Source organism: Tasmannia lanceolata, unplaced genomic scaffold, assembly GCF_043159265.1.
Source record: "Tasmannia lanceolata isolate RefF3 unplaced genomic scaffold, GAP_Taslan_0.1 ptg000004l, whole genome shotgun sequence".
In the NCBI taxonomy this organism is placed as follows: Eukaryota; Viridiplantae; Streptophyta; class Magnoliopsida; order Canellales; family Winteraceae; genus Tasmannia; species Tasmannia lanceolata.
In genome coordinates this window covers 1,738,085-1,849,600 of record NW_027518681.1, presented here as the reverse complement: position 1 = coordinate 1,849,600, position 111,516 = coordinate 1,738,085, and the positions used below count along the sequence as shown (strand labels likewise).

Below are 111,516 nucleotides of genomic sequence, written 5' to 3'. Positions count from 1 at the left end.
AGGATGTCAAGACAACTTGAGATTGGCCACAGCATCTTAACTTGTATTGGCATTCGGTGGTTAATTTAGACCATTGGTTGCACTCAGCCACATCAAGAGAATTCGATGGGTGTATGAACTATGGATTTATTGATTCTAATTGATCTATGGCAAGAGCGTCCAATTGACTCGGGAGTAGCCACAGCATCCTGGCCATGAGGACGTTCTCGTGGCGAAGTGCAACGGCAAAGTGCACTACGCCACATGGGGTTGATCGATTTGCATTGAATTAAGTGACACAGGCCATTGCGATCAGGCAGTGAAACGTGATTGCCCGGCCCCACAGGGAAGCAATCATGGTTCACTGATTGATCGGTTGAGGTGATCAGTGGGAGATCAGTTTTGGGGATATTTCTAGATGCCCAAAGGTATATGGATATCTCTGGGATTGATTTTACAACTGGTTGACCCCATAAATAAGGATTCTGGCAAATTACTAGTATGTTGCAACTTTTGCCCACAGGAGGGTTGCAATGACGCATTTTATTTGCAGCCAGTGTTGTTAACATGGGTTGATGACCTGATATATTTAAATGGAATCTAGCACGCATTTTTAATTAAAGATGGCATGTTTTTTATGCTTTACAGTCGCACGTTCTGCTATATTAAGTAATGAAGCTACTCATATTCCCTTTCTTAATGGTCGGATTGGAAAGATAAGGTCTTGCTTACATTAGGGTGGATGGACCTTAATTTGGCTTTCCGTGTGAAAGAACCTTCTAAACCCACGGAAACTAGTAAGCCAGAGGAAAAGGATCTGTATGAGAGGTGGGAGAAATGCAACCGATTGAGTCTTCTACTCGTGCAGAGCCATATAAGTACGAGCATTAGGGGATCCATCCCCAAGTGCGATAAGGCCACGGAATTTCTAAGTTCTTTTGAAGAACAGTATGTAAGTTCCGATAAGGCTCTGACGGCACCCTAATGGGCAGGTTAACTTCTTTAAAACACACTGGAGAAAGAGGGATCAGCGAACACATCATGGAGATGAGAGATATAGCCGCTCAACTCAACTCACTGAAGATTGAGATCTCTGAGTCTTTCCTCGTGAATTTCATACTCAGTTCCCTTCCAAGCCAGTATGGGCCATTTAAGATATCTTATAACACACATAAGGCGAATTGGTCCATAAACGAATTGTTCACCATGTGTGTTCGAGAGGAAGGGAGGCTGAAGCAGAAGTTAGAAAGTGCTCATCTAGCTACTCATGGAAATAAGCGAGGAAAGAAGGGTCTAGGTGTTCACAAGAAGAAGCATAAGAAACTGTCAGCTCGGTTTACTGGCGACAAGGATCAACGCCCTTGCTTCTTCTGAAGGAAGAAAGGACACATCAAGAAAGACTGCCCCAAATATGCAAAGTGGCTTGAAAAGAAACGTAATCTCTATTCATGTGTTTGTTATGAATCTCATACTGTTGACGTATTTCATGATTCATGATGGATTGACTCTGGTTCCTCAATCCATGTTGCCAATACCATGCAGGGCTTAACCAACCACAGAACCCCAACTGAAGGTGAGCAGTTCATCTATTCAGGAAACCGGATGAGCTCACGTGTGGAAGCAGTTGGGTCATATACACATGTACTCCAGCCTGGTTTTAGTTTGCACCTTGAGAGAGTCCTTTACATTCCATCGTGTTCTAGGAACTTAATTTCTGTTTCCATACTTATAGCTTGTAGTTTTTCGTTTAATTTCTTTGACTCTACATTTGAGCTATCTAAAAACCGTTCAGTCGTTGGCTATGGTAATCTTGTTGATGGTTTAAATAAATTACACCTTAAATCTCCCTCTGATTACAACCTAATGGCTCTGCATGATAAAAGAGGCATTAAAAGACGTAATACGAATAAGAACTCATCTATCCTTTGGCATAGGAGATTAAGACATATCTCCATAGAGAGAATAAAACGGTTAGTGAATGACGGTATCTTGTAGACACTAGATTTCACTAACTTTGGTGATTGTGTGGACTGCATAAAGGGAAAGCAGACCAACAAAACTAAGAAAGGTGCCAGGAGGAGTACTAAGACCTTACAGATCATACATACAGATATATGCAGAAGTAGGCACTAGATGCTTTCAAATCTTATAAGGCGGAGGTAGAGAGACAGAAGGAAAGGAAAATTAAAATCGTGAGGTTAGATAGAGAAGGAGAGTATTATGGTACACGGGAACAGGACAAAAACCTAATCCATTTGCGAACTTCCTTAGGGAGGAGGGTATCATTCCCCAATACTCCATGCCGGGAACGCCACAACAAACTGGCATGGCTGAAAGAAGGAATCGTACGCTAATGGATATGGTGAGGAGTATGCTTAGCAACTCCACTCTCCCAATTTCTATGTGGAGTGAAGCCCTTAAGATCGCTATGTACATTCTTAACAAGGTTCCCAGTAAGGCAGTTCCAAAGACTCCCTTTGAGCTTTGGAATGGTTGGAAACCCAGTTTAGGCCATGTACACATATGGGGTTGTCCAACTGAGGTAAGGGTGTACAATCCACATGAAAATAAGTTGGACCTAAAGACTATCAGTGGGTTCTTCATAGGATATACTGATAGGTCGAAGGGATACAAATTATATTGTCCTTCCCACTCGGCGAAAATAGTTGAGACTAGAAATGCCAGATTTCTTGAGGATAGTGACATTAGTGGGAGCGAGCAACCTCGAAGTCTCAAACTCAAGGAGATGCGGGTTCAGGATTTTACACCTGCACTAGAGATGGTTGCACCCCTTGACATCCCACAAGATATCACGATGAAGCAACCAATCAATACAGTGCCGCCCCATGAGGAGCCCATTATCACTGAACCCGTTGCCTTAAGTCCACTTCCAGTAGACGAAGATGTGACTTTAAGGAGATCCTCAAGAGTAAGGAGATTGGATATTCCACATGACTATGAGGTGTACTTGCAAGAGATTGACCATGAAGCTAATACCGATGGTGACCCAATCTCGTTTTCACAAGCCATGAGTGGAGAAAATGCCACGTCTTGGTATGACGCCATGAGGGATGAGATGGATTCCATGGCCAAAAATCAAGTCTGGGATCTCGTAGAATTACCAGAAGGAGTCAAACTCGTTGGATTCAAATGGGTTTATAACGTTAAAAGAGACTCATCTGGTAATATCGAACGGTATAAGGCAAGACTTGTGGCTAAGGGATTTCCTCAACGTAAAGGCCTGGATTACCATGAGACCTTCTCTCTAGTTTCTAAGAATGACTCATTAAGAATAATCATGGCATTGGTGGCTCATTTTGATTTAGAGCTACACCAAATGGATGTGAAAATGGCCTTCCTCAATGGGGATCTTGACGAGGAAGTTTATATGGATCAGGCTGAAGGGTTCACATCGGATAAAGGAAAGCACCTGGTATGCAAATTAAAGAAGTCTGTGTATGGGCTAAAACAGGCATCCCGCCAACGTTATATTAAATTCCACGACGTGATATCCTCGATCGGATTCATAGAGAACATCGTGGATCAATGTATATACCTTAAGGTCAGTGGGAGCAAATTTATATTCCTAGTACTATATGTAGACGACATTTTGCTAACTAATAGTGACCTAGGGTTACTACATGAGGTAAAGCAGTTTCTCACTAAGAATTTTGATATGAAGGATATGAGTGAAGCCTCTTATGTTATAGGCATAGAGACTCACAAAGATAGGTCTCGAGGACTTTTGGGAGTATCTCAGAAGGCCTACATTAACAAAATTCTAGAGAGATTTCAGATGCAAAACTGCTCGTATAGTGTAGCCCCTATACTGAAGAGTGATAAGTTCCAAGAGGAACAATGTCCGAGAAATTAATTAGAAAGGAATGAGATGAGGAAAATGTCATATGCATGTGTAGTCGGCAGTTTGATGTATGCGTAGGTCTGCCCTAGACTAGACATCGGATTTGCAGTTGGGATGTTAGGCAGATATCAGAGTAATCCAGGGATGGAGCACTGGAAGGCAGCAAAGAAGGTTCTACGATACCTTCAAGGAACGAAGGATTACATGCTTACTTACAGGCGGTCTGATCATTTTGGAGGTGATTGGATATTCGGATTCAGATTTTGCTGGGTGCCTCGATACTAGGAAGTCTACTTCAGGATATGTCTTCCTACTTGCGGGAGGTAGCATTTCATGGAGGAGCGCGAAGCAGAGTCTGACTGCTTCTTCCACTATGGAGGCAGAGTTCATAGCGTGCTATGAGGCCACTTCACAGGCATTATGGTTGCGAAATTTTATCACAGGGCTTAGGGTTGTTGACTCCATTACTAGGCCGTTGGTGGTTTACTGTGATAATTCCGCCGCAGTTTTCTTCTCAAAGAACAATAAGAGTGGCAGTGGTAACAAGCACATTGGCATTAAGTATCTTACTGTTCGAGAGGGGATTAAGAATCGTCTAGTGGTGATAGGGGTGTTCAATCTGTTTTAACCGAACCGAATTGCCCCGAAATTACTAACCGAATTAAATTCGGTTAGCTAAAACCCATAACCGAAACCGTAACCGAAAGTTTATATAACCAAACCTAACCGAAACTGAAATTTTAATTCGGTTAATCGGTTAGTTCGGTCTAACCGAATAATCAAATCCTGTTTCTTTTGACTTAAGATTGGGGGTAAAAAAAATATTGCACCCATTTCTCCATGAAACATCAATAATCAATTCATGGAAAAAAAGAGCAGTAAGCTATTCAATGCCAGTAGAACAACAAAATCAACGAAAAAAGACACAAAACCCTATTTCAATTGGAAAAAAAGGAGAACCCTAAAAGCAGAACCCAAAAAAATAAAAAAAGGTATACACCTTTGATTTTTTAGTGTTCTCATCTGAGTCATCTGACCGGAGTTGAACCGGAGTTGGAGGAGGCTTGTAGCAAAAACCCTCTCGAGAAAAGAGTAGAAAAAAACTCGTCGAGACTTTGAGAGAGAGAAGAAGATTTGAAGGCCATTAGCCCGTCGCCCGTCGGTGAGTCGTGGAGGTGGCGTCGTGAGAGAAACCCATTTCAAAAGTAAAGAGGAAAAGCTTTGCTGTGATCTTTGCTGTGAGAAATGAGAATGGAAATAGGTTTAATTCAAAAGTAAAGAGGAAAAGCTAGGATGATTTTAACCCAAATTCCTCCAAAGTTAGTAAAAATGGCATTTCTATAGAGTTAGGCAATGTTTCAAAAACTCCCCAGCAGAGTCGCCAGCCTGTGGACCCCGATCCGAGAGGACGGGTGCCGAGGGACGCGAGATCCCTCCTGCAATCCTCTAAGATCTCCACAAAGTGAAGGAGAGCTCTACCAAGGAACTCTCGAAACAGGTGCCACCCTCACAGCATAGCATGAGTGGCGATACAAAACGAATGAGATACATCCTGATCAGGAGCCAAGGCTCGAAACCGAGATGTACCTAAAAATAACTCAGAGTCGCCATCCATGGACAAGCCATTGAACCAAAACAAATGCTCTGTTTGCAATGGATAACCAGAGATACAAAAGGTCCGTGCCTGATGACGAATGGAGAAGGTCCGAAGAGCGCCCCCAATTCGCCCGAGTGCGAACACTTGGTCTCTTATGCCATTTATTATTAACCTCGAAGAGTTTTGGGCAAAAATCATGTGAAATGGGAACGATCCTCAGGAATCGTCTATCTAAGCATGCATTTCCTGAGAATAGAAATAATAAGCACACAAAAAATAAATGAAAGAGGTGTCACCTAAGCATAGCTAGGTTATGAGTGACATACCTAATGGGTGTCTAAATTCTGATGTGCAAACACATGCAAGCTATAGCTAAATGTATAAGATCAGTACAAGAAAGTAAGAAAACACATCAAAAGAAATACAATAACTACACAACAAATCCTAAGACTCTAAATTATTAGCCCGAGTCCTCGGATGGTCTGGTATTCATCCAAAGAAGCCTACGTATCCCCGCCTCCACGAGAATCAAGGCAACGTAGTTCTTCGCACCTATTCTAAACTAGGATGCCTAAGACACCTAGACCTCTATCTTAGACTCGATCTAAAAGACCGGACTAGTTCTTAAAGCTTCTTGCGCGATTATTTAAATTCCAAATGGATTGTGAATTTTAGGACACCTTATATGCCCTAGCTATATGCAGGTTAGCCCTAAGCTAATGCAGGTGGTTCCTACGACCTATGTGTAACTAGGCTGTGTGTCCTAAGGAAAACAATGGGATCACTAACGCATCTTAGACCTAGTCATCAGTCGGCGATGTGAATCGCCAACTGACCGGACGGAGGCGCTCCTAGCTAGGACAAACTCCTAACTCTAACACAGACACACAACAAGCACACAACAAAAGACAAACTCCTAACTCTAAAACAACACAAACAAGCACACAACAAATAAAAGACAAACTCCTAACTCTAAAACTCTCTATCTAGGACAAACTCCTAACTCTAGAGGAAGATCTTGTTGAAAACAAGGTTTTGAAGAAAAAGGGTTAAAGCATTTATTTACAAAGTTTGGCTGGACTTGAGATAAGAATCTCAAGCTGCACTACGTACCTCGTGGAAGAGGATCAAGCCAACGTAGTTCGAAACGAACTCTCAAACTACGCTTCTAAAAGAAACACTCAACACTTTATATTTTTTTAAGGTTTTTTATATTTTTAAATGTTTTTGATATTTTTAAAGTTTTCAAATGTTTTTGAGTTTTAAATTTCTAATGTTTTTGGATTTTAAAGCTTTTCCAATGCTCAGGACCTTTAAATGTTTTCAATCTTAAAGGGAACACGCAAGCAATACCACAAACTAGGGCAAAGCCCTAAAGCAAAAGGGGAAACCCCGGATAAGCAACTAGCGTCTCAAAGAGACAAACCACAACACGTAAAGAAGTGTCCCAAGAACAGAGAAAACAATCTAAGATCCCAAGCAGGGAAGGCTCTATATGACTGAGTTAGTCTCAAACAAGGATGAATGACAACAAATCTAAAGGCGAACTACTAACTAACACACTAAAAAAAGGAGCACAAATGAGTCAGAGACTCACTAAAAACACTACCAAGAAAGGGGTAAAAATGAGTCAAAGACTCGCCAGGAGGAAGGGTTATTCTAACATGAGGCTAGGTAAGCCTCCTAAAGGGGAAACTCTCTACAGGAGACAAGGCTTGTCTCCGAGACACAAATAACGTAAAAAGGAATAAGAGACCCTGTGCATATTTGGCAAAGGTAAAACACCCAACCGGGCCGGACAGCTACCTAGCCCTAGGGTGCAACAAATGTGCGACCCAATACCCATAAGGGTAGGGGTATGAAGCCAAGCCGAGTAGGATGTTCTCCCAAAACCAAACGGCGCACAAAGAGGAGGTTTAGCAAGAGAATGAGACCGGGCGGGTCTAAAAGGAATAAGAGACCTTGTGCATATTTGGCAAAGGTGAAACACCCAGCCGGGCCGGACAGCTACCTAGCCGTAGGGTGCAACAAATGTGCAACCCAATACCCATAAGGGTAGGGGTATGCTGCCAAGCCGAGTAGGGTGTTCTCCCAAAACCAAACGACACACAAAGAGGAGGTTAAGCAAGAGAATGAGACTGGACAAGTCTCCTATATACAAAGGAGGGGTATGCTACTTGGACTGAGCAAGTCCCCTAAGGATGGGCTTGGGCTAGCGCCTTCATCGCCCTCGCAATGAGAGGGGATTCTAGTATCTAAAGAAAATTAACAGAAATCTATAAGACTGTGTTAGTCTATCAAAGAGAGAAGAAAAGGCTACCAGATAATCTCAAATTTTCAATCAATTATTATAAAAACAAAACAAATATCCGCAAAGTATGATTTACAACTAAAGAGTGCACAATCTGTAAGAATATCAACCATAAAATGGTAAACAACATTAATTAGTCCAGACCAGCCGCTGGATAGCCTAATAAAGCAAGAAACAACATTAAACACTTATATGCCCAACCACAAGTACCACTGCCCCAATATGGGGGTGAAATCAGATGATGCTAAAGTAATCATCTGATATCACAAATACACAGGATAATATTTCTAAGCCCGCCTTGAGATCAGACAGTACTCATGTCGATAATATCGAATAGAGTAGTCATCTGATCTCCTTCTTTCCTAAAACAATTTATTTAAATAAAAGACAAGTTTATGAACCTCAAGAGAGTCTCACCTGAGCAGTCCATTTATTATCATCTTCAAAACCTAACTCAAAGATTAGTACAAGAGAAGAATATATAATAAAAATAAAAAATAAAAAAAAATCAAAAGATTATGATAATTCCAATTTATTAAAAATTTCAGTGCATACATGGGACATCAACTTGTGCAGATCCAAGTGTGAAGCGGTGAGCCATAAAACATAAAGACGGGCTCCAAGTAACCTTATCATTGCCCTGAGAAGGGTTCTAACTGGCTAAACACTCTAAGAGGAGAGAATCCCTTAACCTGCGAAAACTCTAAGGCAGGAAGGGAAGAGGTTGGCTCAAGAAACGTTCCATCGTCGCCAAACCCAAGAGAAAGATGAGAAGAGCCCCCAAAATCGATGGGATCCCGAGACTCAAAAATGATCCAAAGGAATGCGCAAAGAACAATCCCGAAAAGAAAGGAAACCCCTCAAACCCTGTGAAGACCCTAAGATAGGAAAAAAGATAGGAAGGGCAAGGGGTTGGCTCAAGAAACATTCCGTTATCGCCTCTACTCAAGAGATGTTCCTGAAATCGATGGATCCATAAATTCAAAGAGACACATATCTCAAATGTTAAGACAAGGTTCGGAAGAATTAAAGAGATAGTGATTTGAAATTAAAATCTAGAACAACTCGAGGCAGGTGCTACAAACATTTGAGGAAGAGATCATGATGCAATCATTCATATCAAATAGGCATAAATATCCTTTCCAAGTCAAAAATGCTTCAATAGTCAAATATCAAAAATACTTCACCCAACCATGATCTGAATTCTCAGACTATAACGATAAACATATAACCTTTTGGGATGCAGATATTAAAAATAAGTGATGACCACCAACTGACCTCATAAATTTTGTATCAGATATGGGGCTAAAAGCTCAAAATTCTTGATCAAAAGGACCACAAGCTCAGCAATACAAGATGGGGTTTTGGTACAAAATAAATGTCCCAAACTACCGAGATCATTCATCTCGAACTAGCATAATAATTCAAAGGAATCATATAAGATGCAGTAGATCCTCAAACCACACATAATCATCTCAACACTGATTTAAATGACGGAAATTAATGAGAAATTATACCTGATTCCTTATGCTCAACAGATTGCTAGATGATATAAAACAAATGTGATGACCGTAAGAGTGGATTGCTCGGAACTCCGGCGGAACCAAATGAACTACAGCTTTTCGGAAAAACCACAAAGTGCCATGGAATCCCTGCAACAATTATTTTCTTCTCCCTTATCTACAACCAATATCCTAATGGCAGCCCTCTCCCAAAACTCCAAACGAAGGTATCAAGCCTCCATTTCACACGATTCAGAGGTAGCAATTGATGAAGAGATCAGAACACCTTCTTCTCCTTCCCTTTCTTTTTTTTTTCCTTTTTTTTTTTTAACTCCAAGAAACCCAAAAGAATGGTGATAATGGAAGAGAATTTGAGATGGGTTTGAAAGGTGAAAAATGGTGAAGATGGTGGTGAATGGTGGCTGAAAATGGAGATGGTGGTCGGAGGGTGGTGGAAAAGTGGCTGGAAAGTTCTTCTCTCCCTCTTCTCTGCTTTCTCAGTCTCTCTCTATATATGTGCGCTCCTCTCTTGGCTCCCTCTGCAAATGAAAATGGTGGAGCCGAATGGTGGGCGGAGCTGGATGGTGGCCGGCCGGAGAAAATGGTCTGCAAATTGGGGGAAATTAGTTAGGGTTTTTCGAGATTTTGGATGTTGCAGAGTGGGTTTTATGAAGATTAAATGGGTTTGGTGTTAAATAGGGAGGGGTAGAAACAGGGGATATTGAGGGTAGAGGTATGGGTTGGATGTGATGGCGATGGCTCGTGGTGGAGGCCGGAATCCATGGAGGCTGCGATGGTTTTGCCGGATTCCGGCAAACCCATCGGAGAGGATGCGATGGCGGCTGAAGAAGAAGAAGAAAAGAAGGCAAAGAATGGGGGTGGAGATGGAGAAGTGGTGGTGGGGATGGGGATTCGCGACGGCCAGCCGGAGATGGCAGCTCTCTTTCCTTCTCTCCTCCTCTCTTTTTCTCGACGAAAATCCTCTCCTTCCTATCTCCAGGTTGATGGATTTTCTATAAAGAAAAATGGTAAATTCGAACCCCCTTTCTTTCCATGCCACCCCCCCTTTGGCAGCACATTTGCACCTACCTTGATTCTTTAAGGGGGTGCCTCGGGTAAGACAGACCCAAGCAAAATAAAAGGTATTCGACCCCCCTTTCTTTCAATGGACAACCCGCCCTAATGCATTTATAACTACGTTTTATTCTAGTAGGGGGGCTCAAGTAGAAAACAGGGGGAAGAAAATTTGTGCAAAATATCTTCTCCTCCTTTGATCCTAACCTTTCAAATTGCCTTTATCAATGAAGGGCTGAGATCAAAAGCTCTCTAACCACCTAAGATTCCCCTAACTAATTTTGTTACACACTAATCAGCATGCCCCTGTATCTCCCTGGACAGCCCATAATGGCAAATTGGAACTGGTTTTCCAGATTTAAGCACAACCCCTTTTCTGGCTAAATCACTACCCTTCTGAACTTGCCCCACGACACTGCCCTAGCTCGTTCGCTAGGCGAACACGCACGGATCTCGATGAAATTTTACAGGGACCATGGTGGGACCCTAAGCTAGCCTAGGGCGTAATTTGGGGTCCACACACACTGATTTGAAAAGGTTATGCACAAAACAAGGAGGTGCAGGGCACGGTCAAAATGGGGTGTCTACAGATAGCCATTAGCCACGTCAGGTTGCCTTGTCCTTTGTAATAATTATTCTCTTTACAAGATGCTTTTTATGTGGTTGTAATGAATCCCTTGACTTTTAGTTTTACTTTTAGTTTTAGCAACCAAAATACCAAATAGCCAAAATATAATTCGGTTATTCAGTCTAACCGAATAATTTCTTCTTTAAAACCGAATCCGTAACCGATATCCGAAAACACAAAAATTCCTAAACCGAAACCGAACCGAAATTATAAATAACCGAAACCGAAACCGAAATATAATTCGGTTCGGTCGGTTTGTTCGGTTACTATCGAATTGTGCACACCCCTAAGTGGTGATAGAGCACATTCGCACTGATTTGATGATTGCAGATCCCATGACTAAGGGGCTTCCACCCAGATTGTATGAGGGTCATGTGGAGCGCATGGGGCTAGTTAGACTATTTAGTGCTTGATTGTGATACAGTGACACCATTATTTTCATTTGAGTTGCAACTATGGTTTGATGATTCTTGCTATTGTTATTTTATCTTTCAACTACAGTGTATACATAAAGTTCCGATGAAAGATAAGGTTTGTCCATGAGGACAAAATAAAGTTGGACCATAATGGGCATTAGTTAGCCTATTCATAGAGGGTTACACTAAATAAAGTGTTCAATAAAGCGAATCAGTAGCATTGTGATACATGGAAGGGAATGCTCGCTTCAGGGTAATACCGCCATGATTCATGCACTTGAGACTCTTTATATGAACTAAGGTAAACTCTTTAAAGAATATAGATTGAGAGTTAGTTTTCGAAATGTATGGCCATACGTCAGGTTTTTAAAATGCCTAAAACCCAAGTGTCTTTAAAAAAAAAAAAACTTAGGCTTATCAATATGGACCAAGTGGAAGACTGTTGGAAATTTGTTTCCATTTAGGTGGCCCATAATTGATACACCTAAGATTTGGGAAATCATAGAGTTTTGTAATGTTGGTTTTTGGCTACTAAAGATAACTCTCATTAAGAATCCTAAATTAGAAAGAGTGTTAGTGTAATTGGGAAACCAAATCATTCCCTCAAGCATATATACGTGTGTTGCTTAATGGGAGCAACCATTCTATTCCTTCAGAAACTTGGGTTTAGGGTTTTCTCTATCTGGTCCCGGATCTACCAAGGAACGGCCCGTGATTCTATTGATCTGAGCATAAGGCTTGGATAGATCTGAATACTTAGTCAGAATAGAGTCTATCGTGTTCGTCGTGGAGCGTCTTCAACCATTGGATCTCGTGCATCATCAATCGCTTCTATTTGATCATCATGGCCGGAGGTAACGATCTTTCCGCATAAGGTTAATTAAATATTTAACAACCTCACCCTTTTTATATTGTCATTGACCCAATTCCACCCAACCCAAGAAAAAACCTTTCCTTTTTATGGTTTTTGTTGGAAATTTCAAGACCAAAAAGGGGTTGGATGAGGCTTTTAAGTTACGTAATTGTATGTGGAGATTAATGTCACGCCCCGAACCTGAACTGGGGATGCGGTCGGGCACGATAGCACTGCACGCCCATGACTTAGCCACAAAGGTGTGCAAGTTTACCAATCCAAACAATCACATGTATAACAATTACGAAGAGCAGCTAAAGCCCCCGATTAATTAAATTATCAATAGGTATTATAAAATAACCGTGCAAAAAACAATTGCTCATAATTGTTCATAATAAATAACTAAAAGCAATATAAGTATCTTTGTCAATAATCCTAAATGAAATAAATAACGATGGCTCGACTAGACTAGATCCTCACTCACCCAAAACCCCATGACAAATCCAACTTACTCCACAGAATTTGAAAAACATAAAGAAATAACAGAGTGAGCTTAACGTTCAACAAGTAGCCAATTAGCTATAACAAGTTAATCAAGCATCTACATACGACATGATAAAAGAAAACATTGTAAACATACTTGATATTTAACATGGAGAGAAGAGAACCTTTGGTCAGTTAAACCAAACAACGACATGTTTTCATGCCAAATCATGCCCCAAATCATTTGTTCCCAATAGCCTAAACCACGATCAGTGCCTCAGCCCCATTGATGGCTAGGTGATTGGTCTAACGTGGCCACGGTCAGTGCCATAGACAATTAGCAGGTAAATGTACCAAAGAAACCAAGTGGTACTCCCACAAAGCTTGCATCTGACTGTTTTACGTAATCATGTGCCAGTGCCACAACCCCATTGGTAGGTAGGATATCCTATTTAGTTCCACTACCACAGTCCCACAAACAGGTAGTGTAAGATCCCACATCTGAGAGGGAGAGAAAGTTCCTGGGCTATATATGTGAACTCTCCTTCTCCCTGTGTAGACGTGTTTTCAGCATCTCTAAGTGGCCTATCTTGCGAAGTGAGTAGGGTACGGTTAGTGCTACTGGAAAACAAAACCAGGGAAGGTAAGACACCCAGAACCGGACAATATTTACACAATGAGGTTGGGGTGTGACAAAATGGTATTAGAGTCGTACCTCCCGCGGTACGGTGTGCTAGCGAGGACGATGGGCCTTAAGGGGGGTGGATTGTAAGATCCCACATCGGAAAGAGAGAGAAAGTTCCTGAGCAATATATGTGAACTCTCCTTCTCCCTGCATAGACGTGTTTTCAGCATCTCCAAGAGGCGAGCCCTGCAAAGTGGATTAGGCACGGTTAGTGCTCCTGGAAAACAAAACCGAGGAGGGTAAGAGACCTAGAACCAGACAATATTTACACAGTGGGGTCGGGGCGTGACAAGTAGGCTACCCTAATAAATGGCTAGGATAATGGCATGCATGCTCCGATCGCTATCCCTAACCGGTTCAAAACATTTCAATAGATATCTCATTAGGCAATGCAAATCAATAACTTTTCATATAAACTCATACCCATGCTTGATCCAGGATTTTGCACAATAAAGATGTTGTAAAATACTTCAAATCATGGTTCATGAAGGATATGCACATCTTTTATTAAAACATGTTTGAAAGAATAAATCCAAGGTTTAAGGGCATAGTACCAATATAGATCTGAAATCACAATAAATACACAAGAACATCTCAAAGCATCCATTGTTTAGAAGACACTGTTATAGGAAAGAGGCACTTACAATAAATGTTGATCGTACTCTTCCACAAGCACAAGACTCACAATCGGACGATCCGTCACCTATCGAACAAGATCATCTCCAAATTAGGGTCACATATTCTTTATAAGATGATCGGGTCCAAAACACACACTAAGAACCCTTCTATGAGTCAAAATCAGAAATCAGTGGAGCCCCCATGACGGTCGACTGTCCGCGCCCACGGTCGACCGTTTGGGACACTGTTACAAAGAGTACCCTGGATGGTCCACTATTCGAATCAACAGTCAACTGTCCGAGGTTTTGTCACAACAGTTCCTCAGGAAGGTCTACCGTACGTCCAATCTCATGATCGACTGTACCGGAAACTTTCAGTTTTTCTCCTTTGTGCAACTTTCCTTCTAAAAACCCAATTTCTAGACAAAAGTTGTCCCAACACTCGCATCAATCCTACCCCAAACGGATCCGACCAAGGCGCTAGGTCCTTCGTGATGAAGGATACCAACGAGCCCACTCAAGTCGCTGAAATCTCATAGGATGGTAGCCGGCGGCGAATACAGGACGTCTTTTTAATAATTGAATCTTAAATGAGATTTCTCTACTTAAAACCAATGATGTATTACAAAAACCATTGTTTAGCTTCAATCTCTTACCTCAAGATCGGTCCTCCCAACTCCAAAAAATCTTCCTCGGCCCCGCTCCTTCCTCCTCTAGGGTTTCTGCCAGGAAAAAGTGATGAATTTATAAGAAATAATGATTACATATATCTACTGGAACCCTAGATTAAAGTGAATCAACATATATACCCTTTTTAAATTTCTAAAATTTGAATTACACCTCTAGAGGTGGTCAACAAAACGTCTAGTTTAAGGGCATTTCAAAATTTTCAAAAACAAAAATGATTAGACACTCACATTACTTGGGTCATGTTTGTTTTGGATTTTGAGAACCCCTTGTGAGTCCAAAACTGATTGTTGGACTGAAACTTACATTTAGGCCCTGTTCGTTTGGACATCTCAAACGAACAGTCTCAAATTAACATTTAGCCCCTGCCACAATCTCAAACGAAGTAGGGCTTTACTTTTGAGCCCAATAATCAGTTTTGCTCATCTGTCAAAACAATTGTCTTTATGTTTTACTTTTCCAATTAGCTGTTAAAGGCCACATTTCAACAAAAGGTATGATAATATTACTATCAACAGTGGACATGGAAAGTGTTAAATAAAAAGAGTAGTTCCATTATCATAAAAGAGAGTGATTAGCCAAGAAATATCTCTTGATTTGTTACCCTATGACTAAGCAATTGTTCTTCTCTCTTCATTTCATTCTTAAACTAATGCCTCGATGTTAATGGAAACTACAGAATATAAAATCAGTACTCCAAAGGGTTGGTAGCAACATCATATTCTCGAATGGACTCAGAGACCCTTACAGTAGTGGAGGGTAACCAACATGAGTTGCAAACTATTTTTGCGTAAAAGAATTACTTTAGTTTTCTTTCTATGATTTAGTTGGGAAAATTTAACATGTTATTTTTTTCCTTCATATCAGATAGTATTCTCGCTATATCTACAGCTCAAGGTATGTCTCTTACCTCTCATTTAATTGAATTCTAAGGCTTCATTTATTCCTACGTAAAATGGTTGTAAAACCAATTTTCAGGAGCCCATTGCTTGGATATACTCCATGCATCACCTGATGACCCTGCTTGGTTAGTCTTGCAACGAAACTCGAAAGTTGAAATTATCGCAGGATGGATTGGGCAGTATAACAGCAATCTCACTGCAAGCAGTGGCAATCAAAAGTGGAATCAAGTTAAAATTGTGGATTTTTTGGGTTTTTTTTTTCTTGTGAGGGAATATTAGAAGGAAAACTATGAACAAAATAATGCAGATAATGTCTTCAATGCAATTTTGATACAATATGAAGTTGTGAGATATACATTATTTGTTTGCCGAAAAACAGAAACATGTATAAGTAGTTTCAATAAGGACACAGATGAGTCGTGTGTGGCATCAAGTGAATTTTCAGTGTTGGATGTGTATCTTATAGGAGGCAATCGATGAGGGAGATCTGCCAAAAAAACTTCGTTAAATTCTTCTACTACCACCCTTGCTGGTTCAAGCAACTTGCTTGCATTAGAGAAGGAACCACAAGACCAGCTTCTTTTAGTCTTTGTAGAGATTATACTTCTTTTTCCTACCATTTTGCATATGCACTGGTCATGCTGCTAAGCCATAGGCATCACTTGGCAAACCAAGCAATATCTTTATATCAATGTCCAATGGAAAAAAGTAGCTAAGCATGAGGGCCCACCATCTCTACAGGCCGAAACCTATGCCTAGGGTTGGCCCACTCTTTGACACCCATGTTTTGATAGGGAGGGTCCCACCAACTCAACTTAAACCCATGCATCGGGTGAGGACCAACATCATACCTGGTGTTTGGATGGGGTGGGTCCCATGATCTCCACCCAAGCCCATGCATAGTGTGGGGCCCACAATTTTACACTTCAAGAAAAATTTTTATTGGAAAATATTTTAACCCTACAAAATCGGCTCTGTCATTAGTAAATCTGATCCCCCCGCTGCTAATTCAATTTTATGCTAAAATTTCACCCATTTTGAATACCAGCGGGTGAGTGGGAAAATGATTTTGCCATATCCTTATACTGCAAGTCTGCAAGTGGGAAAAAATAAACATAAAGCACCACTCCCCCCCCCCCCCCCCCTCTCTCTCTCTCTCTCTCTCTCTCTCATTTAATTTTGGGTAAGTCAGTTATTTTCTTTTTCCTAAAATAAAAATTAGGGAAATATACACTTACACCCCCTATGGTTTCTGACACATCCAACTTAACCCCTTGTGGTTTCAATTTCTGTAAGGAAGACCCCCTCAGTTGACAGTTCGTCCACAGATTGAAGGTTAGGATGATTTGATGGAGCTGATTTTTTAGGCACACCCTATCTATGTTAGGGCCCATCAAATGAACGCTTTGGATCATCCAAACAATGTGGGCCCATACCCGAATCCAAACACTACCAAAAGCACAGTGGGGAATCAAACACTACCAAAAACACAGTGGGCCCACATTGTTTGGATGATCCAAAGCGTTCATTTGATGGGCCTGACATAGATAGGGTGTGCCCAAAAAATCAGCTCCATTTGATCATCCTAACCCTTCAATCTGTGGACAAACCGTCAACTGAGGGTAGACCTGGCAAACGGGTGGGTCGGGCCGGGTCAACCCGCGGGTGATGCGGGTGCGGGTCCACGGGTCGGGTGAGAAAATGACCCGCATTTTGGCGGGTCAAAATTTACGTGACCCGCGCGGCCCGCGGGTGGGCCGGGTCAACCCGCGGGTCACCCGCAAATATGGGATTGTAATAATTATTTTGATTTGACAGCCTCTATTTTTCCCCGTAATTGTCCTCCGAGATGTGATTTGGTATTTTTTTCGTAATTTTAAAATTTTATAACTCTTTCTAGGTAATTTTTCATTCAAAACTTTATAATTTAGCTAATTTACTTTTTGTGGTGTAATGATTACTTTTTTACATTTTCTAGGAACATTTTAGCAACATTTGGATGTGCGCATCTTTGCATACACAAAGGCCACTTGCCGAGAAATTGCCAAAGGAGAAGCTTGATAGCAAATTCTAATAAAATAAAAACCACATTTAAATGTTATCAACACTACTGGGCACTCTCACTTTATGTATGGCCCACACCATAGGATGATCCAAACCGTCCATTACTTGGGCCATAGCCTAAATAGGTTATGCTCCAAAAATCATTTCCATAGGATGATCCTATCCCTCCAATCTGAATGTTAGAGGGTTGATCCTAACCCTCTATAGATCGGAGGGTTAGAATCAACCGATGGAAATAATTTTGGGGCATAACCTATTTAGGGTATGGCCCATCTAATGGACGGTTTGGAACTTTGGATAATCCTTGCAGGACATACCGTACTTTTTATAAAGTGAGGAGTTACTCATAAAAAACAAACAGCAGTGATGATAACATTCTCAAAAAGATTAAAAAATACTATAAAAATGCGGGTGCCCACGGGGGCCCGCGGGTTGACCCGACCCCACCCGTGTTTTTGCGGGTTGGTTTTTGACGGGTCACGGAAACTTAGACCTGTGCCCGCAAATTTGCGGGTGGGCCTGCACGGGCCACTTTTGCCAGGTCTAACTGAGGGGGCCTACCTTATACAAATTGAAACCACAGGGGTCTGCTTGTAACTTTTTAAACATTAAGAGTTAATTTGAATGTGTCAGAAACCGAGGGGGGTCTAAGTGCATTTTTCTCTAAAAATTAAATCTCTCTCTCTGTCTCTCTCTCTCTCTCTCTCTCAATTGGGGAATTTCACTTTGGTGGTGAGTAATGGCCCAAAGCATTATTTTGTCATATGTTTGCGAGGGTTAATTTCGTCTTTTTATTGAATTTGGTTTATAAAGACGAATCATCTTTCACCGACAAACCCTGACCCCCTAATCTCTCGCTCGAACGAAAACCCTAATCCCGCTCGACCAAAACCCTAACTCGATCGGCCAGACCGCCATAAAATTAGGAAGAAGAAGACGAGGAGGAACTGAAGGTTTAATCTGTTTTTTGGTTTTAATCTCTTCACTCTGTATTTAATCTTTTTTTTTTACTTCCATTAAATCCGGCCAAGCATCGTGTTTCTTCTCCAAGCTTCTCCCTTATTCCATATCTTCCCTCTCTTCTCCCTCAGTTTCCATCAAGAAAAAGGTATCATCGATTATCTTACTCTGCCGTTTTTTTTTCATTATTTTGAGATAATATGATTGAATTTCAATCAACTATTTTTGAGTTTGGATTTTTCATTGATTCTCTTACTCTGTTATCCTGAGTCGTTGTTTGGATTTTTGAGTTCGTTATCTAATTCATGAAGTTAGGTTGTTATTGTTAGGGTTTTGATTTATTTTTTTTTTAATTTGGATTCAAGGAGCACTAGATTTGAGGTGTTGATTTTTGTTTATGTGAATTTTGTGGATATAAGTACGTTGATTTTGTTGGTAGATTGTTGAAATCTAAGGATTTGAAGTTTTGCAAAAGGACGTGTTTGATAATCAGACCAGATATCAGAGTCAGACACAATTTCTTTGAGTGTTTGCTGTCCTTATGTTTGCTTATGTTTCGGTTTCCTTATGTTTCATTAGCATGAGACTAGATATCAGACACAATTTAGCTGCGGAGTGATTGTTGTAGAAATTCACAGATTTATATCTGAGAGTGTTTGCTAATGTTTCGGTTTTTCTTCCCAAGCATCGTTACTTTTTCAGTTTTTTTCCAACCTACAAATCATTTAATTTATCTTCATCCAATGTGGCTCTCTCATGCTACCGCCGATCCTCAAAATACCTTATGCTTTCCATTTTCCCTAAGTTTCAGATTTCGGGTAGAACCGTAGAAGACAATATAACTGATTTTGTTTTTATTTTTTTTCGTTGTAAGTTGCAGATTTGTCTTGGATTTTCTATTTTTTCTTATGTTGATTCCAACATATTTCCATATTATTGTCTGCTTGTTTGGTTGGTGCTTAAAAGTATTAGCTGCTTTAAATATAGCATACCCTTTATTTGATTTTGGTCGGTGCTTTTGTTTATACTTTATATTTTCTTAGGACGTAGGAGCAAATACCTTCGTTATAATAAGTCATAACTAGCAGATTTTATCATTTTAGTACATCTGACAAGTAACTTTTATCATTTGTTATTCGATAGTAGTACGAGCCTACGTGGGCCCTTTACGAGTGATGGCGAGTGGGATGACTCAAGTCTCCAACAATGGTTTGTTGGCATGGATCAATGGGTTGCAATAAGTGGAAGACATTAATCTTGGCACGGTAGGCCTATGCAGCTTACACAATATTGCCTCTGTCTTTATTGATTGGGGTTTGATTCGTACCGCAATCAGATTTTGGAATCCCTACATGCACGTGTTTCGTTTTGGAATGCAAGAGCTTTGTCCGACATTTTCCATGATGGTCTCTTGTTCAAGCCTTCCTTTAAGGACAGCTATGATAAGGCACTGAGTCATCTGATTGGGGTGCCAAATAAGTCCCTAACTCACTACCGTCATGCGAGTAATATCTTCCTTCCTAAGCTAGTAGAAGTCTTTTCACCAAATAGAGAACTGGATAAGGAGTATCGTTGTTGCCGTGAAAATGCTTTAGCACTATGTGCTTATACAGCTTTTCTCTTCTCGGTCCGATTAGAGTCATTAGACTTGATCCCGTTATATTTTGTAGACTTGGTTGATCAAGTTCGTTAAGGTGCAAATCTAGCTCCTACTGTCTTGGCCAAACTTTTTGATAGCCTAGATAGTGCTTGCCGATCTCCTGGATCTGACTTCTTGGGAAGTTCCATCATTCTTTATGTAAGTGTTAGATAGTTTATTAAAAATGCTTGAATAATGTGCTTGGTTATGGATAATTATTCCTGACTTTCTTTTCTTTATTTAGGTTTGGTTAGCAGAGAGATTACGAATTTTGGCTCCACCACCTTTACCAATATGAGCTTGGAGGAGGAGCTTTAATGCTAGGGAGGTATTGGTTTCATTCGATGATCCTGCCAGTTGGGCTATATGGCTTGAGGGTCGCGAAAGTACGGATATTAAATGGACTCCCATGGTCGCCCATTTGCTCTGCAGTCTTTGAAACTTCTGGGCAGAAGTGCATTCGGATAATGGTTTCCAAAGCACTTCATTTTACTTGCCTCAGCGGATCCTCCGACAGTACTATGGAGCCCAACATCACATAGTGACGATAGATGTTTCGATAGCAGACTCGTTTCGGCCTCAACCCTTGAAGATGAGGACAGTGAATGCGATCGATAGAGATTGGAATCAGCAAACCATCATCGCCCTTGAGAACACCAACACTCCTGGAGAGGTGAACGGCTATTTTTGGGAATGGTTTGGGACTGGTGAGGCAAGTAGTGCTCCTGAGGCAAGTGGTGCTTCTGGGAGCGGTGCGAGGGGGTGATTCATTTGTATTTGTCTTTTTGATAATGTATTTTGTTGGACGGGTATTGGGTCTATGTAATAGTTAATTATGCGTATTTATGTAATTCGCAAATATTGCTTATGTAATGGCCTAATGCGTAGTTAACTTAATTGTTCAATTATTGCTTCATGTTATTTCTTATCTTTGTAATGTTTCATGTAGTTTTATATTTTGATGAAAGATAAATAGCACACACTCTCTCAAGTACATCATACTTGCATTTTGCATTGTAGTACGTCCCTCATGCACGTAGTGCAAAGCAAAATGTGCTACGTCCAATGCAAAATACCCCCGGGAATTCCCACGTAAGACGGTCTGTTGGATAATCCAATGGATTCAACACTACGCCACGGAAAACCCAACCCTGACCCTACGTCTTAGCCTACCCCTGCATACCCTTCCATGCATGCATGTAAGACACTCACAGTAGAAAATATCTATCATACTTAGCTAAATATTTTACAATTTGATTGTCAGAGGCAATTGAAAAAAGATGGACGAGACTGTCAACCAAGAATTTCAAGGCCACTGAGGTGTAGGTGATGATGACATAGTTTTTGAAGGGGACTTAGAATACCACTATGATGAAGAAGAATATGTAGAAGAAGCTTATGATGACGACATAGTGTTGATTCCGAACGCAAGGTCACCGACAGTTTTATGGTCACACGTAGTCAGAGGAAGGAAAGCTGGCCAAGGACATGGGGGAACCAAAAAGTGGCAATGTAAGCACTGTAAGAAGATTTACACTGGGACTTATACAAGGGTGCATGCACACCTTATGAAAGCACCAAGAGGTCAAGGTCAAGGAATAGCATATTGCAGTGTAGTTGCAAAAGACAAAGAATTACAAGAGCATCTCAGAAGACAAGTCCAACGAGCAGAGAATTTACCCTGAAGAGTGCCACTGAAGAAATCACGGTTAGACGTACTTGGCAAGTCTTCCAGCTCTGGTGGGACTTCTTCAAGTAAGGTTGCTGAATCACCTATTGGCAAGTCTTTTAGAGCAAAGGATAAAGACGATATTGATCATAAAGTACTGCGATTTTTGGCCACCAATGGGATTCCCTTTAACGTCATCCGATCTCCATATTTTCAAGAGATGATTACTGCTGCCAATTGTGTGCCTGGATACAAGTTGCCTTCTTATGAGAAAGCAAGGACAACTTTATTGGACCATGTGAAAGAGAATGTGACAAGAGATTTAGGTGTTCTAAGAGAAAAATGGCCTGAAGATGGGCTTTCTATTGTCTCTGATGGATGGGCAAACGTGAAGAATAAAACCCTGATTAATGTACTGGCATCGAATATGTTCGGTTCGATGTTTCTCTATGCGTACGACTTCTCTGCCGTGGAGAAATCAGGGAAAAACATTGCAAAGTTTTTGTTGGAAGCCATTCAAGAAATAGGGCCTTTTAATGTTGTGCAAGTGGTGACAGATAATGCAGCTAATTGCAAGCTTGCTGGGACAGAGGTTAATAAAGTTTATCCCCACATATTTTGGTCTCCTTGTGTGGTTCACACATTAAATTTGATATTCAAAGACTTGGCCAACCATAAACACCTAAGTTGGATTGGAAAGACTTACCGTTCCTGCAAGGATGTCGTCAAATACATTACCAATCATTCGCAGGCTCTTGCTATATTTAGAAGCAATTCGAAGTTTGAGTTCTTGAAAGTTGCGAAGACTAGATTTGTAACTCATTATACTACACTGAAGAGACTTCTTGATGTAAGGGAGGCGTTGCAGATGACAGTATTGACATATGCTTGGAAAGATTGGCTGAATGCTTGCACTAACAGAGTGATGATAGATAGGGGCGAGAATACAACTAGTTGTATAGTCTCTGATGAATTTTGGACGAACATTAGATTGGCATTATTAATTACGAAGCCCATCTATAAAATGATTAAGTTCACTGACCAGGAAGGATGTCTAATATCGGAAGTGTACGAAGGCATGGTCAATATGTTAGGGCAAATAAAAGATAACTTGAAAGATGTGCCTGACATGTACAATCATGTTCATGGTATTGTAGTGGAACGCTGGGGGAAGATGAATGTTTGAATGCATGCCTTGGCTCATGTACTCACTCCAAAATATTATGAGCCTGCATATCTCAATATTCCAGCACCAGGCGGTGGTAAACGAGTCACCCCGGGTATGTAATTATTTTTCTTCTTGTAAATTTTCATAATGTAATTGTATTTATCTTCATTTATGTTGCCGACTGATCAATAATTCAATTTTATTTTCAGATAAAGACCCTGAAATCATGGATGCTGTTTTTGATGCCATTGAGGCTCTCTCCCCTGATACTGAGATGAGCAATATGATTAGACATCAATTATATGATTTCATATTAAAGGTTGGAAGGTTTTCCTGTAATTTTGCCAGGGAGGATACGAAAGATCCCAAGGTGTCTGTGACCAAATGGTGGCACTTTCATGGAATTCATATACCGGAGTTACAGTCAGTGGCCATCAAAATTCTCTCACAGCCTATCAGCACATCTTCTGCAGAGAGAGTATGGAGCACGTATAGCTTCATACACAACGTAAAGCGTAATCGCTTAAATTCACATCGTGCTGATACCCTTGTGTACATCCACTCAAATCTTCGACTCCTATCCAGGTTAAAACTCTACAATTAGTTTTTGCATGTAATAATTGTTTTTCATTACTTATGTCGAATTATTTATTTAATTTGGAATCTATTATTTAGATATAATGAGGCTGCATACAAAGAAGGACCAAATAGGAAATGAGACATCAACCCAAAGCTCCCAGTTATGGATGACTCCTCTATCAGAATAGAGGAGATGCGATGGCAGGATCTCGATGATGATTTCTCTAGACCTTCTACAATTAGTGCGTCATCTTCTCAGGCATTACCTTCAGGTCCTTCAATCAATATTCGTGACCTAGACGACGATGATGAAGCTGCAGGATCTGGGATTCGATGAGCGGTCAGCAGCTCGGAACCTGAAATTACACGACCATCCAACACTCAAGGTCATATTACTAGTTTCCTTGGGGGTGGAGAATGTACAAGGGGAGGTACAATTTCACACTTGAAGAGACATATGTAAAATCTTTAACACTTTCAATTTCCCAGTGAAGATATTAGTTTTATAAATATTAATTCATTTATTTCAATTTTTTCTTTACAGAAAATGTAGAAGGAGGAGGACGAACTGATCTTGTTTATTTGAAGGGAAAGAGGAAAAGCTAACTTTATTTCTTTTTATTTGAAAAGACTGGAGAAGTTCTATAATAATTTTGATATTTGGGATGTTGGCTTTTTGGAGACTGAATTTTTTGTTTAATGGTGTAGTCCTGAATGTAAAACTATTATAATTTCGGTATTTGGAGAATCATGTTTATGTTTAATGTGTGTATAGCTGAATGCTTAGATTTTCAGGTATTTTTTCTTACATTTTATCATTTTTAAATTCTTAATCGCTCCCCGGCGACTCCCGACGACTCCCCAGCAACTCCCCGGCGACTCCCGACGACTCCCAGACAACTCCCCGGCAACTCCCCGGCGAACCCACGATTGCCGCTCCCAACCATCTAGGGGTGCAACTCGGGTCGGGTTGGGTCGGGTTGAGGCCAACCCGACCCAACCCGAAGAACCCATTTTTCCAACCCGACCCAACCCAACCCGATTTCACCATTTGTTTGATTTCTCCATTTTATTTTTGTATTTCCATCTCATCCTAGTCATTAGATGCTCCTCAACAAGAGGGTTAATTAGGACAACTTTCACCAAACTTTTTATTTCTTTCTAAATTTGAGTTATATAATGACAACACAAACATAGAAGTGAAAATTTTATACATATTGGAATTGGAAATCGGGTTTTGGGTCGGGTCGGGTTGCCCGACACCCCAACCCAACCTGGTTTCCAATTCAGGTTGATTTTTCCCAACCCGATTTTAAAAAAATCCCAACCCAACCCAACCCAAATTCGGGTTCAACCCGTCGGGTTCGGGTTCAACCCGACCCAAGTTGCACCCCTACAACCATCCCCGTAGCCTTCGATTCTCGCTTTCGAATCCCGAATCGAATCCCGTTTTCGATTCCCGCCATGGCAACCTTGTATATATATATATATATATATATATATATATATATATATGCATGTGTGTGCATTTATATATACAGACGTGTATACATATATAATGACCTCACTTATATGGGATACTGTGTGTTCATACTCCGTACAATATTATTGTATATAAATTTAGGCGTTGATATTTTCACCCCCTACATTACGCATGCACCCTCGTTGTAACGTGATTTGATGTCAAAAAGCGTTAAAGTTGCCCACTTTTCATGTCAAATCACGTTATAAGGGAAGCGCATGCGTAATGCAGGGGGAGTGAAAATATCATCTCCCTAAATTTAAATGTAATATGTGTATACATATAATTAGATGTATAAGTACACACATATATGTACTGGTGTATGTATACGTGGGCCGGGCCGGGTCAACCCGCGGGTGATGCAGGTGCGGGTCACACGGGTTGGGTCAGGAAATGACCCGCATTTTTGCGGGTCAGAATTTACGTGACCCGCACGGCCCTGGGGTGGGCTGGGTCAACCCGCGGGTCACCCGCAAATTCAAACAGTGGTTAAATTCAAACAATTTTTTTAATTTAGGAAAATGTTAAAACTTAAAAGTAGGGTATGGCCGGCACCGCGGGATGATCCAAACCGTCCATTAGATGGCCCACAGCCTAAATAGGTTGTGCCCCAAAAATCATTTCAATAGGTTGATCCCAACCCTCCGATCTATAGAGGGTTAGGATCAAGTGATCAACCCTCTAACATTCGAATCGGAGGGTTGGGATCAACCTATGGTGCTAGCCATAACCTATTCAGGCATCAAACCCTTAAAAAATATATTAGCATGACAAAATCACCATCCTTTGCATTAGAAAAAAAAGCCATCTAACTAGATTAGCATAACAAAATCAATGTGGTCCTGCTCACCACTTTGGTTGTAGATTAGCCCTGCAAAGGATTTCAATCCTTGCATAATCTTCTTAATGTGGTCCTGCTCACCACTTTGGTTGTAGTAGCTCATTTTTATCATTTTCATCATCTTCATAAAACTTGGGAAAGAAAGTGGATCACCTACTCGTACATTGTAAAGTCGCCACAGAGGTATGGGTAGATTATTCAATAGATTCAGGATTGCTTGGGTACTTCCAGAAAAATTCTTGGAACTATTCGAATGTTGGGCGATGGCACCATGGAAGAGTAAAGGGAAGATTATGTGGCAGGTTTCCTTTCTAGCTACTATTTGGGTATTATGGAAGGAAAGAAATGCTAGGATTTCAAGGGTCATACTAAGGGAGCACGATGTCTTTTCAATAAAGCAATTGCGTTAACGATATCTTGGGTGAAAACATTACCATGTTTCAGATTTGTATCTGCCTATGACCTATGGCATGGTTGGAGAGAGATTTGTGGGGGGGTAGAAATGAACCCAAAGTGATAGAGGCTTGGGTCCCACCGGTTCAAGGAATGCTAAAACTGGACTCTTATGGGTCTAGTATGGGAAATCTTGGGGCATCTGCCATTGGAGGATTGTTGAGAAACGAAGAGGGGGTGGTGATATGGGCATGGGAAATCTTGGGCCATCCGGCATTGGAGGATTGTTGAGAAATGAAGATGGGGTGGTGGTGATATGGGCATTTAGGGGCCCCATTGGACATGAATAAGGTTGTAGTGGAACGGGATTCCCTTAACGTTATCAGATGGCTTCGGGATGCTAAGGTTCCTTGGAGATTTGGGCCTTACTTTGATGAAATTATTGATAACATTGCAATGGCATCAATTACATTTAAGCATGTTAGGCGATCTGCCAATGGTTAAGCGGATAGTCTAGTGAGAGCCAGGGTGCACAAAGAAGGCCTCGAGTTGTTTGATTTTCTTCCCCCTTAGATCTTATTGTATTTTTATCATTACTTTGATCATACATTTTCCCAAGGACCTTCTCGGTCTCTGTCTTTAATGAATCTATTTGCCTTTCAAAAATAATCGTCTTTATAAAACTGTTCTTTCACTGCGTGCCTGAACTTTTTGGCAGTGTACTCCTCATTATCTGATTTAGGTATAGACCCTTGGATAGTAGTAGACAAAGTTTTCCATGATCATGAGACTCATATGATTTGAGCTCTCCAATTTCTTTTTCTTTTTTTTAAAAGATGACAGAGTTGTATTAGAAATCATACGTAGCTTATCTTACAAGAGATAGGGACCAAGAGTCCCCCTTTGTATTACAACGTATGGGGGCCCAGGAGATAACTCCTGGCCAAAAAGTAGAAAAGAAAAGAAAAAACCAAAAAACTATTCCCTTTGTCATTTCCCTGTACATCCATCCATCCTTCGAGCCATAGCTTCCAAAACCTATCGTCTTCTTAATAGGCCATTCAACATCATTTTTTCAAAACCTTTGGTTACCCCTGATATGAGCTTACCCAAAAAAACTTTGCGATCTTCCATTGAAGATCTTGAAAACAGAGTTCCCTTCAAGATGTACATTTTCCCAGCTCCCTCAAGAGATGCTTAATCTCGAAAGGAAAAACTTCCTCATCTTACACAATAGCAGTAAGATCCTTAGCATTCGATTCCATACCTTCAGACGCCTTTTTCCGGTCAATCATGTCCTCCAACTTTTTTACTCCCACCGCCTTGTCTGCTTCCCATCGGAGACACTTTAGATTCCTCTCATCAACCAATGATTTGTTGAAGAAGGGATGTTTATGCATTGGCATATGAGTTTCCTTGACATTATATGTCCCAGTTAAACTGAACAAAGCTTCTGCTCTCCGGTTTGCTTCCTCCTTAAAAGAGCTTCCATTGTCTCTTAAGGAAGTCCTTAATAATCTCCCTAGGAGTTGGCGAGAACCTGGAAGCCATTTCTTTGTTATAAGCCATGGCTTTCATCTGACCAAGAGCCTTCTCCATCTCCACAAGTTCCATGGACCGCTTCCTTTTTCACCCAATGGCCTAATCGATCAAGGAAGAGGAAGGGATGGCGAGAACCTGGAAGCCATTTCTTTGTTATAAGCCATGGCTTTCATCTGACCAAGAGCCTTCTCCATCTCCACAAGTTCCATGGACCGCTTCCTTTTTCACCCAATGGCCTAATCGATCAAGGAAGAGGAAGGGATGGAGGAGTTCTTGTTTTGAGGTTCCATTTTTTGTCTTTTTCAAGAAGGCGGCGAAGGGCCGAGAATTACCTACTTCCAAATCTCCTGAAAGATCCCAAACTCCTCTTTTCTTCCATTTTTTTCTAATATAAAGGACATCGCCTAATATGACCAATGACTAAAGACCGACGCCCCCTACTCCCACAATAGCGTGTGGAAGAAGATATCCATTCTTTTGATAGATGAGCATTTATGGAGCCGAATACCCTTCGTCGTTCTGACCGGATTCCAAAAAAAACCCTTTGACTTCCATGGACACATAGATAATAAGACATGAGTTCCTATACTTAAAAAGCAAAACATTTATGGGGCCGGATCCTGATCGTGACAGACCTCTAATAATCCACACCGACTTCCAATGATACCTACAGTAAATTAGTATATTAGTATATCCGATGATGATTGGCGACATTGTCGAAGAAAGCGCCGTCCCCACACCGCCAATTTCAATGATGTAAAAAAAACCTTGCTTTGGTGCTTTCCATCCAATATTGTATGAAGAAAACTTCTACTTCATTCAAAAAACGCCTCTTCACCCGGCTCCCCCACCTATGGATGGTGTGCCCACCAATTGTCCATCGATCCTTGCTTTTAATTCTTTACCGTTTATTCCCCCCACCCCTCCAAACCATCTAGCTTCAATTTTGTCAGAAGCTAGAGGAACCCCAATGATTTTTCTATCTAATCACCCAAGGGCAAGACATGCCTTGGATAGAGAAAGGGGGAGATCATGATTATTTAAGATACTGACCCCCGCTTAGATCTTTGCTTGAGATACTGACCCACCTGCCCAAAAATTTCTTTCGAAGTAGGCAATTCATTCCTCTCAGCACCAGGCCAACTGGGTAAAGGACAGGTTTGACCAAGTCGATTAACCACGGATCCCAAAGCGTTTCAATCGGACACTAGGGGAAGCGAAGATGGGGGATTCTTGGGAAGAACAACACCCTTCACTTTTCCTTCTTTTACTTTTGATTGGTTAGGGTTGAATTTTGAATTCAAGAAAGTGGGCCCCAAAAGATCAACGGTCTTCCTGCCATGGGTCCCCCAAGAAGTCAACGGTTGACTCTCAACAGAGATCACCAACGGATCAAGATTTCGAACCATAGGAGAAACCATTCGAGCCAGAGCCGGCAAACTCAACAGCCCCCTTGGATTTAGGCTATAAGTTCTGGAGGAATCGAAGCTTAGTGAATCAGAGCATGATCCATCTTGAGCTTCAATTCCTATGGTATAAAAATAAGCTGAGATCCGGAGAAGTTCCCTAAAATTCTTACTTCCAGTACTGAACCGAAGAAGTTCCCTACAACTTCAACCGTTGATTGGCCCATGCATGAAGAGGGATGCCATAAAAATTAACCCAAGAAGCTTCCGTACCATGAACATAATCCTGATTCCAGGCAGAAAGAGAGAGTAATTGGTTTCCCTAGGCTTCAACTCCCTTGGCCAGGATCTTGTCAGCCAAATCCTCGGATTTAAACATAAAAATGACTTCATTCTTTGCCAGGGCACGTAAGGGAAGGCACATACCAAAAACTCTTAGCCCAAAGCCAAAGATCCTCTAAAGTCCCATTTTTATCCCTTTTTCTACCTACAAGACATGCTTTGAGGGTATCAATTCGCACTTCAACCTCCTTACCCAAAATAGATAATGTCAGAATCCCTCTTTTCAAAAACAAAGATAATGTCGGAATCCCTTCCTCAACAGATGTAGAGATCACCGTGGAGTCAGGCCACCGACCGCCCTCACTATCGACAAAAGCCGATGAAGTTTCTGGTTTGTCAGGAGTCAAAGCACTTGAGGGAGCAAATTTCTTTTTGTCCTGATGACACCATCGGCACCGACTCCGCCATTTGAAGTTATGGTAATCACAGGTTGAGCAAAGCCAATCCCCAGGCCACCAACCTGTTTCTTCCTTATTTTCCCCCTTTAGACTCCCCCCACCGAAGATGTTTCTGGTTGATAGGTAACGGGTGTCGAACCGATTGGGGGAGTAGATTTCTTTTTCTCCTGGTGACACCGTCGGCATCGACTCCGCCATTTGAAGTTGCGATAATCACAGGATGAGCAAACCCAGTCCCTCAGCCACCTATTCGATTTTGCCTTGGTATTCCCCTTCGAGTTTGATGCATGAGCATCCCCTTAGCAAAGCTACATCGGCTTTTCATTGCTCTTAGTGTAGGATATTTTCATTTGTTGCATGTGCATTTGCATAAGTAGGGGTGATTTAGTCATTTTAGGCTTTCAATATGCATTTTAAGCATTTTCCATTTAAATAAGGGTAGTTTGGGGAATTGATAAGTTATGAGTGGGCTATAAAAGCCACGTTGCATCTCATTTTTCATTTAGATCTTGAATTGTAAAATTTGAAACTTAGTGAAGTTTGGGAATTAGAGACTTTGAAGGGAAATGCTCCATTTGGGGAAGATTTCTTGAAATTTCATACAAGGCAAGAGATTCAATCGAGCTTGTAATTCAAGCTCTCCTCTGCCTTCATTGTTCAATCTTTCATTCCTTGTTTAGCAAGGAATTGCAGAACTCAATAATCGTTTGGCATCTCCTTGCCTCACGGCTACTAATTCTTCTCAAGATTCATCAACATAAGAGCTTGAATTTCATCTTGTCACTGTTCGTGCAAGCTAAGCAAAATCTGCGACAATCCGAGCGATTCCGCTGCATCAAATTGGTATCAGAGCTTAGCCTGTTGGAATTTCTATTTCAACGGATCTTGGAAAAGACCTGCGAAGATCTGATGCAATCTGTGTAGAAAATCAAGCAAGATCAAAGAAAAGTGGAGATCGTTCCTTTCACAGGTCGTGGAGGTTAGATCAGAACTTTCTTTCGTACATGCTCGGACCTGGTTTCAAAGAATGATTGTCTTCGGTTTTTTGGATTAAACTAGAGATCTGGTATGGAGGAATTTGAGCTTGTTGCAAGCTGCTAATTCCAAAAGTATTTTTGTGGCTACTAGAAGGAAATTTCCTCTTGAACTCGTAATTGAATGCCTCCTATTACATGCTTGGAATCCGAGATTAGCAAGCTGCTTATAGCAGAAATTCTGCCACTGCATGCCTAATAGCATCTCCATGGTAACCTGGAATGAGAGTTTGAACTGGTGTTGCATTTCAATTGTGAAATCTGCAAGTAATCCTTGAGGTTGGTGATCAGTCAACGGAGAATCAAAGGTCAATTGGTTGCATTATTATCTGCTCCAACAAACTGGAACCGTAAGCAATTCAACAGGAGTCCCATTTTTTCTAGTTCATCATATTTGAGTTTGTTGAGAAAGAGTTAGAGAAAGAATGAATGAGTTAGGAAGAGCTCCCCCTTACTCATATATTTATATTAAACTCAAAAATGTACAAAGTCCGTTATGCCCTTAAGCTTATTACATATTCCAACACTCACCCTCAAGCTAGAATGTAGATATCTTACATTCCCAGCTTGTTACATATATCACTCAATTTGGCCCTGTTCAAGGACTTTGTAAACATCTGCTAACTGGTCCACTGACCGAGTAAACAAAGTGCAAATCTCTCCCTTCTGAATTCTCTGACAAATAAAATGACAATCCACTTCAATGTGCTTGGTGCGCTTATGGAAGACTGGATTTGTAGCAAAGTGTATTGCAGCTTTATTATCACAGTACAGCTGCGATGGATAGGATGAACCAAAACCTATCTCAGATAGAAGTGAGCGCAGCCAAATGAGCTCGGTGCTTGTCATTGCCATTGCCCTGTATTCACAGAGCTATGTAAGACAGTAGGCGGCCGGCAGTCTAGACGATAGAGTCCATCCACCTCACGACCCGTTCCAATCATCTTCCCAGTCGAGAGATCCTGAAACAGACAATAAGAGGGGTAAAATGAGACAGAGCAGTGAAGTGCTTTAGTAATCTGGCTGACTGAAAGTAAACTAAAGGGGGATTCTTGGCACACATAAAATAGACGATAAGGTAAGTAGGATGAGGGGAGATAGTGCCAACACCCGTGATGGGAGTAGTGGACCCATCAGCAAGGGTGATGGATTGAGAAGTAGATAATGAACGAAAAGAATGGAGCTGAGAAGAGTTACCAGTTATGTGGTTGGAGGCTCCAGAATCAATGATCTAGGACCCTGAGCTAGATAGAAGACTAGTAGGTGAGCTATCTGGCTGTGCGAAATCTGCAGTAGAAGGACGAGCACTGAGACGAAGCCGCTAGAACTCGTCGTAATCTGCACGGGATAAGGTAAAGGTGTGATCCACTGGCGTAGGAACAGATGCAGGTGGCGGAATGCGCTCTCAGACGGAGTTGTGGCACCCAAATGTGCCGAGCGTGACTGACGAAGCTCAGGGTGTAGAGTATAACAAATATCAATGTGATGACCATCCCTCTGACAATGAGTGCAAAACCACCGGCCACGGCCACCACCAGTATGACCACCGCCCCTGCCTCCACGCCCACGCCCACGACCACGACCACGGCCAAAGGAGGCACCACCAAGATCGGGACGAGTACTACCATCGGAGGCTGCTAGAGCGGAGCCATCAACAGGCACGGAGATCAAATGATAACCAAGGGAGCACTCTCCGTGAGGGAAGGGATATTCCCAGATCTAATAATCTGCTGGCGAAGATGTGTGTACTACGGACCCAGACTCTCAAGATACTGAACAACACGAATCTGTACCCTCTGACGAGCAGCAACAGTAAGATCTGTTGTGAGGGGCATAAAGACATCAAGCTGCTGACATAGAGCCACAAACTGACTGTAGTGAGTGGCAAGTGACAGATCACCACGGCGAAGGCGAACCCACTCCGAGTAAGTGGAGCAGATACGACTAATATTGGCAACACCAGAGTAAAGAAGAGTAATCTGATCCTAGATCTGTTTGGCGTTAAGAAGAAGCATTAGATGGCTGGCAATGTGTGAAGCCATGCTCTGCCACAGAAGAGTGCAAACAAGAGCATCCTCCTGCTCCCATCGATCATAGGTAGAGTCGGTCTTCGGAAGAGGATCACGACGAATAATGTGGGTTTTGCCACGAGCAAGTAGGTAAGTTTCAATGGCGGCCTTCCAAGTAACATAGTTTGCCCCATCCAACTTAACAATAGTCATCTATGGGAATGAACCATCCACAGAGGTAGAAGACGATGAAGAGGATGCTAGAAAAGTTGTTTGACGGACAACAGGGACCACACCGGCCGATGGCTTCTCAATCACTTGATCCATAATAACAAACGAGAAAGGAAAGACCAACTCAGACAACAGTGGTACACAGCAAACAAGCGAAGGCCAATAGAAGGGGCAAACTAGGCAAGTCGAGAAAACTACACGCGGCTCCAATAGGGACATACATCGAAGGAACACTCCCAGATGGAGGCCATGGATCACAACGCGGAGCCACGACCAAAAACAAGGAGAAATATAATGTGAAGATCTAGGGCATCAAGAAACTACGGCAAGAAGAGAAACACTTTTATCTTCTAGGTCAAAGGTGGGAGAGAGGGGAGGGGGGGGGGGGCAAAGTGGGGGAGGGGCGGAAGTTGCAGCGGGGGTGGGGAGGGGCGTACGGCAAGGGGGGAGGGCGGGAGGTTGCAGAGGGTGGGGGAGGGGCGTACGGCAGGGAGAGTGAGGGGGGTTTGGTCGGGGAGTCAAAGGAGGGGGGCGGCAGAGGAAGGAGGGTAGGGTTAGGGTTAGAGGGAGATTAGAAAAGAAAAAAAAAAGGAAGAGGAAAAAAAAAAGAAAAAAAGATTAGGGCATGGGGATGAGTGGCGCGTCTGCACGGAGAAGAAGAACACAAGGGGTCTTCAATGGAGGTCCCTAGGGCACGCGAACCCTAAGGCTTTGATACCATGTTGAGAAAGAGTTAGAGAAAGAATGAATGAGTTAGGGAGATCTCCCCCTTACTCATATATTTATATTAAACCCAAAAATGTACAAAGTCCGTTATGCCCTTAGGCTTATTACATATTCCAACAGGGTTGAATACGAGTGTTTCATCTACTCCAAACTAAACTCCTCAGGCTTGCGCATTCACGGTTTGGTTTGGCCATCAATGTTTAATTTGAACCGGAAGTAAGGGATGCAATTTTTTTGCACACTTGTTGTTTGTTAAAGTCATGTGAAAACATTAGTCACTTAGATATCTTGAGCTAGCCAAAGAGTAATCCAGTTTATGTTGACACTTGGAATTCAGCCTTATAAAGCTCGTCTTTGGAAAATAATTCTCCTCGAACAGCTGGTCATTGAAGGTCAATTCATTTGTAAAGCACATCAAAGCTCTTTCGAGGACCACTTTCCTGAGTACCCTGCATCAAAAGTAGTTAATCTTGGTTATGCTTTGTTGCTATACGGAATTTGTATGAGGCATCGCTTGTCTACTAGCAAGTACTCACACAGCCATTTGCTATTGGTACACCTGCGACCCAATCAGCCACACTGAAATGAGATTTGGAGTTTTAACATTAGAAGTTGGTTTGAGAACTTACGTTGAAGGGCTGTTCTTCCCGAGTGCAAGTGGGTGGACTGACTATAGTGTTGAAGGCAAAATGCTATGTTAAAATAGATGAACCGGAAGTGGGATCGGCTTCACTCACCTCAAAGACAACACAACCAACCTGCTTTGATAAGTAGGTCAACTTTTCAAGAAGGGGAGTGGGTTGAGATGCCAAGGAGATCCGCTCCAAGACTTAGTTTGTGTGCTTTTTATGACCGGCCAATGGGCTTTCATGTTGAGGCTAACATTCCTTAGCTCTATTACGGAATGGAGGCCATGGAAATAGTTGAGTGGGTTCATGAAGTGGAGGAAGAGTTTAACTCTAAGAGAGTACTGGCAAGGGATCAAGTGCCTAAGGTTGTGACAAGATTTAGAGACCGGGTCATGACTTGGTGGCAATCATTGAATTACCGGAGACGAGAACTAGATGAACTTCCAATTCGGACTCCTCGAACTGATGAGAATTTGACTCCACGAGAAATTGAACAAAAAGCTGCCGAATCGGCCTATTTCTTGCGTTCCTTTTCCAATTGAATCATTAATGATTTAAAGCAGGTAGATGGATCGAGAAACAAATTCAATTTATTTGTTTTCATGGGGATGGAATTGGGAAGAATTGAAGGAGGAGGTGGCACGGCAATTTCTTCCTTATGGATATGACTATATGTTGAAATCAAGGCCGAAGGTTACTAGACCTTCACCTCCACCTCCGTCTCCACCACCGCCGCCGAGGGTACTTCCTTACCCTTGTCCTTTGATTTTTGCTCCTTCCACTTGCTATATACATGATCATTACATCCAAGACTTCCATGAGCTAATACATAAGCATAAAAATGATGAGAAATGTGATAAAAGTGAAGAAGAAAATGAAAATAATGGTCCTTCACCAATTGAAAGCCAGGAGGAGGCTGAAGAGGTCATTGTTTTGGAACCGGATGACGAAGGCATCGAGTTAGATGATTCTAGTGACAACGGGGATAAAATTCTTGAGCTAGAGGTTGTTTCTAATCATGAAAAAGAGGAAGAAGATGAAAAGGACAGCACAGGACAGCAAGTTCACTTGGAACTTGATGATGTCAAAATTGTTTCCATGGGCGACATTGATGTTGAGGATGCCACTCACAATGAGCTTGAGGAAGAAGTTGACATGGAAGCCTATGTTTTTTAGAGTGAAACTGAAAATCAAGAGGTTGAAATGGCTTGGTTTGTATTCGACATTGATGATGGGATTGATCTTAAGGATTCCAATGAACTAGAAGGCATGGAAGAAGAAAAAAGTGAACACAATAGTGTTGACATGGAAATGTTTCCTTTTTTATGATGATGTGGATGAGGTGAAACTTTTCATGCTTGACATTAATCAAGCTAGTATACTTGATATTAGCCAAGAGAGTGAACTTGAAGAAGAATTGGAAGTTGCTTATGGGGAGATACAAGTGCTAACACAAGACAATGAAGCTAATAATGAGGATACCATTGAGGGGGCACATATGGGACAGCAAGAGGAGAGTTTTCGCCATGATTTGGGGAATGAAAGGACTGACATATTAGACTGTGCAGACTTCATGGTGCTGCCCTTACATGCTAGCTCACTTCATGGAGACTTCTATGAAGTATATTCAATTGCACTACACCATAGACCTTTCGCTTCCCAAGCATTATACTATGACATGGAACTGCGCCATTTGGGAATTCTTTTGAATCACTTCTCTGGTGGAAAATTTGCTCAATGGAACGAAGCACTTCAGCTAGGAGATTACAAAGGAAGAAGTGCCATAAACCGGGAGCGGATCACATACGTATTTGATCCCGGTGGGGTCTCATTTTCCACGGCCGATGGGAAGACGAGTTCTCTCAAGAAAGGGAGTTTGATGCAGGAGCATCCCCTTAGCAAAGCTACATCGGCCATTCATTGCTCTTTAGTGTAGGATATTTTCATTTTTTTCATGTGCATTTGCATAAAGAGGGGTGATTTAGTCATTTTAGGCCTTCAATATGCATTTTAGGCATTTTCCATTGAAATAAGCATAGTTTGGGGAATTGATAGTTATAAGTGGGCTATAAAAGCCACGTTGCATCTCATTTTTCATTTAGACCTTGAATTGTAAAATTTGAAACTTAGTGAAGTTTGGGAATTAGAGACTTTGAAGGGAAATTCTCTATTTGGGGAAGATTTCTTGAAATTTCTTACAAGGCAAGAGATTCAATCGAGCTTGTAGTTCAAGCTCTCCTCGGCCTTCATTGTTCAATCTTTCATTCCTTGTTTAGCAAGGAATTGCAGAACTCAATAATTGTTTGGCCTCTCCTTGCCTCACGGCTACTAATTCTTCTCAAGATTCATCAACATAAGAGCTTGAATTTCATCTTGTCACTGTTCGTGCAAGCTAAGCAAAATCTGCGACAATCCGAGCGACTCCGCTGCATCAGAGTTCCCCTCCATCAGTTCCTTATCAGAGCGCTCCAATGTCTCATAAGCAGTTGTGAACTCATATGAGCTAGCAGCCTCGTCTTCTAGTGGCACATAGTCCTGACCGATGAAGCCTAGCAGCATATGGATGTGTTTCTTCTCCTTGATGAAATTTTGATCCACTCAGATACTCTATCCTAGACAGACATAGAAATTAAAATCGAGTTCAATTCTACAGACATAAATTGACAGTTACTAATATGATTACCTAATAACACATATTTATCTACAATGGAGTTTAAATTAGTTAAATCCACATTATCTAGTCTAAATTTTAGAAAAATCAAGCGGATTGCGTACAATCACTCAATGCATAAATGTGATTCTAGCGAGACACCAAGTGTATTACCGTGGAATTTGTATTAGATAGAGCTACATCATGCAAGTGATTCTCATGCATAAAACAAGTCAAACTAGATAGCTTAGTGCTAGAGAAATTCATCAACGTTGGGCAGAAGAATGTTTCAAACCAAGCCATCCAAGCCCAACCTTCTAATTTCTAACACTATATATAGGACACCAATTCTCCATTGGGCTAATTGTTGCCTTGGACAAATAGATGTAACCATAATATGGTTTCAACAGTGCTAGAGAAATTCATCACCGTTGGGCAGAAGAATGTTTCAAACCAAGCCATCCAGGCCCAACCTTCTAATTTCTAACACTTTTTATATAGGACACCAATTCTCCATTGGGCTAATTGTTGCCTTGGACAAATAGATGTAACCATAATATGGTTTCAACATTGTAAATTGTGTACACTTCTTGTGACACATAAATAAGGTCTGTAAACCACTAATCACCCTAAGTGATTTGATTTTCCCACATTGAATCAGATGTTTTTCTTTATTCATTTATGCAGTGACAACCCAATGTAAACCAATCAAAATTATTACAATTAGAGAAAAAAATACGAAGTCAATAGTAAACAACCTCAATTATGGCTTGACTTGTTAATGAGTTAGAATATTATGCTCAACAATAATTCTAAGGGACCTGATTACCATTAGTTGCTCAACAGAGCTGAATACGAGTGACTTGAAGGAACGCATTTCCACAAGCCTTTAGCCATTTAAAAAGTTTATTAGAACCTCCTATATAAGCCGTTAGTGATTTTCAGATTTTACTCAAGTCTTCAGAGGGTTCCAAATCACAAATTAATTGGATTCAAATCACTTATAACTGAGTTACATTCACCAAAAACCTCGTACGAGGTGAAAACCAACAAATTGTAAGAAGAAATAGACTAAATGATGGTTTTGGTTTTGATATTTTTCCATTAAATAGATGGTAACCAATGCTCTGATACCACATATTAGTGTTTCTAACCTTCATAACTGCTTTATAACATATTTTAGGCGATTAACTTTGAAAAATCATTCTTTTAAATTAAAATTACATTCTCAGATACATTGGACATATACGTCGTCATGGTGTCTTTCTGGCCTCCGTTTGGATGATTTCAACCTTCAAGAACCTCTGACCGTCCTCCTTGGATCTTCTCCTCATCTCACACTCCAAGGTGATGTATGTTGTTCATAATTTCTTTCTGTTTTTCCATAGATTTTTCGTGGGGATGGTCTGTTTTGCTAGGAAGGCTTATTTTTGTATTATATTTTTTGGAACAGTACTTGTATACTTTAACTTTTGGAAATATAATATTTGGTTATGATTTTTTTATTCTCGTGTACTTGAAATTTAGTAGACGAACCCAACTTGTGTCAGGATTAGACTTAGTCAATTTGAGCCGGGTAGATTCTTTCACCTTTTCATGAAAATTTTCTATAGGATTCATTAGCCGACCCCAACTAGTTTGGGACAAAGGCTTAGTTGAGTTGAGTTGAGATGTACTTGAAATTTAGTGACAGATAATGAACATAGTTACGAATATCCACCTGATTGGAACATGGTCGTGTGGATATTAGCAGCTAAATAGGGCTTTTGATATTTATTATTAGGGATTTGCTAGGGACCATCGCAGAAGGCATTTCGAGGATGGGCTGTTGCATGTGAGAGCAACCTCGGGCTTGTATAGTCCAGATCTATGAAACTTAGTAGCACATGGAGTGCTCCTTCCCATTGATGAAATTTGGATTGACATCTACTTAAGCTATATGGAGTCTAAATTAGTTCAATCCATGTTACAATACAGGAGATTAGGAGAGACATTCATTGGTGGCGGCCATGTTTTATGGCCTTTTACGAATAAACTGTAGCTAAATTTTTTGGCGACGGATAAAATTTTGTGATCATCGCGAATGCCAACAAACATTTTTCGTCGGAAAAAACTGTAGCCAATCAGTTTTGGTTTTTTAAATAAAATTTACCCGTTGCTTCCTAGCTTTTGTGCCTGTTTGGATTTTGAGAGAGAAATTTCTTTGGAAAATTTTTCTAGGAAAATCTTCTTGATGGACCCTATAAATAAAACTTGAACTACCATAATACAAGTTACTTTTTTTTCATTGGTATTCAAACAATTGAATACTATGAAAATTTGGAAAGCCTTTCTTTTCCATACTTTTAGAAAAAATTCTTGCAATCCAAACAAACAAAAACCAAACTGAATAATGCTAGGGAAACCGAGAATAGGACCTAACAAATTGGTTCACGCCACCACATCACAAGTGATGAGCCCACCCTCCTCAAATTTAGGAAAATATCTAAATGTAAATTTTTTGTAGAAACAGACCGAAAACAACTTGGGTAGAAACAATTTGTAGGGGTAGACCGAAAATAACTTGGGTAGAAATAGTGAGGAAGACTTGAGGGCTAGGAATATAACAAAAAACATGACCCCTGGATAGGATAGAATGGAAGAAAATGATCCACGTAGACGAACTCAAGTAGTGCCAGGATTAGACTTAGTCAATTTGAGCCGGGTAGATCCTTTCACCTTTTTCATGAAAATTTTCTGAAGGATTCATTAGCCGACCCCAAATAGTTTGGGACAAAAGGCTTCGTTGAGTTGAGTTTTATCTAAAGTAAATTTTGTTTTTGTACACATGGCATATTGTCATTGCAGGTCCCCTTCTGGGTGGTACTCTAGATCTCCATATAATTTTCCAAGCCAAAAACTCCATTGGAAAATCACTTTTTTTTTGGTGCAAAAATGTAGTCTTCAGGCTAGGCTATGGAAACATGGCCTGCTCACCAATGACTTTAATGAAAGAATTCCAATATTTTGTGACAGAAATGTTATAGAATCGGCAAGCCCTTCACCTGATGACATACAAGAAATTTGGTCCTCTAATTTGACCCGGAACCCTGTTTTGAAGGTTGCTTTCAGAGAACAAGAAATAAATTTTTGTCTTCTTCAAAATAGGTCATTAAAATTTTGGAATTACATCTTTGTCTTCTTCAAGGAGCTTTGCCCATGTTAATTTCATATCATGTCTGCTTCCATCACAACTCACAAGTTTCAACGGAATACCACAAGGGAAAAAAAGAAATGGAAATGATACATTTGCCTCTGTTTCTTCCCAGGCCTATACTATATTTATGGCTACTCCTTTTACACACACAACAATGGGGTGGCCTGGGAAGGAAAAGAGGCAAATATATCATTTCCCAGAAGAAATTAGAGTTTAGTCTTTTTTTAATCAAAATTAGAGTTTAGCCTTATTCTTAAGAAAGATTCATATTAATTAATGTTAGCAGTCAGATAAGGAAATCCCCAGGTAGACTTGTTTATTTTAAGAAAATTATCCATTTCACGTCAGACGAATCAGAAGTAAACCCTACATATATAGAGAAGTTGTATTAACACAGGTTAAATTGATTATATTAGTACACATAATAGGGAAATGATATTTCCACCCCCTTTTACGCCATTTCTAGTCCTACGCATGCGCTTTTTAGTCATACTTTTTTTTTTTTAATGGCAAAGAATTATACTAATAGAGAAGAAAAATGAGCAAATAAGGTTTCTCCAGCCGGACCATGTCATGCATATATACATAATTGAGTCTGTTGATGAGGTGGGCATTGATTAAGTCTAACCCATTGCAGTTGATCCCACTGTAATAAAATTATATCAGAAGCTTCGTTTGGGAACCCATCAAAAGAAGTTAAACAGTGGATTTTTGTGGGTGTTGACATTAAAGATTAGATTTGTATGTGAAATTGGACGAAGATCATGTATAGGTCACCTAACTAGGTTATCTCAAAACAATGGTCTTGGCCGCGCACATTTATGCAACGTGGGACTCTTATCAATATGATCACATATCAATAAGCTTCTTCCTATGTTTTTCATGGTTGCCAAACATGCCCTGAGCCTCTTTCATGCCTCTAAAAAAAAAAAAATCTGAGGAAAAAATGATAAATTTTAAGGATAACGGTAAATAAAACTCGAACTGTGACGGTTCAAGTTACATTTTTTCATGTGTAATCTTCAGACAATGGAAAAGTATGAAATTTTTGAAAAATAAAATTATTTTCGTAACTTTTCCGAAAAATTCCTACAATCCAAACAAGGTCTAAGCTTCCTTTTTTTAGGGCCACGAATGCGATTTCGTCACCTTATAAGTAAGATTATATACCATTGGGAAGGAATGCTACAATAAGGCATGACATTATTATAACTCAATAGGCCCCACTTCAGTTAAATAGGCAATATTCGTCGTGGGTTGATCTTAACCATTCATCTCGTAAGCTCTTACATCGGATCATAAAATTATAAATGCTCTATAACAAGATATGACAGGCAAATCTTTGTCCAATGAAGGGCCAAGGTGTGACCCTCTTGACTACTCAAAATAACGCCGACCCAAGATGGAGGCCTCATTTTACAACAACTTCCCTTCTAGATGAATTCACCCCCTTCTAGATGAATTCGCCCCCTTCTAGAGACTCAAAATGGGCTACTCCTTGCTCCCTAGTCCACACGTAACACACACGGTGGCGCGTTTTCTTTCTCTTCTTGGCGGGGTTTTTAGTCAAAGTCATTGCCCCAAACTCAGTATAAAACTATAAATCAACTTTCCTCTTTATATATATATGTGTATGCCTCAAAAGGATTGCATTCCAAATTTACCCTTATATTTTTTCAAAATGCCAAACTCTCCCTCCTATCTAATACTATCTTCATATGGTGTATGATTGTCATTTCGTGAAAAGACACGGGCTTATTAAACTATTAGTTCAAAAAAAAGTAGTCGTTGGGAGAAGCTTCTTTTGCCTTGCATCGCTGTCTAAACTCCAAACTACAATGTTTTTTATAAAGAAAAGGGAGTCTGTATCTTCTACGGCAAAAAGATAAAGTGAAAAAGAAAGGAAGAGGAATTATAAGGAAAAGAAGTGTACCCCGGGCTCGTACAAAATGATACATCGGGATTAGTGTTAACAATCAAAATGGATCCATGACCGTTGATCTTGTTGATCAACGGTCATGGATCATGGTTGAGTAGGCCCAACTTGTGTTCAAAAGTAGGATCAACGGATCCGATCGTATTCTAGTAGCACTCTTAGGAAAGATTCTAACATTCACCATTTTTTAGCACTTTTGAGAAAAAAAATACATGTTGATATCACATGCCAAGCTTGAATGAACCAATGTGAATCATTGGTGGGACCCTCTATGGTTTGCTAATCTGCAATTGTCTTTTGGAAGCTATCGATGGATGGCTAGGATCACTTGATAGGCCATCCGATGATCATATCATCTAATAGAATTTTCTAAATCATGAGTCCCCACCATATGCATGCCCTACGAACAATTTTTTTCTCCTCTTTAGCCATTAGTGGCTACAATGTGTAGTGTAGCCTATTAGAGTCACATGTAAGGTACAAACCATGGTTTTAAATTTCAGTCGAAACATTTAGGGGCTGTTTGGATACGTGGATGTTGGAATCCGGGATTTCTTCAAAATTGTAGCTAAGAGACAAGAGAAGAAGCGGACCAGCCACCATTTTTGACTCCTTTTTTACTTCTCGCCCTTCTTCCCATCAACAAGAGAGTAGCAGATCCTCCCATATTTCCAGGTTTTAGAAATCTTAGGATGCAGGAGAGATTTTTAAAACCTAATTTTTTCGCTTAAAATCCAAGAAACGCTGTACAATAACTAAATCATGAACCATCTTTTACACTGTTTTCAAACTAAAAACCTGGATTCTAAAATCCGCGTATCCAAACGGCCCCTTAGATTTGGGCTGTTACCCAAAAGAAATCCACTTGGATTGGAAAAGTGCCAAATTTTGTTTGAAATTTCAAGATTTTGTTAGAAATCTTCAAATTTTCAGCCGAAATATGCAAAACATGTAGATTTTTAGATAACAAAAAAAATAAAAATCAGAGTTTTCGTATCGAAGTGTTTATGTGATTTTATAAGACTTCAACTGAAATTTCATCTCGAAATCGAACTATTTCCGTTTCGCTGACGACCAAACCAAAACTAAAACCGAAATTTAAAACCCTGGTACAAACTACTCTAATGAAAGCTACAATTTTGCACCCTTATGATTTATTAGATACATCCCTTATACCTGTCTCTTTTGATTGCCAAGAGTAATGACTCCACGATAAGACCCTACTTTTGTTGTGGGTAACAATTTTGTAAAGAAAAAGGAAATGTGCAATTGAAAATTTTACCCTGACGTAAAAGCCGGTGTTTGTCTTGCCGACCGTGGAAAAAGCTGACATGAGATAGGGAGAAAAGGGGCATAAGAAAATTATAAACAACTTTTGTTTTTGGTAATGAACTACGTAAGACATGACTAGAGTTTATGTGAATTTTTTTTCATAGAAGACGTAAAACAAATCAATTTAGAAAAGGTAACTGGGTCGAGTTTTGATGTTGACTCTGCTAGTTTTAAAATTATGAACATCGAATACATCTATACTCAACTAAACAACTCAACAAAGTGTTTGTCCTAAACTAGTTGTCTGTAGAATTCATTTCATAGAAGAGTGGCATAGTTTCTGGCCGGCTACCAACATGACGCGAACCCTCCTCCTATAAAAAAAAAGAAAATTCCTCTCGTACTTTATATTGAATTCAAGGAAATTGCTAAACCCCCAAAACCAAAGTTTCCCATCTAAATTTTTTGTTTATTGTTAAAGAATGCTAAACTCAAGGGCATTCTTGCAAAATCCAGATGCAGATCCACATCACTAAAGTGCATTTATAATAGCACTGAAAAATGTAAAAGTAGAGGAAAAATAAATGCACTTTGATAAATTGGATCCAATGGAGCCCCCTTGTGGCTGATTTTTGCAAGGGCGACCTTCAGTTTAGCATTTCTCTTATTAGTAAAAGCACTCATTATTAAATTCTAGTATAGTTTGACAATTTACAAGTAGATTGCCATCATTTTGTGACCAAAATACCCATGCTAATTTTCTTTTTTACTAGTAAAATGACCAAAATCTATAATACATACTAAACCTATTTCTTTCCTCTGTGGTTCTTCTTCTCTCCATGGAAAATCTTTATTGCAAAAATGTTTCCATGAAAAAATTTTCCTGAATTTTTCCTATGATGAATTTTGTACACCTCATGCATGGTTTTGAGTCCATCATTTTACAACACATGTTTTGATAAGATAGCATAGCATGGGTGGGGTCCACCATTTTAAAGATCAGTTTTTAATATGATAGGGCCCACAGTCTCTACCTAAACTCATGCATATGATAGGGCCTACAATTTTACAGACATGAGTGGTCCCATCATTTTACACCATGTTTTGATAGGGTGGGTCCTACCAACTCCTGTTTGCTTTGGATTTCGGGAGCCCTTTCATCTCATTTTTGCAAGGGCTCCCTTCACTCTAGCATTCCTCATAAAGTTTTAGATAAACATTATCTTTCCCTAAAACCTTAGCCATTAAAGAGTTTCTTTGGAACAACTTTTTGAATTGCCCCACTTGAATGTCGGTGATAAGTGTAGTCAATTTGCAACATCCATGGACATTGGCCTCAACATACATGGCCATGGGCACTGATGTCCACACACCAATCACTCACATTGCAAACTAAGTTTACTTCAAAGTATATGATTGCTAGCTTGTACTCTTCAATTTTTTGGATAATAGACCCAAGGTTTAACCACATTGGGTTGAAGAGTAAGTTCAGCTCGAGTCTTTCTACTTCTTCTTACTATGTCGACACCAATTAACATAGTGCCTAGATTTTTTGTCAATGAAATAATCCTCATCTTGTTCATATATTGTGGTTTTTATTTTTTATTTTTTTTGGCAGTGTAAGATCAATTACCTTTCAATGGATTCAGCATATCTTAATTCAAGAAAAAATTAATTACGACTTAATTAAAACACTCCACCCAAACGCTTTCCAAATGCAACTGGTTTCATAAAAGAAACTAGAAATTGTCAGTTGACATTCATGCACAAAAGAATTAGATCAAGAAACTCATGTCATCTTCAATGACAGAGTGAGAATATATGGTGTAGGCATATGAAAGTATGCTCGGGTTATACATTCAATTATTGATCGAGAAACTCTAGTTTGGAATACCAAGTTTGTTGCCTCTAGCTCCTATACATAGAGATACAGTAGGGTTAATGACTGATTAATGGACTCTAGCCCATGTAAACCCACTACACCGGTCAATTATCTTATTGGGCTTATATTAGAACATACATGGGTTATATTATATACCCAACAATTTTTTCCATTTACCATGCTAAAAGGGGGCCTAATAGGAAAAGAAGAGCTATATGAGCTATTGCGCTACTAATGAGTTAAAGACGATCTAACTCTACACTAATGCTTCTCTTCTACTACCTTATAGCCTGTACACGTGACACCAAACCAAATCATAGCAATAATGCTCATGTATCGGTGAAGGTTGGATTGACGTAAGGACAAGTTAGTGGTGATTGCTCTTTGTGATTGCTCTTTAATTTTCATATTTTTGTATATTTTGTAACTTGTCCCAAGTCTTTAGTACTTGATTATATATGATAAGGGGACTAGCTCATACAAGGCTCATTTGATATAGATGATACTTTATGCTTTAAGCTTTTAAGCTTGTACTTTGAAGCAATACAAAGTGAACAACTAATTCAGCTTTTAGGTAATATTAACAGTTATTTCTTCTTTAACACTAATTCTATTTAGGAAAAATTGCCAACGGGAGACATCAAAATACGAGAATTGCCAACAGGGGACATACTTTTGAAAAATTGTTAGAGAGGGACGAAATGGGGTTTCTCAAGTCTCTAAAAGGGGGTTATCAACCCTCTAAATGGGGCTATCAAACTCTCAAAAGAGGGTTATCAACCCCTCTTGAACAAATTTTCAAAAGTGTGTCCCCTGTTGGCAATTCTCATCTTTTGATGTCCCCATTGGCAATTTTTCCTTCTATTTTTCCCCATCATCTCCTTTGGTTTTTTACTCAAGTGCTCATTATTCATTTTTAAATAGCTTTAGATTCGTGTCCATTATCTAAGGACCTGTTTGGAATCCTTTGGAAAAGACATTATGGCTATGAAAGGGAACAAAAAAGCTTATATTTGGAAAATTTACAACCTACAATCACTCACATGTGAATAGTAAATACCAACCAAATAAAGGTAGGAAATTTACTTTTACTTCTCTACTTTTTTGTTTATCCAATTGAGCTAGGGATTGTTTGGACTCATGGTAAAATTTTATCTGTAGAAAAAAAAATTGGTTTGCAAATAAACTAAATCCTGGAATTTTATTTTCTTAGAAAAATTTTTCTCTTAGAAAAATTTTTCCCTTAGAAATTTTTTTTCTCTAGAAAATTGCAAATCTACAAAACCCTGGAGTTTACTTTCCATGATAATAAAAAATTCCCAAGTTCTAAACCGCCCGTTGAAGAAGAAAAATATTTTATGGCAACGATAAATTCGCACCTACTGTAAGATAATTCGCACCCCTTCAATAGAGAGTTGGTGCGCTATTTTAACGTTAAAGGGGTGCGATTTATCCTACAGGAGGAGCGAATCTATCAATGTACTTTTAATATAAAAATATTAACCTGATAGCGTGCTCCGCCACGTTGCCATAACAGGGGGGAATGATGACACCATGATCCTCGAAGAACTAAAAAAAACAAAATTAAAAGGGGGGCGAATTTATCAAAAACAGGAGGTGTGTCCAATATCTACTCAGCTATAAAATATCACGTAATCCAATTTGAAAAAACAAGACTTGCGTGTTTTTTTGTCCATTCTAATTGTCTCAAAGTCTCTTCTCCCCTCTCACCTTATATATTTCTCTCTTCTTATTCATCCAAGATGCAAAAAAACACACACCTAGATCCTCGTATCTGATCCCCCATTTTCAGTTTTGGGGGGCGAAAGAGAGAAAAAAACAAGATAAGGAAATGCAGTCTTTTTTTGGCGCCGGATTCTTGATCGGGGTTTTCCTTGCCGTTTTGTTATTCTCGCCGGCGGGAAGTTTTCCGACGACTCTGACGCTGGAGAGAAGTTTTCCGATGAATCGGGTTGTGGAATTATCGGCGCTTAGGGCGCGGGACCGATATCGGCACGGTCGGTTCTTGCAAACGGTTTCAGGCGGGGTTGTTGATTTTCCGGTTGATGGTTCAGCTGACCCTTTTACTGTTGGGTAATTATTTTTATTTTTTTTGGTTTGAAAACCCAGATTTTTGTTTTGTCTTTCTGGGTTTTAATTTTTATTTTGGGGAATTGTTTTCTGTTCTTGGTTTTTGTGTTGGGATTGATTTGACTATTCAAATGTTCTTGTTTTTGTTTGAATTTTGGGTTGTTCTTTTTTTTTTGTGGGGGAAAAGGTTGGGAATTAGATGAGGTTTTGATTTTTTTTGTTTTATTCTTATATTACTTTTTCCCTTTTTTGTTGTTTATTGGGATGGGAATTGATGGGTTTTGCTGTTCACTTGTTCTGGTTTTTGTTTATGGTTTCAGTTTTTCTTCTCTCTCTCTCTAATTTGAAATTGATGAGTCTTTGATTTTCTTCAATGTACATTGTTTTGTTTCTCTATATTTGAGTCTGAAATTGATGAGTCTTTGAGTTATTGATTTTCTTCAATGTTCATTGTTTTGCTTCTCTATTTTTTTTTTTGAATTGTTGTGGTCTTTCTTTTATTTTCTTTAATTTTCTCTGAAGGGGATGGGTGCTTGATTTCCATTTTTTTTTCTGGTTTTGGTTTCATTTTAGGCTTTATTTTACACTCCTCAAATTGGGGACCCCTCCCCTTCTCTATCCAATCCGAAATTGACGAGTCTGTGATGTTCTTCAATGTTCATTTCTTTGTTTCTCTATATCATTTTAAAAAAAAATTGTCTCATCCACTTTTATGGTCTTTTTTTAATTATCTTTTTCCCCCAGGGGATGGGTGTTTGATTTCCATTGTTTTCTGGTTTTGGTTTCATTTTAGGCTTTATTTTACGACAGTCAAGTTGGGAACCCCTCCAAAAGAATACTATGTACAGATCGATACGGGAAGCGACATCTTGTGGGTCAGTTGCAATCCATGTGGTGATTGCCCGAAATCCAGCGGACTTGGTGTAAATTTCCTCTCCTTTGATTTCTCTATATTTTTGGTCAATAAGGTTTAGTTAGAAAGAGCATAGCTCAGCTGAATTCTTACAAAATCTACAACTTAAATGTCTTTTTGTGTCATGATGTCATGTTTCTATAGGTACCACTAACGTTGTTTGACGTGAGCGGATCATCGACGGCTTCTGTGGTTTCTTGTTCGGATGCACGATGTACTTCTGCAATTCAAACCATGGAGGCAGGATGCTCTTCTCAATCTGCGAATTCTCAGTGCAATTATTCCTTTCAGTATGGTGATGGCAGTGGAACATCGGGTTATTACGTATCAGATACATTGTACTTTGGTACAGTTGTTGGTAATGACATGACCGCTAATTCATCAACCTCTGTTGTTTTCGGGTGAGTTCATTTTTGGGGTTGGGTTTTTATTTCTCTTGGTTTCTTCATTTGGATACTTATAATTTGAATTTGTTCTTGAAATAGGTGTAGCACTGCTCAGACGGGGGATTTGACCAAGGCAGAGAGGGCAGTTGATGGGATTTTTGGGTTTGGGCAACATGATCTGTCGATCATTTCCCAACTTTCTTCACGTGGGGTATCCCCAAAAGTGTTCTCTCATTGCTTGAAAGGGTCAGACAATGGCGGTGGTATATTGGTTCTTGGTGAGATCGTTGAGCCTGGTATCGTTTACACTCCACTTGTTCAATCACAGTAAGTTTACCGATGAAATTTTTTGGCATGCTTATCATGCACTGTGATCGAACTCTAAGGGTGTGTTTGGCAACATTTCTGATTCTGTTTCCTAATTTTGATATTGCTTCTTAATTCTGTTTTTGATTCAGATTCATATTCAAAAAAACATAATCATGTTTGGCAACTGACATAAAAAATAATTTTTTTGTTCTTCGAACAGAATCACCCTTGCTGAAACCCTCCCCCAATACCATTAATCAAACCCTCTTCCAATTGCTGCCTATATTCACTTTATTTTTTATTTTTTTAATATTCAGTAAAAGAATCTTCATGAATAGCAGAAATGAAACAACCTGAAAACAAGAAGTCAAATGTGGAATAGCAGACGTGAAACAAGATTGAAGGGTAAAAAGTAAACACAACTTCTGAATTTGTTGATAAACAGATAGTCTAAGAGATGGGGTTCAACCCAAAAAGAAGCATTAAAAGTCAACCAAACAAGTCTACAACAGAGTGGTTGATCACTAAACAAAATAACACAAGGAAAGTGAAAAGAGGGTTTGGTAACCCATGAAAAGCATCAAACTTCATCACATAATAGAGAACCAGTATGAGAGAGAGAGAGAGAGAGAGAGAGAGAGAGAGAGAGAGAGAGAGAGAGTTTTACTAACGCCGCCAAAAAAACATACTCTGCCCATATGGTCTGACGGAAGATAGAGAGGCACGAAACGAAAATAACCCAAATCGGGATGCCACTAGGCTTCATGGAGAGAGAGAGAGAGAGAGAGAGAGAGCACTCATGGAACAAAAATACCATGTTCTAATAAGATGAACAGGAAAACAGCTAAGATTTGCCGCTACAAGGGTTGAGAGAGAGACGAAAAAAAACCCATATCTTGATGGCAGCTGCAATGGTCAATGGAGAGAGAGAGAGAGAGAGAGAGAGAGAGAGAGAGAGAGAGAGAGAGAGGCTGACTGATCCGAGAGCTCCGCCGGTTGCGATTTCTTCTGATTTGATTTGGAGAAGATGGACGCAATCTGAAGACCAAAAAAGCCGCTTTTGTAAAGGAGAAACAAACCCGAGATTGCGTTTCTGGATCGAAATCAAATCCAAGAAAATCGGTTTCCCAAATTACGCCAAACGCTGTTTTTTTACTTTTTTGTTTTGTAAATTGAAAAAAAAAACACAAAAAACGCTCTAAAAGAACGACACCAAACACACCCTAATATTCCATGAACATCTTATTTTTTCATAAACCAATTCTTCTTATCTGTTTGATATGGTTGTTTTGTTTAGATTTTGTTGATTATCTGAATATTATTCTTTCAATGCTTCGTTATGGAGAATTTCATGTTTGTTTGCTATGTGGTCATTCTAGCATATATTTGTGTTCTTGTGGGAAAAGTGAGAAGATAATTTTTCTTTGGGCTCTTCAAAAATCCCCTTATTGATTGTGATAATATCTGTATTTTCGAGACAATCCAGTTTTTTTTAGTATTTAAGAACTGAGAAGGCAGGGCATATGCCTCTCCTAGAAGCTCGTATGAATTTTCCTTAAACGAGATGGGTCGAAAAGAAAACTTGCCTTAAAGATGCCATTATGCCGACAACATTGTCAATGAAGATGCAATGTGACTGAGGCTCACAAGGACACCTAGGCCTTGTTAGTTCCCACTTCTGAATTTAGAGACGTTGTGGATATAGAACAGAAAGATTGAGCTAGAGGAATGCAAAAGTTTTTTCCAGGTAAAGAAAGAAACATGATTTTTGGACTAAAGAGATTTACTTGGAACCACAACGACAACTATCAATGCAGTAGGTCGCCTATTATAAAGGACACACCTCTTTGCCAGTTGACGCTTAGTCTAGATGCAAAATTCTTTTCACCAAGTGGAGAGCTACAATAGTAAGCTTGCACATGTCAAAGAAAAGGAATAGACAGTAACGCCATCATTCAAAGAAAAAAAAAGGGTAACACCGTCATTCACGATATCCTCTGCTTTCACCCTCTTCATCGACATTTTTTTCTGGCCCATTAGACATTTTTATTAGTTCTTCATAATGTTACTACGAATTCTCATGTTGTAGATGCGCTTCTAGAACCATATTGTGAAGGCTTCTGTGGACGATGAGTACTCATCGCCCCAATAAGAATTTGCTTTGGTTTTGATTATCATGCCTCCACTATGAATGTTACTGTTAAAAATTGGTTTCCTGGATCATGTACAAAGCTAATGATTATGTGGAATGCCATAAGTTCACTCACCAAAGATTATATTCTATAGCATGTTATCATTTTCTATGATACTTTCAGTTCAGTTGTCAAACCTGCCACTATTTTTATAGTCCTTTCTATTGCTATTTCCTATGACTGGCTTATGCATTACTTGATTTCATTTATTCTTAGCACATCCACTACTAAGGGCCCTTTTTTGCAGACTTCATTAAGCTTTACATGGTTTATAACAAACTCCATTGTCCGTGATTTTGAAAATTCAGCTCAGGACTTAAGCTGAGTATGGTTTATAACAAACTCCCCTGTGCATGATTTTGAAAATTCAGCTCAGGACTTTTAGAGTGGTTTTTCTTGCAATGCAGACTCATTCATATTTGTCAAGCATGATCGTCTAGACTTAATTATTCATCCTCCTTATATTTCCAACTTTATTACTACGCCAATCCACTTGGGGCCTCTCCATTATCTTTTGGGTATTCAAGCATTGCATCTTTATCAAGGAATCTCTTTCGCAAATAACTAATGCCAGACACTTCTTTGATTTGCAACTCTATATTGTAAGCTCATTTGTTCTCCCATTGAGCTCCTATTTGAAGAAGGAAATCCCCTACATGATTCTTCCTTCTATTGCAGCATAGTAAGTGACCTTTAGCAACTCAAGCCGATTCACATAGAGATACCTCATACTTTTAATATAGTTTGTCAATTTATTTACCGGTCGACCGATGTACACCTTATGGCGCTTTAGCACATTCTATGTTATATTAAAGGAAACGTGGACTTTTTTTCCCATCATTCTACTTTGGATATCTATGCGGATTGGGCTGGGTGTCCAAACGATTGTCAGTCTATTATAGCTATTGTCAATCTATTATAGGATACATCATATATGATGGCCTAGTTTGGATCCTTGGAGCTCCTGACCTATGGTCATTTGCTCTAGCATTGAAGCTAAATATTAAGGCCTTTGGAGCTGTCGCATCCCATAGCTTACTTTTTGTATACTAGAGCTTAAAGTTTACGCGCACGGGCTGCCTCACATCTCAGTTTTTTCATGCTTGCACGGAGCATAATGTTGTTGACAGTCATTTCATAAGTGATAAGGTGGTTCTTGGGATGCCAAATGTTACATATGTTCCTTCTAATGTTGTTGGCTGATGGTTTCACGAAAGCACTCACAAGATATGTCAATAGTTTTGAAGCAACTTGGAAGGAGTTGATTCTGATGAAAGATGAGCTTGGATTAGCAACAGTAGATGGATCACAGGGAAATGTAATGTTGCCTTTTGGACCGATAAATGGTTTGGTAACTACCCATTAATTATTAGGTTTCCAACTGGGAGCAGTTAAATATGAAGCTAGTACTCAAGAATGTTATAAATGAAGCTGGAGTATGGAAATTTTGTCTGGTAGAGCATAATATTTTGCAAGGCATTGTGAATATCATTAAAGCATCTAGTCAGGATAATGAAGATGTGCTAGTTTGGACTCCTAATAAATCAGGCGACTTCACTTATAAATTAGCGTGGAATATGGTACAAATTAAATTTCCTAAGAGAATGTGATCTACATTCATTTGGCCTTCCTGCAAAAATTGGATGCGTCATTTGGAATTTTTTTATGAATGCAGTCCTTGTTGATAACCGATTGAAGGATATATTCATCTCCTTTCCTTCCAATTGTATGTGCTGTGCTTGTGCCATGTCTAAAAGATGAATAGGCTGATTTAGTAGGTCGAGCTATCCACAAGGAAAAATAAGTCAACTTTCGGTTTTGCTCTGAAGGTCATGCCTTCACTCATAACCTAGGAAATATGGCGCTAGAGATGCCATAGGCGCATGGAGGGTTTCTCTATGCCTATCGGTTTGTTAATCAAAGCTGTGACTACTTAGGAAAAAACGACTGCCCATTCATTCTCTCCATCTTCGGATTGGTCTTCTTGGAAAGAGATGGATGTTGGCGACATTTGGATATTTTCTAAACTATCAAAAAGCCTAAGCTAGGTGAGCTAAAATTAAATACTGGTGGGCTATCCAAGGACAGTCCTGGCTTATGTAGGGGTGGAGTAGAAAACAATATCCAGTTGGAAACTAGAAGCATTCTTGGTCAATTAAATACTATTGGCAAGAGCTTCAGTCTCTTATCCTTGATTTGAAACCTAAAATGACACATCATTTCAGAGGGGGAAATTAGGTTGAGGATCACCTTGTTAACTATGCTTGTAAGTGTAGGAAAAATAGTGTGTTTTGTCATTGTAGAGATCTTACATTGGCTAAAGGCGCTGTGGGATGTGATTTCTTGAGAATCCCTGGCATTCGTAGCAGGTAAGATTTATGAATATTTGTTGGTGTTTTTGGTATGTCCCTCTCGTGTACTCTTGTGACTCCTTGGGCATACCAATTATTTGTAGCAGGTATGTTTTTTGTATTACTTTTGTGGATCTGATGGTAAGGTGGTATTTCCCCATTCTTTGTACTCTTTTATCATATCATTAAAATTTAAGGTGAGGTGCTGGCCCAAGTTCCTAGATAAATTCCAGATTAAAAAAAGAGAGCAAGTTTCTCGTTTTTCATAGTGCACACTCCTGTCTGAAGGGGAGTGTAACTCCTTTCCATACCCTTTATAAGTTATCCATGACTCTATATCACTTAATGGTATTTATGTAGTTTTGTGTTACACATTTCCTTCGAATCTATCAATCAAGTGTGTGAAGCTTTCTCAACTTTTACAGGGAACCACCCTTGCACAAGGAAACCCTCGCCCCCTACTTCCCATCTAATTATTTCAAATTTGATATTCTGAGTTTGACCCATGCATTCCAACCATCCTGATTTGGCCAATGCATTGCAATCTTTTTAGGTGGTGTGCAAAGAGTAGAGCCACATAAGAAATCTTTTATCCCAACTCAATTGCGATCCATGTTTATATGGACTGGGGGTTAGTTGTTAAAAACCCAATATTAGTTTAATGATTAATCAGATGTTGGGGACGGTTTGGGATTATTGATTTCAACAAGGAGAGGGGGATATTCTCCTAAACTTATTTGCTTGCCACTTAATTGTGGAACCTGACCATCTTAATGTTATAATATTTGTTTATAAGATTAGTATTGAGGAGATTTTTTGATACTGTGGAAGAGATCAATTATTTATTCATTCATCTTGTGAGCATGCCACCAAAATGGTATTTTAGCTATTGAAATTTTAAAAATTAAATGTATTTTAATAATTTCATCATTTGAAATGAGAAGATGATGTTAGAATGCGAGTTTAGTGATTTTTGGAGAAGTAACACTTCTGTTATTTAGAATTTTTAAAAAGCAATAATCCATGGCCTGTAACTCCAATTTCTGTTAGACTGATTAATTCATCAAACTTTACACTGACACCCAAGTTTGATAAAGTGACAACTAATTGAATTGATATATCTATTTGATATAATATGTCCAAATTGCGGACTATTTGTGCTTTTCCTAGCTCCTCTGACAAAGTGTTTCAACTTTCAATGCTATCTTAGTCAATAATTGATACCGTTTGAAAGTATGCATCCAAAGTTTTGTAATTATCCAAAATTTGGCTCCATTGGAACTTAATATATTGTGAACATGTGGGCCCTTTAAATGAGCTAAGTGGCACATTAGTTTATTCAGTGACACGAATTGCTTCTCTTTCTATCACATACTGTAATTAGCCATGAGAATATCTATTGCATGATTTTTATCCTATCCTAAATATTCCAAAGATTATATATTTGTTTGTGCTAGTAGATTGCACGTAGGTCCTAAAGTAAATTAATCACATAGCGAATGTCTCTTATATTATCTTCACGCATCACTCATGCCTTTTCTAGTTTATTGTGCAGAAAACATCCATTACTCAATGGCATTTTTCCATTTTTTTTTGGCTAAATTTGAAAATAAGTTGGTCTTTTTTATTTATAGAAGGAATTTTATGATTTCTAGCATGGAAATGCTTATTTTTGCAGCAAATTATGATTACTTGCTATCTCCAACTTTCAGGCCTCATTATAATTTGAATATGCAGAGCATTGCTGTCAACGGGCAAACACTGTCCATTGATCCAGCAGTGTTTGCGACATCAAGCAATAGTGGGACCATAGTTGATTCTGGTACAACATTGGCTTACCTTGCAGAAGGAGCTTATGATCCATTTATTACTGCTGTAAGTTATAGTGATGCCCTATTATTAGTTTAAAGCAATTGCATGTTTCACGAATATTATAAGCAGAGATTTTATATGGCGGAAGGCTGTGCATGCACGTGCAGCCCAAAAATACAATAGGCCCCACATTGTTTGGGTGATCTAAACCAAGGAAGCAGGATTCTTCCATGGGAGTGGGGAACCTCGATTCCCCGGTTCTGGAATCCGAAATGGGAATCTTCTCGAATCCCCAAAAACTAGTAATCCCAGTTCGGATTTGCTGGAAACCCAATTCCCACTTTTGGGAATCGCGATTTATGATTCCTCGGAAACGCGATTCCCACTTTTGGGAACCCCGGTTTATTATTATGTGAGACACTATTTTCCGGCGATTCCCCTGAGATTCCTTGGCGATTCCCAACTCCCAAACTATTGTCGGCGACTCCCCATCGAATCTCCTTTGATAACGTGATTTGACATAAAGTTGCCCACTTTTCAGGTCAAATCAGGTTATAAGTGGGGTGTGCACGTAATGCAGGGGGTGAAAATATCATCTCCCTAATTTTATTTTATATTTTGAAAACTCGAATCTGCCCAAACGATTCCCAACGACTCCCCGGCGAATCTCCTTTGACTCTCTGGCCACTTCACGATTCCCGCTTCCGACCATTCCGGGAGCCTTCGATTCCCACTTTCGATTCCCGCTTTCGATTCCTGCTCCGGCAACCTTGATCTAAACCATTCATTTTGTTGGGCCCTGGTGTAGATAGGGTGTGCCCAGAAAATCTTCTCCATGGGTAGGGTGTGCCCAGAAAATCTTCTCCATAGGATGATCCCAACCTTCCGAACTGTGTAGGTTTTTATACTGTGCCATTCCACCAATCAAAGGGGTTAGGAGCATCCTATGGAGAAGATTTTCTGGGCACACCAACAAATGAACGGTTTAGATCACCAAAAAAATGTGGGACCCACTGTTTTTTGGGGTTGCACGTGCATGCATGGCTGTGTACTACATAAAATCTCTTATAAGCACTGTCTACTTCTGAACATACATGAACCTTTATGCTTCCATTTTTTTCCTAGTCTAATGGATATTAAAATAAGTTTTCCTGTGTTATTACATGACTTAATGAGGTTCTGAATGCATCTTAGTATCCATTATTAGACCATCAATGCTTCCTTGGTTGTGGCATGTTGGCCGCACTTTTAGTAAACTGTTTCTGTTGTCAACAATTTGCATTACCCTAAATTCTGTACTCGAGTAGATGCATTGAAAGTAGGGGTGAGGTCGGGTCGGTTCGGGCTGAGGCCAACCCGAACCCAACCCGAGGAACCATTTACTCAACCCGAACCCGACCCGACCCGACCCGACCCGAGTTCCAACCTGATGAGGTTCAACCCGACCCAACCAAAGGAACCCTTTTTTCCAACCTGACCCGACCCGACCCGAGTTCCGACCCGAGTTTTTGAGCTTACTAAAAACTTAAAAAAAAGATAAAAAAATGTCATGTTTCACTTGGGTCAGGGCCCAAGCCCTCAACCCGAACCCTGCCCAAACTCAACCGGGGTTAGGAAAACGGAAAACCCAACCCAAACCCGACCGGAAAGACGGCCAACCCGATCCGACTTTTTTTCAGGCGGAACCCGATGGGGTCGGGTTGAACTCGACCTGAGTTGCACCCCTAATTGAAAGAAGATATCTGCCAAAGTGTCATAGTTTATCAGGTGTATTTTAATGTTTGTTTCCTCATCAATTTTCTTATTGTCTCTTCGGCAGATAACTGCTGCTGTCTCACAATCCGTGCAGTCCTTTGTTACGAAAGGAAACCAATGTTTCTCGACCACCAGCAGGTTTTATCTTTTTGAACCATAATCCAAGTCACTATTTAATTTAATGCTCAGTTTTAGAAGAAACCATTAATTAGTTGGTGTTAACCTTTGTAATGCATGTTTTTATCTGTATCCAGTGTCGATGAGGTATTTCCTTCTGTTACACTAAACTTCCAGGGTGGTGCATCCATGATACTAAAACCTGAAGACTACCTTCTACAGCAGGGTTCTGTTGTGAGTTTCTTCCTTGCTCTTTTATTTTTCCCTCTCATTGAGAGTGTGGCCTCATATATTAACAGGATTTTATTTTAGCAGGTTACTTTATAACTATGCTATCAAGAGACCTGAACAGATATGGATAATTTTAATTTGGACAGGATAATGCTATCATATGGTGTATAGGATGGCAACAAGTTCAGGGTCAAGGAATAACGATCTTAGGAGGTATGAATGCTGTCCAAAAGACATTTTCATCAAGTTACTTGCATTTACAAATGTAAAAATCATGAAGGGTGCATACATACTACATTTGGAGTCCTATTTTTCGGAAATAAAAATGGCAATCTTCAGCTGTGCATATTCAATTTCCTTATGCTGCGTCTTAAAGGCCATGTGTAAACTGACATATTTAATTCATATAAGATATTCTATCCCAATGCATGAAAGTCTATGATTTAGTCGACACTTTGAATTTATTGCCGACATACATGTCCTGCTGCGTCTGACATGACACGCATGACCACACGTGTCGACACTCCTTTGGATACTTTTAAATGTACTGTTAGAAGTGTTAGACTCAATGTGGGCGTGTAAACATGTTTCTGTACTGTGTCAAGTGTAACATTCTGTTTTATTATTGGATATTGTATTTACCTCTTTTATTATTAATTATTCTTTTATTATAAAATCTTCGTTTAGTTCTTCTTTAACTAATATTTGCTCTTATATCCCCTCCCCTAAGCAAACTCGTCTCAATACAATATTCATTGCTTCATATTAGTCTCCCTTTCTCGATGTACATTGGAGATGGAAGAGAACTAGATTAAATTGATGAATGTGTTATTATTTGATTATCTCATTTTTGTTTTAGATTATAGTTGATTAATTCTAACGTTTATTAGTTAGTTAGTTTTATTTTTAACATTTCTTAATTTGTTAAATGAATACCATATTTATATTGTTACAAATTATGATAGTAATGATAATTTGTAACAATATAAATATCTTTTGGGGTTTGTCGTGTCCGAGACTCCGTGTCCGTGTCCGTGTCCACAAATCATAGATAAAAGTTAAATACAGTTTAAGGCGCGTTATGGATCTTTCACTGGTCCTTGCTTTCCAGTGACCCTCTTGCTCCTGAAAAGCTGGTGTTGTTGATTGGTTTGCAATTGGTCATCTGAAACCTGTTGAACAAATCTGAGTAGTATAATTCTATCTTATGTTCTATCAATTTTCTTATTGTCTTGGGATCATTCTATCTTATGTTCTTTCACTTCCACCCCAGGGGAGGACTTGAGATCACCATGATCTTCATGCCAAAGTACTTGTGAAGGAATTGATATCACTGCTTAAGCACTTATCTTATGTTTTTTAGCCTTCAGTTTCTTCACTATCTCCTATTATGATTATATCATTGGCAGAACCCAGAACAAGTCCCATATTTGTTACTAATAAAAAGAGAGTAGCACCTACCAAACCATTGCATTACAGATGTTTGACATTTGATAAAAAAATTTAGCATGCTAGACATGGAAGATGGTCCCCACACATGCATCCCCATGATCGAAGATCTAAATAATTAGGACCACGTCCTGTTGACGAGAAAAGAGAAAGATGGAGAAATATGATCAAGTCTAGAGGGTAACAAGTCATAAAATGACTTGTATTGTGCATTGTCTATTGTCTCAGCTCATAAGTGATACGGAGCTCCACTTTGAAGTGAAGACTTAAGAAGACCCTGTTCGGACTCATGGGAGAATGTGCTAGCCATATTACAGCCTATTTTCCTTGAGAATCATTGTCTGTAGGGTTCCAACTTGGGTCGGGTTTTACGCGGCCTGCATCAACCCGACCAAAAAAAACCATGGGCCAGGTTTAGGAAGCTTGGGTTTTTAAAAAAATAAACTGACCCGACCCGAGATAGTTTCGAGGGTAGCGTAGGGTTCTAGAAAACCCGACCCAACCAGAGTTTCAACTCTAATTTTTGTGCCTTTCACTAACGATGATAAAATAACGAAAGGGAAGCAAGGAGAAACATGATGACCGTTCATGTCACACGTCTAAATTGAATTTCCATCAAATCCAGTTACATTCTCTTTGACAGTGTACAGTTCCAATAGAATATTTCATTTAGAATCATGTATGCTTCATTGAAAAGAGGTATATAGTTTGCCCATGTATTGTACATGGTAAATTGTAGACATCAACCAATATTATTGTTGTGCTGTCATATCTTATATTTAACAAATTTCATATCTTAACTATATCATTTAGGGAAATGATATACAAACACTGCTTGTCTTTTCTTTTTTAATTGGTTTGTCAGTGTTTTTCTGGGAATTGTAATGACCCTTGACAGCTCTTTAAATAATAAACGACAAGATGGGTTTAGTGGATAAATAAAAACATGGTTGTACTGATGTCATTTCCCATGCATCTGTGCTGTAAATTCTGTTTCTAGACTATTTGGGATGATTATGTGGGGGAGCATGTTCTTTTGATACGCAATTGGAGTTTAAAAATCAAATTTTATAGTTTCTTAATTTTCTATTTTTTATTCGTGGAACTTTAGCCTTAGTAATTGACAAAAATTAACATAATTTCACTACGAGAACTTCAAAAAACCCAACCCAACCCGAGAAACTATCTTGAATAGGGTCGGGTTTATGAATCACGGGTTTTCCTTAAAAAAACCCGACCCGACCCGAAATAGTTTCTTCGGTAGGATAGGGTTTTGGAAAACCCCGACCCGCCCGACCCGAGTTGCAACCCTAATTGTCTGCAATGTCTTTCAAAAGATTCTTTTCTAAAGATCCTTTTGTTTTTAACAATTCAAGTGCCACTCATGTTGGTTTCTTATGCGACTTTAGCGTTGGTAGCCACTGATTGTCACTACCTACATCCATGTCTGGCAACCATGAATTGTTTTTTTCATGATAAATTAGTTTCTCCAAGTGGTGGTAGAGAGATAGTGTGGGTGGGAGAAGTAGTGACTTGAGAGGGCACAAATGAGTAGAGGGTGAGAAGTGGCTTAAAAACAAAAAGTCCATATTTTGGGTTGAGTTTTTTGTTCCCTTGTTTTTCAGGCTTTTCTTACCCTTTCATCACTCAGTCCCTCTCGTATCTATCCCTCTCCCGGCCCTCCCTCGCCATTGGGCAAGCTAATATTCCAGGAAAAATTCATGGTAGCAAACATACCCCCCACGAGACAAGCAATTACTTTACTACATTTCTTGTTAGTGACAAATGGGCTACTTGTTCAATTGATCCGAGTAGAGATCAAACATAAGTACTTGATAGACTCCATTTTTTAGACTGGTTTTGTGAGTTCATCTGATGTTTAAGGATACCTATTTATATTGGAGAACGGTTTCTTTTTCATATATAAGCCCATTTTATATCAGTGTACAAGTAATTTATGAGTTATTAAACTAGGACCGTCGATGCTTGTAATTATTTGATAAATGTAAATAATGGTTTTGATTTATTCTTCTGCAGACATTGTTCTAAAAGACAAGATATTTGTTTATGATCTGGCTGGTCAACGCATAGGGTGGGCTAATTATGACTGTGAGTATAGCAATCCCATGCAAACCCACACCTTAATTTGCCCGCAAAATAATTTTTACTGAGTTTTTTTTAACCTTTTATTCAGGTTCCATGTCCGTGAATGTCTCTTCATCTTCTGGTAAGAATGCGTTCGTCAACACTACACAGCTGAGTGTGAGCAGTTCATCCACAAATGATGCATTATATTACAGATTGATACCAGGGAGCATTGCAGTTTTTCTTTGGAATTTCATTGTAATCGGAGTTTTAGGTTTGTAGCAGCCGTTGCACGTCATTCTTTATGTAGCATGGAAATACTGATTTATGTTAGTAATTGATGGGAGCTCCGATATATTGTAATTTATATTTTATTTTTTTTGTATACGAACCAGTGCTATATACGAAATCAAAATACGAGAGTGGAATTTCATTTTTTGGGTCGAAATATGAGCTTTATAAACTACGATGCATGAAAATAACAAGGTACATGAACATCTGCCCACAGGGATTTACATATGATTATTGGAGGGTGTGCTAATCCAGGATTAACACATTTTGGTTTGATGAAGAAAACTTTTGAGAGCTTTGGAATTTTCTAGCCCTGGCCTTTGGTGTTGATGCTTGACTATAGTGTGGTGAAAAGATGTTGGTTTTGGTGGTTGAGCAACAAAAAGGTGACTTTTTTTTCAAACCAAGATCCCTGAGAACGGATAAATTGTTGAGGATATTAGGTGAAGATGTCTTCTGTCCATGTTGGAGGAGAAGGTGAGGGAGGCTTTAAGATGGTTGATGGATGACCTGGACTCCATGGTGAAGATGTTGAGTAGATTATTTATAATGTAATAGTTGGGTGGATTTGGGGGAAAAAAAAGGATCCAGTCTTCATTGAAAAATAGGAGGGCTATTTTTAGATTATGGCAACCAATCAAGGTGTTTTTTGGGTTGGTAGTGGGGAGAAGGTCCTCTTCACTTGTGGCTTTGATGATTTAAAAATTTGACATACAACAAACTTTTCGCTTCTAGCATTTTTTGCTATATATTTGGCCTCTAGTGCTTTCCAAAAATCTCTTGCAGATCCCATGAGAAACAATTTTAACATTATGTTTAGGATGTGGCATTTGTAAATGTAGAGTTGCCTTGTTCCCACTTTATCTTTTAGCTAGCTTTCAAATTTGTTTTTTCTTCATATTCTATTGGCTTGGTGGCAGTAAGAATATGAGCTACTTTGAGGTTGAGGATGGTGAGAATGAAGTGAACCTTCTTCTGTCATTTGATATTGTCTTTGTTAAATTGTCTACATGAAAAATCTCATAACAGAATATTGTTTGAAGATTGTTGGTATAATTCGGATGGGGGGGTTGGTTTGGTGGAGAAAATGAAAGATCGGTTCGATACGCATTACTACAATCACTTTCCTTTAAGATAATAGTGACCTCCATCAATTGACGAATTTATGTGCCAAGGGTCTGCGAATTTGCCTCCAAGTACAGTGAAGCCCAATATTTGTAAAGATGTTGGTTTTTGTTTCAGCAGAAAACAGATAACCAGAGATAAAAAGGGAATAAAATGAGATTGGGAACGAATCAGAAAGTTTTTAGAAACACTAGATTTTGTAGTCGCCACTATTTTCATAGTACATTCCAAGTTATAGGCTTCTCATTTTTTCATAGACCTACTAGTGTCTTTTCAAGTTCAATTGCACCATCTGATCGCGACTTATAAATGTGGGCTGAAATTAAACCGTTAGATTGCGTTTCTACAGTCAAGATTGGATTCAGAAAATGGGATTATATAACACATGTCATGATATCAGCATAACTAAAGAACAATTTAGATCTCAGAACTTGAAGATGTCAGTGCATATGATACCTTAAACAGTACAAGGTTATAGATTCTTTCATAATGAAAGAAGAAGAATAGAATGCAGTTTTTAGTGGATCTAAAAATCAAACAACAGTTGTCAGAGAGTGAAGAACCTCTTGTATACTTCAAGAATAATAATTTCCTACCCAACAACCTATGTTGAATGGAATCAACAAACCTAGAATATAGGGCTGCAACTCGAACCGGGTTTTACCCGACCCGCATCGACCCGACCCGAAAATAGCCTGGGTCGGGTTTAGGTTTCATGGGTTTCGGGTCGAGCCGGGTTCAGCATTCAAAAGCCCGCATGAATCTTGAGTCGAGCCGGGTTTGAAGGGGCCCGACCCGACCCGACCCGAGTTACATAAGTTATAGTATGTACATTTTTTTCTATTGTTAGTTAAAAGTTAAAGGGATAATTACATTTACACCCCCTCTAGTTTCTGACACATCCACTTCCACGCCTATAGTTTAAAACGTGACAAATACACCCTTGTAGTTTCAATTTGTTTAAGGTAGGGCCCCTCAGCTGAAGGTTCGTCCATAGATTGAAGGGTTAGGATGATCCGATGGAGCTGATTTTTTGGGCACACCCTATCTATGTCAGGACCCATCAAATGAACGCTTTGGATCATCCAAACAATGTGGGCCCACATTATTTGGATGATTTTTTGGTAGTGTTTGGATTCGGGTAGGGGCCCACATTATTTGGATGATCCAAAGCGTTCATTTGATGGGTCCTGACATAGATATGGTGTGCCCAAAAAATCAGCTCCATCGGATCATCCTAACCCTTCAATCTATGGACGAACATTCAGCTGAGGGGGCAAACCTTAAACAAATTGAAACTACAGTGGTGTATTTGTCACGTTTTAAACTATAGGGGTGGAAGTGGATATGTCAGAAACTAGAGGGGGTGTAAATGTAATTATCCCAAAGTTAAAAGTGAAAACCCACGCACCCACTGTTACTGTATGTGAGTGTAATTTCTGCTTCTATGAGTTGAGTTGATTCAAGTATTTGATTCAGCATTGTTTGATTGTAATTACAACATTGTTTGATTACAGCATTGTTTGATTCAAGTGTGATGTGAGTGTAATTACGTCATTGTTTGATTCAAGTGTAATGTGAGTGTAATTTCTGCTTCTATGAGTTGAGTTGCCTTGCCAAACAAGAATTTTCCTTAAAAATTTGCGTCAACGTGAAAAAACCCGACCCGAGATTTATCATGGGTAGGGCCGGGTTTGGGAATCGTGGGTTTTCCAAAAAAAAACCCGACCCGAGTTGCAGCCATACTAGAATACCACCAATATATTTATATGATTATCATCTTTATTTGTTTATGAAATGTGCCTACTCATGAGTCATAGACACAGATGAAACTATAAATCTCATGAATTTGATAAAACGTTCAAATTCTTAAAGGAACAAATTGATTCCATTGAAAGGAATCAGATATGAAAGCTATGTGATTTACTTGAAGGCAGAATAGTTGTAGGGTGCAAGTAGGTGCTAAGAAAGAATTACTAGTTTGATGGGTCTACTAACAAGTTCAAGGCCCAATTAGTTGCCATGAGGGACACAAACACAAAAAAGGCATAGATTACCAAAAACACTCATCGGTTGTCAAGTTTTTAGAACTTTTCCAAAAGGATGTAAGACTATCTTCCTCAACTGAGTTTATGAAAACTATTTACATGAACCCACCTAAGGATTTTTAGATGAAGGGTGAGGAGGAAAGGTATACGAATTAAAGACATATCATGTTTATTATAACTATATTAAAGTTATGAGTAATGCTAGGGAAACCGAGAATAAGGACCTAAAGGGGAACCTAGCAAATTGATTCACCCCACAACATCACAAGTGATGTGAGCCGGGCCTTAATTTTAGGTAAGTCATAAAAAAGTAAATTTTTATTGAACACATGGCATATTCTCATTGCAGGTCCTCTGCTAGGTCCTATTCTCTATCTCCATATCATTTTCCTAAAGTCACAGAGGATAAGTTATCACACAAGGCATTTTGTGGGCCGGCCGTTGCATGAGAGAGCAGCCACATAGGCTCTAGATTGTCTTTTTTCATTTAATTCATCTGAGGTGGCTGGTCTCTCATGCAACATCCGTCGTGCGAAATGCTTTCTGCGATGGTCCCTAGCAAATCCCTTATATCAAAGTTATAGTGGAAAGAAAAAAAAAAGAAACAAAGGTAGGTTATATACCTACGGGCTAGATTGTTTCCGATCTCTTAACAAAAGGAATACATACATAAAATTTCGTCAACAGGATGTAGAAATATCTTAGCCGAGAAAAAAGGTTTGAGGCAACGTTCATCGCTCTAATCCCAAAAAAGGATGGGGTGATTGGGGTTAGGGATTTCCGTCCAATCAGCCTGATGCATAGTATCCTCAAGATTGTGGCCAAGTTACCAGTCCGAAGAGTGAAAAATTACATGGGGGATATTATATCACAGTTTAGGGGGCCTTTGTAGATTCAAGGCAGATCCTAGATGGGGTCCTAATAGCTAATGAGCTAATTGATTCGGTAAAGAGAAATGGGCACTCGGGTCTTGTGTTGAAAATTGATATAGAAAAGGCCTATGATCACATTGACTGTGATGTCCTTGATTTCATTCAAGAAAAACTGGGTTCGGTCCATCCTGGAGGAAGTGGGTCAAAGCACTCATAACATCTAACTTTTTTTCAGTAATTATCAATGGCTCAGCGGAGGGATTCTCCAAAGCTTCAAGGGGGATCCGTCAGGGAGACCCATTGCACCTTACCTGTTCATCATGGTGGTTGAGGCCCTTAGTCTGATGTTGACAAAAGCAAACAATATGTGGCTGATTGGGGGCCTTCAAGTTGGCCCTTTAGCTGAAGAGATAACCCACCTCCAATTTGCAGACGATACATTAGTTTTCCTCCAATACACCGCCCATGCTATTCCTAATATAATGAAAATCTTCAAGTGGTTTGAGGTGATGTTGGGCCTCAAAATTAACTTCAATAAAAGCATGCTCCAGGGCATAAATCTAGAACAAACAGAAGTACAACGATTAGCAGCGTCTATTGGGTGTTCCGCGGGGGCCTTTCCTGTTTCCTATCTGGGCTTGCCCCTAGGATTCGGTATTCCATCGGCATCCCAATGGGACCCAGTAATCAAAAGAATTGAAAGCAAGCTAGCTACTTGGAAGAAGAAGTACATTTCTTTTGGGGGGAGAATCACATTAATCAAAGCGGCCTTATCCAATTTGCCTGTATATTTCATGTCCTTGTACAAAAACCCTGTCAAGGTAGCTTTGAGAATTGAAAGATTACAAAGAAATTTCCTATGGGACGGAGACGGAACCCTAAAGAAGGTAAGGCATCTAATAAGCTGGGACAAAGTAACACAGCCTAAGGCGAATGGGGGCCTGGGTATTGGCAAGATTATATTGCGAAACAAATCGTTAATTGGTAAGTGGCTATGGAGATATGGTAAGGAGAAATCCGCTTTATGGCATCGGGTTACGGGGTTGAAATACAGCTTCAAATGGGGGGACTGGAGCTTCAAAAAGCCCTCGGGAGAGAAGGGATCAGGTGCGTGGAAATCTATCTGTTCGGTCAAAGAAAAATTCGACCAAGCAATTTGCTACAAAGTTGGGCAGGGTACGAAGGTTAGATTCTGGCTGGATCTCTAGTGCGGCCAATCAAAGCTATGCCTAGAATTCCCGAGGTTATTCATAATCGCCACGACCCCTGAAGCTACAGTCGTTGATTACTTGGTTAGAGAAGGTCAGGGTGGTAGAGGATTCTAGGATATTCGCTCGCGTCACAATCTTAAGGATGACAAAATCCAAGAGTTTCAAAGCCTTCTCCTGCTTATAGAACCAACATATTGTTCGTAATATAAAGAGGATGAACGAATCTGAATTCCAGCATCTAATGGGGATTTCATTGCCAAGTCTTTCTTCACTCTATTAAATGGAGATCATAGCTCTCTGATGAGGAATATTTGGAAATCATTGGCCCCACCAAGAGTGGTGGCTGTTGAATGGACCTTTATACACTGGAAAATTAACACATGTGACTGCCTAAAGAAAAGACACTTCAATTTGGCGAGCATGTGTATTCTATGCCATCGAGATGAAGAAACTTTGAATCATCTAATGCTTCATTGCCCTTTTGCTTACCACTTATGGATAAGAGCAATCAGAGCGGATTTCTTGGGTTTGCCCTCAATCTATTAGCCCCCTTCTATCTGGCTGGCGTGTAGGGCCTTTTGGAGAAATGAGTAGATACCTCTGGGCAACAATTCCCCATGCCATAGTATGGAACATCTGGAAAGAACGCAATAGACACATGTTTCAGGAGAAAACTAGAACCACAGCCCGTATTGCCTCAGATATATCAAGGCGGAACTGCTCTCCTGGACAAAGGCAAAGAAACAAACCCCTTATAGAATGGGAGACCTGATAAGGAACTAATGGTCAATAATATGAGACAGAACCATCAAGTCCAAGCCTAAACCTAAATGGACGAGTCCACCAACAGGATGGTTGAAATTGAACTTTGATGGCAGCTCCTTGGGTAATCCTGGAAGGGCAGGGATTGGCGGAGTAATTAGAAATTCCTTTGGGTCAATCATTATGACATACTCGGGCCCATGTGGAACATGTGACTCTAACGAAGCTGAGGTTAAAGCCTTACTTTTTGGCCTACGGTGGGCGTGCGAACATGACCAGCGTCCTCCTATATGGAAGGTGATTCATCAAACGGAGTGGCCTGGGCTACTGAAACAGCAAAGGGCCCTTGGAGACTGCAAGAGATTGTTGCGGAAATACTGGATTTGATGCGGGTACTTAATCCAAATCTTGAACACCGCAGGTGATCTGCAAATGAGATGGCCGATACCCTAGCTAAGGCGGGAGCCACCAGAGAGGATTTTGATGTAGTATCATATCTGTAATTAACGTAGTCCTTTAAGGAAGGATCCTGTAGGCCTAATTTCTGGAAGGACAAACACGCCTTCCTCTTTCTGTAAAACCGATATTTCCGGTAAACAACTAATATTTGTAACAGCAAGCTGGGAATACTGGGCCCAAATGCTATTTCAATATTAATGAAAATTTTCATCTTTCAAAAAAAAAAAAAAAAAAGGTTTGAGGCAAATATCAAATTAAATAAAACACAAAGGGAATTCTCTCTACTAATGTTGGAGTGATGGCCTCACAATCTGAACCTCCAAATTGAGTTGGAAATGGACTCTCCAATTCAAACTCCATGCAAGAAACAAATGGAAAACAATAAACACACAATAAGCACTGATCTACCAGGTGCTGAGCAAAGCCCCTTCCCACTTTTATCTTCTTCGTCTTCTACAAATAGACTAACACCCAACATTGGTATCAGGGCCCATAAGGGTGATCAAAATCCTTAGTTTTCTTCTAGTGAGTTTCTGCTGCAAAACAGTTGCAACTTATCAGGCCAATGTGTGAAAAAGCTACTTCTTCTTCCCTAAACAATTTAGCGTACCAAATGATACAAAAAACCAAACCCAAAAATTGGTTTTCTCCATCGCATAATGATCTGGTTTCAAACCAGTTTTTATCGCTATTTTTTGTCATCATTTTCCAGCAACTTTCACCTCCGGTGACTTCAACTCCGTTCGCCGCACACAAAATGCTCAAAACAGTTGCCACCTCCCTCATTGCAGTTGACAAACAAGACGCACCAAGATACCAAGCGTGGAAACAGGTTTTGAACCAGCTTCATTGCCATTTTTTGTTTTGCATTGAGCCAGTTTTTATATAAAACAGAAGTTGCTGTCCCTTTGTTTTTTGATGAATACTTTTCCATGATGAAAGAGATAAAGAGATGCAAAACAGCACCACCAGAATACATTCCAATGCAAATCTGTGGTTAGAAATAGTAACAGTACTATTCCTAGAGTAGAATATATCTCGGATTATACACACTGGCAAATGGGGAGAGACAAAAAAGAGGAAAACAACTGTGAGGTTGTTGGAGTGAGAATATGAAAACTGATAGTGAGATTCAGCAATCAGAATGAGTATCATAAAATTCACTTGGGCAAGGTGACATGACCTCCTCTTCCAAAATCTGATAAACCCGATTCATCGAGGGGCGATTGTCTGGATTTGCATCGGTGCACCTCGCAGCTATGTCAAGAACTGCTTCCACGGTCTCGACATCTATGCCCATGCACTTTTTATCCACTATCTCTTCTAAATGGTTCTCCCCCACCAGTGTGTTCATCTGTAAGATTTCAGATAACATAATAAGATGGAAGAAGAAAAAGGTTGAGTAAAAAGAAGAGCCAAATGAAGTAGTTGCTTACCCATCCTACGACATTTAAGCCCTTCTTGACAAAAGATGGATCTGTAGGCCTCTTCCCTGTCACTAACTCCAATAACAGCACGCCGAAGCTATAAACATCTGTTTTCTCAGTTGCACGACCGCTATGCAGATACTCTGTCCCCCTCATTAAAAATAGAATTGAGTGAATATTTTTGGTTTGGCCTCTCCTTGGAATTAAAAAATGCAGAAAATAACGCAAACACAGGCAATACTTTGGCTAATTTAGAGAGATCATAGACATTTTACATGGTATGGAGTGCTCCTATTAATATTCAGAGGAAAGGAAATAATTCAGCCTATTCTTTAGCTAATTTTTCCTTTTCAAAAAAAAAATCTTTAGCTAATTTTGGTGTATCTAGGATGAGCTTGATGGTTTGTCACGTGATAACTATTTTGCAATATTTTTTTGCCTTTTTTGTTCCTTTCTTGTGTATTTTCTTTTGTATGTTATGCATGTCTTAGCTTTGGCTATCCTGGTTTCACTTGTTTAAACAAAAAGACAAACACAAGAATTGGACCACATGGATAGAAGTTAATTGATAGGGTGGTCAAGAGCCAAAGGGCAAAAAGCTGAAAACCGTAGGAACTTCCTGTTCTACCGTAGTAAAAAACAAACATATAATTACTGAACCTGTTGGACGAACAAAATCTAAATAGCTTGAAGCACATTCTGTGAACCGATCTTTAGAAAAGAAAAAGATAATTCAGCATGTTCTAATATATTCTTTTGACTGGAACAGTTTTGAACATAGTTTGAAAACTCATACTTAAACAAGAACTCCCCACGAAATAAATTCAATAATTGTCGAGACTAGACGGACCCAGATAACCAATGTATTCAGCATGTTCTAATATATTCTTTTGACTAGAACAGTTTTGAACATAGTTTGAAAACTCATACTTAAACAAGAACTCCCCACGAAATAAATTCAATTATTGTCGAGACTAGACGGACCCAGATAACCAAAGTATTCATCGTGTAAACCCCCCCCCCCCCCCCCTCTTTTCTGATTTGATGGACCCAGATAACCAATGTATTCAGCATGTTCTAATATATTCTTTTGACTGGAACAGTTTTGAACATAGTTTGAAAACTCATACTTAAACAAGAACTCCCCACGAAATAAATTCAATAATTGTCGAGACTAGACGGACCCAGATAACCAAAGTATTCATTGTGTAAACCCCCCCCCCCCCCCGCCCTCTTTTCTGATTTGACTTTGAATGAGCCACAGACCTCGCTTTGTTTGACCATGAACAAATGATCGATGCCCTGCCCTCAATCTGCAGGGGCCTCTCCGTACGATGAGATGAGGCCTTCATGTCAATATCACAGGCTTTTAGTAAAGCAATGCACCTGGCTCATACAGATAACGAATATTTATTAACCATAATCTCACTTACGGCTACGACACGGCACAAAAACAAGTCGATAGGCAACAGTTCGCTTCCCTCGGATGGTGGCACACAGAAAGGAGTAGTTCGCTCAAGGACAAGAGTAGTTTGCTCAGATAGGCCATACTATCAACAAACTATTTAAGAAACTAGATTACGCTCCTGCCTTTAGGAACCAAGTAGTAGAAGTAACACGCTCCTCAAGGTCCAACAAGAAGAATAGATAGCTTCCGAGAAAGCACAAGAGGAGAGACGAAAGATTGCTCAACGGTGAAAGGAGAGATCTCTTTGACCATTCCCAAGACAAATACCAATCTATCATCCAATTGGCTCAACTAAAGATATCTTTGATCAAAGGAAGCGAAGAAAGCTACAGAGCGCTCCTGCGTATGTGGAGGACATGTCAACAGCCAGATGCTCGCTAAAAAGATCATTCGAAAAGGATATAACGAATCATTAACTGATAAGCCTCTTACATATATATTATGATATATAGAATAATGCCATTTTTCAAGCTAATGTCTTGATTCGGCCTCTTCCTAAATTCCTTGACAGAAGATAAGATCTTATGGAATCGAGTGTGTTAGGCTAGACACATCTCCTAGTGTGTAAGACGGGCTACGAGGACTGACTAAACTTAAATAAGCTTGACTATCGCTATAGGGGCTTACCTTACAGCGAGAGCCCAGCCCGGGAGGAATGACTCATTAGGGCGAGTCAATGATTTACAAGGAAAGTTTCTATACATACCTGGGCAAGTAAAAAATAGTTCTTTATTTTATTGATCTGGTGTAAGGTAAAAACTAAGTTGACTTGAGCAACTCAATGATTGACTTGGGGAGTTTTTAAACATTAGTTTTCTTAATAGCTAGAATCATCAGCAGCTACTTCTATGAATCAGGAAACGTTCTTGTATTTATAAAAGAACTACGAGATCAACCAGCAATCATACTACAAAAGCAACATGTTTAGAATATGCATATGTTCGCTGACCTTAATGCAAAGTGCAACCAAATAAGCAAAAGAGAAAAATAGAGCAACCCACCTGGTGCTAAATAACCAAATGTACCCGCAACCACAGTAGTAACATTGGCCTCATCATCTACCAGAAGCTTGGCAAGACCAAAATCAGAAACATGTGGTTGCAGGCTCTTATCAAGGAGTATATTGCTAGATTTTATGTCGCGATGCACTATGCGTGGACAGCAATCATGGTGCAAGTAGGCCAGACCCCGAGCAGAACCAAGAGCTATTCTTAAGCGCGCATTCCAGTTCAAGGGCAGCTCTTCTTGCCCGTGTTCTGAAAACAACATACAGAAAAATAACTAATGGAAGGAACATGATAAAGATTACACAACATTTGCTCTTTCATTAAGTGTACGTACCATGAAGAAAATGATCTAAGCTGCCCAATGACAAATAGTCATATATAAGAAGCTTGGAAGAGGGAAGCCGGCAGTATCCCCGCAGATTTACAAGGTTTATGTGCTTGATGCTACCTAAGATCTCAAGTTCTCTCTCAAAGATCTGATCAGATCCTTCCCGAGTTTTATCAATTCTCTTAACTGCAAAGGCGCTACAATCATCCATCACCATCTTAAAGACAGTCCCAAATCCACCCGATCCAACCACATCATCGTCATCAAGTAACTCAAGTTTCTTTACGATCTCGTGAGATGAATATGGAAGGTCACCATGAAATGTGACAAGCTTGGCTCCTAGGATGATACAAAATTTGATATGTGAGGAGAGCAAACATATCAAAGGAAATTAAGGAATGATATATAAGTTCAATGACCATCCATCCCACCTGTATCCTGGTCAAGTTGCTTATCGACTTTTAAGTATTTCTTGCCCAGTTTTCCCTTTCTTGACAATAAACAGATCCAGAGGAAACTAAGGAGTACTATAAGGGCAAGACCCATGGTTGACATAGCACCAATCAGAACTCCATTGAGATAATGCGACAACCTTTTAGTGGGCACTGCTGAAACTCCTGAAGGTCAGTCATAGAAACACATCAAACGCCATTACTACTTTTTAAACAACTCACTCTCTGTTCATTATTCACTTTCAGCTGGAGAAGAAAGTAAAAACACTTCAACACCATTTGTTAGATGGCACTGATATCAAACATTACAAATATAACTTGCCTTCTCCAGAATTGCTGTCTGTGTGTGGTAACACCACAGGGAATCCCATTGAAGCGCGACATAACTTCTGAACTTGCAGGCCACAGAGATCTAAATTGCCAGTAAACCTGTGCAATCAAGACATTCATAAGAATTTCAAGGCACACAATCCTCATCATGAAAATCTGACAAAAATCGGAATTTAAAAAGAATGAATACATCAAAGTGTCATTCATATAATGACACTGGGGCCGTTTGGATACACGGAGTTTAGAATCCAGGTTTTAGTTTAAAAACAGTGTAAAAGAGGGTTCATGATCAAGCTGTTGTATGCTGTCGTGACAGCATTTCTTGGATTTTAAGTAAGAAATTCAGGTTTTAGAAATCTCTCTCACATCCTGAGATTTCTATAACCAGGAAACATGGTCTTCTCTTGTCTCCCATCTACAATTTTGAAGAAATCAAGGATTCTAAAATCCATGTATCCAAACGGCCCCTAAATCAAGGATTCTAAGGGGCCGTTTGGATACGCGGATTTAAGAATCCAGGATTTCTTCAAAATTGTAGCTAAGGAGAAGAAGCGGACCAGGCGTCGTTTTTGACTTCTCGCCCTTCTTTCCGTCAGCAAGAGAGCAGCAGATCCTCCCATAATTCCAGGTTTTAGAAATCTTAGGATGAAGGAGAGATTTTTAAAACCTGATTTTCTCACTTAAAGTCCAAGAAACGCTGCCAGGACAGCGGCAGCAGCTTGATCATGAACCATCTTTTACACTGTTTTCAAGCTAAAAACCTGGATTCTAAAATCCGCGTAAACGGCCCTTAAGTGTATACCCAATGGGCCTAAAGCAATGGGAATATGAAATTTCGAAAAAAAATTTCTAAACTTTTCCAGGAAATTCTTGCAATACAAACAGGGCCTAAAGCATCTTCGACAAGAATGATGCTGGAATTTAATCTAAATAGGGACAGATGAAATTACTTACGAGTTATTTTTTAGATAACGCAGCACTCCAACACTTGGGATTTCTCCGGAAAGGAAGTTTGTGGATAAGTTGCTGAGATGCATAGAAACAGGTAATGTTCAAAGCTCAAATCACAAGCATAGTATGTTGAAAGGTAAAAAGGAATGTGTGTGTGTGAGTACCAAATAGCAGTTTGTTACTCTCACACATGTACTCTAGACTGGTAAGATCATTACGTTACAGCTATGAAACATAGCACAGAGAGTACCAAAAATCAAATGAAAAATAGCAGACAGAGTACCAAAAATCAAACTTACAGGAAGCGTAAATGAGTAAGGAAACCAATAGAGGAAGGTATAGATCCCCTCAGTGAATTGCTTGATAAATCCCTACAATCATGTTCAGAGATTCAAATGAAAACCCAGAAGAAAAAAGCAGGAAAATCAACGAAAGCCTACAATTGTAGTAAATGGTCTTACAGAATGACAAGATTTGAAAGACTCCCAAGCTCTGGAGGTATGCTACCCTGGAGATAATTAGCCCTCAAATACCTGCAGGGAATGAAGAGACCAAAATAAGTAGAAATATAATAAATCTTGATAAATGTGAAACAATCAATTACTCCAAAAGCTTAAGCCGTAAGAGTTGGTGTTAGTTAACCATTTATATTTCAACACTCCCCCTCACGTGTGGCCCCTCTCGTACACGTGGATTTTTAATACCAGGGAGTTGGGTTTCAAACCGAAGGCCTGCTGTGAGGCAATAGCTCTGATACCATATGAAACAACCAATTACTCCAAAAGCTTAAGAGTTGGTGTTATTTAATTATTTATATTTCAACAAGGGTTTTGCTAACGAGTGCCCTTAGGGCACTCGTTAAGGAGCATTTAAAGCACCTATTTTCATGTACCCACACTTTTATCCTCAAAACACATTTATTATTAGAGAACCGTTTCCCACAATTTCATTTCTATTACGAGAAAATAACAAGAATACCCCTATGTCATAAAAGATAATAGCCAAAGTACCTTAACCCATTTTCCATGAGATTGAAATATTTTATTATTTTATATGAGATAAGTTTATTTTTGTCATTTTCATGAGATAGTGTATTTTGTCATTTTTATGAGATAGTGTATTTTGTTCATAGGATCGATGATCCTAACCTTCCAATCTACGCATTTTTTTTTATTGTGGTGTCCATTTTAAACTTCCTCAAATCAAAGGGTTAAGATCATTCTATGGAGAAGATTTTACGGGCCCACACTATCTACATTAGGGCCCAACAAATGAATGGTTGGATCACCCACCCAAACAATGTCGGCACACGTATTTTTTTCATTTGTTGGGGGTGTGCCCATAAAATATTTTTCAATCCTAACCCCGATCTATGTAGTTTTTTTATATTGCGGTGTCCATTTTAAACCTTCTCAAATCAAAGGGTTAAGATCATTCTATGGAGAAGATTTTATTAGAGAATAAAATTAGATCTGAATTAGAGAATAAAATCAGGGCCCAACAAAATGAATGGTTGGATCACCAAAAAAATGCGGCCACCAGTATTTTTTTGGGTTGCACGCAAGTGCAGAGCCGTCCACCATGTAAATTGTCTTGCATTAGATATGTTTTTTTTTTTTTTTTCTATGAGATATAAGTGTATTGGTCATTTTTTATGAGTGAGTGGTACTTTGATCATTTTCCATGATATATGAGTTTTTTTTTTTTTTTTTTTTTTTTTCCGAAGAGATAGGTGTATTTAACACTTTCTATGAGATATAAGTATTTTTGTCATTTTTCATGAGATTTAAGTAGGGATATTTTCGTTATCTTTTATGAGATAAGGGTATTCTTGTTATTTTGTCATGGTGGGGGTATTTTTGTAAAAACCAAACCCAAGCCTCTTTTGTTGAAATTGTAATTATGGAAATAAAAGCTCGACTACAATCGTTGCTCCAGTAATAAATGTGTTTGAGGATATATGCGTGGGGGTGCATGAAAATAGGTGCTTTAAATGCCCCTAAGGGCACTCGTTAGCAAAACCCTTTAATTATTTATATTTCAACAATAGGGTTTTCCTGACGAGTGCTAAGAGCATTTAAATGCTCTTTGGAAACATCAATTTACACATGTCTTGAGAGTTTTACACTTGTTTTGAGACTTTTTTTTTTTATCAAAAAATGTGTAAAATGATAATTCCAAGAGCATTTAAATGCTCCTTAATGAGTGCCCACAAAACCCTTAACAACAAAGATCATTAATGTTTATAAATCAAGAAGGAAATAAGTAATGCAAAAGAATATTAATAAGAAATAGAAGAGAAGGGGGGAAAGGAACAAAATTCAATTTTCTTCACTTACAGTGCTTTAAGCCCTGTACAATTCTTAATCTCAGAAGGAATAGACCCATGTAAGCTGTTCTGATGAAATGCCCTAAAAATAAAACAACCAATAAATAAAGGAAAAAGGTATAAGAGCTTCTCATTCTCTCTCATCTTTTGTGGAAACAAAATCAGCTTATAAGACTTACAGTCTCTGCAATCTACTGAGTTTCCCAATTGTTGGAGAGATGATCCCACCAAGTTGCATGTAAGGGAGGTTTCTGTGGAAAATATGAAGAACCCAGAAAAGGGAAAATGAGAGACTCAAAATAAGATCAGAAAAAAAAAAGATGAAAAGTAAAAGAAGAAGGAAAAATGAAACAGCATATACATGGAATGGACTGTTTGGTCATGAAGATAGCAAGTGATGCCAGTCCAGTTGCAGGGTGTGGGATCAGTTTCAATCCAGTTTTGGAGAAAATGTTTGGAGTCATTTAGGGCTGATTTCATTTCAAGTAATGTCTTGCCTGAATAAAAGGATAAAAACCCAGTTAGAATAAGGTTAGTATAAGGGGAAAGAAGAATAAGAAGAAAAGACATACCATCTGGGGATAGTGAAAATGAGCAAGTGCAGAATAGAGCTAATGCCCAGAAAAACCCAAACAACAAACCCATTTCTTCTCTCAAGTGGTTGAGAATTTTGGCTTGTTTGTTTTCCTTTCTTAGGGTTCTTTGGTAGCCTAGAGAGAGAGAGAGAGAGAGAGAGAGAGAGAGAGAGAGCAGGCTTGGGAACTGTTATTATGATGCTCGAACTTTTTTATTTGTTGGTTGTCCCATTAGAGAGAGAGAGATAGAGAGAGAGAGAGGAGCATTGGAATCCGAGAAACACATCAGAGAAAAAATAGCCGTTATTGGGAGAGATTTTGAAGTTCAAGTTGTACTTTTGGTAAGTTGAAGCGGACCCTTTTCAGTTTCCACTGATAAGTGATAACAAACATCTCATTAGAAAGGGAATGATAACAGCACAACAATGCTTTAATAATTGCACTAAGTCAGCTTGTCTTTTCTTTTGTACTTGTCCCTGAGAGCTTTTTGGCAACTGTAATAATCTTTGACAGCTCTTTAAATAGTAAAAGACAAGATGGGTTAGTGCAATTAGTAAAACATGGCTGTGCTGATATCATTTCCTCATTAAAAATGTAGAAATATTTTAAAATAGAGCAATGACATATTGGCTTCTTTTTTTTACCTGGGGCAGCCCCCTCTAGTGTATTAATGGGTGCCCTTTTACACCAGAGGGAGCTGTCTCGGGTTAAAAAACGGCTGAATATATCATTTCCCATAAAAAAGGAGTCTCGTTTTCTAAAGATGATTAAAGAACTGATTTTATTTTTTTTTATTTTTTTGTCTTTTTCCGTTTGAAACTCTGTTAGTTTACTTCATAGTGTCAGAGTCACGGGCCCGACCCAGTTGGACCCAGTTGATCCTAAAGTATATAAAAGTGTTCATAGCGTGTAATTCAAGTTTTTTCATTCATTTTTGTGAATGATTTTACTTTTGGCTTGTGAATTGTGATAATTATGTTTCCCATTAAACTTGGTTAACCATAATTTCATTTTCGAGGTATGTGAATGTCTTGTGGGGAGTGTTTTTTATCATATCTATACTTGTTTGGTATGAAATATTGGTCCAACCACCCACACAGATGACACGACAACGGGAAACAAGAAAATAGTGGGGCCCACATTTTCTTGGTGATCCAAACCGTTCATTTGTTGGGCCCCTGAGGTAGATGCGACCAGATTAAGTGCATGTGTTGAGAGAGAGAGAGCGAGAGAGAGAGAGAGAGAGAGAGAGGGCACATTTGGCTTCCCTTTGGAGATGAGGGTGTAAGTAGGAAAAAAAAGGGAAAAATATAGATACACCCCCTCAACTATGGCCACATTCCACTTCTAACTCCGTGGTCTCGAAGGTACCAAAGACACCCCCTCAACATTCTGACATTTTTAAGTAAACCCCCTCCGTTGACGGTCCGTTAGTTTAACCTGGCGGAATGACTAAAACTAACTATGGTTAATATTTTAAGGACAGAAATACCCTCGTCACTGGTTTTGAGCTATATGGAGAGGGACCAGGGTTACGCCATTTCCCACCACTATCGTCGCCACATGCGGCCACCGCCACTGCCATCTCCGGCCACCGCCGTCATCGCCATCTCCTGCCACCACCGTCACCTCCACCACAGACAATGAAACCCCACTCCATTGCTACATCAAACCCCACATTTTAACAAAAAAAAAAAATGATCTAAAATATTAGGTTTTCTGTGCAAAGCATGATAATGATGTGAATGAAGACAAATGAAACCCCTACATCGAGGGCTTGTGCTGATAAATAAACAAGGATTTGAATCAAGCCCTAATTTTCAGGCATGAAAATCCTAATTTTTAGTTGGGGAAGACGAGGGAATTATAGTCATTTCCTCCTCTCCGTTCACTCCGTCATGTTAAAAAAATCCATAGATAGTGTAGGGGTGTCTTTGGTAACTTCGAAAGCACGGGATTAGAAGTGGAATTTGGCCATAGTTGAGGGGGTATCTGTATTTTTCCCAAAAAAAGAAAAAAAAAACACTGGAAAAAATCCGATGGAATGTTTCCTGATTATTTGCCACTCCTCAATCTCATCACAGGAGACACTAGTTTCCAGTATTGGGTTTCCTGATTTTTAGCCACTTTCACCTTCATACGATTTATCATGAAAAACAATTCATGGCGGCCAAACGTGCCCTTAAGGAGGCTAAGGTAAAACTCAATGAATTTGTTTTTTATGGTTGCCAAACATGCGCTTAATCTCATGAAAACCAAAAAAGTTTATTAAAATAAGTAGTGAAATAGAGTTGTATTTATCGCATGCCTTGTTTATCATAGATTGAAAATTTTACAAGCCGATTATACCCATAATTTAGCATGTATGGAATATCAAATGTATTTTTTTTCCAATTAGTCCATCTTTCGCAAAATAGATGCTCAAACGTCCCTAAGAATTGTGTATTATTAAAAAATGTCCTGCTTTTAGAAAATTATTGCCAAAGAGTCCCTAAAAAAGACGATTGCTAGTTTTCTCCATTATCATTTTCAAAATGACAAAACTACACATAAAGGGATTTGCTAGGGTCCATCTCAGAAGGCATTTCGCGGCTGGTCTGTCGCATGTCAGACCAGCCACCTCATGAATGAAGACAAGCTTTTGTTTCCATGCACGAGGTGGCTGGTCTGACGTGCAACAGATCAGCCGCCAAACACCTTTTGCAATGGGGCCAACATTGTTTGGGTGATCTTAATCATTCATTTGTCGGTCCCCAATGTAGATAGGGATTCTCCATAGGATGATCCTAACCCTTCAATTTGTATTATACTAGTGAGAATATCAAGGAAAGAGGCAACTCCTTTGCCAACTTCTTAATGGTTGTTAGTAAGTAGGAAGGTCTCAAAGAAGGAATAGGATTTAAAAAATATATAATCTTTTTAATACTCATTTCAGCATATGTTTTATCTCCTGGACTGCCTTGGATTTCACTCATTAACTTGACTGATATCACTCCATTGTTAACTGAATTGCATTGGATTTTTCACTAAAACTGATATCACATCAAAATCAAGCAGAGACCACTCAAGCAGCAGGAAAATCTTTGCCTCACACCATACTGTTCCATCATGTGAGGTTTCCACCTCTGCAACCTGGATGTTACGCAGAGAAAATACAAAGGAAGCAATTCTGTAACCATTCCCTTGATTCACTCACAAGTCATTTACTCATAGAGTGAGAGTCACAACTCATGACTTTCAGATAGAGTAGGACTCACAACCACCCCATCCAACTACCACAGATGTAACTCGCAAGTCACTATTATAAAATAGCAAATGACTCGTACTGGGATGTAAAACATCACAAAGTTGTGAATCCAAATATTTGCCAATTGGGGCTCTCCTGTTTGGAAAATTCATGTTTCTTCAGATTGCAAGCATACCATAAGATGTCGATGGCAACTCCTATTTCCAACTTCAAATGCTCACAGACATGCAATAGGATTGAAGGTTGCATTTTCAGTCATTGCCTTCAACAAATGCTTATTCAACACCTCATGCTGGGCATGAAAAAAGAAAATGAAAGATATCTCAATTTGATTTCAAAAGTCTCCAAGCCTCTCTTACCATTGCTGTAATTAGCACTTATCATACCACTCATCGGAGTTTATCACAAACGTCTTAAACATTTAATCCCAAACAAAAGAATCGGTGACAGCTCTGAGAAACAGTTCAAAAAAGAAACTTAATAGAGAAATGTGAAAAGGTTATGGGTCGACTTCTAATGCTTGCTAACAAAAAATTATAATCCCTAAACATAAGCTGTGTACCATACGATATTGATACCCTCAACTTCAAAAATGCTCCAAAGAAATGACTATTTCAGTTGACAGCAACCTCGGCTGATAGGTAATTGGGATGGAGAGAATCTTTATTACCAACTTTGGCCTTGGTGATCTTAAGCACTTGTACTGCTTCTTCCACTTTGGCAGCCAATGATTCTGGCGACTCCAACAGAAGTAGCAATTCGGAGTTGTCCATCTCCAAAAGCATTCCAGTTATCTTCGCAGCAAGATCAAACTGAAATGGAAAAATACACCCTCATATTAATGAAATTTGCAAGCGCAATGCCAGAAGATAAGTCACAAATATCATTCTTGAGAATTTCTCAGCAAGGGAAAATCTCGAGATATAAAATCTGTTTTATTTTTCGGGTTTATATCAGGAAAAAACGAGAAAAATAAAATCACATATATATTAAGAAAAAATAAAAACTATAATAAAATTATTGTGATATTATAGCATAAATGAAAATATCGTTACATATTTTAAATTCTTGGGATTATTTCAGGATTTTATCGTTTTACCAAAATGTTGCTATAAAATCATTATATTTTGAAAATATCGGATATATTTGTGACATAGGCCAGAAGGGTGAAGTTTGTGGCCGGGAAGGGGTTAGAGAATCACCTTATGTTTCTTAACGAGGGGGAAGAGACGCTCGCCAAGTATCTGTTTCTGGTGGTGAGGGGTAGCTGCAGCAAGCATGCTACTCAACATTTCTGTCCCTTGGGTGGCTGACTTTGAAGCAGCAGATAGAATAGAAGATCCATTGCTCGTGTCACGGACCCGCCCATTGGGCACATATTTATTCTGTCCAACTCGCTGCCAATTATAAGCTACAGTATGTTATAGCATTTTAATGGAGGATAAAATGACTCGAGTATACACTATAATGCATGTGACTTGATGAACAATAAGTGGTACAAGATAGATGATGCTTTAACAACTAGGTCTATAGGGATGACAACAGTCTTATCAAGTGTGCAATATCAAAATTAGAGCTTCTCTGAAAGTAGTGCACTGAAAGTTTATGAAATCATATCTCATGTTTATAGATGGGTAAGTGAGTCCTTTCTTATCCCGTCCAAACCACAAACCTTTTTCTATGTTGTTTAATTTCATGATAAAAAAAATGCCAAATCAGCCAAATAAGAAGCCATGGAAAACTATCATAGTAAGAAGTAAAATCAGGAAACATGAAAAGTTGAAAAGACACTAATATAGAACATTCCAAAAGAGACAATAGAGAGTGCAAAAAGATAGAAAAAAGAGCAATTATTTGAAATGATCCAAAAAGATCGCATATACACTTCGAGCAAGGTATAATGGATTGAGCAAGGTTTTAAATTTCAGTTACGGTTTCGGTTGCCATTGAAACGACAACACTTTGGTTCGATTGGAAATTTCAGTAGAAATTCTATAAAATCAGGGAAACGCATGGAAACATATGCAAATGAAAGAATTTTAAGATGAAACTTCTGGAAATGCTATAATAAGCGCAAATACACACTTAAAACCCATCATATAAGTAGCACAATCATCCATAATGGTTTAACAACATTGAACAACTAGTGTTATGTGATGTCGCGCATGTCAGATAATTCAGTATATACCACATTTAACGCAAATACACACTTAAAACCCATCATATAAGTAGCACAATCATCCATAATGGTTTAACAACATTGAACAACTAGTGTTATGTGATGTCACGCATGTCAGATAATTCAGTATATACCACATTTAACATGCAATCCATATAAATATTATGCATAATGCATATAATTATGTAGCACATATAATATAGTTACTACTAATACGCTCAAGGTTTTAGTTTTGGCGTGTGCTTTGTTGGGGATAGAAATGGAAACATAATGGTCGTTTCGTGTCAGTTTTAGTGGAAATTTAAAACCTTGGATGTGATACATTACTGATTTGCTTTTCAAAGAACATTGTCGCTAACATGGAGCACCAGAGGATGTAGTATTCAATCGAGATGAAAATTCATTCTTGGATAACTTTTCAGAAGAAATTGGTAATATCTTGTAGTACTCCAATGCATATCACCCCCAAATGCGCAAACTAAGGTTTCTAGTAGGTTTGGGTAGGTCCTCATAGTTTGACATGGGATTTGGTATTTCCCCCCAGGCTGAGTTCATACAGATATCGGTACTATCTTGTATAACTCTAGTGCATATCACCCACAGATGCGCAAACTGAGGTCACTAATAGACGTTGGGGAAACCTTCTATACTGTTTGGAAAGTCATCATATTTCGACACAGCGGGATTTGCTTCTTCCCCAAGTTGAGTTCATATTCGTTGCCGTGTTCTCAATTTCTATCAATTTCCCTAGGTGTGTTTGTAATTGGTTGCATTAGTAAGCTCATTAACCTTGCTATCGTTGTGACCTAACGCAAGTGGTGAAAGGAGTTTTGATCCAATTTATGCATTCAATAATCTTAAGGATATACATTGGATACTCAAATACGCCAAATCTTCCCTAATAAAAGGGAGGGGTGTATATTTGGTTATTACACCTTTGTAGGTGGTAAACCAGTTCCATGGAAAAGGGAGAGCAAGTAACATTATCTTTCATGGAAATGGAAGAACAATCATTGTAGCAATGTATAGTACCAAAATAAAGTAAAAAGTTATAGAGGATACAGATTGTGAAATAATTTGGCTAAAAACTCTAACAACTATATTGGAGTCATACTACCTATGGACATACGTGGTGACAACCAAGTTAAGATACAATTACTAATTCGATATTTCATTAGAAAAAACAATATAAAAGTTCATTGGTGAGAAGTCGTAATGAAGACCAATACTCCCCTTCCAGGCATAAAATACCAATTAGCTGAGAAGTTCACCCATGCTCTTGAAAGTAGAGTTCAACACAAATTGAGCAAGCTGGGTTAATTGACATCAATTCTCAAAAAGGACTACAGTTAGTAAATGTACATATAATTTGATATTGTTATGGGTAGACTCCCTAATAGCAATTTAGGGATTACATTCTTATATTTTACTATCACTTTTGTCACCCATGTAAGTGATTTAGTTATTACTCACGAAGAAACTAATTTGTCCTTCAACAATGCCCACTTAATAGTTGTGGGATCCAAATATCTGGAATGAATCCATACTTCTATGCAGACTAATTGCTCAAAAAATCCAATAAAAATCTGATGTTAACAAGACCAAGATAATAAATTGTATAATCCATTAAGAAAAAAATCTTTCATGACACCGAACATGATAACTCAAACCCATGTTTGAGACTCTAAAGCCAATCCTTCAAAAACTATAAGGTTATTTTTTTTGAACAAAAAGTGGATGGCTATTTTCCTTCAAAATCCAGCACGGAGTCAGAAAAGAAGCCAGCACTTACAGACTAAGGGTTTCCAACTACTTTCTCTGATTTCCAATCACCAAACCAAGCAATTGAAGTATCACAATAGTATTAAACATAAAACATTATTCCACGTAGCAAGTTACTTTTGTCAGATGTATCGAACTCCTTCTTGAGTAAACCAAGTATTAACCAATAAGACAATAATAGTTCATACGATGTTCTATATCAAAATGTATATTGTATACCACGAGCAATATATAATTCTACCACAAGTTATAAGCATTGTTTTGAGCTTAAATAAAAACTTAGAGATTTCGATTTGAATTCCATGAGTGAATCTAAATTTGTATGATAACTGATTTTCACCTCTTCATTCATTTATGATAACCGATTCTTATAGGAAACTACAGTTACATTTTTTTAGTATGATTTAGGAAAAATAGTTGAATTTTAATTGTAGAAGGTCAAGTTACCTTATGAAAAGTTGGGCTTTATCTGTAACAAAACTACTCACAAGCAAGAGACATAGTGGTGATTGGTTATATTTCTATTTTATAATTTCACCCTCTACTTACTATCTTCTCAACTCTCCTTCTTTGTTTTGTTTGGTTATCTTCTTTGCAAAAGCAGTTTGTATCATTTCCACCAACAATATCAATGTGGGTGGTTTGGCTATTAGGAGGGTCTACGGGTAGGAGATCTTCAACTATGAGTTTGATGGATTTTTATTTTGCTATTTTTGTTTGTTTGTCATTTCTTCTTTTGTCCACCTAATGAGAGATCAGCTTGACCACCCTTTTTTTTGTTTCGATAAAGTTTGATTTATTTTCAAGAAAATAGTTCGCATCACTCCTTCGTCGTTTCTCCATCGTAAATACGAAGGACTCAAAACCAGTAGTGGTGATTGGTTTGTTTCATTTGTATAATTCTAGCATCTACTTGCATGCTTTTAAACTTTTCTAGTTAATTTCTTGTTCGGTTATCTTCTTTGCAATGGAAGTTTGCTTCATTTCTACGAATTAATATCAATGCTGATGGTTTAACTAAAGGGGGTGTTAATAGGGAGGCTTTGTGGGTAGGAGCTGATCTTCAACCATGTAATTTTAAAGGTTTTTTTTTTTTTTTTCTATATTGCTTCTGTTAATAGGGAGGCTGTGTGTTAAAAGTATGAAAGATTACATAACGCCTTCTCCAACAGCTTAAGCTTTTGGAGAAATTGGTTGTTTCACATGGAATCAGAGCAATTGCCCTGGGTTCAAAACTCCTTGATATAAAAAATCCACTCATGTAATGGCCAACTGCCAACCCAAAAGAGGGGCCACATATGCGCCTGTAGGCCAACCCTAAAAGGAGGGGCCACACGTGAGGAAATAAAATTCCATGGAAAATAAAATCCTTAAAAATAACATGAAAAATAAAATTCTAGAAACTAAATAACATGGAAAACTAAAAACATGTAAATAAATTCTAATGGGCAAATATGCCACTTATTTGGTCTACTATATGCATCAGGGGAGTGTTAAAGTATAAAAGATTAAATAACGCCTTCTCCAACAGCTTAAGCTTTTGGAGAAATTGGTTGTTTCACAGCTTCCATCCACCCTGTATTAATGGATCAACTTGACGCTTCTTTCTGTATGTTTTAATAAAGTTTGATGTCATCTTTCCAAAGAAATGTTTGCATCACATGATGTCAACTACTGCTAGCATGGATCCATCAAAACAACCTTTGGGTCGATTTTATATTATTTGTAGTTCTTGTCTTCTTCAAAATCTAGATATTTGAAGTTTCTATAAACAGATTAGATTTATATGCTTTACAAAACAGACAAAGATATTTTAACTTGGGTGACGATAAATTCGCACCCCTTGTAGGATGATTCACGCCCCTTTCATGTGAACTGACGTCAAAAAGAGTTAAAAGTCTGATGCTTTTTTATGCTTTTTGACATCAATTCACGTGAAAGGGGTGCGAATCATCCTACAGGGGGTGCGAATTTATCATCTCCCTTTAACTATATAGTTATGCAACATAATACACCCTAGGTGCTCCTGCTTCATAACTATTTTAAAAACAACCATATCCCAGCCCTACCACAACCAAAGTACATTTATCAGAACAAATGAACCAAAACATGTAAACAGGACAACTAACTTTCTATGTTTTACAAAAGCATAGTTTGCATTACAGCATTATTTTACATAAACATTATTGTTTATGTAACTCTCGACTACAACAATCAAATCCTAAGCAATAAAGTGATATATCATATATGTCATATCCATGCTAAACCATTATTGTTTCTGGGTCAACCCTTATCAACTAATACTCGGCAGACAAGAACTCACCTTAGCTTTTCAACATTCAAAAAAATAAAAAATAAAAAACTCACTTTTGATAAAACTGAGTTGACGTGAGCAAATCAAGAATTGATGCAATGTGTTTTTTATTCACTTGCAAAGGAGTATCTGATCTATTGTATAGGACCAAAACCATTTCGACTAAGGCAAGTCAATGATCGACTTAGGGAGTTGTTAAACCTGTCTAACTCTGTGATGTCACAAATGTCAATAGCAAGTATCATAGTAATGCATATTTTGAAGTGAATAAATGTAGAGTAAAATTGGTCAGTGTCAATACAGAGTGGCGAATTCTTAGACTCATTGCAGACTCAATACCTTCATGGTAGTCTTACCTGTCTAACTCTATGATGTGGAAACAGTTCAATCTATCTTTTGAGTATGACTGACAATACAAGAATGAGTTGCACATATATAGTAATCTTTTTTGTCCTAGTTTAGCTACAATCTGTAACCTATACATCAACATAGCAACAATCTGTAACCTATACATCAACAAACATGACTTTCTTGTCATTTAAACCCGATTAAAATCAAAATACATGAAGTGTCTCAATTGAGGTGATGAAATTTTATTTTTAGTAGATTTAGTTCTTTATAATTTTGACTACCTACAAAGAAATTATTTCTTATGTCACTGTGCATGTGATTGAGATTATATGGGCATGATGTTGGGGATTTGTTTCATGTAAAAGCAAATGACTGGGGTGCTGTACGTTTATTTTTGTAATAAGCATGTTTCTGCCAACACCCATGTAAAACTCAGACCACTAACCAACAGAACATAATTTGAAAAAGCAAATTATAATAATGATTGGTCAGACACCATCAATCCCTTTTAATTGGCATCACTGTGTATCTATTTTCCACAATGTTCTTGGTACTACACTCAGTGAACTCAATAAAGATTAAAGCACAATCCAAACCAAACAAACCAAATGCTAACATTCCATTGAATGATAAGTAGAAAATTTGCAAGTGTTATTTCCATAAATCTAGTTCCTCACTGTTATCAAGTTTCAAATCTGAAACTTGGATAAAACCAAGGAAACTCATGTGTGCCAAATGAACGAAACAAGAAGGTTTACAAAACTAACCGAGTGAATATTCTAGTCCACACTCTCAAAGCTATGCTACACATAGAGATTCAAGTTGGCACTAAACCTAGAAGATTGAGAAGTTGGAACAGAAAGATTTTTCTCAAAACAACCACAGAAGGATTTCTAACATCTTGGGCATGCCCAAGATTTCAATAAATAGAAAAATCCTGGGCATTCCCACACTCTCAAAGCTATGCTACACATAGAGATTCAAGTTGGCACTAAACCTAGAAGATCGGGAAGTTGGAACAGAAAGATTTTTCTCAAAATAGCCACAGAAGGATTTCTAACATCTTGGGCATGCCCAAGATTTCAATAAATAGAAAAATCCTGGGCATTCCCACACTCTCAAAGCTCTGCTACACATACAGATTCAAGTTGGCGGTAAACCTAGAAGATTGGGAAGTTGGAACAGAAAGATTTTTCTCAAAACAACCACAGAAGGATTTCTAACATCTTGGGCATGCCCAAGATTTCAATAAATAGAAAAATCCTGGGCATTCTCGAAACAACCACATAAAGATTCCTATTTTGCCTTATCTTTTTTAGGCGAATGCCACTGAGAAACGCTTAACACTATGATGATAATCCTTTCCTTGGATAAAAAGGATCAATTTTTTCCATACTTGCGTTCTTATTTTGCCTTGTCTTTTTTAGACTAACGCAAATGAGAAACGCTTAAAACTAAGACAATCCTTCCTCGGATATAAAAAGGGTCAATGTTTCCCTTACTTGCAGCTGTACAACGGATGAGTCTTTGAATCTCTTGCTTAGTTTGTTAATTGTTTCCTTTACGTCACAGAATAATAGTAGATACTTCCAAACAATATTGAAAGAATCGGGAAAATTAGTGCAGAAAGTCAGTATTGCAGTCTCTGGATATAAGATTCTGCATGATTTAATTTGTGATCTAATCATCTATGACTGTCTAAGAAAAATGTGTGCAGAAAATCATAATTGTAATGTCTCTTGGTATTTGGGATTCAATCATCTGGGCCAGGAAATGGCTGGATGACGCCAAAATCAACAATCATGACATAGTCAATAGAGAGGAGGAGGTTATTGTGGCAGCCAATCTTATTGGTGATGGAGGTGAAAGCCATAGACGGGGTCAAAATGTGTGTTCTTGATTAGACTTGATTAGCTGCTGCTGAAAAATCATGCATCTCATCATGAAGAGCGCATTTCTGTCATTTTTCAAAGATCAGCTTAAATGTCATGCAAAATTAGAAAGGACCTCCGAGGCTTTCACCAGCATAGCTTTAAAAGTTTAGATATTTCAATGTGTCACCTTGGTAAAATACATCTTTTTAGCACAATACAACATCAGTGATGCATTTAAGATAACACTAGATGGGTTTATTTGGAATAAAATATCTAGCGGAATGATTCCCCCCCTCCCCCCCCCCCCCCCCCCTGACGGATAAAATCCCCCCCTTTAACATTATTCGTTAAGTTTTGAAGGCAAAGAAAAGCGTTTTAAGGGGGTGAACTTATCCTCAAGCAGTGAAACCATTCTCACAGGAACCTCTTTTCTTTCTCTTTTTCTTTTTTTTTTTGTTGGGGTGTGGGTGGGGGGATATCATTTCCCAATATCTATACTCAAAATTTGGGTGCACACATACAAATGAACTCGAAATCCATGTACGAATGAGATGTGGGTAAAGTAAATCAATGTCATTCAGCAGTACCTGCTGGTTGCCTGCATCTTTTAAAGAATTCACTGACTGAGTTGTCTGAGAAAGCACATGCCCATTCACTCGGCCTCTGTTTTGCCTATGCTGTCTAGGAGAATTTGGAATCTGAGGAGGAAAATTTTATAGAGAAAATCCCATTCAGTATGTAAGCTAAGCATCAGATGCAATGGAAATAACAATAAATGGGCTAATTGATTGGATTTTATGTCAATGACTGATAGAAGAATATAAAGTTGCATACCACAGGAAGTGGCATGGATTGGAAAGCAGGTCTCGTCAGAGGAGTAAACCCATTGGCCCTCCAACCAGGTCTCAGACCCAGGGGTTGATACATAAGACCCTGCCTATGAGGAATCTGCGAAACGACACCAGGTTGAGTGTAGTAAATTGGAGGATATCCGGCGGGGATAACAGCAGTTGAGGGAGCTGCTAATGCTGTCATGCGCTGTGCATACTGAATCTGCAATTGAGCACGCCTCTCGTCTTTCCTTTGGGCTATTGCCACATATAGAGGTTTTCGACGAAACATATATCCTATAATACATATTAATAAACACATCATTTACCCTAATGATATGATAAAGAGAGAGATGTCTGTGTATCTGTGTATACTTTGTGACGTGTTAGCACGAATACAGGATAAATTGCAAGTGGAAAAGATAAACATATAGCACATTTTCAGTGGTGATTGTGACTTTGTGAGTTACCATGAAGAGAATTCACAGCTTTGCTAGCTTCCTCTGTAGTCGAAAAGCACACAAATCCAAACCCCTTACTTATCCCTTTATCATCACGCATTAGTTTGACCGAAGTGATATCACCAAACTGACTGAAATGTTTTCGCAGATCATCATCATCAACCTCATCATCAATGTTCTTTATGTATACATTTGAACCCTGGCACAGACAGAACTAGTTAATTAGCATGAAAAGAAGGAGTTTAACGAAGAGAGAGAAAATCTAAATATCCCAGGAAAATTAAGGGTTAAGAATCACCTTATATTTTTGCATTTGCTCATTACGCCTTTCCTCAAATTGGCGACGCAAAATTTGCTCGCGCTCAGCCCTCTTCTGAGCCCTCCCTACATATATAGCCTTAGATCCTATTTGGTCAACCATTGAGGAGAAATCCAAAGTCAGGAAGGCTACCGTGGTATTCAACATTTCTAAGAAGAAAACCAGTGGATCAGTTTGCAACATGTGATTTCGAGGCTTACCAATTTGCACTCCATTCATCGCCTCCATTGCCTTTTTGGCATCATCTGGGCCTTCAAAATTTACAAACCCGAATCCCCTTGATTTTCCATCGTTTTCTTTTGCAATAACAAGGTTAGTAATTTTCCCAAACTCAGAAAACTTCTCCTGAAGAAGTTCTTCTGTGACATCCACATCAAGATTCTTCATGTACAAATTGGTATACTTAGCATCGGGACTTGGTAACATCCGTTCGCTCTTTTTCATGAAATTGCCAACATATCTACATCATACAAAAATGATAATAAAAAGCAAAAAAAATATAAAGTCAAATAGGAGCAAGAAAATATGTGAGAATTGAATACACAAAAAGTAAAGGAAATTTGAGAAAGAATATAGTTTCAAGAATAATTCAGAAACCAATTTCAGAAGTATGAATTGGATAATGAAGCAATTACAAGATCTAAAGGACCTAAACTAACAATAGAAACAAGAATAGCAAATCTTGCATAGTATTTCGAAGATGAAAGAGAATGAAAGATTAAGAAGGTGAGCATACATTTGCTTGTCTCGAACCATGGAGCCATTAAGGTGTTCAATGGCGGCAGTAGCGGATTCCTCTGATTCAAACTGGACAAATCCATACCCTTGACTCTTGCTATCCTGAGACATAACAACTTTGCAAGACAAAATGCTCCCGAACTTTGAGAACATATCTTGAAGCTTCACGTTGTCGATTGATTCATCCAAATTCTACATATAATATCCAAAACCCAGATGAAATTCCAACCCAATTCCCTCAAACTAGGGAATGAAAAAAGAAAGAAACAGAGGAAAACAAATAAGAAATCATATACCTTCACAAACAGATTCCCAATTCCGCTCTTTCTTGAATCCGGGTCTCGATGCGACCACATGATTCTTATCACTTTCCCATTCAATGGAGTGTGATTCAGCTTCTCGATTGCCTTGGTTGCTATCAGAAAGAAAAAGAAAGAAAAACCCAAGAAAGAGAAAGAATCAAAACAAGCCCAAAATTGAAATCGAACTAAAAGATTAAACAGTAGGAAAGAATCAAAAGAAGTCCAAAATGGAAATCATTGAAAGAAAGATTAAACAGTAGGAGAATCAAAGAAGCCCAAAATGGAAATCATTGAAGGAAATAAAAGATTAAACAGTAGGAAAGAATCAAAAGAAACTCAAAATGGAAATCATTGAAAGAAAGATTAGGCAGTAAGAGAATAAAAGGAAACCCAAAATGGAAATCATTGAAAGAAAGGTTAAGCAGTAAGAGAATCAAAAGAAGCCCAAAATGGAAATCATTGAAGGAAATAAAAGATTCAATGGTAGGAAAAAATCAAAAGAGGCCCCAAATGGAAAATCAATGAAAGAACTAAAAGATTAAACAGTAGCAATGAGATGGAATACCGAAACCTAAGGAAAAAATAAAAAATTTCCAATCCAAGAAGGGAATGCAATTGAGAAGAAGAAAAAGAATAAAAAATTTCCAATCGGGGAAGAAGGGAATGCAATGAGAAGAAAAAAAAGAAGACTCAAGAAAGAGAAAAGAATCAAAAGAAGCACAAAATGAAAATCATCGAAAGAACTAAAAGATTGAACAGTAGCAAAGAATCAGAAGAACCCCAAAATACAAATCACTGAAAAAACTTAAAGATTAAACAGAACCAAAGAAGCAAAAGAAGCCCAAAATAAAAATCACCGAAAGAACTTAAACAGAATCAAAGAATCAAAAGAAACCCAAAATGGAAATCAATGGAAGAACTTAAAAAAAAAGAAGAAAAAGAATCAAAAGAAGCCCAAAATGTAAATCACTGAAAGAACTTAAAGATTAAACAGAAGCAAAGAATCCCAAAATGGAAATCACTGAAAGAAATTAAACAGAAGCAAAGAATCAAAAGAAGCCCAAAAATGGAAATCAATGAAAGAACTAAAAGATTAAACAGAATCAAAAGAAACCCAAAATGGGAATGCAAAGAGAAGAAGAAAAAGAAGAAAGTTACCATCAAGAGGGGCAATGTAGTTAACATATCCATATCCAAGGGAGCGTCCAGAAATGGAGTCTCTACAGACTCGAACAGACCCGAGGGGTCCGACACCAGAAAACGCATCAAAGAGTTGTCCATCAGACACGTCCGAATGAAGGTCCCCTATGTAGAGGGAAGCTGGTGGTGGGACCATTGGAGGAATCGCCATGGATGAGTTTCACAATGACAGTAATCTCTATAGAGAGAGAGATGAGAAAAATAAAAGAAGAATAAAAGAAGAAGAAAAGTGTAGAAAAGAAAGAAAGTTTAATTTTGTTAGGGAGTGATGAGAAAGGAGAGAATGAGGCTATTTGTGGATTTGCATGGGAGGCGGGAGTATTTGTGGGTTGGATTATTAAAATGTATGGTGATTGGTTGAGAGAGATTATAAGGGTCCGATTGAGGGAGTAGAGACCAAATCTTAACCACAAGTGGGGCCTCTAGCTCCGGACCCGAACCTTGACTCCTGTCCAACTTAACCGCTTTTCTTTCCTCTCTTTCTTTCACGTGTTCTTTTTGCATTCCAGTTGTCCTTTCTTGGATTTACCCCTTAATTTGATAATGCCACTCTCTCTTTTTTTTATTTTGGTAAATTGTAACAGCTTCTAACCGCCTCTTACAAAGGGACTGTTGGGACAGAGTGTAGGGGTGCAACTCGGTCGGGTTCAACCCAAAAGAAACTCGATTTATGTCGGGTTGGATTGAGTTCGGTTCAGGTTGAGTTTTCCCAAGCCGGGTTTTGGGTTTGGGCAACCCAACTTGAATGAAACACGACAGTTTTTTTATGAAATTTGTTTTTTGTAGGCTTAAAAACTCAAGTTGGGTTGGGTTCGGGTTGGAGAAAAGGGTTCCACAGGTCGGGTCGGGTTGAAACTCATCGGGTTGGAAATCAGGTCGGGTCAGGTTGGAAAAAAGGGTTTCTTGGGTTGGGTCCGGTTGGCCTCAACCCGACCTGAGTTGCACCCCTAACTGAGCGCGTCGCCCAAAAATCAGCCTTTCACTCTTTTGTCTAGTATTTATGCTTTCTCTTTTTTCACTACAAGAGGCGGCCCAGGGAAGAAAATGAGGTAAAAACATGGAAGAGAAACAAGAATTTACACTCTTGGGGCGGACTAATTCACACCTTGCCTGCATTGGTCACCTGGGGGGCATTTAAAAGGGATTTTGAAAGTACTACAGAAGGGATTTTGCAGTACTATAAAAGGGATTTTGCAAGTCATTGTGTGTGTGTGTGTCTCGGGGCATGGCCACCCCAACGCTATATGCCTCTCCACCCTTGGATTCAACATTATTTGTCATGTAGCTGTGAGAGAAGACATTGTTGGATCTCCATGGTGTTCTGAACGTGTTGGATTATCCCTTTGAAGATCCGAAGAAGGTCCAACTGCAGCCACGGTTGCAGGCAAAAGGAAAATGAGAGAGAAAAGTGTTAGAGATTTTCAAAATGATAATGGAAAATTAAATGAATTTTCATAAGTTATTTTAAAACAGAAAAACAAATTTCAAACAGGGCCGGTCGACCGCAGATTAGTTACTGGAATGTAAACAATTTTCAGATAGGTATGGACGGTCGACCGCGGTTCCTTGGATCAGAAAAAAATAAAAAGTCCAGAAGCCTATCGGCGGGAGACAGCTGTAGCCCCGTCGACTGTGGCTGTTCAAAAATTTATCCGTTGGGTCGAAATAGACATGGTTTTTCACTTCCATTTTCAAACCATTTTGTGTCATTTTGCTTCCCAACAGTCATAGATGATTTTTTAAACACAAGGGACACTTTGTGGGTGATCCAAAACCTTTGAATCGCAAAGAGTTGCGATCAACTGTCATTATTCAAACCAATCCAAGAGATGTCTTGAAGAGATGTTTCTCTCAATGAAAAGACATCAAATGCTCTATAAAAAGAGCAGAAATCTGTCATTTCAAGAACAGTTAGTGATGTATTTTCTTCCTCTCTTGCAATCTCCTATTCTATTGTTTTTCAAAGTTTAGTTTTCATAAAACAGTGCACTAAATCCTGTTTTCTGCAGAAACAGTATTAGTGATTTCTCTAAGGCTTGAAATTCTTCAAAAGGTTTTGGGTTTGATTCCGCTTGTGCAAAGCGTCATCAAACATTTGTAGGATCTTCCTACAAGGCTTCATTGTATCTTGGAGGCAATTTGCGGATCCCCTTTGCACACAACTGGTGGGGACGAAATTTGTCTTAAGGAAACCAATTACTCGCCTTAAAGCAACTCTACAGAGTTCTATCTTCACCACATACCCACCAACAAAAAGGAGAGTGGGGAATGAGAAAAAGAAAGGAAGTAAAGAGGATCAGGCTGTGGTTGGATAATACCATGCCCATTAAATGAAGAATATATTTCAATATAAATGTGGATTCATTTGTTTTTGAAAAAAATCTGAAAAAGTAGTCAAATTCTAGTGAAAAAAAGAAGAAACAAGAAACTAAAATAGGGAGAGGATGATAAATGTGTTGTGTACACTGAATGAAGAAAGTAAACAACAAAAAGAAGGAAAAAGAAGAATCAATGCCAAAAAAATTGACGACGCTGGAAAAATTAAAAAGTAGAGGAAGAGGAAGAAGGAAAAAGAAGAATCGACACTGAAAAAATAGAAAAGACCGGAAAAAAAAATGAAAAAAAAGCGGAAGAACATGAAGAAAAGAAAGTTGGGGCCAGGCTGTGTCGACTAGGAAAAGTTGGGCTCAAGTAGGAAAAGTTCGAGTAGTGCAGGAAAAGTTGGGGAAAATAAGAAAAGCGATTAGGTCGTGTCGGAGAGAGTTGGTGACTTGACCTGAGCTTTCCCTTCTTTCTTTCTTTTTTTCATTTTTTGTCTTCCATTTTTTCAAGTGTTTAGTCTTCTTTTTCCTTCTTGTCCTCTTTTATTTTCTTCCTCTTTCTCTACTTGTACTTCTTTTTCCTCCTCCTCTCCTTCCTATTCCAAGTTGGAGCGATGGTCATCGGCGGTGGCGGAGATAAAAAAACAAAAAATTAAGGAAGAGAAGAAGAAGAGGATATTTTGATCTTTTTCATTTGGGTACAAACAATATATACTACGAGCCCACAATTTCTATGTATTTGTCCATTTCTTTTTTATTTTTGAAAATTTTACATTTTCTCCTTTTATCCCCATTTTTCTCATTATTTCCTTTCCTTTTTCTAAGAAGAACTTTCCCAGCGGAATTTGAAATATCAAGCAGAGTAATTTCTTCACTTTCTATTTTCCAATTACTCCCATTATCTCTACACCTTTCTGTTTCCTCCCTTCTTTCCTTCTCTTTAGATGAGAAATGCCTGAGTTATTTAGGGGCCGTTTGGATACGTTGATTTTAGAATCTAGGTTTTAGCTTGAAAACAGTGTAAAAGAGGGTCGTGATCAAGCTGCTGCATGCTGTCCTGATAGCATTTCTTGGATTTTAAGTAAGAAATCCAGGTTTTAGAAATCTCTCCCCCATCAAGAGATTTATAAAACCTGGAAATATGGGACGATCTCATGCTCTCTTGGTGTCGGAAAGAAGGGTGATAAAACAGAAAACGACAGCTGCTCTCTTTCTTCTCTTGCCTCCCATCTAGAATTTTGAGGAAATCCAAGATTCTAAAATCCACGTATCCAAACGGCCCCTTAGTTTTCAGGGAATTGCTTCGGGATCCCCAGTACTAAGTTCTGATACTGATGCTCTATGTTGTAGCTCTCTTCTGCTCTTCTGGTGAGTCCCTGCCCTGCCTACTTATAATTTTTCTTTCTAAATTTTCTTACTGGATTTGCTGATATCATGTGAAGAAGGTCTGCGGTTTTAAAGCTAGTTAGGGTTGATCCTAATTGTTGGTGACCTATGTAAAGATACACCTTTAAGATCTTTTGGCCCTATGCTATTAAAATCATAAGGTCTTGGGTTTTCATCAAACTACCACTAAGGTTATCCCAACAAAATGTAAACTGAACGGAGGTGTTTTGAGCAGAGGAATAGGTGTGATGAGGAGCCTCATTCCTATACTCAAAACCCTATATATATATATATATATATATATATATATATATATATAGCACAATTCGCTGCAAGTATGGTTTTCCTTGCAAGCCACGACAAGTTAGAGAACCCATTACCGGAAAGGAGAACCACAAGAGGAGAGACTTCATTGAGCTTCCAACACGCCAGCCAAGCTCAACCCTAATCAAATCAAAGGCTTCTGCTGAGTGGCTTTTACCTTTTATTTGAAAACCGAATGAAACTAAGGTTAATTGCATGGTTTCTTCCAATTTGGATCACCTAGATCCTATCCTACGCCGGTGCTCTTAACATAGGATAGCCAGTGCTCTTAACATGTGGTATCAGTGACACGGTTTCAGTGAGAAAACAATGGGAAATCCGTGCAAAAATGGTGAAAAATTTGTCTTGGACTGTTCTTTCAATAGTATAAAGCATACTTTTAAACCTCCCCCTCCCCCCACATCCACGTCGACTCCCTTTTATCTGGGCCGTTGTCTACGTTTTGCCCTACAGAGTCAATAAAAACTCATTTGCCTCTCCCGAGTTTTGACCGTGTCCACCGAGTACCCAAGTGCGTCAACCGAGTACTCAACAGCGTCGTGCCGAGTCGACTAGGATTTTCTTTGGCCTCGTTCTAAGCTGCATTCATGTTTTTGAACACTAGTATAAAGTATAATTTATCTTCCTCACTTGAAGATACTGAAAGACACATGAATTAAGATAAAAAGTTATTGAACAATGTAAGACTTGTGTAAATTGATTAACTGAAAATTTAGGAGCATAAATTAACTGATGGGGACGTAGTAGTGGTGACAAGAACAACACCCTCTCTCGTAACAATCAATATGAACAGCTAAAGAATGACGTACAAACTTATGTAAGGAATAAAAAATCATGGAATTACCTGTCAAATGAGAAGACACACATAGATCTATAATCCAAGAGATGGCTGAGAGACAAGTAAGGCAGTGGAACTTGAAGAATGTGCAAGAGTAGCATTATCAATGGAAGAAGTGAAAGTCAACTGGGTAGACAATTGCTAAACTTTCTGGAGTGACTTGTTTTACTCGTCATGGGAGATTGTATCACCTCTATGGGCAAGGCTAGTAGGGCGTCCACAACAACCTAACATTGATGAGACTTGATTAGCCCATGTAGGTTTTCCATAGTGTCGCCACAGCGCTTATTGTTGAAAAGCAAGAGATCTATAATCTCTCAAAATAGGATCAAACATGATGTGTGGCAAACGTTAATATGAGATGTAAGAAATACAAACACATAAATAAGAAACACAACATTTGTTTGGTTTGACATTGTGCCTACATCCACAGAAGAGAAGAGTTTTCAATATCTCAATTAGGGTTACAAATATTCTTTTTTCTCTCAGTCAAGAATATGCCCAAGAAGATCACTCGTAGCCCTAATATGTGGCTTATATCAATGTCACTACAATTACCAAATTGCCCTTATAAAGTAAATCAAAAGTCGAATTTTTCTTTCTGGGGCACTGCCCTGAAAACCCCGGAAGGGGTACCTCGATCTGTGTGTACATCAAGCATATTAGTTCGTCGGTGTGGTGAATCATTTTTTTTTTATGGATAAGCAGCGGTTTGGAGATCTAAAGCTAGATTTATCCCATGTTGAATAGCTTTTAGCTCTAGTTCAAAAATATCCTCTTTACCGGTGTTTGTGGAGAACATGCTGGCAATATGCCCCTCCGAGTCACTTATCAAACCCCCAACTACAGCCCCATTTTAATCAAGGGATGCATCTATGTTTGATTTGAAGCATCCCTGTGTTGGTTTAGTCCAGAGGCATTCTCTCTTTTCATTGTGCTTCACAAGGAAAGGGCATCCAAGGGGTTTTGCAACATGATGGTTATTCCCATAGTCCTTATCTTCTAGCTTCAAGTGATTCATTCTTGCTCGTACCTTAGAGAGTATCTCTTGAAGAAGTATTTGTTTACGCCTTTCCTTTGCTTCAAAGAGTCTTGCATTTTGCTCCATCCATAGATGGTAAATAGAAGCCTAGAGAGCTATCTTCATTGCAACTTTCACGTGTCCTTTAGCCTTGAAAGTTCGTTGAACCCAAGTAGGGGTGTAAATGGATATTCGAAAATTCGATTACCATCTGCATCCGAATCCATTTCAAACGGATATTATCCGAATCCGTTTATGAGATATCCGGCTCTTAGCAGATGCGAATCTGGTAAATGGTATATCCGATCCGTTTAACATCCGAATCCGAGAAGTACATCATTTTTATTTATTATTAATAATATCATTAATATTTATTTTTAGCAATGACACACTATCTTTTGTTTCTAAAAGAGAAGTGAATTTTCCTTTTAGGAAAAAATTAGGGTTTGAGAGTTAATTTTGAGAAGAGAAGGTAAATGTCTGGTTTTAGGGTTTGGAAAATTCATTCGATGAGTAAGAAGGAGAAGAAAGATAAAGTGCTGAAATAAAATGTTCAAATTTACCGGATAAACGGATACGGATAATATCCGAATTCGAACAATATCCGCCAGAATTAAATTCGGTAATAGATTTTAAATATTCGTCGAATCCGAATCCGAATTCGGATAGTGTATACTGTAATCGAATTCGGATATAGCCATATCCGCTTCGAATTCGATCTGTTTACATCCCTAAACCCAAGATATCTCCTTCATCAACGTTTTATATGGCTTCCTCCTGTAACCAAATCTCCACAAAATAGGGTGCCATAACCATGATGTGTAGGTGCAACTAAAATATAGATGATCAGAACTCTCCTTTTCAGTTTTGCATAGGGCACAGTTTTGGTTTACTCTATTTCCCAAGAATGCCATGCGATCATTTGTACTTAGTTTTCCTTGAACCGCCAGCCATGCTACAAAAGCGTAATTTGGGATGTGACCTGCAAACCATATGGTATTTGTCCAAGGCGTGATTGGTGATGATGGATTCTAATCACATCCCTGGCACTTTTTGTTGAGAAGTTACCATCTGCGTTTGCCATCCAGGTCACTTGATTTGCTTGCTTCTTATCAATCAGTGCTTTGGAGTGGCTTTTTTTTCACTTCAGTTGTGGGCCTTGTCTAGGAGAGGGTCGATCCCACTCTCCATTAATTAAAATCTGATCCACACTTGTAACTCTGGCAAAATAATTGTCGATCGCTCCTCTTGAAACTTGGGAAGAAAGAGGCCGGTCGGGTTGCCATGGTTGGGTCCAAAAGTCAATCCCTTTCCCATCTCCTATAATGTAACAGACACCATGGAGGTCTTCAGTTCTTTTTTTATATTCTTGCTTGAAGAATACTCCTAAAACCCCATGATGGGCTTGGCGGCATTGTTATGATGGTCCAAATGTTTCGGCCCCTAACGTATTTTCTATGGACCCATTCACACCAGGGGTGTTCCTTCTTTGGCCTGCACATATCACTCTATGCCACCGGGTGAAAATTTCTTTGCAGGTCACAGTTAGCGGTGTTCGTTCGGTTATAACCAAATCGAATAGACTGAAATTTGATAACTGAAATAATTTCGGTTATCAAATTTCGATAACCGAAACCAAACCTGAATTTCCAAAAATCGAACCGATTAAAAATTGGGTTATTTGGTTAATAGTGGGAGAAAAAGAGGAAAAAAAGCAAAATTTCGGTTTGGATCGGAGGGCTAGGATCATCCTATCGGAATGATATTTTTAGCACAACCTAATTAAGTTGTGATAAATCAAATGGATTGTTTTGATCATCCTACGGAGTGCCCATATGCAATTTTTTGGAAAAATAATGGTTTTTATCCATAATTTCAGTTATTCTGTTAACCGAATTTTTTTAGATAACTGAACCCGAATAACCGAATTTCCCAAAAAAAAATAACCGAAACCGAACCGAACCGACCAAACCAATTCGGTTCGGTTCGGTTATTCAGTTATAACCGAATAATGAACACCACTAGGTCACTAGGTCACACCTGCAAAGATGAAATCCATAAAAATATTTTCAATGGAAACTAGAACTCCTTTGGGAATGTTAAAAGCTGAAGACCAATAGAGTTGACAGGAATTGACGATTGTCTTGACCAATTCCACTGCTCCATCTCTTAACAAATCTAATCTAATACAATAAGCTGGGATGAAAAGAGGAGAGTTTTTTTGATTTTTTTGAAAATACAATAAGCTGGGATGAAAAGAGGAGAGTTTTTTTTATTTTTTTGAAAGTTACTTGAGAATTACACCTCACATTTTTTGACTTTTTTGAACAAATGCCCCCATTCAACTCATATAATTTCAATCCTACCCCCCTCCTTTATGCTTTTAACAAAGGCACCCATTGAATCATATAATTTCAATCCTACCCCTCCTTTATGCTTTTAACAAAGGCACCCATTAAAGCCGTATAATTTCGATCTTACCCCCCTCCTTTATGGTTTTTTAATTAAAAAACTATAGGGTGATCTTAACCATCCGATTTAAGATAAGAGGAATTATGAAAACATCTATAGATTGGAGGGCTAGGATCAGCCTATGAAAATGATTTTTGGGCCCAACCTATTTATGTTGTGTTCCATCACATGGACGGTTTGGATCAACCTATGACGTGGTCCGTACAGTTCTTTGTCGGCCCGTGCATCGCACGGGTTTTTTACTAGTGTCTATTATTCCACATAGATATTCTTTTCATGTTTTTGCCAACCCAGGTCTCTGGGACCATGTTAAGAGAAAGAGTTTGAGAGAAATGAATGAGTTGAGAGGATCTCCCCCTCACTCGTATATTTATAGTAAAGCAGCATCGGTACGAAGTCTATTATGCCATTGGGTATATTACACACTCTTAACAATAATGAAGGTACAATATCTCCAGTGATCATCCCTAGTCCCAGTCTCTATTTTCTGCTTCTAGGGAAAATTCGAGAACCCCAAATCTAACCCTTGGTTCCTTCCCCATTCATGCGACGAGAGCTTGAAGAAAGAGGTAAGGGTATCAGAAATTGAGAGTCTGTTATAAGTTCTTGTCTCTCCATAAAAGTAGAGATGGGTTTCCATATCTTTTTTTTTTTTTGGTTCTTGTTGTATTTGAGTATTTGATATGTGGGTCTATTTACGTTTCTCTGCAAACCTCCCTTCCTCAGTTCTACTCCTTAAAGTTGTAAGTACGTTACATTTTTATTGATTATTTGAGTGTGGTAAATGGTGAATGCATTTTTCTTGCACAAAATTTTATTTTCTTATAGCTCTTATTGGTGTTTGACGGTCGTTAGTCTCTCCTAAATATTACTTCTTATTATCATTTTTTAATTCTGTTGGTCATTACCCTAGCAAATCTGTTTTAATTCTGAATGGTAGACATTTTTATGACCGTTACTTGTAAATATAATGAAGATAATTGTTGAATGGGAGATATTTTTATGAAGTTAAGGTAGCAATCATGTCTAGAATTTAATCTTTTTTCTTTTTTTTTTGAATGGTATCTAGAATGTAATCTTTTATCTCATCATTTTTAACAATGGACTTACAGAGTGCCTCTCTAAACCCAAACCAGTTTGAAACTGATGCGATCCTCATTGCCTAGTCCTCTTTGATTAAGAGTAAGATTACATCAAGGAAATGACTTACATAATGTACTGGACATGGTCGCATATTCCACTTTTTTTTTACCTGAGAGATGAGCTTACTTATAGAAAGTGGAAGATTATTGTTGTCCATAACAATATTATGAACTTAAATAACAGCCAGTCATCATAATCAACCAAACTACAAAATTGTGCTCCAACAACGGAAGCTCTATTTGCAATGCGCAACAGCGCGTTTTGGTGGGTGTTGATTAATTTTGTTTCAGTCCTCTGTATTTTTTATTTGTCCTCTGTTGCTATTGAAACGGACGATTGGTCGAGCTGGAATCTGAAGTGTTGCTTCAAATCAGTACAGATCTACTTGTTATGCAGAGGGGGGGCCTCCTTATACATGATTTAGACCGTTCATTAGGCGGTCCCTACTGAGGATAGGCAGCGAATGAAAAGTCTTCTAGAGAAGATGATTCTAGTCCATTGATTTAATTTTCATAAAAATAGATGGCTCAGAGAAGTTTGAGTTTTACACCGTAAACCAAGTGGTTACTGGATCACTGTATGTATTTTTTCGCCATGTTTTTTTTTTTTGAATGATTGCACCACGTTTTACTGCATGCAATGGAAGAGCGAAAAATGAAAACTTTATAGTGAAAAAGTTTACCATGCAAAAGTTTTACTCAGTAAATTATTTTACAACCATTTTACTGCGATTGGAACGGACCCTTAAGTACTTCAGTTTACCTTGTACACCAATAATGACTTTGAAAGACTGAGCCCAAAGGCGATAATTCATAACATTTTATTTCACAGGCGTGATCTACATCCCGACACCATCATGTGATCCTTGAAGAACTGGTTTGGATTTAAATGATTGTTGTGAGGCACCAGTCTAAGCCATGATCACCACCATGAACATCAATCAATGGTGTTATTCTGGTCTTTTTCTCCACCATTTCCATAGGTTTCAGCGAGAAAAAATTTCTACCATGAACCAATTGATAGTTTCGCGACTTGTCTGCGAATTCACATAATCAGGGTAGTACAATACCACAAAAACTATCACACACAATGTTGTATACCATCACATCTATACTACACACAAATAATGTCATGCTTGACTTAGGATTTCATATAAGAAATGAGTGAAAAGATGATTCTGTATGGGTTTCATGATATTGGATAGAGGAAAAAAGTTTAAGGATTGCGCATGAGAGATGATTAGGATTTTGACATTTCAAACTTGTGAGAAAGATTATTTAGGCTGATTTATGATTTGCACAAGGGTGAAGGGGAATAGAAGGTTTAGGGCTTTGTGGTTTTATGATTTCGAACAAGGAAGAAAAGAGTTTTGGATTTATGAATGAGAAAATGAATAAGATTCATGACTTTTTGAAGGGGTAATGATGGTGGGTTTTAGGGTTAAGATGGTTCTGCGAATGGAAGGTGGATTTAACCTTGATCGAGAGGTTCTGATACCATGTTAAAACATGGTAATTGAGACAACGAGGACAAAGAAGACAATGAGAGAAGGGAGAATCCACGAGTTTTAAAGTACCCCACCAAAATTCAAAAATATATTTCTATGCGCTTATTCTCCAATATTACAAGCATGTCATTCATAAGTGATAAGGCTCACTTTCTTTTTATATCATTTAGTTAGAAGTTATGTTAGTTAACTTATGTGATAGGACCCATGTCTTTAAGTTTTCTTTTAAGTCAAGTTGGTGGAATTGAAGGAGTTTTAAGTGTTTGAGTGATTTGTTTCATTAAAAGTGGGAATTAATTTTATTTTTGATAGAACTAGGCTTTTAAGGTGGAAGTCAAGCTAAAAATTTATAAATACCAATGCAAGCCCTCTTTTGGGGCAATTTTGAAATATATAAGAAGCATTTATTATTTATTTATTTTTTGCAGTCTTGCAGTTTTCTTGTATGGTTTTGAAAGAAAAGGTTTCTAGGATTGGATACTCATTACTGGATCTCTACAAGGCTTTGGAGAACTAACCTACTGGCAACAACTGTAATCAACCTAAGACAAGTCTTTGTTTATCAATTTCTGTACACGGATTTACTATTGTCTATACTCTATACAATGGTTAGTGGCTATAATATATATGCAGCTTAATCTTTACATGGTTTTGTTCAAGAAGGGGAGTTGATTCGTGAAAATTATTGGACAAATAGTACTTTATGATTTTTTGGACTTTTGGTATTATATTAGTGCTTGGGAATACAAACCAATCTTCAAATGGCTAAAATTATTGCAGTATTTTAGTTCCAATTATTCAAAAATTACAATTGTTTTTGGTCCTCAATTTTGAGGGTTCTGAATCAGATTGTTCAGCATCAGCATCAGTTAGTGTCAGGTTGTTTTACATAATTCTCTTAGAGGTGGAGTGCAGCTTGTTGCATAAAACGTCAGAAAATTGAGTTATCTTTCTTCCATTCTCTTCCTTTTTTTATTTATTTGTTTTTGCAATTATCTTTTTAGGGATCTTCCTTGTTACCTAACCTGTACGGGTGTGGCTCTTTGGCTTAAAGTCATGGATATGCTCCCCAGTGACGCGAGTTTGAATCCCCCTAGGCTTACCCGATCCTCGTGTTTTATGGGTGATTGCGCACATCCGTAGGGAATAGTCCCGCCCTAAAAATTGGGTGGGGATACCCTATGCGAACAAAAAAAAAATCTCCCTTGTTACATTGTTTTTGTTAAAAAAAAAATTCCCAAAAGTTTTGTTTCACAGGATCCAGTTTCTTGCACACCAACTTTTCTCTCATAAAGTACAAGTGAAGATTCCATCATCTTCTCTGTGAACTATATCATTCACTACAGAACATCACTATTTGTTCGTAATTTCAAGCATGTATCATAAAAACAAAAATTGTTGCTGCATGTTACCAAATCAACATTTCCAACAAAGTACTAAATGGAGGTGAGCAATGAGTGAATACCCAAGAACGTGACAAGCTTTACATCTTAAAGCAGTGTGGAGTTTGGTCAATTAGGTATCGCCAACACCCCCCTACTTGACAAACATCTCTCTTTTCCCGTCGATGATCTTGAAATTTCTTGTTTCCAACAGAAAACAAACAATGGAGGTCAGCAAGGACCTGACACCCAAGAGACAACAAACTTTATTGCTTACAACAGAGTGGGGTTTGGTCGGGTATTGGCTAACAAACACCTCTCTCCTTTGTTTCCGATCTTGAATGTTCTTGTCCAGATCATTCATCACAAAAGCTTAGGAATCCCATGTATTCTTGTTGTTTTATCATGGAGATGCTCTTTTCAACACCAATGATACCTGCAATAGAAGTTGAACAAACAGAAGCAATAGAAGTTGAACAAACAGAACACATTGATTATTCTTATGTGTGTGTGTGTGTGTGTGTAGGATTTGAGAACTGAAAAGTAGTGAATTTGAACTTTTCTTCCAATACCCATAATCATGGCACTAGAAAAAATGACTGCTGAAAGAATGAAGGCAATGAGGGAAGCCCTCTTCAGAACTACCACCATTTTTCTTACTAAATACTGCCCCCAAAAACCAGCCATCACAGACACTGACATAAGATAAAGGGCTGCGAAACAAAAGAGATTATTAAGAATTATTGCGGGGAATTGGAATGGGGAATCTATGAAGTGGAAGTGATGATTAAATAATGGATGCACAAATAATTAGACTTACCATATGGGATGGGGAATCTATTGAGGAAGTAGAACTCCACTACAGATAGCGATGATGAGAACATCATCACAAATGTCGCTGTTGCGCTTGCAACCTGCAAAGAAAGACATCAGGTGGAATTGATACCAATTTATTGGTCAAAGTGATGGGTCTATCCTTATGCAGGGGTCCAAGATTGTTTCGCAGGGCCATTGGTGGCAAGCTGAAGCGATAAACAACCCATACTCATATTTTCCTCCATCGCACGCATGGGGGCAGAAAACCACAATTCCAAACATCCATGAAATATAGACGCCGACCTCTTCCAAGATGAGATTTACTACAGAAAGTTCAAGTTATGCTTGTAGGTGGTGAGACTACTGACCATTTTGTTCAGAAAGGTGGGGGTTTAGCATAATGCAGTCCATCATCTTATGATCAAATTCATGATTTTATCACAATATGGTAATAAAATTCATGATTTTATTCATGACCACTGGTGCAGGATGTTCGGAAATTAGGGTTCCTCTTCTCATTATTACTGATTGCACCATTGAGACCCATGACAAGACCCATGAGAGTTCGTTCCCATCTCTCCCACCAATGAAAAAGTGCAAACAAAAATTTCAGGTAAGCGAGGGGCCTTCTTTCTTTCATTTTTGTATTCGTACCTGTGGAATAACTCCGATCTCGAGCAGAAGAGGACCCAATATGAAGCCACCTCCGGAACCAAGAAGACCACCCACAGTACCTCCCAAAATTCCACAAAAAGCACAGAGAAGCAAGTGCAATACACTCCAATCAATGGAAGCTTCGCACACGGTTTCTGTGTTTCCGCATAGTTTCCTGTTTTTGCATTCCCTGTACAGTTTGATGGCTTCATATAGATACACGCTGAGTGCTGCAGGAATCTGTAACAAACATCCATCTATTTTCACTTGTAGTCCAAAACACCCCATAAACTGAAAAGAGTGGGTCAGTCACCTTACCTGCAAGATATTGAGGACCCAATAGCCAGGACTGCAAACAGCCACATAAGTCTGCAAAATAGAAACGAGGAAGTAGAGATTTTGGTCTATTCCTTTGTTTCCGAAGCATAAGACTTGATTAAATAAAAAATATATAGTTCTTGGATCTTAACCATACTGATAAGAGAACCTTTGAGGACTGCAAAGAGGCATATAAAGACCAAACGAAAAATCCGCTGATCCAAATTGGATGGCTTGGGAGTAAAGATAGATGAAACCATTTTAATGATTGCGTGACTGATAGAAAAACTAATTCAAGTTTATATTGGTGATGGGATTTAGAGTGATGGAGGACTTCTTAAAATTATTTCAAGGACCCTTTTCCTAGATCTCTTCACTTCCCACCTTTCAACATCCATTATTAAGGATCAAAAACAAGAAAATTCACCAAGATTTGATGCAAAGATCAGAGAACTGAAACAAAATGAAAAAGGAAATGGAAAATACCGACGTCCTTAAATCTCTGATCATCGGAGAAGGAAAAAAACGACACCCTTTACCTTTCAAAAAAAAAAAAAAAAAGCGACACCCACAGTCCAGATGAATTCTATTTTTTATTAGAGTCAGGAAAAAAGATGAAGATTGGAAGGTGATGCAAAGGTGGGGTATCCTGGATTTTGGGAATCCCTCTAAGATCTGAACCCAGAAAACTTAAAAGAAAATGATAAATTCTGTTCTGGTTTGACTTGGAAGATCAACCTACCAAAGTTTGTGGGATGTAGGGCTTGGCCTTGGGGGAGAAGCTCGACTCTTTGGCTCCTTGGAATGCGGCATCACTCATCAAAGCTCATACAATCTTTATTATCAATTTAGCACGCGTGAGCTAAATATACTGTGGAAGCTGCGAGGAGGGGGGGGGGGGGGGTGTGGTCAGGTCTTTGACTATCAAATGGAGGTGGAAAATGGTCGCAATGTTGATTATGCAATGGGTAAAATCTTCACGTCGGACTGGGCTTTCCTCAAGTCGTTGGTGTGCTTGTAGGTCAGCGATCACTTGTTTTCCATAGGAGTTTGTGGGCAGTTTGGAGATGATTTTCTCCGTAGGAGTTTGTGGGCAGTTTGGAGATGATTTTCTCCGTAGGAGTTTGTGGGGAGTTTGGAGATGATGTTCTTCTATTAGCAACAGACTCCAGAAGGGATATGTTAAGTACTCCATTTCATAACCTGGAGGGGGTTGCGTCTGAGAAGATAATAGAAATCCGGCAGCAAGACAAGACATGGCATTTGCGGTGGATGGTCCCCAGTTGCTTCAGATCCTGACACCGATTCCGGTTAGGGCCGCAATAACCATATTTTTCAACAAGCGGATGGCGCCAAATGCAAACCTATTTGGCAGATGAAGAAGACGCATGTGGCCAGTCCCAGCACCTGTGTTGCATGGATTCTTTGCCCCCTTATGCTGAATCCATGTCAACACATCTCCACATGCGAATCGGTCATTGATTCGGGTGGGACACGCCCAGATTCTTGTCGTAGCCGTGTCCCGCACGAATCCTGTTTTTCAGGGGAATCCGACTCATCATTGTCTCTTTTAAAATGCGAATCATGTATGTTTTCCATTCAAAAATGTTTTCTTAACTTCTTTTTATATGAAACACAACCCATACTCTTTTAATAAAAATCCTAGTGCATCGATTTCGACCCTGACCCCCTTCGACCTTCTTCGACTCTCTAATAAAACCTCTAACGCATCGACCCTCCACCCTCAAATTTTTCATGAATATATATATATATATATATATATATATATATATATATATATATATATATATATATATATATATATATATATATTAATTTTTAATTTTTAAAATTTTATTTTATTTAAATTTACCGGATCCACGAGTCGTACTTTTTGGAGATTTCTGAATCCCACACCTCGAATCCGGGTCGGATCGCGACACGCAAATCCGAATCCATGCGACACGGCCCAGCACCATTAGATCTTATCCACCATCTAAGAGGATTCCAGATCAAATACTGGATGCCAGTTCAAATTCCAGTATGATTTCATAACTTTCATTGCCCCCTATTTCTTCAACCACAAGGGTCCATTTGAATGAATGCACCAAAAAGTTGGAAAGTAAAAGTACAAATTTTCCATTTCCTAGCTTTATTTCGTTGCCATTTACTGTTCACATGGCAGTCCTTGTTGGCTCCAAATTCTCCAAATACAAGCCATTTTGCACTGTTTGACTTTCCTGTCAGATCGAGAGAAAAGGGAAAGTAAAGAAATGAGAATCGTTATTCCTTTCCTTCTACTTCTATATTAGGCGCGCCCAAACTTACCCCAAGGAATTCTTGTAACAAGGGCATTGGTAGTGGGACACAGAGTGTGGGTAGTGGAGCATGTGCCTCCTCCGTGCGCCTTCCTGTCCCCTAGGACAATGAGTTACTCTTATCTGAAGCGAATCTTAAGGGGAGATGGGGTCCGACAGCCAAGACCTCTTAGAGATTACAGTTGGCTCCTAATCATCATGTTTCTTCTCTAACAGATGTCAATTCTATAATCTCAGATTCCTTGGTGGATGAGTGATGTATGGCTCTTTCTTGGATCGAAGAAATGAGACCTCCTTATATGGTGAAAATTTATGAAGTTACTGGCATTGACACATTTGTATTAGAGTCCCAAGTCACATCATTGTAGCCTTCAGCAACAACAACATGATATTTCTCTCATAATGCAATTTTTAATGAAATATTTTCTTCAAGAACTTTATAATGCAAATTTAATGCAATTTTTATGGCTCTGGTAAGTACTTTCTAATACATCTTTTCTCTTTGCTTATTGGTCTACTTGTTAAGTTTTCCAACCGAGTTGGCGATGTGTATCTTTTCTCTTTGATTATTGGTGTGCTTGTTAAGTTTTCCAACTGAGTCGGCGATGTGTCGTTTAGTATAGGACATACAACAGACTTCCAACCACACTTAGATTGTTTTTTTAGCAATTGACTGATCTTATTCTTCATCAGCTTGACATAAGATAAAAATGAAGTGACGACATGTTTTCAACCAAATTGATCTCATTTTTTAATAACCTTCTATATATATCTTGGTTGAGTGAGTACAAGTCCAGTTTCTTTTTTATGATCTTGATCCTTAAAATCACATTAACTTCACTCAGATCCTTCATGTTGAAGTTTGATGAAAGGAACTTCTTTAGATCAATTATACATTCAATGCAAGTTCCAAAGATAATTATGTCATCTACATACATACAGATTATCTATCTATTGTTTCTATTGAGTTTGTTGTATACACTAATCTCTCCACCATTTGGAAAGTATCCATTTAATCTCGAAACTGTTTTTGAGTTTTTCTGCTTGTTACTCTTTTTTTCTTGTCCTTGGAATATGTATACCTCATTTTGATCCATGTAGATCTCTTCCTCTAAATCACCACTTGAAAATTTTGTTTTCACATCATCTAGTGAATCAGAAGGTTGTCGATAGATCGAGAGGAAAATCAATAATCTTATGAAGGAAATTCTTACAGTAGGAGGAACACAAGTATTGAAGATGTCAGATCTTTCAATTTATTGAAGAAGTTAGATCTTTCTATTTATTGAAGAAAAATCTTTCTGTTTTTTTAGTCCCTTTTTCACCAATCTTAGTTTTTGTCTTCTTTCTGAAGATCCATTTACATTCAATGATTTTGCTATCATGTGGTAGATCAACTAGTATCCAAGTTCTATTCGACATTATGGACTGCATCTCATCCTCTATGGCCTCTCATTGAGGTCTTTAGTGAGTTGATATTGATTTTGAGTTAATGGGATTGTTCTCAATTGAGTACAAGTGAAGTTGTGGCCAAAATATTTGACTTTTTTTGTATACTTGCTTCTCCTTTGTTCAACATATTATATCGCACTTTAAATAGTTTTTATGATATATTGCAGGCGATCTCTCCGAGGTCTGTTGGTTAATCGGCGGAGCCAACTCCTGATGGTCAGAATTCAACGTTAGTGGATCCTTCTCTATCCCCAAATGGCGACGTGGAAGAAGTCTTGCAAATCTGGGCCTCAGCCCATTTAGAATTTGATAGCGGGCCCAAGATTTTGGCCCATTCGGATGGTAGCGGTGGGTTTGGATACCAGCCCAGCGAATGTTATTTTGAAGACCCTACTACTATATTCTCAGTTAGAAGTTTTAAGGAAGGATCTTTTTCTTCACCTCTGGATCAGGCTCGCATTTTTGGGGATTTATCTGTGGGGGTTGACGATGGTTCTTTTTGGTTTTCAACTTTTGCATCTGCGGAGACTGTGGATCAAGACTCTTTGGGAAGGGGTAGCAGGAGGAAGCTCCTTCATCTTAGGATGGTTCGGAGTGGTATTGTTTCTCATCTGGATTTCAGTAACATGGAAGATCCTGATGTCCTATCTGCGGTTGTTATCCAGGTAAATTGTTGCTCTGAAATAAATTGGTGCTCCATGAAAGAGGTTTCTATTTTCAGTGGTGGCTCCGGTCATGTTTCTTGCCACAGCTCGCACTCGTCTTATTTTACTTTCTATTGTGGTTTGAGGAAGATATCTTTGAACCTATGTGATAGTTTGAGGGAGAGTTGGGCAATCCGGAATCATCTTATGGTGTGGTCCTTCGATAATCATGAAGATTTCGTTGGGGACTTGGTCTTCTTCTTTGGACTCTGATGGCTTGCTGGCAGGGAGTAGGAGTTTTTTGGATTTGTCT

At 38.8% G+C, this 111,516-nt stretch overlaps 5 protein-coding genes and 1 long non-coding RNA gene across 9 annotated transcripts in view; 3 read left to right on the top strand and 3 right to left on the bottom strand.

Annotated features, from left to right (window-relative positions):
• Positions 1 to 18,387: 18,387 nt before the first annotated feature.
• Positions 18,388 to 38,903, top strand: LOC143876016 (uncharacterized). Its single transcript, XR_013250257.1, has 2 exons — positions 18,388 to 18,613; positions 38,631 to 38,903. It is a non-coding gene; the product is annotated as an uncharacterized LOC143876016 (long non-coding RNA).
• LOC143876015 (uncharacterized) lies at positions 18,604 to 24,439 on the top strand. Of its 3 annotated transcripts, XM_077377619.1 has the most exons (5): positions 18,604 to 18,768; positions 21,524 to 23,208; positions 23,306 to 23,681; positions 23,772 to 24,106; positions 24,220 to 24,439. In XM_077377619.1, the coding sequence occupies exon 2, from the start codon at positions 22,149 to 22,151 to the stop codon at positions 23,112 to 23,114; it is 966 nt and encodes a 321-aa protein (XP_077233734.1). In that variant the 5' UTR covers positions 18,604 to 18,768; positions 21,524 to 22,148; the 3' UTR covers positions 23,115 to 23,208; positions 23,306 to 23,681; positions 23,772 to 24,106; positions 24,220 to 24,439. The 3 variants fall into 3 exon arrangements, 2 of the variants coding, with proteins under 2 accessions (XP_077233734.1, XP_077233735.1); XR_013250256.1 differs by lacking the exon at positions 21,524 to 23,208 and having other exon boundaries at positions 23,445 to 23,681; XM_077377620.1 differs by lacking the exon at positions 18,604 to 18,768 and having other exon boundaries at positions 21,535 to 23,208.
• An 8,463-nt stretch (positions 38,904 to 47,366) lies between the features above and the next one.
• LOC143876014 (aspartic proteinase 36-like) lies at positions 47,367 to 61,823 on the top strand. 2 transcript variants are annotated; one of them, XM_077377616.1, is made up of 10 exons: positions 47,367 to 47,778; positions 48,569 to 48,698; positions 48,833 to 49,089; positions 49,174 to 49,401; positions 55,639 to 55,801; positions 57,558 to 57,631; positions 57,748 to 57,844; positions 57,988 to 58,054; positions 61,328 to 61,399; positions 61,485 to 61,823. In XM_077377616.1, the coding sequence occupies exons 1-10, from the start codon at positions 47,537 to 47,539 to the stop codon at positions 61,655 to 61,657; spliced, it is 1,503 nt and encodes a 500-aa protein (XP_077233731.1). In that variant the 5' UTR covers positions 47,367 to 47,536; the 3' UTR covers positions 61,658 to 61,823. The 2 variants fall into 2 exon arrangements, with proteins under 2 accessions (XP_077233731.1, XP_077233733.1); XM_077377618.1 differs by lacking the exons at positions 61,328 to 61,399; positions 61,485 to 61,823 and having other exon boundaries at positions 57,926 to 57,988.
• A 7,273-nt stretch (positions 61,824 to 69,096) lies between these two features.
• On the bottom strand, positions 69,097 to 77,253 carry LOC143876013 (Leucine-rich repeat protein kinase family protein). The gene is made up of 13 exons (XM_077377615.1): positions 77,008 to 77,253; positions 76,797 to 76,932; positions 76,615 to 76,686; positions 76,446 to 76,517; positions 74,568 to 74,639; positions 74,406 to 74,477; positions 74,110 to 74,181; positions 73,148 to 73,254; positions 72,805 to 72,990; positions 72,380 to 72,712; positions 72,040 to 72,294; positions 69,580 to 69,713; positions 69,097 to 69,497 (listed from the first exon to the last, which is right to left on the bottom strand). Exons 1-13 carry the CDS (start codon positions 77,078 to 77,080, stop codon positions 69,276 to 69,278), a joined length of 1,806 nt encoding a protein of 601 aa, XP_077233730.1. The 5' UTR covers positions 77,081 to 77,253; the 3' UTR covers positions 69,097 to 69,275.
• A 3,297-nt stretch (positions 77,254 to 80,550) lies between these two features.
• On the bottom strand, positions 80,551 to 92,929 carry LOC143875693 (polyadenylate-binding protein 7-like). The gene is made up of 10 exons (XM_077377296.1): positions 92,566 to 92,929; positions 91,402 to 91,520; positions 91,104 to 91,297; positions 90,568 to 90,827; positions 90,347 to 90,453; positions 90,058 to 90,247; positions 89,592 to 89,884; positions 89,345 to 89,455; positions 81,460 to 81,654; positions 80,551 to 81,069 (listed from the first exon to the last, which is right to left on the bottom strand). Exons 1-10 carry the CDS (start codon positions 92,756 to 92,758, stop codon positions 80,872 to 80,874), a joined length of 1,860 nt encoding a protein of 619 aa, XP_077233411.1. The 5' UTR covers positions 92,759 to 92,929; the 3' UTR covers positions 80,551 to 80,871.
• Positions 92,930 to 104,883: 11,954 nt separating this feature from the next.
• The window catches only part of LOC143876012 (sulfite exporter TauE/SafE family protein 4-like), an 18,376-nt gene continuing 11,743 nt past the window's right edge, over positions 104,884 to 111,516 (bottom strand). The window contains exons 8-12 of the mRNA XM_077377614.1: positions 106,790 to 106,840; positions 106,472 to 106,711; positions 105,822 to 105,915; positions 105,574 to 105,714; positions 104,884 to 105,437 (exon numbers count right to left, since the gene is read on the bottom strand). Coding sequence (XP_077233729.1) covers positions 105,358 to 105,437; positions 105,574 to 105,714; positions 105,822 to 105,915; positions 106,472 to 106,711; positions 106,790 to 106,840 — 606 coding nt within the window. The 3' untranslated portion in view covers positions 104,884 to 105,357. The remainder of the gene's footprint in view (positions 105,438 to 105,573; positions 105,715 to 105,821; positions 105,916 to 106,471; positions 106,712 to 106,789; positions 106,841 to 111,516) is intronic.

Coding starts and splice junctions, on each gene's coding strand:
- LOC143876013 (XM_077377615.1), bottom strand. CDS start 77,080: ATGGGTTTGTTGTTTGGGTTTTTCTGGGCATTAGCTCTATTCTGCACT. Junction 76,933..77,007: donor ATTTTCACTATCCCCAGATG/GTATGTCTTTTC, acceptor CCTTTTATTCAG/GCAAGACATTACTTGAAATG. Junction 72,295..72,379: donor CTTAGATCATTTTCTTCATG/GTACGTACACTT, acceptor TGTTGTTTTCAG/AACACGGGCAAGAAGAGCTG.
- LOC143876015 (XM_077377619.1), top strand. CDS start 22,149: ATGATTACTGCTGCCAATTGTGTGCCTGGATACAAGTTGCCTTCTTAT.
- LOC143875693 (XM_077377296.1), bottom strand. CDS start 92,758: ATGGCGATTCCTCCAATGGTCCCACCACCAGCTTCCCTCTACATAGGG. Junction 91,298..91,401: donor TTGGGAATCTGTTTGTGAAG/GTATATGATTTC, acceptor TATTATATGTAG/AATTTGGATGAATCAATCGA. Junction 90,248..90,346: donor AGCAAATGCAAAAATATAAG/GTGATTCTTAAC, acceptor TGTCTGTGCCAG/GGTTCAAATGTATACATAAA.
- LOC143876014 (XM_077377616.1), top strand. CDS start 47,537: ATGCAGTCTTTTTTTGGCGCCGGATTCTTGATCGGGGTTTTCCTTGCC. Junction 47,779..48,568: donor GCTGACCCTTTTACTGTTGG/GTAATTATTTTT, acceptor GTTTCATTTTAG/GCTTTATTTTACGACAGTCA. Junction 57,845..57,987: donor TTCTACAGCAGGGTTCTGTT/GTGAGTTTCTTC, acceptor TAATTTGGACAG/GATAATGCTATCATATGGTG.